General features: G+C 42.7%; 4 protein-coding genes across 7 annotated transcripts in view; 2 read left to right on the forward strand and 2 right to left on the reverse strand.

Moving 5' to 3' along the window:
- The window catches only part of CA1 (carbonic anhydrase 1), an 8,927-nt gene extending 1,229 nt beyond the window's left edge, over positions 1–7,698 (forward strand). Inside the window, 5 exon segments of the mRNA XM_074943018.1 lie at positions 387–505; positions 2,475–2,570; positions 5,573–5,652; positions 6,518–6,674; positions 7,621–7,698. Of these exon segments, the coding sequence (XP_074799119.1) occupies positions 387–505; positions 2,475–2,570; positions 5,573–5,652; positions 6,518–6,674; positions 7,621–7,698 (530 nt within the window).
- Positions 7,699–43,191: 35,493 nt separating this feature from the next.
- On the reverse strand, positions 43,192–77,159 carry LOC141982257 (carbonic anhydrase 13-like). Of its 3 annotated transcripts, XM_074944153.1 has the most exons (8): positions 76,886–77,159; positions 70,764–70,814; positions 66,228–66,425; positions 56,960–57,078; positions 52,919–53,014; positions 51,239–51,301; positions 49,936–50,091; positions 43,192–45,570 (listed from the first exon to the last, which is right to left on the reverse strand). In XM_074944153.1, the coding sequence occupies exons 1-8, from the start codon at positions 77,136–77,138 to the stop codon at positions 45,457–45,459; spliced, it is 1,050 nt and encodes a 349-aa protein (XP_074800254.1). In that variant the 5' UTR covers positions 77,139–77,159; the 3' UTR covers positions 43,192–45,456. The 3 variants fall into 3 exon arrangements, with proteins under 3 accessions (XP_074800254.1, XP_074800255.1, XP_074800256.1); XM_074944154.1 differs by lacking the exon at positions 70,764–70,814; XM_074944155.1 differs by lacking the exon at positions 49,936–50,091.
- Positions 77,160–83,608: 6,449 nt separating this feature from the next.
- Positions 83,609–88,352, forward strand: RBIS (ribosomal biogenesis factor). 2 transcript variants are annotated; one of them, XM_074944158.1, is made up of 4 exons: positions 83,609–83,763; positions 84,392–84,508; positions 87,151–87,267; positions 88,194–88,352. In XM_074944158.1, the coding sequence occupies exons 1-4, from the start codon at positions 83,707–83,709 to the stop codon at positions 88,260–88,262; spliced, it is 360 nt and encodes a 119-aa protein (XP_074800259.1). In that variant the 5' UTR covers positions 83,609–83,706; the 3' UTR covers positions 88,263–88,352. The 2 variants fall into 2 exon arrangements, with proteins under 2 accessions (XP_074800259.1, XP_074800260.1); XM_074944159.1 differs by lacking the exon at positions 83,609–83,763 and adding an exon at positions 83,819–83,949.
- Positions 88,353–88,484: 132 nt separating this feature from the next.
- Positions 88,485–115,778, reverse strand: E2F5 (E2F transcription factor 5). Its single transcript, XM_074944157.1, has 9 exons — positions 115,569–115,778; positions 102,038–102,147; positions 100,998–101,161; positions 97,355–97,396; positions 93,909–93,973; positions 92,169–92,436; positions 91,290–91,490; positions 90,787–90,831; positions 88,485–89,089 (listed from the first exon to the last, which is right to left on the reverse strand). Exons 1-9 carry the CDS (start codon positions 115,749–115,751, stop codon positions 88,980–88,982), a joined length of 1,188 nt encoding a protein of 395 aa, XP_074800258.1. The 5' UTR covers positions 115,752–115,778; the 3' UTR covers positions 88,485–88,979.
- Positions 115,779–127,097: the final 11,319 nt, after the last annotated feature.

Here is a 127,097-nt window from a genome sequence, read left to right on the forward strand (position 1 = left end):
TCTGACACTCTTGGAATCCTAATCCCGTATCCAATAAACTACTGCTACTGTATGTTTCCCTGTCTTTTGTTTCCTCGTTTAAGTAATGAATAGTCTCTGTTCATGGTGAGTTGACATAAATTTTAGGGCTGAATTTGACAGGCATGCTGATTTACTGTAACTAAGCCATAAGATGCACATATCAAGATTTTTATTTCTAAGGGCTTGTATTAATCCATGCACAATCTTATTTTTTTAATTTACAAATGAAAATTACATGTTAAAATAGACTAATAATAGATCTAATATTCTAATTGTCTACCTGTAAGTAGGGAAGTTTTGGGATGCTATGATGCCTGTGCTGGACTCAGAACTTGATTTTAACAAGTTATTTCATTTCTGTGCAGTGGTGACCAGTGGACCTCTGACTGGAAACTACAGGCTGCATCAGTTTCACTTTCACTGGGGCCAGACTGAGGACCATGGCTCTGAGCACACTGTGGACGAAGCAAAATATGCCGCAGAGGTAGAGTCAATGAAACAAAAGTAAAGGTCCCATTTTCAAAGCTTGAGTCATAAATGTCACCCTCAAAAATGGATATGCACATGTAAATTTTCACATAACATCTGTATCTGTGTTTACTGCTTGGTTAGTTACATCTGTTTGCACAAGCAACAACCTGCTCTGCATGTGCAAAGGGGATTTTGCAGGAGAAAGTTAGGACTTGAAGCCAACATTTTCAAACTTGGTTGCCTGAATTTACTCCACCTAAATCCATATTTAAGCACCAAAAGAGGGCCCAATGCTTCAAACACATGTGTGTACACTCTTGTGAGTAGTCGTACTGGCATTAATGGAGCTAACTACTCACACATGTAGCCCTTTACAGAATCAGACTCTGGCTGCTTTGCAGAGGGCCTGATCACCCCTACCCACCACTGAAGACAGTGGAAGTTGAAGGTGCTCAGCACCTTGTAGTATCAAGTCTAATGCTTGTTGCTGGAATGTAGCTTTTTGTTGCTTCTTAAGGAGAATAGCCATGAGCGGGCAAAGCTGGAAGAAAATAATGGAAGGAAAGGAAGGAAGGAAAGGTTGTTAACTGAGACCCACTTTTCAAGAAATGAAAGCCACTCCTGAACTGACTGCTTTTGTTTGCTTTTCATTATCAACATATCAAGAACAATTTAGTCAATGTTATCTTTGGCTAATCTTTATATTTCAGAACATTATTGCATATGAATTTAAGGAGATGGACGGGTGTATTTGTCTGTATAGTAGGCAGTGCCTCTCACAACCAACAGGCTCTTCCTATTAGAAAATTTTCTGCTGTTGATGGTGCTAGAGCTATCTAATTTATGCAGCCAAGATGTGAAAGGGGCCTCCCTTTAGAACTGCTTCCTGCTATAATTAGATAGTGAACTTGGACTGCATTTGAACAACACTGAAATAAAATTTGTATTACGGATCACTTTGCATCAGCCCTTTAAAATAGTTTTAAAAAAATTAAGCTGTTGCAGTTGAAAAAAGACTGCAATTTAGCTTAAAAAACATAGCTGGGAAAATCTTTCCCGTTTTTACTTCTTTAAACCACCCTCTTTAAAAATTGTGTGCGTTGCATGATAATTTCTGCAGTGTGCCCCTGCTTTTAGTGATCTTCCATTGCCATTTTAATACGCTGTACCACTCTTTGTGATCTATTGATGGAAACTGCTATACCAATAAAACTAGTTTTGATTGCTATAGTTACATAGTTGCTAACTTGAGGAACTTCTAAATGTTTCTAAATATTAATAATTTCTAAAATAATTTCAGGTGAATTAAGAATTTCAGCATATGATTTCCAGGACTTCCAGATTTCTAAATATATTGTCATCATGTGTTTTAAGGTGTAATGCTCAATAATAAGGTATAATAGGCAAAAACATTAGTGCTGAACAAAAGGTACCATGCCCCTTTACAGCTGATATGTAAAGGAAAAACCACTGAAATATCTACTTCTAGTATGTATGGTCCTCTAGATATGCCTGCTCACATCACAGGCTTAGGGCCTGTCTCTGTTAATCACACCACTATCTCTATTGCAATCAATAGGATACTCCTCTGAGTAAGAACCTCCTGTATGACTAAGGGTTTCATCCCAGAAAGTAGTATTTCCAAGAATAAAGTTTAAAGGAAAATAGTAATAATGGCATTCTCAGAAGGCAGCTAGAGACTGGGTTAGAAAACTACCCTTTCTATTTGGGGTTTATCGATATTTATATACCCCTATATTTTACAGGAAAAGCCTGTAGCTCTGCAGCCTACAATATAAGGTCACAACCCTGCAGTTAAAAGCGCATGAACAAACTGCACAGTGAAGTCAGTGGCACTCCATGATGGAACAGTAGTTCATGTGCACACTGCCAATTGCAAGATCAAGCCCTAAGAATGTAGCTTTGGTTTGTCTCTAATGTTGTTGGCTTTCGTAACTGTTTCTCTGTCAATTGCTTTTTAGCTTCACCTGGTTCACTGGAATTCAGACAAATATTCAAGTTTTGCTGAGGCTTCAGATAAGCCTGATGGTTTGTCAATCATTGCTGTTTTTCTGAAGGTCAGTTACACAACATAGTGAAACCCCCTTTTTACCTCTTTTACCTTGTTTCCCCTTTCAAAAACTGTTCTATTTATTATCCACAGAATCCATTCAGTAAAGGAGACTAGACAACACAACATTATCTGTATTTAGAGACACACATCTCTGTTGACTTGTCTTCGATTTCAGTAGTCTGATTACCTTTTCAACCCCAAACAGTGAAATGGTCAAGTCATTATTAAACTCATTTTTATCATGCTCCCTCTGTAGAATCCACAACAATTTTATATTGCTGAATCTTTGAATGGATTGTCTCTGATTTTATATGTTGGAATGTTTGGCCTACTCCCAATTAATTACTATTATTTTACTTTAGTTATAAATAGTTTTTATTGTAAAGTTACACAAGTCACACCTAAATTATTGCAGTCTATGTTGTTGTTGTTTTCCAAAATGTTCTTTTCCAGAGCATGGGAAGACATTGTTGTATTGACAAGTTTCAGAGTAACAGCCGTGTTAGTCTGTATTCGCAAAAAGAAAAGGAGTACTTGTGGCACCTTAGAGACTAACCAATTTATTTGAGCATAAGCTTTCGTGAGCTACAGCTCACTTCATCGGATGCATACTGTGGAAAGTGTAGAAGATCTTTTTATATACATACAAAGCATGAAAAAATACCTCCTCCCACCCCACTCTCCTGCTGGTAATAGCTTATCTAAAGTGATCACTCTCCTTACAATGTGTATGATAATCAAGTTGGGCCATTTCCAGCACAAATCCAAGTTTTCTCACCCCCCCCCCCCACACACACACACAAACCCACTCTCCTGCTGGTTAGAGCTTATCTAAAGTGACCACTCTCCTTACAATGTGTATGATAATCAAGGTGGGCCATTTCCAGCACAAATCCAGGGTTTAACAAGAACGTCTGGGGGGGGGGGTAGGAAAAAACAAGGGGAAATAGGTTACCTTGCATAATGACTTAGCCACTCCCAGTCTCTATTCAAGCCTAAGTTAATTGTACCCAATTTGCAAATGAATTCCAATTCAACAGTTTCTCTCTGGAGTCTGGATTTGAAGCTTTTTTGTTGTAATATAGCAACTTTCATGTCTGTAATCGCGTGACCAGAGAGATTGAAGTGTTCTCCGACTGGTTTATGAATGTTATAATTCTTGACATCTGATTTGTGTCCATTTATTCTTTTACGTAGAGACTGTCCAGTTTGACCAATGTACATGGCAGAGGGGCATTGCTGGCACATGATAGCATATATCACATTGGTGGATGTGCAGGTGAACGAGCCTCTGATAGTGTGGCTGATGTTATTAGACCCTGTGATGGTGTCCCCTGAATAGATATGTGGGCACAGTTGGCAACGGGCTTTGTTGCAAGGATAGGTTCCTGGGTTAGTGGTTCTGTTGTGTGGTATGTGGTTGCTGGTGAGTATTTGCTTCAGGTTGGGGGGTTGTCTGTAGGCAAGGACTGGCCTGTCTCCCAAGATTTGTGAGAGTGTTGGGTCATCCTTCAGGATAGGTTGTAGATCCTTAATAATGCGTTGGAGGGGTTTTAGTTGGGGGCTGAAGGTGACGGCTAGTGGCGTTCTGTTATTTTCTTTGTTAGGCCTGTCCTGTAGTAGGTGACTTCTGGGAACTATTTCCTATTTCCCTATAACCTATTTCCCCTTGTTTTTTCCTCCCCCCCCCCCCACCTCAGACGTTCTTGTTAAACCCTGGATTTGTGCTGGAAATGGCCCACCTTGATTATCATACACATTGTAAGGAGAGTGGTCACTTTAGATAAGCTATTACCAGCAGGAGAGTGGGTTTGTGTGTGGGGCGGGGAGGGGGGGGGTGAGAAAACCTGGATTTGTGCTGGAAATGGCCCAACTTGACTATCATACACATTGTAAGGAGAGTGATCACTTTAGATAAGCTATTACTAGCAGGAGAGTGGGGTGGGAGGAGGTATTTTTTCATGCTTTGTGTGTATAAAAAGATCTTCTACACTTTCCATAGTATGCATCCAATGAAGTGAGCTGTAGCTCACGAAAGCTTATGCTCAGATAAATTGGTTAGTCTCTAAGGTGCCACAAGTACTCCTTTTATTGTTGTATTGAAGTGTGTGGCTTCAAATGTAACTGAACTAATTCACGCTGTTAATCTAAAAAAATAACTGAGCCAAAGTTGTATTCAGCTTATATGGGAGGAGGCATCAGAAAACCAAGGTTCTGTTCCCAACTCTACCACAGACATTTTAGGTCACCTTGAAAAAAATCTCTTAATTATGCCCTGCCTCAGTTTCCTTGTTTGTGAAAAGGGATATAATACTACTTAGTAGAGCTAACAGGATTTACTTTGGTCAAATTCTCGCTGTTTTGTGTTTCCTTCCCACACAGACTTGTGTGATCAACTTTTACTGACATGAACTTTCATGGAAAGTAACTTTCAAAGTCACTTGCTGGTATTACTGGAAAACAAACATGAAACTCATATGCATAGGCATCCATGCCTGAAGTGAAGAAGCAATACCGTGTGATTTATCTGGCCACTCACAATCAATTAACACAGTTTAAATACTGAATACCCCATAAAGAACAGTTCACAAAGAATAAATTAGCAAAAACATTTTATTGAATACTTTCAAAGAAAGAATAAATTTGAGGAAATCACAATAACAAGAGGTTATGCTTGTCAGATAAATTATTAATGACAGTCTAGATTCTAACACCATTACTCACGTTGAGTAGTAGCTTATTCTACCAAGTAGCTCCACTCATTTCAGTGGCACGACTTGGGGAGTAAAGTATTACTTACCCCACACAAGTATAGGTGTCAATCTGATTTTATGAATGATTTGCTTAGCTCTAAATCTTAGCTAATTTATAGTGGGGTTGTGAGGCTAAACTAATTTATATTTCTAAACCATATTCAGATCTTGGAGTAGAAGGTCCAGTGTTAATATAAATTAATTGTTATATTTTTATGATTCAACAATTTTCTCACTATGCTTATATTTGCAGGTTGGTCCCCCTAATGAACATGTGCAGGAAATTGTGAAGGCATTACGTTCGATAAAGACTAAGGTAAACATCACAGCACGGTCACAATACTTTGGAGTAGGGTATTAATTTAGAATCTAGTGAGTTCACTCTGGAAATTCTCAGTTGTGCTCCTTACCTTATGCCAGTTTGAAATGTGATGAGATTGCATTGCACAGCAGTTCCATCTGTATACTTGTTATAGAAATCCAGGGTTCAAACTGCTCATGTAGCCGCAATATTGAACGTCCTGCTTAAATTGCCTTTCTGAGTCTAGGAGTAGATGTACACTTTATGACCTTTATAAAAGTGCAAAAGAATAATTTACAATCTTAACTCTCAGCACTTAAGCTGCCAGGGCCTCCTGTAAAATGATAAGAGCTCTCAATTCCCATTAATTTAAGTTATTTTAAGTATCTATCCATCCATGTACAGTTTATCTTTAGCACTTATCACCATATATCCAACTACTGACTGGACTTAGTTTTGCCTCATCTCTACAGCCTATCACATATATACATGCTGTCCAAATCTTCAGGTAAAACAGGCTATGAATTTCAATACTCTGTATTTAAGATACAGGCTACATTTCCCACACAGTATTTACGAAGGGCTATCGATTTGACCCTGGGAGGAATTCAGCAGTCAGGTCCCAAGCAAAGCACTTAAGCATACGAGTGGTCCTGTTAAATTCAACAGGAATATTCCTGCTTAATGTTAAGTATGTGCTTAAGTGCTGGATCAGGATCACAGTGTTCAGCGCCGTGCAGGTTTGAGCCCATAGGAAAACATCTGTATTTTAAAACGAACCCTACTTCATTCTGGTGCAAAAAATTTCCACACTTATTCTCATCTTTTATATAAACAATATCTGACTGATGTATGCTCTCACTATCATTCTCATTAAATGAAACACATTTTCCCCAGGGTAAAAAAAGCTCCATTTACCAATTTTGACCCATCAACCTTACTTCCTGGATCCTTGGATTACTGGACCTATCATGGTTCTCTGACTCATCCTCCCCTTTTTGAGAGCATCACCTGGATTATCTATAAGGAGCCCATTACTATCAGTTCAGAGCAGGTACAGTACCACAAAGAAAACAAGACTGTTCGTCACAGAGAAACTGGAGAACAATATAATTTTATTGTGCACTATGATTTATTTATTTTATGTTTATTTTTATTTTTCTCATTTTCAACATATAAGACATGAAAAAACCTTATAGGGTATTTTTCACTATGTCTTACATTTTTTAATAATTTTATGCCATTAAACTGTTGCCATCTATCATTCTAGAGGTGGCTACATGTCGGTATGAATGAAGTCCTTTCTGTGTAAGTTTTGCATATGATTTTGTAAAGAGCTTTTGGATCTTTTGAGATAAAAAGCACTGTGACATCATTTATTAATAATCCCTTAATAAATGGTAAGGGATCTTGACACCTAGGCCATTAGAATGTACACTTGATAGAAGCTTGGTACCAACAATTTTGGCTAAAAAGCAGTTTTGTAAACCAAATCTGAATTAAATAAGGAAGTTGATCTTAAAGGCACTCTTCTGTGTTTTAACTAATAATTACCAACATTTTAAAACTAAAACTTTAAAGGACACTTGCCACATTGGGGCAGGGGGATAGGGGAACTCACAGAAAGTTGTTTTCTGTATCAAACTGATTTATTACACAGATGCATCAATGTCATCACTGAATATTTGATAGATTTTTGTACTTGCCAGTGACAAAGGTGATAAAATGCAAGAAGTGGTCAGATCATTCGAACAGTCATCTAAAAGTATAGCTCCTGACTCATCACTGTGTTACTCCAATTTAATGGTGTCACAATTCCACTGATAGCAGTGGACTCTTTATTTCCATTTGTTGAGGGTTTTTTTTAATTATGAGATTTTGGATTAAGCACATGCACAAAAAATATTAACTATAGAACCAGCCTAAGAAATATTGCTTCTCCTTTTTAATATATGGTATTTAAGTTGGAAGCTAACTGTGTCCCTTTCCCCCTCATTTAGCTGGCCCAATTCCACAGCCTCATATTGACCAATCACCGGCTTCCCCAGCCATTGAAGGGCAGAAAAGTGAGAACCTAATTCCAGGTAATTAAGAATTAGTCAGAAGTGAAATATTTTCTCAAAACCTCTATATCTAAACAAAAGGCCATATAAGAATTCACAAAAATTATTTTAAAAAGTGAATCTCTGTTTAAGATACAATGCTCATATCTTGCCAGATGCTATTGCCATTGATTGTAATGTATTTACTGAAATGAATCTATGTTTTTTGTGCATTGTAAAGCAAATGCATTTTAATGTGTGGCTTTTACCTTAAGTATTTTAAAATATTTTTGGAATAATCACATTTTTACTAAATGTATTAAATAACCTAGATATTGTGGTGATAAATAGCAAAAGAAATGCTTTGAATAATATAATAAAATAAGTCAGTCAGTGTTCATGCTTAGCTAACTAATCAAAGATTTCATTTAACTATAGTGAATATATGTGTTAATTTTTGCAAAGGCATCACTTCTGTTAATGCTAATTTTAGCTGTTGTCAATTGTTTGCACAATAAAAATTAATATATTTGTCCTTTTTGCCTGGTAGGTGCTTTATTTTATTAATTGATATTATTAAAGTTTTTTGTAACTGAACAGTACGTAAAAGTGCTAAATATTGCTATTTTCAAGGGAAAATATGTCATTTGTTTATTTCCTTTACTTTCACTTGTCTTATTATGACAATATTGAAACAAAAAGGCAGTCAGTGAGATAAAGAGCTCTCCTTCACACTGTAAATATCTAAGTTTAAGTGTAGATTTAAGTCACATGCTTCTCAGGCTAGTTGAGACTAAATTCATCACAAAGGCCAGATTTTGCTACTTTTACTCAAGTACTTTACCCTGCAAACAGCCCCAGTGGAGTCAGTTAAACTATTGCAGTAAGATACTGCTGTGCAATAGTAAAGATAGCAACATATGACCCAAACAGGACAGGATGGGACTGTAGAAGGAATAGGATTATGCTTAAGAACAGATGCCAGATATCCAGCTGGTGTGAATAGGCATAGCTTCATTAAATTCAGTGGAGTTTTGTCAACTTACACCAACTGTGAATCTTGCTTGCCATAATATTCATAAATGGCCAATCTAGACAAATATGTACTAAAGAAAACCTTGCAGGGTGCTAAAAATAGCTAGAGAATTCAATTTAATCATGGATAGGTTAATTTTTGAACCTTCCCCTATCAAGAATCTCATTTCTTTTGATTGGTAGTTGTGTACCATCCACCTTGGACCATATATGGAACAGGACTGTACTGAATAGGTTTTGCTAAGCCATAACAAACAAACTTGCCTCCTGCTTTAGAGCTTGTCTGGCAGGAGGCAAGATTCCACACCTAACTGAATCCAGCTCAATTCCTGGAAGTGCAATAACCCTGCCAAGGCACTTTGTTATTCCATCCAATAGGGGCTCCACATTCCTGGCTGGAGAGTCTTTTCAGCCCTTAAACAAAGAACAGGAGGACTTGTGGCACCTTAGAGACTAACAAATTTATTAGAGCATAAGCTTCCGTGGGTTACAGCCCACTTCATCAGATGCATAGAATGGAACATATAGTAAGATATATATATATATATATATACACATACAGATAAGTTGGAAGTTGCCATACAAACTGTGAGAGGCTAATTAGTTAGATGAGCTATTATCAGCAGGAGAAAAAAACTTTTGTAGTGATAATCAAGATGGCCCATTTCAGACAGTTGACAAGAAGGTGTGAAGATACTTAACATGGGGAAATAGATTCAATTTGTGTAATGAACCAGCCATTCCCAGTCTCTATTCAAACCCAAGTTAATGGTATCTAGTTTGCATATTAATTCAAGCTCAGCAGTTTCTCTTTGGAGTCTGTTTTTGAAGTTTTTTTCTCCTTAGCTTCTTAACTTAAATCTAGTGAAACAAGGAGCTCACCCTGCTGCTCAGAACAACAAGAAGGAGCACAGCCTGTGGATAGGCACCTAACTACAAAAATGTTACCCTTCAACTTAGACCTTAGGAGATAAGAACTGCCCTTTATCAACAGTCATAAAACAAAAAGCATGTCTGCCTCCCCATACAACCCCCTTTCCACAAACCTAATAATATCAGTTGCCTGATACAGAAAACATATCTAAAAGGGGAAATCAATAATCCTCTTGGGATGTAGATGTTTATACTCATCAACAACATTTTGTCCTGTAAGAAAACACATGATTAACTGGTTTCAGAGTAGCAGCCGTGTTAGTCTGTATCCGCAAAAAGAACAGGAATACTTGTGGCATCCGATGAAGTGGGCTGCAGCCCATGAAAGCTTATGAGCAAATAAATTCGTTCGTCTCTCAGGTGCCACAAGTACTCCTGTTCTTTTTACATGATTAACTGGCATGCAGTCAGATTGTTCTATGACCTTCATTAGCAGCACCAAATTCTACTAACTTTTCACTAACTGCTGTAAATGAAACAAAGACATTATGGATCTTAGATTTCTGGCTACAAACCTGAATAAACAACAACAAAGTGGCTTAGTAACTGTTACTGAAACCACACTGTGTGTCACTGCCTCAGAGAAATAACTATTTAATTCAATAAACAGCTGTGAACTGCACATAGATCAGAGATGAAGGTAAATTTCTTATTTCATTTTCAGCATGGGTGCTGCAGTAAGAGATCTTCCATTGACTGCTCCTGTCTGAACTAAGGCAGTAGCTCTGCTGTTCGGTTACTTTGACATTCACCAACAACTTCAACATCACCCTAGCTAGACCTGACCTCCAAGAACAGTGTTCACTTGGCCTTAAGACCAGAAAGGCTCTTCCTCTAAGGGTATGTTTACACTACGAAATTAGGTCGAATTTATAGAAGTCGTTTTTTTAGAAATCGGTTTTATATATTCGAGTGTGTGTGTCCCCACAGAAAATGCTCTAAGTGCATTAACTCGGCGGAGTGCTTCCACAGTACCGAGGCTAGAGTCGACTTCCAGAGTGTTGCACTGTGGGTAGCTATCCCACAGTTCCCGCAGTCTCCGCTGCCCACTGGAATTCTGGGTTGAGATCCCAATGCCTGATGGGGCTAAAACATTGTTGCAGGTGGTTCTGGGTACATATCGTCAGGCCCCCGTTCCCTCCCTCCCTCCGTGAAAGCAAGGGCAGACAATCATTTAGCGCCTTTTTTCCTGAGTTACCTGTGCAGACGCCATACCACGGCAAGCATGGAGCCCGCTCAGCTCACTGTCACCGTATGTCTCCTGGGTGCTGGCAGACGCGGTACTGCATTGCTACACAGCAGCATCAACCCATTGGCTTGTGGCAGCAGACGGTGCAATAGGACTGGTAGCCGTCATCATCATGACCGAGGTGCTCCTGGTCGCTTGTGTGAGGTCAATCAGGAGCGCCTGGGCAGACATGGGTGCAGGGACTAAATCTGGAGTGACTTGATCAAGTCATTCTCTTTAGTCCTGCAGTCAGTCCTATTGAACCATCTTATGGTGAGCAGGCAGGTGATACAGATTGCTAGCAGTCCTATTGCATCATCTTCTGCCGGGCAGGCAAGAGATGAGGATGGCTAGCAGTCCTATTGTACCATCTTCTGCCAAGCAGCCATGAGATGTGGATGGCATGCAGTCCTTCTGCACCGTCTGCTGCCAGCCAAAGATGTAAAAGATAGATGGAGTGGATCAAAACAAGAAATAGACCAGATTTGTTTTGTACTCATTTGCAAACCTCCCCCCCCGCCCCCCGTCTAGGGGACTCATTCCTCTAGGTCACACTGCAGTCACTCACAGAGAAGGTGCAGTGAGGTAAATCTAGCCATGTATCAATCAGAGGCCAGACTAACCTCCTTGTTCCAATAAAAACAATAACTTAGGTGCACCATTTCTTATTGGAACCCTCCGTGAAGTCCTGCCTGAAATACTCCTTGATGTAAAGCCACCCCCTTTGTTGATTTTAGCTCCCTGTAAGCCAACCCTGTAAGCCGTGTCGTCAGTCGCCCCTCCCTGCATCAGAGCAACGGCAAACAATCGTGTATCTGAGTTGAGAGTGCTGTCCAGAGCAGTCACAATGGAGCACTCTGGGATAGCTCCCGGAGGCCAATATCGTCGAATTGTGTCCACAGTACCCCAAATTCGACCCGGCAAGGCCGATTTAAGCGCTAATCCACTTGTCAAGGGTGGAGTAAGGAAATTGATTTTAAGAGCCCTTTAAGTCAAAATAAAGGGCTTCATCGTGTGGACAGGTGCAGGTTTACATCGATTTAATGCTGCTAAATTCGACCTAAAGTCCTAGTGTAGACCAGGGCTTAGCTTTCTTCTGTCATATGAATTATACATCTTCTGAGAAAAAGAAAGCACTGCTAGCTCTGTTCTCAGCCTGCATGTCAAACACTGTAGGACATAATGCCCTCCATTTCTATCTGGTTTTGGGGGGGGGGGGGGGTTTGCAGTCAAATGTCATTTTAGCTTACCCTCTTCAATTCTCCCAAAAATAAATCTGCTTGTTTAACAGAATAAATGAGACTGGAAAGGCCATCATATTAACTGTATTACCTACCTGATCCTTTGAGGAAGGGATCATGATCGTAAAACAACTTTGTGGTGTTTATTATATTTTATAAATGCACACAGGGATTGTGCTGGGTGTATATTTTAGACATCCAAAAATCCAGTAAATAACCCTAATGCACACCATAAAAAGAGGTTTTGATCATCCTCTGTTTACAAATTACCACCCATTTTCCTGAAATAAACATGACTACCTTCTTAAAAACTCAATGTGGATCAGAGCCATGGAGTTTGGATCACAGTTTAAACTTTCCCAAAATGTAGGTGTATTTGGACTTGTGATTCTGGCTCATGGTAGAGACATGCCCAAGCTGTAAAGTTTGGATCTATATCCAGATTCCAATTTTTGCTGAAGTTTGGCTCTGCTCCTGCAACTGGATCCATGTGGGTGAACCTTTACAATAAAGAGTTCTAAGGAAGTCACAGATGCTCTACATAAGTGCAACGATCCACTCAGATGGATCCAGTTACAGGCTGGGGACCTGTGTGTGTCTATATGTGATAATAAGCGGGAGAAATTCAAGGCACTGTTCACTTCAGGCCCATCTCTAACACAAATCACATGATCCTGTCTTTTCTTGGTTTTCTTGGTCTTGCAGGGGGACATGAATAAGCGTTCACATCACACTCCCAGTCAGAAACTGGCCTGAACCAGGAAAGCTAATGATCCAACCAGTGAACCAAATTCAGTGATGAATCCTGGTCATGTGCTGCCTGAGGCACACTGCACATACACTAAGAAGATTCTTCGAGTGAATTCTTCCAAAAGAAAACAGATGGAAAATACCAAATGGGAAACCAAAGGAACTAGTGATGACAACCAAAAATGACACAGAAAAATTGTTATAGCACATGGTCTCATAAAATGTAAAGCAGACTAAATGAACTTGATAATGTAATCCACCTGGCAAATGGCAAACCACTCTGTCTCAATAGCTCAATCACCAGTGACATAACAATCTGTTATCTTTATAGCAAAGGAAGAAAGCAATGTACAGAAACCAGGGATCATATTCTGAGAGATTAAATTAACATAGCAAGATGCATAAAGATATATTTTACAATCATATAATGTACAACCCCAAGATTACTGATACTTGAAGGAGTTAAAACACATTAAGCATAGATTACAAGGTAGGTATCTTTATTCAACCTCTCCTCATTTGAATCCCAACATAAGATTTACTTCTACTGTGATGTCTACATGTTATTAGCTAATCAAGATTAGGTAGAGAGGTGATTGGGGAGAGTATGCATAAACAACATGTATTATTACTTAAGAACAGCCATACTGGGTCAGACCAAAGGTTCATCTAGCCCAATATCCTTTCTTCCAACAGTGGCCAATGCCAGGTTCCCCAGAGGGAATGAAGTGAACAGGAATCATCAAGTGATCCATTTCCTATATTAAAAGACATGAAATGATCAAGACCTATGCCAGTCCTCCCCTTCACCACTTTGCTTGTATGTTGTACCCTTTTCCTGACACAGTCTCTTTGTCTGTCCTTTTGCCCCAAAGATCTTACAATCCAAAGACTGTTTCTTCTAATACATCTGTACTGTGCCTCACACACTGTGGATGTTAATGTGATATAAGTAATAATTCATAAAATGCATATTTTTACTCAGCACCTCTGTTTGGATCAAATTAAATTTAATAAAATTATGTGATTTCTGAGGTTAAACATCTTGGATTCAGGATACAGTCTGCATTTTGATGTGAAGCAAAAATCACAAGGCAGGGCTAATTATTATTATTCCTAGATTTTTAAACTAGAAGAGACCATTAGATCATCTAGTCTGATCTCCTGTATAACACAGGACTTAGAATTTCATCCAGATATTCTTGTATTGAGCCCAGTAACTTGTGTTTGACTAAGGATATCTTCCCGAAAGGCACCATTCTTGATTTGAAGACTTTAACAGATGGAGATTCCACCACTTCCCTTGGTAGTTTTTTCCAATTGTTAAATCAAAACCAGGGAGATTTGAACTCACAACCCCAGTTTACACGACCAGTATTGTAACCCCCTGTATTTATTATTTTTTTACATTAAGAACCTAGATAACGCTGATGCAAAAAGACTCAGCAAGCCATGTTTGGACCCTGCAGAGAAGAGCACCTAACACAAAACTATGTGGCATGGTACAGCTGATCCTATGAAGAATGATTCACAAAGAAGTGTCACTTTACACGTTATTCAATTCTTTCTGCCTGACTATTACCACTCAAAAAACAGTATCATTCACTGTTTTGTGACCAGCCTCCCACCCACCTCCCCTTAATGGTCCTTTTGCAGTGCTTTAAATGAATACCAGATAATATCAAACACTTCAAAGCACAAACTAGATAGTACCACCAGGTTCACTAGATGTAACTGTAGTCAAATGTATTAAAATAATAAATCCACTGGACAAATAAATCTACATACTTTAGTTTATGTCACCCCAACGTATGATGACGCTCTTTTTTAGAGACTATCAGTTACAACACTTAATCTGCCAAAGGCATACAGTTCCTGTTCAGAAAAGTGTTAAAGAGATCACCCCACTGGCAACAAAAGGCTTGATCCTGCAAGGTGCTCAGTGCCCTGAGTTCCCACTGACTTCGGTGAAAGTCGAGGATACTCAGTACTTGGCAGGATTGGGCCTAAAGAGAACAGGCTCCCAACCCAGCGACTGGGTCTCACATTGCAAGCATTGTCCAGACAGTCCATAACCTAACAAAATTTCAGAATGCTAATGACATCTGGAGATCAGTCAGAGCAGCAGCACTTCCTGGTCTTGTATCCTGAAACAAAAGCTTTCATCGCTGCGAAACTATCTACACCTGACTCTCTTTTTATGCCTATTAGATTCACTTCCTATTCTGTCTGAAAGCATTGCTGTATTCATTAATAATATAACTAGTATAAAATAAATAATAAAAAAATACTACGAAAGACACAGTGACGGGCTGCCAATATTTTAACAAACACCTACAAAAATGTGTAGGTAATGTGGCTTGTGATAAGACCCTTTCACTACAGTCAAGTTTGCTTCCAGAGGAGAGGGCGGAGGGGCTGCAGAATCTATTCATTTGATTTCCCTTTAAAACAATAACGCTTTCTTATAATCATAAGGAGGCAACACAACATGGCAAACAAGACTTTGTTCAGTGTCCTGGGCTGGAACTTTTTAGAGTTGATTCCTGAAAAATGTGTGAGGTGAGTTTCACTAGCAGCGGCACAAGGAGCAATAAATTACACCTCTGTGGGCCAGCAAAGCCGCTTGTACCTTAAAAGGAGGGATTCATCCTGAGAAAGAGCAGACAGTGCGACCACTGCTGTCCTTCCTCTGAATTTTCAGCTGAGAGAGAGAGAAAAGCTTTCCATAACAATCAGGCTCTACTGGCACCCTTCTCCTGGAAAATGAATCAGCTCATTCCCCGACTGCCCTGGCCAGGCTTATTAAAGGGAGCATGCTCTCTGTCTCTGATTCTAGTTGCTTTGACAAGTAGCCTAACTTTACACCATCAGACAGGGAAGAGTTTATTTCCCAATTAGCTTAAGGGGCCATACTGGGCTGAATTATCTACTTCTTCCACAAGGGGATCAGATTTGATTACACAATGGCTCGATTATATCTTCTATTTGAAGGAAAAGCATGCAGGAGAAATGCAATCACACCTGGAACAGAGTCACTCTCCTTATATTATTAAGGGTAACGCCTTCCCCTTTGTGGTTACTATTACCTGTGATCTTTACTAGGTTGCCAGATAATGTCAAATTGGGTCAGTTTCCATTACATCACCCAGGGCAAAGCTTGCAATTTGGATTCCTGTGTCACAAGCGGAGGGGCTCCAGCCCGCTTTAGATATTTATTGCAATAGAAAGGCTTGCCAATCCACACAAAATTGTTTCCTATTTCTCTCATTGTATCCTGCCTGGCCTCCTAGTTGTACTGGTAGGACTGCTGCCGGACCTATCCTCCCATCCTTTTGTGATGGTCCTGCCCCCATGCATTTGCTACATGCACATTCTCTCTTCAGGTGACATTTTAACTCATTTGGGCAAATGTGATTTAGAAAAGGAGAATGGAGATCACACGTCTGGCTCAGGAAGTCACAATCCTTGAAGATCTAATTCTAGAAGGGTCCCTAGAACTCCAGTTCCAAGAGCCTACAGCAGGTGGGGCCAGTTGCCAAAGCAATATAGCTTAGATTGGAAGAGATGGGTCAACGTAGTTATATTATATAATACAGATTAGTATTTATACCATGGTCACAGGCATCACACACTTAGCATCTATACAGCTCTTTTAATTTGTAGGTCTTAAAGCACAAAGGTGGGTATGTGTCGTTATTCTACCTTTACAGATGGGAAAACTAAGGCACAAGAGGCGAAGCTAACATTCTCAAACCTGGGGGCCTAGCACTAGGCTCCTAAGTCTATATTTAGTCATTTATAGAGAAATGACCTTGATCCCAGAAGTGCTGAGTGTTAGGGGGCTTATTCCTTCACCCACTTACTTCCCTGGTCCTTCTCGCATGAACAGAGAGCAACAATACCCAAAGTCCAAAGGTGCAAACAATTCGATGTTTATTGGGGTGAACTTCCAGCAAGCATGATTCCAGTTTCCTTCCTTAGTATCCTTCTTCCCAGCTCTGACACCACAGAGCCTTACACCTGTGTCCCTGTTCCCATTCCTGCCCTTAGCCAAACATTATTCCAATTTCCTTACCCCCATTCCCTGTTCCCATTTCCCCCTTTAGCAAAACATGATTGCAATTTCCTTACCCCATTCCCTGTTCCCATTTCCCCTTTAGCAAAACATGATTCCAATTTCCGCACCCCCATTCCCTGTTCCCATCCCCCCACCACACACCCATCCCCTCCCACCCACGCCCACTCACTTCCTCATTGACTGCAGACTATATAGTAAAACTTGAGTTCTGCTTAGCTATACCTTAACCAATCATTTTCCTGAAATTTAACTAACCAATCCTAACATATTGTAACTTGATTATGTAACCAATTATATCCCACCACCTTAATTAGTTTACACCCAGCAAAATTAATTATACAGCAGACAGGAACAATCACAGAACCAGACAGAGATTATACAGACAAACAATAGCAAAGTGGGAACTATAATGACAAAACAATACAGAAGTGAGGATTTCACATCCCGGCTATTGATAAGTGAGTTCTTGCCAGACAGGATGCTATCAAACTAGGTTTCCGTTTACATTTTCTAGGCACTTCCCTTTCTCTGGAGGTGATAGGAATACAATCCTGTCCTGATAGTGCCTAACAGCCCAATAGCACCTTATTTCAATGGGACTAGTTTGGAATGTGAGGATGTGACTGTTCGCTTCCTAGCTTATGTCTGCCTCTGCTGCTTAGCCAAAGGCCTTAGCCTAAGAACAGGGCCTCAGACTGTCACAGTAAGAGAAGGCCCTTACACCAGCAGACAGTGATTTTGATTCTTTCTTTTATACCTCTAGAACTAGCCAAGTGATAAGAATACACCTAAATTCTTAAAGTACAGGCCTTTGTAGACAGGCCTGAATATCTATATCCTAACACTGAGCACCTGCAGCAACCTGTGATTTCAACGCGAAACGTAGGGCTGAGCTCTCATGGAAGTCAGGCTGTTTCTATTTAAATGCCTAAATACAGATTCAGGAGCTTAACTTTGGGCACCTAGGTTTAAAAATGTCGGCCCTGAGGGACTTGGTGAACGCCACAGAGTCAGTTGCAAAGCTCGGAAGAAAGCCTAGTCTTGCGGCTCTGTGTTCATTTCACTCAGAGCATAGCTGATAGCTGGTTGGCATCAGCTATCATACTGTCCTGGGCCAACTTATAAAATCATACTAGTTAGAGATGGATTTTTTCCTATCTACCTGTTAATGCAGACTTGTTCATAGCAGTATATGGTGAAATCCACACTAAGGGCCACACCTTTATTTCTTGTTAAAGACAGATTTAAGTAATGAATTCAATATTTAGCATCACTTTCTGACCTTTTTACTCACAATGAGTAGTATCTTACTCCTTTAGTCCCACTGATTTCAATTTAACTGAATTCAGGTACTATTAAGGTTGCAAGTGTCACAGTTTCAGGATAATTGCACTTATATTCCCCACCTCCATGGTCTGCTCCAGGAGCTCACAGTCAGGTCTTCAGCCATGATCTGTCTCTGGACAGGGACCCTTGTCCCACTCCCTACTGACCAAGTGGTCTTAAATCTTCTCAGCCCCCTTCCACACACTGTGATATCCCCAGCAAGCCAGTCTGCCTAATGGCCAGCACCTGTACTTTGCTTTCCTGATGAAGGCTATGAACAGTGTATTGCCAAAAGTTACGTGTTACCCCACAGCTCTTTCTAAGCAAGCACATTTATTCTTAAGCATTACAGAGAACACATATTAAAAAACAATCAACATATTTAAAACACACATTAAACATACCTGAAGTCACCCATTAGTCTTATGGGGCCCTAGTTGGCCAAAGTTCTTCCAACTCTTCTGCAAGGGTTGGAGCCCCCCATGGACAGAAGTTACAAGTGTAACTCTGGAGTACTTCCTCTGAAGTCCATGGAACTGCTGTGATTTTACATCAATGTAACTGTATGCAGAATTTGGCCCCAGATTTCTAATTTCTCCCAATTTTTCTTTCTTGAATCCTAACTTTGTGTTATTATGAATACAATCCCTTTCTAAGGGCTATACTGGACCATCGGTTTTTAACAAGAACTCTCCACTAGTTTCTCTGGGCACTTCCAATAAAAAATGGATGGTAGGCTGTGGCTTTGTGTAACCTCTGAAAATGCAATAGAAAATGGCACCAACAAGGATATAAAACTCAGGAATTTTTTTAATCATGTAAAATTTTAAGGTGCCACAAGTACTCCTTTTCTTTTTGCGAATACAGACTAACACGGCTGCTACTCTGAAACCTGTATTTTATTTTAGTGGCTTTTGTGTTTTGCCTGAATAGGTTGGGCTGGTGCTTTATAAACTAGAGCACTATAAGAGTGTTAAGTACTTGTTAATGAGTACAGAAGAACTTCCTGACACTCAGACAGCTGTGCATTAAAGACCTGATCCAATGCCCACTGAAAGTGATGGAAAGATTACCACTGACTCCAGAGAGCACTGAATAAGTTATAACAAAGAGACCAAATCCAGTACATATGTATAAATAAATCGGAGCCTGGGCCATTGCTATTTCAATCAAAAGAATTTGAGGCAATTACATTTTCTTTCTTCCATAAGCCCATCCATAAATAATGTTGGAGAGAAAGATTCTGTTTTTAACAGTAGTCAGTTTAGCAGAGACTTAATACTGATGCATTTTCAGCCTTTGGGGAGTTTGTTCATCATCTGCTATAGATATCGCGGCAATAGAAGCCATCACAATGCATGCAGCATTCTGATGCAATGCCCCCCCCCCCCGCGCCCCCCATCAGGCAACAGAGAACACTGAGGCATGCTCATGAGACTTCTGTATTTTTTTAAACAATATGAGATATGTGGAGTGAACATACAGGAGTGAAATATGCATACTGGAGTGCTTCTTAATCCTGATATCACAATTGCTCTTGCCCTGCAGTTAGAAGTCCATCTTGCAAAGCCAGATTGGTTCCTAATTATTCTAGTGTAGAGCTTTGTCAAATGTAGGCTACTGGCCATATTATGCCCTCAATACTCACATGAAGCTGATATAAAGAGTGAAATCCTGGCCCCACTAAAGTCAGTGGTAAAACTCCCCATGACTTCAGTTGGATCTGAATTTTACCCTAAGCGTCTAATAGACATTCAGGTCTCAAACTTAGCTCTTTACTATTCAAACACACAGGTGTTTATATAATCAGCCCTGTCAGGTCCACTGTTGAGAGGAAGAACCTTCACCAGTCCATATTTGACTCCTGGTTTAAAAGTGAGCTGGGGTTTCTTAATTGTAACATGAGTGTAATGCTCTGAAAAGATCCCAGGCTTAAATGCCTGTATTTCTCTATTTACCCACCAAAAAAACAAAAACAAAAAAAAAGGCATGACAAATAGAGTGAGGTGTGTGCTGTGTACAAATACATTTGCCTATCTTTCATAAGCATTCAGTTCACATTTCAGTTAATAGAGGTGGACAGTTTGCTTTCAAAAAAGGAGTCGTGTGAACCAATAAAGATTTTTCCTTTCAGCAATTTGCATCTGACCAACCCGTTTACACAGAACATCCTGTTTGGATCAAGAGTTGGAGACCTGAATATCTTCATCAGATTCTTTGGGCCAGATCCTTAGTCAGTGTTCTGTTGACGTTAATGGAGCTACATGGATTTACAGCAGCTGAGGATATGGTCCCTTATGTCAGCTGCATGTGGGTATTGGAGACACAATATACCCCTTCGCCTACTTTCCAAAAACTTCTATACTACAAAAACCAGGAAATAATCTAGCTTTGCAACATAGACATCTAATTACAGGGTGGGAGCACTCATGATATCAGGACTGAGCAGTGCTCCAGGGTGTACACCACACGTATTTGATACCATGAACAGTACAGAGAGAAGTCTCAGTGTTCTCTGCTGATTGTAAAGGGTGTGTTGTATCATGCCTCTGCTAACCTGGATAAAATTTTAAACAAAATTTCCCCCTCTTTCTCCTGCTCAATTAGCTCTTGAAAGATCCTCATCTTGCCACTTATAACTGACACCTGATTGAAGAGGTCTGCACAGATGTAAGCAAGGTATTAGGGCATGAAGTTTCATGGTTAAATGGGGAGAACATGGCTCACTTGGGTCTAAGAAAACAACACACTTTGAGCACAATAAACAAGTTTTACATCATTTGAAATTCATGGATTTCCATTGAGTTATTTCTGACTTACACTGATGTAACTGAGTGGAGAATGAGGTTCTTTGTATGCTTTCAAAGGCCCTGATTCTGCCACCCTCACTTATTCTGAACATTACCTTACTCCATGAGAAGTCTCACTGTAGCCAATGGAGCTACACTTTTGTAAGAGGAGAACCAGACCCAGAATCTGAAAATATTTCTTTCACTTACTTGTCAATACTGGAGTTCAGGATTTTATGTCTCCTTTTATGCTCTGATTTTGTTGTTTGAGGTTTTGCAACTGTTGCAGAGGAAACATGAAACCCTGAGTTCAGGATTGCAGTTAATGCTGTCAAACCTGCAACTGCAAGTCAAGAACACACACAAATGTTATTGTTAAGTTTACTAATCATATTCCAGTGTTTTGTGGTGTTGGATATACACTGTTTCCTGCTGGCTGAGATGACAACAACTTGTGACTCCTGATGAAGTAGGATTGCGCCTCTTTTATCATGAGACAGAGGAAGATGGTAGGTTTATTTAAATGAAACCTCCATCCTCAATTTCACTAATTCTCTCCACAATCACATGCATCAACTTGGATGTATTATTATTCTCTTCCACCTTCAGCTGCAACAGTATCCAAGCTCAAGCAAAATGTGTGGCATAAGCATGTGGCAGATGGAAAAGACGTGCGCACGCTGAATCTAGGGTCTTGCAGACGTGCACCCCAGCTGAATGATTTTGCAGGGGCTCCCAGATGTGTCTGAATCATTCATCTAGGGTTTGTCAGGAACTATATTGGAATGTCTGTCAAATTCTGTGAATGAGAGATTGGAGGTTCATGTACACAAAAGTGTGTGCAATTGTTTGCCTAACTTTGTGTGTTTGTGCATTTACTGCAATTGGGGATTTGCACTTGCAAAGGGCTAGTCAGGGGTCTAAATGGGCAATTGTTTGGGGAAACATTTGATACTAATTGCTCGTGCAAAGTAAGCGAGCAGTTGCATGTGCATTCTGCACAAAGAATCACCCAAAATGCAGTCCATCAAACCTGCACATATATTTTTCTAACAATCTGAGATCTCATTCGTTCCTTTCTTTTTAAAAGGTCTTGCAGTTCACTTTTAGAAAGGAAATAAGCCACTGGTACATCCTTAGTCCTTAGATCATTTTACACCATTTTCCCCCCATGGGTTTAAACTTAATGTAGTACATATGTTTTCCCAGCTATTAAGAGTCTGACACACTGAACACTGCTTTGTTTGCAGTGACACCTACTGGTAGAAACAGGCGGCAAAGACTAAGAGCTGCCCCTTCTATTCATCACATTACCTATTGTTTTTCTTCCTTCTCCATGGCAACTCCTCTGTCAAGCATTTGTGCCCAGTTGAAGTCTCTCATTCACTGAGTTAATATAAAGCTATTTATTATGCTTTTTGCAGATTCATTACCATCCTTATCATGGAAAAAAATGATGATCCCTGCCACTACAAGTGTATGTGTGGAGTGATTGCAAAATCTTGTTCTATTAGTAATAATAATTTTGAATACCTGAAAGTATGCTAGGCACTTCCCACAAACAAGTAGACATGTTCTCTGTCCTGAAGAACTTACAGTCCACATTGTCATGACCTTGGGTTTCCTACAAGACAATCTCAGATACCTGCAGCCATTATCAAGCTTCTCACTTGGAAATTTTACCTCAGGGCACTCTTCCCTCTGTTCCCTCTTACAAGGATCTTGGCCTTAGGAGCAGGGGTCTCTGATAGGTATGGTCAGTGTTCTTCAAAGGCCGCTGCAGAAATCACCCTTCACCACAGCTCCACTGCAGACTGAATTAATAAACTTGTAATTTGTTATTTTCTATTAAAATCTATGAATTAACTCCAGTACTAATCTGAAAGTGCCCACTGTCCTTTTCAAGCCCCCCAAAGTCTTATTTCATACCCCAGTTTACGCTTCCTTTCCATAAGCCACAGAGTCCAGTGTTCTCTTAATCTGGTCTCCACACCACCCTCTCAGCAGCCCAGACCCCAATGGACAGTCTCAGGAGCCAGAGAACTTTCTTGGCAACTTCCATGAGCCCAGACCAAACCACCTACAGCTGGCAATTCTCCACACTCACTCCTCCAATGAACTTTTGAAGCAACATTCTGGAGTGGCTCATAGCAACCCAATGGGCCTCACAGAGTCTTTAGATTTCAAGCCACTACCTGAACTCTACCCATATATTTTACTTCCCACATACCTCACACCTAAAATAATATAAACACAACACATACCCTGACATTCTCCACACTGCCTGGCGAAGAAATCTTATGAATTCTAACATAACCATCATTATAGTATCCAGGCACCAAAACCCACCCTGGGACTGAGGCCCATGCCATCAGAGGTCAGGCAATGGGGTACAATTTCAGTTCAATTTTATAATACTTTATTGGCCTGACAAACTATACAAATGTTGTCAATGTGTGAAAACCAAACAGAAAAGTTCAATTACTTGCCTTGCCTTGCTAATGAGAATACTGTGTATTATTTTTACTATCTACTATTCAAAGACTAACAACAATTATTAAGTATCAATTACACAACCTGCAACCATTGCCTACCAATCAAATCAAAATAACTGGACAACTAGAAATGAGCCTTTTGGTCAAAGTACAGCCATTTAAAACAGTATCATTTTGATAAAATAAGGTGTTTTCTGATTGGCTTAAGCACAAAACAAATTTGTTCCGCAATCAATCCAATCCCAGTAATTGTCACTGTAGTGTATTAACGCAGATCAGAAAAACAAACATGTTCTTGAATTATCTGTTTCTTCTATTGGTATTTCAATCAGAAGGTAAAGTGGAAAGGAAGTCACAGGTATATAATGCTATCAGGGAATAAATATCTTTCACTTTGAAAACAAATGCCTCTGCTTCACCAGTCAGTGTTGCCAGTAAGTTGGCTACCTCCTCTTTGCATTGGCTTTGATTCAGCAGGGAGAGAGGATGACTTTGATCCCATGTCCTAGTACACCTACATCATTCCAGCCTAAGGGTTTATTTATTCATCCATCCATGCATTCTAATTGCAATAGAGTAGTATTCAAACAAGGACTCAATATCCGACAGCAGACATCCATACAAACTACCCTAGCCTTCGGTTCTGTTCTTGTTATTACCAAGGCCCATGTATTGTGTGGCAAGCTGGACCTAAATTATGCAGGAAGATCCTAGGTTTCTGCAGGGCACTGGCACAATATACTGGAAATTCTGCAGCAGCTTTATTTAAATATTTTTAATGGAGTGTTTTGACTAATTAAATATGATACTGAATAATCAACTTACTTCAATAACTATGGTATTACTTTGACATTTAACTACCCAATTGGGGCGGCAGTTTAGAATTGTGGGGTGCAACAGTATATTTGTTGGCTATTTCTGTTAAAGTGATCAGCAGTGAAATAGTTAACTGAGTTGTCATTTACATTATCATCTTTAGGTTTCAGAGTCAACACTCACTGAGAGGAATAAGGCAGTTCACATCTCCCACAGCGGTTGTCTCAATCTGTCTGCAGAGTCAGGAACACAGCACTCCATTGGTTTACATGTGTTTCGTGTTTTTAAGGTTTTCTTCACAGTCATGAGGCCTAGAAGCATTTTTTTTAAATGAACACTTAGATACCAAGGCAAGGGATGGAGCCAGAGCAGATTATGTGACATGGAATCATAGAATACACTCAGACCTGATTAGGGACCTTCTTTTTCTCCTGTGTTCATACAGCACCTAGCACAGTGGGGTACTGGACCATGACTGGGACTACTAGATGCTACCAAAATATCAATAATAAATAATAACTATTATTATTCAGTTTACTACTAAAAGTGCACTAATCAATTCACAGCCCATATAAGAGTGGTCCGACCCTGGAGAGCTTACAGTCTAAAAACAGACAAAGGAATGGGAGAAAAGATGAAACAGTTGTTTTGTCCCATGTTTTGTCCTCTTTTGTTGATTTAGCCTTTTAGCCCTCATTTCTCTCTTTTTAAAAAAAATATTTCCATTAAAACTTTAGGATAATTACAAATAAACATTCTGTCAAAGGACAAATTGCAGGAATCTAATAATGCTGTATGTGCACAAGTCTCTACAGAGAAAAAAGGATCAATCCCTGCTAAGGAAAGTTCCCAGAAGAGTACATGATAGAGTCAGTAACCTTAGTCCTTGGCCATTAAATTCAGTTTATGGTAACTGTTCTCATATTAATTCCTAGTTCATTTTCTATTTTTATTATTGCCAGTTCAATTTCATTTTCTCTGTGTGTGTATACACACACATGGGCACATGCACATACATACACTCACTCCAAAGGAAAAGTATTATAAATAGGGCTAGTAAGCCCTGCCAGTTATTAATGTTGTCCAGTGCTTCCCATTATAATACCCTATTTTCAGTTGCTTATAACTTAGCCAAACTTTAAACTGTTTCAGTTGCCAGAAGTCTACCTCAGTCTGATTCTTTTCTGAAAATTTCAGCGGTTCCCAAGAACAAGACTATAGGAAAATACACGGTTTTGCTCATGTTAAAAAAAAATCTGGTGACCTTTTCTAGCACCCCCATACTTTGGAGCAGAGAATTTGAGGGAGATGGGTGGAAGAGGAGGGTGGCCTTTGTGTCAGGGATGTGCCTTTTGCCATCCTTCTGAAATGCTTTCCAAATCTGGCCAAGTGATAGGCTTCGAAGGATTAGATTTTTATTGGTAAATGTCAAAAAATGTTGATATCACTGTACACACCCACCAACTGATGAAAAAATATTTTCACTGATAATAATAAAAATGTACAGATAGGCAAAGTAAGAAAAATGTTCCTTGAGAACTTGTTAGAGTTGATTAAGGATATTTACTTGATATATTTTTACACGTGATATTAACAATTTGTGTTTTAACAGTTATAGTTTTAACTTTTTGAACTTGTGTATCCTGTCATTTAATAAGTATTGTCTGAGCTCCCCACTCCTTCCTGACCTGTGAAAATTTAAATCAATTAAAAGCTACTGTGAAATTTTAAATTGATAAAAATAAAAAATGCTTAAAAATAAGCATCAATATTATCCATCAACATTTTAAAAAGATAAAAATTTAATTCTGCCAAGCCAAATGATAAACTTCTGCGAAATTGCAATTTGTACATGCTCAGTAGAGACTTTGATTTTAGCAGTGAAAATTTCCAAAGATTCTGACCTTACTGAGCATGCTTGCGCTTCTCACAACTCCTAGCACTGACCAGACTGTGTGTGTGTGCCAGTCCCACAGAGTGACATAGGCTATGTCTACACTACAGCCGGGATCAAGGCTCTGAGATCGATCCACCGGCGGTCGATTTAGTGGGTCTAGTGAAGACCCACCAAATTGACAGCAGATCGCTCTCCTGTCGACCCCTGTACTCTACCCCCCGACGAGAAGAGTAAGATAAGTTGACGGGAGAGTTTCTCCCATCGACCCCCTGCGGTGTAGACCCCGCGGTAACTCAACCTAAGGTACGTCGACTACAGCTATATTATTCACATAGCTGGAGTTGCGGAGTGTAGGTCAACTTACCGTGGCATTGTAGACCTAGCCTAAGTATGCTCCATTCCCCCTCCCCACCTCCACAGCTCCTGTGTGCAACTATACTGCCCATGCTCCTGGTGCTTAAAGTCTTCTGAAAAAAGTGGGGCCTCTGTAATCACCCACACATTCACCTGCCCTCCAGAACAGCAATTTATTCTGATTGGGCCCATAAACTGGAACTGACAGCAGGGAGCTTCTCAATGCCCCTCCCGCACCCCTGCTGGCACTCAGGCAGCATGGAGGAGGACACTGCCTGATTCTGAATGCAGAAGGGAGGAGAGCTAGACCAGGGGGAGGGAAAGGAGTAGATTAGGATGAGTCTGATGAGACTGGGACTGGAGCAAGCGGAGGAGCCTGGGACTGAAAGAAATGAAATGATAGAACTGGGAGCCATGGAGGAAGGGAGGCTGAGACGTGGAGTTAGCAGTGGGAGGGGAGACTGGGAGTGGTTGGGCAAGATGACTGAGATGGGAAGTTGGGAGTAAGGGAGGCTGGGACTGAGACCTGAGGGGAGAGGCGAAACTCATGGAGACTGAGAGCTCAGGATTGGGAGCTAGTGAAGGGAGAAGAGGGAGAAGGCGGGACTGGCAGCCAGTTGGCTGTGTAGGGGACCACCAAGATCAGACAAGAAGCAGAGGGGGGACGGGAGACTGGGACTGGCTGGAGACTTGGACTAGGAACCAGTGTTGGAGGGAACTGCGGTGTGCAGGGGGCAGACAGATTTCACAAGGACCTGCAGTGTGGGAGAAGAACTGGGAATGGCTGGGCCAAGTGGCTGGAACTGGGTGGCAGGAGGGAGGAGAGAATGGGAGTGGAGGGGGAGATTGGGACTCAGACTGCAAGCCCAGAGGGAGAGACAAGGATTGGCTGGCAATATGACTGGGACGAGAAGGCTGAGAAGTGGAGAATGAGATTGAATGGATAAAGAGAATGGGATTGGGAAGGAGCCAGGGTGGAGAAGAGACAGGACTGGATGGGACAGAAGGGGACAAACCTGGGGGCAACAGGCAGAAGAATCTGTGTCCACTACAGTGCACACCCCTCCAAACCCTGGAAAGGAACCCAAGACTCCCAATTCTCACCATTCCACTTCTGTCAGCAAATATCCATTGGGGAAGTATGTGTCTCTTTCTCCTTTAATGCTAGTCCACTTAGAGGATGACATCCTACTACTGCTATTGGTTGCTCCATTAGCTCAAGTGGCAGAGGTCAGTGCTAAGGATTGATATAGGTGCAAATATAAGCCACATAATGCAATTTCTGTTTTATCAGTTTGCTATTTTTAAAAACCTAGAAAATTACACATGAAAATTACAAAAAATTACATTAAAAGACAATTATGGTGGCAAAGTCAAACACTCAGAAATTAGGAAATGCCAAAATTAAGGTTGCTTGTGCAACTTTAATTCAGCCTCTTACGAGTATTCATTTGACACACTATTACATGATCACATACTATCCTTTCCACAGGACCCTCTGCCTCCATCATTGCACAAGATGGACCTGATCTGGGGAGGAATCAAGGTTGTATGGTGAATGAGATCTTCCCTCTTGTGGCTAGATGTAGTGATGCAGCAACTCTGCCTCAGTTTTCCCCACTGTCTTTTGGCCTACTACAGTCATAGGAGTGACCTGGCCCTCTGGCCAAGACAGGTTGAAGAGACCAGACCCCTTGCAGGGTCACAGAGTCCTTTACCAAAGTCCAGCAGAAGTGTGTAAACACCCTAACCTTCCACCCAGCTGGCTCAGCTCAGCTGTCTGTCACCTCCTTGCAGGCATGCCTCCACTGCTATAGACATCTTCCTGTCTAACCACAGGCTACCGTGCCTCAGTCAACCCCACAGCCGAGGGGCTGGCACAATCCTCCCCTTAAGCAGGGGTTCAGGCAGGTGTAGCCAGACAGCCAGCCCCCCCCCCCCTCAGACCAGCATTGCTGGGAAACGGAAGCCAAAACCACAGGGCACTTAACATGAATTCCAGCACAGCCTTTGAAGCTGAGAGAAGCACAGGTGTGCTGCTACAATGTGCCTCTGGGAACATATACAACGATTGGGCTCACAGCAGGCAGAGGCGCTGTGACAGACATGGCTCTTAGCCCCTACTAAAACAGCATGATGCACACACACCAACATCCTAGGTGGGAAAATATTTACCCTAATAAAAGGAATGTCCAGTAGTTGACACTTATTGTTTCTCTCCCTTGCAAGTGTAAACTACTCTTGCGAGAGCTGGCGTCACCCAGATAGACCAGCCCCAATTTGGCACAAGAAAGGAGAAAGAGAATAAAGGAGTACAGAGGTATAAGTAGGGGACCTACAGCACCATGATTTTTGAGTGCTTTTCACTATCTATCTGCTGGTCAGATAAGTGACAGCCTCCCAAGGCTTCTGCAGCTAAGAGGGTCCCTAAGCCTTGTCCCTTATTCGTCTTTCCGCGGAATTGAGTGACCGATCCTGGCTTGGCACCGCTGGAATTGAGAGATGCAAGGAGGGTAAGAAGCACCCACACCTGATCTCCTATCTTTAGTGTACACATATTTTGAAATAGAGCTCTATACTTTGTTTTCTTTCTTTGGGATTGTAGCTTCAGTTTTGTAACTTGTTTGTGTGTGTAACATCTCTACATTTAAATAAGTAGGCATTAGCAATTTTGTAACCACATGATTAGAATCTAGTTTAATAAATTTTGGTAACCATTTGTGCATAAGCCTGACTTGTTTCTCTGGTTTACTGTGAAGCAGGCAACACAATTAAAAGAACCTCAGCCGTTTTGGCTATAAAGCCTGGCCATTAGGTGAGAGTACTAAGAGCCTAGCGTTGAGTTGTGCCGCCTCCACGGGGCAAACTCTCGGGGCACCTGTCAGTCAATCCTGACTGCCCGCTGCGAAGGAGCTCTGAGCTCTAGCAGTTAAAGTCACGGGTGTGGAGAGGCTCTTAGTGCTGCCATTGGGGCACCTGTCAGTCAGTGTTGACTGCCCGCTGCGAAGGAGCTCTGAGCTCTAGCAGTTAAAGTCACGGGTGGTTAGGACCTTGGGGCATCCGTCAGCCTAGCCCGGGCTGCCCGCCGCGAAGGGACAGTGCGTCCTAGCGGTTAAAGTCACGGATGGTATAAACAGGCATAGCTGGCACCTCACCAAACATCCCTGGCCATCGGCTAACAGATTTGGCGTCACGAACAGGATTGTGATATAGTCTGCACTACAGTAACACAATGAAACCAGTCATGATAAACACCACAGAATTCCCTGAGCTAGAGAAAAGTTTGACCCAAGAGGGATGGGGAAATCCTCTGTGGAGCAAAGAACTGCTGGAGAAATATTGGGGAAAACCAGCAGAGATCTGGCAGCATTTCTGTAACTGGAGAACTGCCTGCAAGATGAAGAAAGGGAAAGGAAAAGGTGCTTGTATATGGCTGCTTACTAACATTTGGCAAGCTGCCTGTAAAGATTATCATAGTCTGGCAATAGAATTTAATAGGCTACAACAGGAAAGGGACACACTGCGCAAGGAATGCCAGAATTTAGATACCAGAGTAAGAACACTGAATAGGGATATGGAACATCTTCAGAAAAGATTACTTCCCTTAATTGAGAAAGAAGGGATAGAACGAAGGGAAAAGCTGGAGACTAAAACACACAGAATCAACCGGGCTAAAGTTGAGGCTGCTCTCTGGCTAGACCCTGAGGAATGGGATGGAGATATTTGGGATTCAGCAGATGAGTCCCCCTCCTCTGAGGAGGAAGGTCCCTCTGTAAAATTAAGACCAGCTATCACACAGCACAAATCAGAAGAACATGAGGGAAATTTGAGTGGGGCAGAGCAGGATGAAGAAGGGGATGACAATGATCCATCCACCTCTTCAAAAACAAAAAAGGGAGGTAAAAAGGGAAAAGGGAATAAAGCTCCAACACACTTTACCAAAATTACCACCCGCCAATATACTCCCATGGAGTTAAAAACAATCCAGGGAGATTTTGCTAAAAAGCCTGAGGAAGGTATAATAGAGTGGCTGGTCCGCCTCTGGGACCCTGGGGGTGGATATATACGCCTGACAGCCCAAGAAACTGAGCGCCTTAACTTAGGTGCAGGAATATTCCTGGAACATTCAGAGGGGAATACCCCTAAAACACTTTGGTCTCTGCCTTGTCGATGGGCAAGAGGAATTTACCCAGCAGACCGAGATGAACCCACAGTAATGCACTGGACCAACATAGATAAACCCTGGCTAGCAGTATTAGATGTAAAGGACATGTTCTTCATGGTCCCTTTGCAACCAGCTGACCAGGAAAGATTTGCTTTTACTTGGAGAGGTGTACAATACACTTTTACCCGAATGCCACAAGGGTTTAAACACTCACCCACTATTTGCCATGGGGCACTGGCAAAGGTCCTAGATGACCTTATACTGCCACCCAATGTACAAACTGTGCAATACATTGATGACATCTTAATAGGTGGGAAAACCTCAGAAGAGGTACAGGAGGCTATGAATCAAATCAAAGGAGCACTAGAAGCCCTTAATTTAGAGTTACCAGCTGAGAAATGCCAAGGTCCCTCCCAAGAGATAAAATTCTTAGGTACTGTATGGATGGGAGGTAGGAGGTCTGTGCCTAATGACACTGTGCAAGAGCTAAATCAGGCACCCTCCCCTGAAAGTAAAGATCAATTGAGACAGATTTTGGGAACCCTGGGGTTTTGGAGAAAACATGTACCTGGCTTTGCCATTATAGCCAGACCATTGTACAATTTGTTAAAGAAAAGTGCTGCCTGGGAATGGGCTCCTGCCCATGAGGAAGCCCTCAGGCAACTGATAGGGGAGATACACACCTGTCAGGCTCTGGGTCCCACACATCCTGAAGCCCCATTCCATTTGTACCTAACTGTGGGAGCCACTGGAATGTCTTATGCTCTCTGGCAAGAAAGTGACACTGCTCCCAGACGACCAATTCAGTTTGGTTCCAAGTCATGGCAAGGGTCACAGGCTAACTACACGCCTTATGAGAAGGTGCTTCTGGCAGCTTACACAGCCTTGAGAGAAACTGAGGAATTAACTCAGGATAAGGACATCACAATTCACACTCCTCTTCCAATCATTAAACCTATATTGGAAGGGAAAGAGTTACCACCTGGTGTAGCACAAAAAATGACTATCCAAAGATGGGCACTTTACATACACCACAGGGTAGGTAGTGCAGACACTGCACAAAACCCCACTATGATTCAGGAATCCCTATGGAAAGTAGGAATGCCTGATGAATACCGCCTACCTCCACAGCAGTCTCCCATTAAGGATGCTGCCCCATTTGATCCTTCTAAGCCTGAGGGAGTATGGTTCACTGATGGCAGTGCCAGGCTGGTAAAAGGAAAATGGAAGGGAAAAGCTGCAGCAGTGACTGCAGACACCTCTGCAGCACCCCTAACTGCTGAAATTGATGGGTCAGCACTTGCAGAATTGGCTGCAATTAAACTGGCCTGTGAAGCAGGAGCCACCGCAGTATATACGGACTCCTATGCGGTATGGGCAGGTGCCACTCAGTGGATCACTAACTGGAAAAATAACCACTGGGAAATAGGAGGTAAACCAGTATGGGGACTGGAATACTGGAAGTGGTTATATCAGCATGCCCTGCAACAACCCCTGTCTATAGGACATGTCTCAGCTCATCAGAGGAATAATACCCCAGCTGCACAGTTAAACAATTTAGCCGATGCAGCTGCCCAGCTCTTTACCACACAAGTAGAATGGGAACGCTTATATTCATGGTTACATGATAATTTAGGACACACAGGAAGTGATGAGTTAGTGCGGCAAGCACATATCAGGGGGTGGCCTATCACCCACAGACAGGCTAGAGACCTGGTGCAAGCCTGCGCTATTTGTGCTGAGACTAGAAAACATATAGCAGAAGGACAAAGGTTTGCCAGGCTAAGAGATGGAAAAACACTATGGGCAACCTGGCAGGTCGACTATGTCGGACTGCTGGCCACTACAAGGCAGAGGTGGAAATACATCTTGACTGGGGTAGAAATTGTTTCAGGGATTGGTTTTGCATATCCAACCCGATTGGCAACAGGGTCGTCCACAATTATGGGACTAAACCGCTTAACAGCAATTGTCCCAATGCCTCAAGAAATCCAATCAGATAATGGTTCGCATTTTAAGAATAAACTTGTAAGGGAATGGACCCTTAACCATGGAGTCCAATGGACCTTCCACCTTCCATATCGACCTCAATCTAATGGCATGGTCGAGCGCTGGAATGGGTTGCTAAAGAATCACTTGAAGCCTACTGATGGCACATGGGGAGACAGACTGGACGAAGTGGTGCAGAGATTAAACAACAGACAGACTCCTACAGGAAGTCCAATCAGCAGGGGATTCTTCCCTACAGGGAAAGCTATCTCCCCTGCCAGAACACCACTGCACAGTTCCAAGTATGCTCCCGGAGACACTATTGTGATTAAACACCCAGCCCTGGGAACCTTTACCTGCGTTTTGCACGCCTATAAAGAGAAAGGTGTATGGAGTGCCTTAAATGCTGATAAAAGGCTAATAACCATTACAGAGGCTTGGATCGCATCCAAGACCGGCTGACCATGTGATTTATTGCAGGAATGGTCCCATGGTTCCGAGCAACCTGCCAGCTAACCTGTCAGCAAAATGGACCATGCAGCAGACTTGTTTGATCACCAGAGACTACTATGGACTGTTGATATATTTGCCATTACTTATAATAGCAGGTGTAATTTTTGCTTTTGGTTTTAAAATAAGTTTTTTAGCTAGAACACGACCCACCAGAGATATGTTCCTGCAAGCCCTCATGATCCTTCTGTTGGCTCCAGTCACCTTGGCAATACCAGAACATCCTCTTCGGGGAGCAATCCAAACCATCGCTTCAGCTGCTGGTGCTACAAATTGCTGGATGTGCACCTTGCTAAAATTCAACCAATGGACTGGGAATTGAATTTGTACCACTCAGCCTAAATGATTGGTGGAACAAAAGCGACATCTTTCAGTGGGGAGCAGCATGGTACACCAACAACCCTCGCATTGACTTGGGGGAGGTGGGACAATGGCATCGCACTGTTTGGGGACGGCCTGTGAAATATGTAATGGGATCATCTAAAAAAGTTTATGTAAATCATTCAGGGCAAATAGAGCAAGATGTGGTTGCTATTAAAGGTGCAGTTAAAATTTTACATGCAGTGGCTGAGAATGGACAAACCTCATGGATGCAATGGTTAGCTCAACACTTGGGATTTTCCCTCTCCCCGTTTTTACATTCGGTTGTAAATACTGTTTTAACCATTTTAATTATTGTAATTGTTTTTTGTGTAACTTTATGTATTATGAAGCGTTTGATTCCAACTGCTCTTTCCTCCACACAAATCAGATACCTAGAGCTAAAAAGGGATCCTAACCAATTCCGCGAACCCTCATCCTCTAATTTGGTTGTTGGGTATTTCTAGATTTCCCCAAGGAGGGCAAGAGGTGCTGGCATCACCGCCACCTTGCAATCTGGGATGTAATGTGGTGCATCAGGGGGTGGAATGTAGCCAGACAGCCAGCCCCCCCCCCCCCCCCAGACCAGCATTGCTGGGAAACGGAAGCCAAAACCACAGGGCACTTAACATGAATTCCAGCACAGCCTTTGAAGCTGAGAGAAGCACAGGTGTGCTGCTACAATGTGCCTCTGGGAACATATACAACGATTGGGCTCACAGCAGGCAGAGGCGCTGTGACAGACATGGCTCTTAGCCCCTACTAAAACAGCATGATGCACACACACCAACATCCTAGGTGGGAAAATATTTACCCTAATAAAAGGAATGTCCAGTAGTTGACACTTATTGTTTCTCTCCCTTGCAAGTGTAAACTACTCTTGCGAGAGCTGGCGTCACCCAGACAGACCAGCCCCAATTTGGCACAAGAAAGGAGAAAGAGAATAAAGGAGTACAGAGGTATAAGTAGGGGACCTACAGCACCATGATTTTTGAGTGCTTTTCACTATCTATCTGCTGGTCAGATAAGTGACAGCCTCCCAAGGCTTCTGCAGCTAAGAGGGTCCCTAAGCCTTGTCCCTTATTCGTCTTTCCGCGGAATTGAGTGACCGATCCTGGCTTGGCACCGCTGGAATCGAGAGATGCAAGGAGGGTAAGAAGCACCCACACCTGATCTCCTATCTTTAGTGTACACATATTTTGAAATAGAGCTCTATACTTTGTTTTCTTTCTTTGGGATTGTAGCTTCAGTTTTGTAACTTGTTTGTGTGTGTAACATCTCTACATTTAAATAAGTAGGCACTAGCAATTTTGTAACCACATGATTAGAATCTAGTTTAATAAATTTTGGTAACCATTTGTGCATAAGCCTGACTTGTTTCTCTGGTTTACTGTGAAGCAGGCAACACAATTAAAAGAACCTCAGCCGTTTTGGCTATAAAGCCTGGCCATTAGGTGAGAGTACTAAGAGCCTAGCGTTGAGTTGTGCCGCCTCCACGGGGCAAACTCTCGGGGCACCTGTCAGTCAATCCTGACTGCCCGCTGCGAAGGAGCTCTGAGCTCTAGCAGTTAAAGTCACGGGTGGTTAGGACCTTGGGGCATCCGTCAGCCTAGCCCGGGCTGCCCGCCGCGAAGGGACAGTGCGTCCTAGCGGTTAAAGTCACGGATGGTATAAACGGGCATAGCTGGCACCTCACCAAACATCCCTGGCCATCGGCTAACAGCAGGCTACAGCTCAAAAGGGCCTGTCCAGTCAGGCTTCCAGCTCACCCCAAGAGAAAGAAATCTGTTTGCATTTTACCCTTCCTCCTCCCAAGTGCTGTGCCTTCTCCTTTTTAAGTTGTGCATCCAAGACTAACAGCCAGTTCAGATGCAGCCTCTGGCTGCAAGTTAACCCCTTCCAGACTGGGTTGGGGTCTAGATAGCCTGTCACAAGGATCCTTGCTTCATTTCTTGCAGACGTTGGAAGTTATGTAGTGAGGCAGGCACGGGATTGCTGGAGGAGAAAAGGTGGCCTCGTGTTTAAGACAGTCCAGTGCTGCCCTGGAGAACTGGATTCTATCCCTGACTCTGCCACAGAGTTCCTAGGTGAGTCACTTAAACCAAATTTTTCACGGGTGGTCATGAACTGTGTGCTTCTCAATTTCCGGATGTCCAACTTTGAACCCTGATTTACCAAAGCGCTGAGTACTCACAGCTGCAGTTGAAGTCAATGGGAGCTGCGCTTTGAACATAGAAAGCTATATAATGCTAAGGATTCTGAAAAGTCAGGTACTATAGGCCTCAAATTTGGCACACTATAGTAGTGCATACTTTTGACTTTAATCTGTCTGTGCCTCAGTTTCCCATATGCAAAGCAAGGATACCACGACTCCCTCATCTCACAGGGGTGTTACAAAGGTGAATTAGATATTGCGGTGATGAGTGTCATAGAAAAGCCCATGCTGAAATTAATTCTTTCTTCAGAGCAAGGTTTGACTAGTGAACAGGAAACACGGCCTAGGGCCACACATGAAACAATGAGGATAAAACAAAATAGTGAATAGCTTCTCATTAAATTAGCACAGTCCATTCTGTGAACTGAGGGAGGAAGGAGTCCTATGGAAAACACAATATGAGCTGATGTCATTAAAGATTGTGTCATCATAATGTACATGCACCAGGGGACTGTGCAGCCTTAATTCTGGCATTTCCTAACTTTTAGGTGCTTGATTTTGCAACCTTAATCATGTTCTTTTAACTTAGTGTTTCTTTGTGTGATAATGTTTATGTTCCCCTTGCATTTTTCTAAATGTTTAATTTATTTCCACCCAACTCTCACCATTTCCAAAGCTCACTTGTTTCAATCACACATTCAAAACATTCATATTGATAATAAAACCACCATTTATCCCTTCCCTAGTATAACTAACCCTGACCTACTGTCTCTCTCTTCATCCATCCACCAGATACATTGAAGCTGTAGGCCTTTAATCTGACTTCCTCCCTGCACTTCTCTCATCACAATCACCTTCTGCCCTGTTTGCCAAGGTTCAATGAGGGGTCAAAATCCTGCACCAAATCCTATTTGCTTCCCTCACAAGGATTTGACACCTTGACTCCCCTTTCTCCCTCGCCTTCTTTCCACCTCACCCATTCCACTGTTACCTCTTCTCAGATAATACAGAAGCCAGGAGCCAAGGATAAGAGGTCATATGCAGGGATGTAGGAAAGTGCCACTCTTCTCATCAGTGTCTCTTCTGTCTTACCTGGATTAAATTTGAGTCAGCAGCTTTTTCATCTAGATGCTTATCTATCGCCGGAACTCTGGCATCTGGGAATTGCTGTTATTTGTGCCTGCTGAAAAGGAGATGTAAACTGGGTGTCATCAGTATATTGGTGGCACTGGGGCCCATGGCATCTCCTAACCTCTTGATAACAAGAAGCCTCATATGTATATTGAAAAAAGAGAGGAGCCAGGATTGAGCCCCGCAGGATTCCCCATGATAGGGTTCTTGGTGTAGAGGAGTGGTGGCCCACCACAATTTTCTGGGTTCCATCTGAGAGGAATAACTGAAGCTAGTTTAGTGCTTCCTCTCCAGTCCTGCCAGGTGGCGTACGCCACCAGCAGCACATTATGACTGATGTATGAAATTTCAGAGTGCTGGACAGAACAAAAAGAAAAGGAGTACTTGTGGCACCTTAGAGACTAACCAATTTATTTGAGCATAAGCTTTTGTGAGCTACAGCTCACTTCATCCTCACGAAAGCTTATGCTCAAATAAATTGGTTAGTCTCTAAGGTGCCACAAGTACTCCTTTTCTTTTTGCAAATACACACTAACATGGCTGTTACTCTGAAACCGGACAGAACAAAATGGGTGCCATTTAAGGTTTTCACAACACACACCATCTTCCTAGAATGGTTAGACTGTGCCAAAACTGTGATTAGAATTATATTAGATACAACTGCATTTAAACTATTGTTGGTACCAGGGTTCCCCTGATTAATATGTAACCCTTTTGCCAGGTGGAGCCGGCAGTAACCAGGTCCAGGTTCAATATCTAGGGGTTCCTTTTCAACAATACAACATAGAACCAGCTCAAACCCCCAAACTGGGACAATTACACACTATCCCTGGGCGCCTCTGAGAGGCAATACTTCTCCACTCCGAAGCACAGAGCCCGAGTGTAGAAAAAAAACTTTTAATGAAAGGAGAGAAGCAGGGCTGGCTCTAGGATTTTTGCCGCCCCAAGCAAAAAAATTTTTGGCGGCTCCTGCTTTTTTTTCTGCCCCAACTCCACCCCTTCCCAACCTTTTCCCCAAATCCCCAGCCCCACCTCCTCCCCCAGGCATGCCACCACTCGACTTCTCCTCCCTCCCAGGCTTGACGCACGAAACAGCTGTTTTGCGTGCAACAAGCCTGGGAGGGAGCAGGGAGAAGCAGAGCAGCGGCGGTGTGCTCAGGGGAACAGGCGGAGGCGGAGCGGAGGCGAGCTGGGGCACATTTCTAGGGGCCGCATGGTCGGCGCCGGAATGCTGCCCCTAGAAATGTGCTGCCCCAAGCACCTGCTTGTTTTGCTGGTGCCTAGAGCCAGCCCTGGAGAGAAGTCACCTGACATTAATTAAGGGAAATGCCACAAGCAGGATTCATAAACCTAAAGGTGTGAGCAGGACACCCACCCCAGAGAGTGTGGGGAAGTGTCTTCTGCCTCCTGGTCTTGAGTTCTACAACCAAAAGTTCCTTTACTGTGTCCCCCTCTGCTCCCTCACCATATCCCACACACAATGGTTGTCCTTGGTCAGTGAGGACCCAGGGTTCAGAGGTGCATCTGTGTGAGTTCACATCCCACCCAGGGAAGAAGGCACCTGGCTTGCTCCTCCATCTGAGCACATGCTCTGCCTGGCTGCCTCGCCAGACACTGTTCCTTGCTGGCTGGCCACCCTGCCAGCCAACGGCTCACCACTTTCACTGGCTACTCCTGCCAGCCAACGGCTCGCCACTTGCGCCAGCCACTCCCACGGCTGCCCATCAGTCACCTTCTGCTGCCACCTGCTCCTCCACTGTGACCTCTGTAGGTCAGTCTCTTAGTGATTTTCTTAGCTCTCAGCAGGCTGGGCAGAAACACTGCCGCCACCACTAGTTATTTCAGCTCTTATTGAGTACTTAAAATAACAAAAGGCTCCTAATGAAGCCTCTTTAGCTCTATTTTTGAACAGTGGGTAGGAACAGGTTAAACCAGACCGGGGACCCTTAGGGAGAGTCCACACCTCCTTGCTGGGACATCAGTCCCCACCCCTCTTACTTTCACAGGGGTCTGGCTTTCGAGCCCCTGGCTTAACAAGGTCCTCTCAGCTAAGGGTGACCCCCTCATTTGGGACAGGCTAAGCACAGTTCTGTTCCCCTTTATTCATACAATAAAGACAACAACATTGATAACAACATTTCACTACCCCTGCATTCAGTAGTAAAGTGATTAGTAACCCAACACCAGCCAAAGTTGATCACTTTGAGCAACACCACTCTATCTGCTGGATATTTTGGCAGAATAGGTGCTTTCATGTAAATACAGTTTGCTCCTGAAGTCTCTCCCGCTCCCAGCTAGCTGTCAGGGGAGAACTCATTCAGACCCTGCTTACAAGTAGGGACAAGGATTTTTTTTCTGAGAGCCATGCTTTCCAAACCATCATATAGACCACATATTAGTTTACAGCACAGTCTTGTAATAGGGTTCTAACAAAGCTTTCAGCCAAAATTACTTGCTAGACTATGGTTTTAGTGAGCACAGTTCCGATGATGATGGCTATCGCTTATCTGTCTCATCACAGTGCCTAGGAGCCCTGTCATAAATCAGGACTTCTCTGTGCTAGGTGCTGTACAAACACAGAACAAAAAGATTGTAAGATGTTTGGGGGCAGAGACAATCGAAGTATAAGGAAACAGACAACAGATGGCTACAGACAAGCAGAGAATTACAAGGAAACAATGAGACAATATTGGCCAGCATGATAGCAGTGGTATCAGTGCACCAGTAGCCCAACTGTTGTCAATTTTTTTTTGTAGGGATCAGAGCAAAGGTGAGTTTTGAGGAACATTTTGAAGCGGGATAATGAGTTAGTTTCATGGATGTTTATGGCGAGCTCCTCCCACACATGCGGGCAGCATGGGAGAAAGCACAAAGGTGCTTGATTGAAAATTAACAAGTAGACAACAGAGGCTGGTATTGGAGCCAATTGGAGCAAATGAGAGATGATAGGCAGGGTGGGGATAGGCCATGAAAGGGCAGCTTATGTTTGATGAGCTGGAGAAGGGGAAGACAATGGAAGCATACAAAGGCAGGGCAAAGTGATGGCTAAGAACATGATCTTTGTAGTGGCATTGTGAATGGACATGAATGGGGCACGACTGCATTTGTCAAGGCCAAAGAGAAGGATTATACCACAATAGAGACGCAAGATGATCAGAGCTTGGATGAGTGTTTTAGCTGAGTGGATGGATAAGGAAGGCTATATCTTAGAGGTGTTATTCAGAAAGAATCAACAAGATTTAGACCTAGCCTGGAGGTGAGGATCCAGAGAGATGTCCAAGTTGAAGATGATGCTCAGGATATGGGCCTGATTTACAGGCAAGATGGTGGTGTTGTTTACAGTGACAGAGAAAGGAGATGTGGAGGAGGAGGTCGGGGGATGGACTGGGCTGCAGAGATTGCTGGGCCCTGGTGACAGACCCCATGGTATAGGAACAGTCCAACACCCAGGCACTGGCAGGAGGCAGCTCCCAGCCTGTGGGGCCCCAGTTAATGGAAAGCACAGAACCCCTGCCACGCATGAAGCCACCTGGGCTGGGACTGCTGATCCCCCTCACACAGGGGGCAGTGGGTTCCTTTTCACTGAACAGAATCAGAGTTTCCTCACCTTGGCCCCTAAAACTCCAGCCTGGCCCTGCCTCACACCTTGCCGCGCCTTCCCCCCCCCACCCACCACTGCCAGTCCCCAGCCTCGCTTCCTGTATTCCACATCCCCAATCCCTCCCAGCCTGTACCACTCGCCCAGCCACCCGCACTCCACACCCCCAGCTCCACCTGTATCCTCCCACTAGTCCACACACACACACTCTGCACTCTCAGTGTGCACCCCTCACCCACAGCCCAGCCCACACCGCCACATTCCATACCTCCAGCCTGCACCCCCCACCTGGCACCCTCTGTAACCCCTTCACCTTTCTGAATGCACTCTTCACTATTGGACTCGCAGTATTCGCAGTGGTAGCACCTTCAGAGCCTGGACATAGTGGAGTTGAAGTGGCAGCCAGGGCTGACGTGGAGCTGGGTGGGTTGCTGCACTTGTGGCCAAAGCCCCTGCAGCACTCACAGTGCCACTAGGAGTAGCTCTGAGTTGCTGAGTGCTGAGTCATGGCCATGGCAGTGAACTTACCTGTGATGGGGGTGGGGAGTAGGGGCGCTTCCCTAGCACCGCAGGTGGGGGCTGATTCCTGCTCCTTGGAGCCCTGGCTGGTAGCTGCCCTCTCCTCCAGGCAGTTCTGCCAGCATCATCCCTTGCCACCGCCACTGCCACCCTGGGCAACTGCCTAGTCTGCCTTTAGCTAGAGCAGCCTCCGCTCATCCCTCTGCCCCTTTCCCAAACTATGGCTCTATTTTAGAACTTCATCCTGCACTTTTCATAGATTCACAGATTCCAAGGCCAGAAGGGACCATTTTGATCATCTAGCCTATCCTTCTCTACAGCACAGGCCACGGAACTTCTCCAAAATAATTCCTAGAGCAGATCTATTAGAAAGACAGCTACTCTTGATTTAAAACTTGTCAATGATGGAGAATCCACCACGCCCTTCATACATTATCCCATTGGTTAATGCCTGCTTTCTCTGTGGGTAAAGGCTGCAGGATCTGACCCAGAGAAAGTGATCTGCTTGATTGGGCCGTTTAGGCAGAGCCTCTTAAAGGGCTTTGGGAAGATGCATTGCCCCTGGAGGAGTACTGAGAAGCATTCTACTGGAGTGGGCATGCTCCTGGGCACAAAGAAGCTGCCATCTAATAGGCTACAGCTTACTTTCCCATATGTTCCTACGCAGCTGGGCAGCTCTACTGGCTGGTGCATTGTGCATGGAGCTGTGGACATGCCTCCCTCCCATGCTCAGTGGGGCACTGTGCACGCAAGAGAATAAAAGGAAGCAGAACCTGTATTCCCATGAGCTCAGGGACTTGAATTCTGCATGGTCCATACAAAAGGAGAGAGAGACATTGTGACTCGACCCTCTCCCTGCCCTCCGCACATTACAGAAAAGCAAGGGCCCTACAAAAACATGAGATATAAAGGCCAGATTCTGCCTGGCACTGTTGCAGCTGCAGAGCCAGAGGAAGGGAAGGTGCTAGGGGTCTTCACCACTTTGTGCAGCCTGCATAGGTACCAAGCCAAACTGCAGACCCTATGCTCCCCAGAGCCCAGGAACTGCTCCCCCACCTACCTTCCCTGCAGGAGTACAGTGCCCCAAAGGGGCTGGGAGGCAGTGGAGTTCCCCTGCCCCCACATCAGCAGGCAGCAGAGCTGACTGGCTGCAAGATGGGTAATAGGACGCAACCCACAAAAGGGTGCAGTAGTGGCACAGTTGAGCTCCAAGTGCTATTTTACCATTCTGTTAAATAAAAACTGTGGGCTAGATTCTGGCCCCCACTATGCACCACCAGTGTGGTAAAGAGAGGTTAAAGGGGCTTTCAAGCCAGTTTAATCAGCTTCTGGGGATTCCCTCAGTGTAACTGCTGAAGTTTTGGCCCAGCTAACTCCACATCAACACTCTCACGGGCCCCAACATGGAGGCACGTTAGGGGAAGGACTGGTGGAAAAGGAAGGTGGCTGGACTGCATTCTTGATCCAGTATCTCCAGCTGCTGGAACAACTCCTTGGAGGTTGGGGCAGCCAGGCACAAGTAACAACAGTCTTGAGGCTGCTCTAAATTGTGCTGGTGTTGGAACTGCCCTGAGAATCATAAAGCTCCATAGCCTCACTCAGGTCCTGGAGCCAAGGGTCGGTTTAATTCTGAAAATAAAAGTCTTGTGACAACCAGCAATCCAGCTACGTGTCATTCCTGACAGCTCCAGTTCTCAGCAAATGCCCTTCATCTTTCGGCTGACTGCACATTTCATACTTCTTGGTATCAAGTCCCAAACACAGAAGGAGGCCAGCACAATCAATATATCGAACAAAGCCACTGCAGAGGAGGCAGAGGAGGTCTATGTTTTAGCACTGCCTGCTCAGTTGCAGTATGTCTCAGCAACTAATAGGGCACCACAATAGTTTAGATGCATTGCACTAAAATAAAGAGTGCCAACTATTGGATGACCTAAGATTGCCCAAGACATTTCACTTAAATCCTGTTAACAATATCTACTCCAGACTTCGTTTCAACTACTTTGTCTTCAGATCCATCACAAACTAGAGCTGAAAAGCAAATGCTGCATCTGAACCACAAGCTTGGCTGTGGGCATCTAGGTAAATCTGTAGGCTGTCGGCAAACTCCAGTCTATTCAGTGGAAAGTACAAGACACATTGACAACATCTGTTTTTATTTGATAAAATCCTTACAAATATCAAACCACTGTATCGACTCCACTATTTATTTTCAATGCAGGAAAAACAGCTAAAACTTTTTTTATTTCTAATATGAACACACACAGCAGAAGCCTCATTATTCCTGTCCTCAGGCAAATCAGTTCTTTAGCGCCCTTTACACAATGTGTAAACTTCATTCATGACATTCTGCAGCTACTCGCATGACAGGGAAACAGACCAGATGCAACATCAGGTCAAAAAAGAAAGGGAAAAAACACACGCTCCAGCAATTATACTCTACACACATACTTGTCATTTGAACAAGACCACACTCACTTTTTTTATATCTACCTGGGTCCTCCTGCCTATCCTGGTTAGCGGGGACTGAAAAAAAAGTGCCTGCAGGTTTCACATTTGGCCATTCTTGTCCACAGCTCCTGTTGCTGCATTGCCTCTATTGCTTCTCCCATGGACAGTTTTCTTTTTCTCACTGCTCAAAATACTGTATTGCAATGAGAGGATCTGCAGTAACAGAAGCAACTTAAGCTCCCCCTGAGAAGAAGCACTCTACTGGAGTGGAGGAGAGGACAATAAGACTTACTTTATCTATCTATCTATCTATCTATCTATCATCTAAACTAAGCTAAACAATCTATTTACTTATAGAAGAATATGAGGGACTCGGGAATCTCTGCAAGGTTGGCCTTGCTTGTATGGTATCCCCTCAATTTTTCCCTCCTGGAGGATGGGTCACCGTACCAATGGAGAAGGCAAGAGGTGCAGCCTACAAAACCTACAGTCCTAGGCATCCTGGAGAAAGAAATACTCAGTTGCATGGAAGGGTGGCTTTCCCTCCATGTGGCTGCTCTGATACTTCCTCCCACTCCTGCACGAGTTGTGTGGCCACTGGCTGATTCTCCCTTGGCTTCACGGTTACAGCCCCGGAGAGAGTCAGGGGGAGTTACTACCACTTCATGTGGCATTAAATCCTGATTGGATTTTTGAGCAGAAATCCCCAGGCTCAACAGGGAAGTTGCTGTAGAGAGTGGCTGGTCCTTTGCTCCACTCCCATCAACATCCAGCTCTGTTCTCAAAACAAGGCATGGCACCAGCTCCGCAGAAGACCAGTGGAGAAGTGTTGAAGGAAAAAGATTGAGAGGAAAGAGCTACTGAGATTTCAGTTCCCTTTGCTTGCAGAAGCAGAAGGGAGAGTTTGGGTCATAATTTTCATATTTTGAGGGCTACAGCTAGTTCATTAAAAACAAAAGAAGAAAATTGGCCAACTCCATGAGTGCTCCAGGGCCACAACACCCATGGAAAATAATTAGTGGGTGCACTGCACCCACCAGCAGCCAGCTCCCTCCCTTCCCCCCAGTGCCTCCCATCTGCTGGTGTTCCACTGATCAACTCCTCGCCCTTCCTCCCAGCGCCTCCCTCCTGCCGCAATCAGCTGTTCCACAGCATGCAGGAGGTGCTGGAGGAGCGGGGAAGAGCGGGGATGGGGCACAGTCAATGGAGGGGGCAGAACTGAGTGGGAAGAGGTGGAGCGGGGGCGGGAAGAGGCAGGACAGGGCTTCGGGGAAGGGGTGAGGTGGGGGTGGGGCGGGAGCAGGGTCTGGGGCAGAGAGGGGGCTTGAGCACCCTTGGGCCCCGCAGGAAGTCGACGCCTGTGAATACATTTGTATACTTTATGGGTTAAATGTCATTAGTGGATACTATGTTTTTTGGTAAATCTATCATGGCGTCCCAGCTTAAACAGGATCCCTTTGCTTATGATCAGTAATGGAATCCTACCAGCTTTAAAATACTAAGTTCTCCTTGAAAATTAAAGGAAGAAGCCAGTCTAGCCCCTAAAGAAAGATTTATGGTGTTAAAAAAATGGGCTTAGCCCTTTAGGGGGCTATGTAGCCTCAACTGCAACTGACATGAAAGGGAGTTGCGGGTGCCCACTACCTTGCAGGAGTTGCTCAGCACTTTGCAGGATCAGACTCAATATAAATGATTGTATTCACGTGCGCAGTCTGAAACGAAGTTGTTCAGAAAGCTCTGCTGCAAACACTAACACCACAATGCACACGTACCAGTTGGGGCAAAACCCATTCAAACCCGTTAAAATCGGCCCAAGTGCTACAAGTCAGGACACCTTTGTCTTGCTGAAATGACTGCATTGAAACTGAATAATAAAATAATACCTATCGTTAGGCACAAAGCATATTATTATTAAAAAACTAATTCAGCCTCCTAAGTGGTCTCAGCAGTGGCTGATTCTTGCTTTACTCCTTAATTCCTTCTGACTTCCCGTCCCTTTAAAGGCTGTGGTGGCCGGTAGTTTCTCAGCATGCAGCAGGCTGCCTCTCCCTCAGCAGTACACAGAAGGCTGCGGAATTTGGCTAGCTGCAGATGAAAAGAGGTATATAGAGTTCAGCAGAGAATTGTCATGCTAAGGCTAAATGAAGAATTCTAAGTAATAAACATGAACATACTTGTCACCTTTATTTCACCAAGAAGTATGGGGATCGTATTTTCTAGAGCACACCTGGAATGGCCATTTGGCCATTTCAGCCCTTATTCCTGTTAGCTTTTATTTTTCATTTACATTTTGTGAGTGTTGTTTCAGACATTGTCTGGGTATAGCATGGTATTCACACTTGATCTTTCCTAACCTGAAGACTAAAAAGAATTCTCTTTTAAGATTTCTGCACTCCATTTTGCAGTCCAAAGGCCAGCATAATTCCGACTAATTTTTTTGTCCCATACAGATTGCCTGGGAGCCAACATGAGCAAGCAAACAAAATCTGATTGTATGCCGTCATGGTGCAGAAATATCACCATCAGTGAAGAATGATGGATGCTGTGCTACAAAACACTTTTCTACTTACCATTTTTACATCATCCACCTGGCACACAATACAAAGCAAATAATAATTACTAGAGATGAGCCCAAACTGAAATATCTGATCCAAACTTTCTCTCTCACACACACTGACAATTAGGAAATGTTTAAATCTTTATCCAAACTTCGCAATTTGGATTTATCTCAACAATAAGGCAAACTGGAATGCCCAGCACAAATAATTATGAACTGTGAGGGCATTTAGATCTGGATTTGATTCCAGATCTGAACCTTGCTAATCTGACCTATTGTGAAAAGTTATTAGTTTTATACACTAGCTTGCTTCAGACTGATTTCCTTTATTTAGTTAACATTAGTAGGGCAGCACAAAAGTCATGATTCTGATAGTGGATATATAGTATGTTATGGCAGGGTCACTGTCCCGGGGGGGGGGGGGGAACAAACTTCCTTCAGAAAACAAGCATCAAAAATAAAGTGGTTATTAAGATAGTTATCTGGGAGAGGCAGCAGAGGGTAGAAAATAGCTGATGACCAGATTCTCTCACTTCCTCACACTGAGTAGAACCTTACTCCTCAGGTACTCCCATTGATTTCAGTAGGTCACTGTCTTTTGCTTTGGGCTGTGCCACAGAAGTACAGTTTAGCCCTAAGAGAGTAGAGAATCAAGCCCACAGTCAGAGCCCAGAAGGCTTTAGGACTGGCCAGGAGAGTCCCATTCTTAGGGTATTTCTACACTTCAGAGACTATACCAGCATAGCCATGTTTTCAAAGCTATGTTGGCATAATCTCTTAGCGTAGACACAGCCTACACAAAACAAAGAGATTTTTCCATTGCTATAGGAACCCCACCTCCTCAAATGATGGGAGCAAGGTTGACTGAAATATTCTTCTGTCAACACAGATATGTCTACACTGTGGGGTAGGAGGGCGTAGCTAAGGTTTTATTTCCATACCCATGACTGCCATAGCTATGTCCATCTAACTTTTTAGCGTGGACCAGGCCTTATTGTCCCCTCTTAGGCTTCTGAGCTCCATGCTCCCAAGTAGGAAAGAGAGAGAGGCATGCTAGGCTGCTTCTCCATAGTTACAGTCTGGATTCTAAGCATAGAGATCCAGCTGCAGGTGCACCCTTACCACAGAGCTCCCTAGAATCAGGCTGCCTGTCTGTGAGCCTAGAAATATGGCTAGAACAGCAGCACTGGGAGGGGATATATAGAGTAAGGGTCACTCTACCCACAGCTTTAGGCACAGACTGGGCACAGACCATACTCTAGGGGGTGGGGGAAGCTCCAGATACAGGGGAGAATCAAAGGGGGTTACATCAGGGAAACTCAAAGTGGGGTTAGGGGCAGAAGGTGATCTTGGGAGGGGAAAGGAAGAGAAGTGGAGGAATTCAAGAGGGAAGCTAGCCCAGGAGGTGGAGGTGGGGATGGAAAGCTAGGGAAAACTTGAACCGAAGTAGATGGAAATGATGGATGGCAAGGGAGGGAAAAGTATGTAAATGGGGTGGTGATACTTATGTATTACTTATGCAAATCAGTAAAGTTTGCATAATACATCCAGATTTCCAAACTCACAGCCTTATGATGTATGTCAGTGTCTCAGTCGACAGAATAAAAACAGAAACTACTGACTCATACTTCTTTAATCACAGTTTCATTGGCAGGACACTTCAAAACCCAAAATTAAGAACATGCACCACTATGTAAATTAAAGTATTTAAATAACTAATAACATGGCATGCTCAATTAAGAAAATGTATCTGAGAATAAATTAATTTTCATTAAGCAATTAATTAACAAAAAGTAAAAAATAAAACAACTCTCCCTTTGAAGTTACTATTCAAAAAATTAAGGCATTTTTTCCATAATGATGTTTTTGGTAAATCACTGGAAGCTTGAAACTGACATTTGTTTCTTTATTTTTAAAATATTTCCCAAGTGGAAAAGAATAAAATCAATAGAGGAAGAAACTGTATTTTAAGCTTCTAAGAAAAAAATATAAAAATGAAGAGTTAACAAGCAAATTGCAAAGTAGTACCAGTCAAGGCATGAACTGTGATTTCCTTTATGTTTGTACAGCACATGGCACGGTGGGCGCAACTGGAAACAAATAATATGTAATAACAAACCATTTTTTGTATTTAATTATAGAGCATATAAAATATCACACACTGGACAGGATACATCGAATTTGAGATAATACATAGTAAGAAATGAAGTAATGTGTTGCATCAGATACTGATACTTCATTCCCTAAAAATGGTATACACGTTCCCTGTTCCATGCAACATTGCACTTTTAAAGTATCTTAACTAGAGACTATGCCCAAGCAAATTTGGGTTTGGGAAGTTCAGGGCTGGATGTAAACTTTGGACAGCAGTAATAATCATCATATAGCACCTTTCATCTTAAAGAGCTTTACCAAGCCCAGTAAGCATTATACCTATTTTACAGATGAGGAAGGTGAAACACTGAGTGGGTAAGTGACTTGTTCAAGGCCAGCTGCTCCCAGAGCTCAATGTCTCTTGATTCCCTCACAGGTGTCCTATCCACTGAAACACCTGGTTTGCATTTTGATCAAAGATTCAGGCCAGTTCTTATTTCTTCTGAACTGGTTCTTTCATTCTTAGTAAAATGCTACTCAAAGAAAATGCTACACATAAAAAGAAGGCTACTCTTCACGTGACCTTTAAACTTCCTAGCTCTTCTTTTGAGTATTTGAACTCTCTTGAGAGATAATGCTTCTAGGTTGAGATCCTGGCCCACTGAAGTCAATGAGAGTTTTCTTTCTGATTTCAGCGGGGCCAGGATTTCACCTCTAGAATCCGCCAGCAAAGAGATACCAGTCAAACCACACCATTTAAAACTTAGCAGCTACTGGGCCATGCCACATTCTACCAATCTTAATCACACTGAGTAGCATCGCTCAGTGGGACAATCTTATTCCTCTTAATTATAGTCCTGTTAGGGAATTCGTCTGAGCTACAGGATGGTTCAGCAAGGCTGTTCATTGGCAAAGCTGGAAGTGGCATTATCTGGCACAGAACAATTAATGTTACTGAGTGAGTTATCTATAACACAGAACAGGTAAATACTGAGGTGTGATAAGCCACAAGTTTGTAATGTGCCAACTGGAGTAATGATACCCACCAACAGCAGCACTGGTTACCAATTCCTAATAGTAGAAACCCATATTCCCTTTAGCATCTTCACTGCATAAGAATATTAACCTCACTAACCACTGGATGTCACTGTTGGTCTACAAATATACAGCTGGAAGGTCAATTTTACAGCTGCAAGTAACCTGAGAAATATAAAGGGCAGTTCCAAGTGGTGTGCTCATCCCTCTCCTACATTCATTTAGCCTGACTGTTAGGAACTAGTTATTAGTAGTAACCACAGTATTCAGATCAACCAAATTTCATACTCTTGGTATCTAGGAAAGGCTCTGTATTTATTTGGCCATTTGCTGAACTGGAATTCTATAATGAATGAGTTAAATACAAATAAATAAATGGATAGTGGCGTTTTGGAGATGGTAAAGTATACAAAATTAAACTCAAGTGGAGTTAAATACCCTCAAATGAAATTAACTATCAGTTTCTTTCTTGTATTTTTCCCAATTTGTAGCTCCCGAACAATTTTTTTAAATTTCAAAACATTTTAATAATAATACTTGATCATTCTGATGCCTAAAGGACATCAACAAAAATTCATGTTAATTTCAAATTTATCTAGAAACTCAAGACAAAAATGTAAAGCACAAAATTTGGTAGGGTAAGAAATGTCATAATTAATTAAATATCTAAAGCTATAAATAAAATAGTCTTGTGAGTATCACTTTAAACCATAATTCAGTTTAAAAAACATTATATTTGAAGGGTTGGGGGGATCAAAGTGTACCTGCTCAGAGGAAACACTTATAGGCTCTCTGAGAATTATCCAGATGACACTTTCAAGAAGAGGTGGAACAGTAAGAGAGCCAAGATAAGTCCAGTAGTCCAGAGAGTGAGGAAGCAAACAGGAAGGGTCAAAGTTTGTGAACAGTGCTTGTTTACCCTGGAAAAAGAAGCATGCACATTCTAACCCAGAACCACCATGTTTAGCAACCACTTATTATGCAGTCTAGTTAATTTCTTTATGGTGTCATAACATTTTGTTTATTTAAAAGTGACAAGCAGGATCTCCCCCACTGGTCATGCCAAAGGAGAATTATGGAGAGAAAAACTGTAAGAGATTGTTCCATTGGTGGGGGCTAGGTTTGCATGGCTCTGGAGGATCACAGAGGTACATCTACACAGCTCACGGCAATGAGCCTCCCAACCGAGCTCCACAGACTTGGGCTTGCGCTACTGTGCTAAAAATAGCTGTGTAGATGTTGCATCTTAGGCTCTGAAACCTAGGGAGGGGAGTGGGCCAGAGCTACCCATGTGGCGGTCCCGTGCCTCTACAGCAGATCTGCCCCTAGTGTTCCTTCTGGTGACAGCAGGGTTCCACTGAAGCCATGCTACCAGGCACCCCTGTTGACTATGAATAGCCTAGTGATGGGGGTCTGATGTAAAAGTAATACAACATCGGGATATATTATCCTTTGCTTGGAATGTCTGTAGAGCTGATGGGATGGCAATCTGTGTCTTCTGCAGTCTGACACCAGCCCATTCATGCCTCCCTGGCCCACCCATCCACGCCCTCCCTCCTCATGTGGATTTTTGGATTAAGAGAGAGGCTTCTGCAAGGTTTGATGTCACAGAGATAACTGCCCCCCTCCCAGTCACAAATGAAGGGCCAATTAATGCATGCAAGGCCACTCCATGTGCTGATCAAAGGGGACGCGATCCTCTTCTCCCCCCATAAAACAAGTGAGAAAATATATCTCGACTCTCCATATTCTTGAAAAAAAAATCCCACAAAAATAAAATGTGCAGTTATCCAACGTCAGTGATCTTGATGATAATGTTATTTGTCAGGGATTAAATTGTTACAGCTAATTAATGATCTTCTCCCCTCCCCCCGCATTGTACAACAAAATAATTACAATGTGCTGGTTTGCGTCTGACTTTATCCAGCAAAAGTGCCCCTAAACTGCCCCAAATCAGAGCTAATCCTTGTTTACCGGCTGTAAATACCTAAGGAATGTGAATGTGAAGCATGGAAGAAAAAGAACAGCAGCAAGAAGTACTGGAGAATTTTAGGAGAATTACTTTACCTTGGCTCTAATGGTATCCAAACGGTCAGTAATTTTCTTCAGCTGAGAGTTACATTCACCAATCTGTAAAGGCAAATAGTCAAAGATCAAACTCTCCAGGGAAGAATATGCATTCACTTTCCACTTATTAAGGTTTAATTTTAAAGTTTTTCACACAGGGCCTGATCCTTCACCCAGTGAAGTTAATGGTAAAACTCTGATAAACATCAATGGATGCAGTATCAGGCCATTATTAATTAAAACAACCTGGAACAAATGCTGATTATTCAGAAAGAGGGATGTCATTCACTTTGCTGAGGCTATTTTTCATTAGCTATATCAGTCTGGGGAGTTGATTTTATTTTTAGTTCACTTTTTGTAGCAGTAGAATAAAAGCTATTTTTCTTAACAGTGTTTTACAGAGGAACTGTAAGAACCTCAGGCTGTATACATGATGTGAATAAATTAGTCTATACCCTTTTTAAGCTTAAGTTTTTTAAAGCACACTGGAAAATTCACGAACATGACTCTTCTGTGTGACTCGTGCAAAATCAGGTTTCTCAGCAATGTGCATTGGGTCAGGAGGGTGTACACTGGGAAGGTGACAACACGTATAAAGGAGTGGCTCATGAAAAGAGTACTTTGTAATTAGTTGGCAAGAATGGGATAGGTTCAACATGAACAAGCAGCACAAAACATGTCAAGGATCCCTGATGACACTGATCTCTGCAGCATGACAGCTGTAATATAGTCACAGAGGTGAAATTCACCAGTCAGCACAGGGACAGAAGGCTCCAGATGAAGCAGAACCATTGCAGTTACACAGTATGGGAGGAAAGTGGGGAGAAGGCAGCTTTGCAGCAGCTCTCCATATCACTGATATCAAGCAAAGCTTGGTTTGCATTTGCTTTGCAAAGACAGGGTGTGTGCCTGTTGTGTAGCCAGGAGTCCTGCAATTATGTGGATGCAAAGGCCACAAAATCCTGTCAACAGCAAGGGTCATAAGCACTGCTCCAACCCAGGGCATTAGCATTTCCAAAGTGGCAGTGGCCATCACCGTATTAACTTGACACTGAAGTAGGGGCTACAGAGCTGCTCGGCACCCTGTCCTCTAATCACAGGTTAAGTTTTTTGTGTCCTTTCTGGGGTTCCTTGCACAAAGTCAGTGAGGCTGTAGGATGGGGTGTTTTTTTATCCTAGAATGAGCAGGTTATCAAGTGTATGAGGCACGATTTTGTTCAGAGATTTTAAGGAAACCCTCTAATGTTTGTTTTCCTCTTCAGACAGAAAAGAAGCAATTCACCATTGGAACAAACGGCTAAGGGAAGTGGTGAATTCTCCATCTCCTGATATCTTCAAATCAAGATTAGTGCTTTCTGGAAGATATGCTTTAGAAAAACACAAGTTATTGGGTCATACGGAAGTGCCTGGGTGAATTTAAATGGCCTGCAATATACAGAAGGTCAGACTAGAGGATCTAATGGTCCCTTCTGGTCTTAAACTCTATGAATTATGGTGTCTTACAGGTGATGCAGCAATTTACTATTATAAACACATTAAAAATTAGGCATGTGTTTTCTGCCTTCATATTTTTGCTGCTGCAGAATTATGGGTAAAGAGATATTTGCTACAGAATAACAGTTTTGTTGTCTAAGCTTATAACACAGATTTATTAAAAGGGATAAAGCAATCGTTGCTTACCTTTAGAAATACTGCCATGACAGCTAATCCATCCCGCTGCCGAGCAGCCTCAACAAAAGTGGAATATTTGTCCGAGTTCCAGTGAACCACATGAAGCTGAAAGGCAAAAGCACAAATACTGTCAATTCCCACTGAACTGGTGCAATTACAATTAACATGCAATTGTACTAGTGTTGAGGTTTCTACTTCACCTGTTTATATTCAGACGCATTCAATTTTCCAGCTGCAAATATTTATGTTTATTGAAATCTGGAAATATATAATCATACAAAGGGCAACAACAAGCACTGATGTGGCTGGATAGATATGAGAATGGCACAATTAACAGTATTTTTACATTTCAGGTACAGCAGTTACTATTAAAAGTCAAAATTTAGCAAGTTACCACCACCACAGTATCTATGGATACTCACTGTTCTAAATATGGGGAAACACTGCAATTTCGTAGGCCAAAATTTTCAAACATTGAAGGCTAAAGTTAGGCTCTTAAATCCACATTTAGTAGAGCTGGTAAAAATAAGTGGTAGAATAAAATCATGCAAATTTCATCAGCATTTTCCCCTCCCTGCCCCCATTTCCTCAGTCAAAATTTCAGCAAAACATTGATCAGCCTTACAGCTGGTCATGAAATGAGGAGGGGGATGGGAAAATGAAATTTTCACCAAAAAAATCTCCCTCCCCCCTCTTTTTTCCCCAAATATAAATTTTGCATGAAAAATTTTCAAAGAAAACTTGAAGTTTGGAAAAAAAATTACCAGCTTTTGTATTTAGGCATCTAAATAAAAGTGGCCTGATCTTCAGAGGTGCTGAGCACCTGCATTTCCAATTGATTTCTGACTGGGAATGTTTTGTGGTAGATTTGTAATGAGCAACCTCGCTTGTTTGATGTGTAATTGCTTGGAAGCTTCACGCAGACTGGTCCAAAATTCAGAAGATCCACTCTGGCTAGTGCTAGGATTGCCACGATTTGGCGAGGTAAAAAGCAAAGTGATCTTTGCCCCAGTGTCCTCCAACCCCTCCCACCAAGCCATGCTCCCTAAAGTCATGTTCGTACTCCCCTGTCAGGAGCCTTCAAGTCTCTACGGAAGGCGCTAAGTCAGAGTCAGATGTCTCTCCTCCCTTGTGCAGAGTACTGCTGTTCTCTGCACTGCCATGCTGTTGAGTGTACGTAAGTGCTCTATAAAAATTAATTTATTATTTTTAAAGTACTGTTCAAACATTATCTAATAAATCTCATAAGACTTACTAACTCACCCAGAGTCTATCTTCCCTATTCTTCAGAGAAGGAAACTCAGAGTAGTTGAAGATCAGATTTTTCAAAAGAGGCTTTTAATTTTGGGTCCATTTTTAAATTTTCAGAACCTGATTTTCAGAGGTGCTGAGAATCTGTTGCTCCCAGTGACTTCACTTGGAAGACTTCACATGCTTGTTGAGCTCCAGACGGACACACAAAAACTGGGGACCCCAAAAGTAAAGGCTTCCTTAGAAAACATGGGTCTTAATGGGTTGCCTGAATGAACTGCATGGGAGGCTGTGTGGTCTTGTGGATAAAACAGGGGTCTTGGAGATCTTGGTTCTAGATCCTGCCTCAGACATGGACTTGGCCTTTGGCAAACTGCTTAATCTCTATGGCCTTAAGGTTTCCCTACCTGTAAAATGGGTAATACTTGGTGTTGTGAGGCATAATTAATGTTTGTTAAGCTCTTAGGCCCAAACCAACAAAGTACATAAGTATATGTTTACCTTTAAGCACGTGAAAAGTCCCATTTAAGTCAATGGAAATACCCTCATGCTTACAGTTAAACACATGCTTAAGTGTGTCGCCGGATTGTGGCCTTACGACTTGTCTACATGGGGAATAGCCCAGAATAGCTATCACAGAATAGCTCCTGTGTGGACAATCTTATTTCGCATGAAGGTGTCTGAGTGTGGTGTAGCTTAACACGTTTTGGAAGTGAAGCTAAATTGCACCCAGGTACTTTCAGTGCAGAGTAAGAGTGTCCAGTTGGGGAGTTAGTACAGAATAGCTATTACTCTTTAAATTCATACCCTTGCTTATTTAGCAATAGCTTCCCTACATAGACAAGCCCTGAGATATCCTTGCAGGAAAGCTACCACAGAAGTCCAAAGTAGTATTATTAAGACCAGAAATAGAATATAGGAATTCATACCTCACTTCTCAGTCCAATAGACCATTCTGTGTGCACATGTATGCATGTTAGTATTCTGGAGCTTACAATGTCTCCATCGGATCATTCACGATTTTAGATTCACAAAAGCTAGATTGAATAACTTTTAAAATGTTATATTTTGCATACACAAACAGGAAACAGATACTTTCAGTCGGAATGACTTTTATTGTGAATTAAAAAACAACAAACAAGAAAGGACAAAAAGTAAAATCCCTACAGCTAAATAAACCACACTACTCCCTGTAATTTTTCAAAAAGACAAAAAACCAACAAAACAAACAAGAGCTGTGAAACATTTTGGGGTAGAGCCCCATTCTCAATGGCTTGTGACTTCTCTTTTAAGGTATGTATCCCATCTTACCACCGCTCCTGCACTGCAGCTTGTTGAAGAGAACTTGGTCTGGCCAATGCGATGCCACAACTCAACAGGACCGGGGAGCCCTCTTGTTTCCTGATGTCCTCTGACATGGGGCAAGCCACGTAGTCTTCTTTGCTTGTGAACTCTCTCTTTCTTCTAGCATGTGCCAATTTGGCAGAGGTGCTTTCTTGATTTGTTAGAGCATTTTCTTCAGGGAGTTCGGCACTGAAACTGCATTCTCATCTCCTGGGGTATTTCTTCTGCATGACCAGTGCTCAGCAGCCTCACTCTTTCTTCTGGTTTCCTTATCCCAAAACCAAAACGATGTCTAACGTGCTTCTTGCAGAAAGTTACCAAAATGACAAGCAGTGGGAAGCTTTTTAGACTGGCTAGAAATTCAGAGAGATTTTCTCCTTCCATTTGGTTTCTGAGATGGAACTTATTTTTTTTTCAGCTAGAAATTTGGTTTTGGTACATAATGTTTTTAAGCACCTCTATTAATTCTTTATACTCCATCTCACCTGGTTCCTGTGGAAAACATAAGCCTTTAAACACTGCAAATGTCACTTTTCCCACCAGTGGTAGAAAAATTGATTTTTTTTTCTTACCACTGTCTTCTATAGCATTTCCAATAAAATACTGATCAGAACTTTGTACATATATTTCAAATTGTTCCTCTTTTGCATTATAGTGAAAATCTGCCATATTTCCATAAAAATTTATTTTTACCTTTTCTATTTTCCTTTTTTACCCAGGAAAACTCTCACTTTCTCTGAGCTATTTGTTGTTTGAGATCCCATTTTCCTCACTAAAATACTTGTTTTATTTTTCCCATACGCAAAGAGGAAACAGATACTTTCAGTCTGAATTACTTTTATTGTAGAATAATCAAAAGCAAGGAACAAGAAAGAGCATAAGTAAAGACTCCATGAGAGAGCACACTGTGCGTTTCTCCTCTGTGACATTCTGCACTAAATGGAACACTCACAATGGCTGCCTGTCTCTGTAGGCAGCATAGTCCTTAGAGATTTAAAGGTGCAGTACACAGAAAACAAAGGCATAACTGTCACATTGCTACATACACCACAAAAATGACCACCCAACTCTTCTGCAAATAGTAAAATGCACATATCCTCAGTAAGGCCAATTAAAAAAACAAATCTGCAGTTTCTATTTCAGGCTTATTTTGAGATATAAACGATTCCAAAGGAAAAGTTAAAAATTAAAAACAAAAAAGATTAAAACAACTCTCAAACAATAAAAATCCTCTAAATTTTCCACTTATAATATTTCATGTACTTCTTGTCTTATCCTTTGCCAAGGTCTCCAAATATATTCTCCTTTGGCAGAGGATCACACATGAAAAATTTTAGGCACATTGCTCATGTTTTGAAAAGTTACAGAGACAAAATCTGTCTTATAATGGAACGCTAGTTCAACCTTAACTACAGAGAGACTATGGCCTCTATATAATTCAATACAATGCCTTACCTCCGCTGCATACTTCTTTCCATCCACTGCATGCTCAGAGCCAATGTCATCGCTGGCCCCCCAATGAAAGTGAATTTGGCGCAGCCTATAACTTCCAGTGAGTGGTCCCCCTCTCAGCACTATAAACCAGATAATAAGAGATTTTTAGCCAAGGCAACACGCATTATAATAAAATCTTCTGACCTATACTTTCATGCATACAGCATTATTTCGGGATCCAGGCATCTCAAATAGATTCTCAAAGCATATGTATTAATAGGATACCACTACTGCACAACAACAATAGAAAGGAGAGAATATGCCCTTCAATACTTAAGTTATATATGTAAATTAGCTTAAGTTATATATGTAAATTAGCTAATTAATAAACTAGGGGATGAACTGAAATCACCCAATGTGTCTTACTATAGGCAGGAAGCAGTACTTGTTGGTTGTTTTTTTTAAATTCTTCTGAGAAATTGAATTATTATTATGCTATCTATTTGGCGGCTACATTCTTATCAACACATTTCAAAGTGACACTGACAACGAAATTAGGCCTAAAGATTATGCCATAAAAAGGTAGATTCTTTAATAAAATTGGAGGAAAATAGGTCAGTTGGTTTAAAATTTATTTCAACATTCCTTGGCATTGTTTGAAACCCAGATGAAACTGTACTGTACCAAAGCATGAAAACCAGGCAGTGAAAATGACTATAAACAAAGTGAAGCTAATAATGCATCTGTTTTGTCCAAGTTCAAAATTAGTGAATGTAAAATGTAAATAAATGGCACATTAACCACACATGTAAGGCGTGTGTGTGTTTTATTTGTGTAAATATGTCTCTCTAAAAAAACAAACAAACTAGAGATGGATCCAAACCAAAATTCAAGATCAGAACTGTAGATCCGATCTCACCTGCAGTCTCTCTCTGTAATTCCCTGACGCTGAATTCCCTGCCTCTTAGAAAAACTTCATCTGATTTCAGGTCTTCCCCCCCCCCCCCCCCACACGCACACCCGAAAAAAGGACTGTTGTGCTCTGGGGTTCTGGCTAGACCCATTATAGAGATATAGAAAAGGGGATCCAGTCGTCTAAGGCATAGGATGGTAGGGCGTACACCAACAACAAAAGTGGAGGGTGAAAAGGAGAAATAAATTGAAGCTATCAAGAACAAAAATCCACCAAAGGATGAGAAGAGAAGAATTGCTTTATTTGCCTATACACTAATGCTAGGAGTCTGGGTAACAAACAAGAGGATCTGAAATTGCACATTTATGAGCATGCATTCAACCTAGTTAGTATCGCTGAAATCTGGTGGGAAAATTTGCATTATTAGAATGTTAAAATCACTGGCTATAACCTATTTAGGAAGGTTTGAGTAGACAAAGGAGGAGGGGGAGTGGCACTGTCAAAAATGGCATTACTTGTTTCTGAGTCACTGACAACTCAGAAGTAAATGACCTTGAATGCTTATGGATCAGTGTTCTAACAGATAAAGTACACAATAGGATACAAGTTGGTGTAAGCTAAAAAACCCACACCAAATCAGAGTGGAGAACAGGATGACCGGCTCCTTAAATAGGAAAAAAATATAGATGACAATTTCTTAACTCAAGAAGCATTGCATCCAACATGGTGGAATTCTACATTAGACCTCATCTTGACATATAAAGAGGAACTGATCACAGAACAAAAAGTTACTTAGATACAATTTATCATGTTTTGATTACATTTCTGTTCAAAGAGAATAAAATCCCAGCCAATTACACACACGCTTGTGTGATCACATACACACACACACACACACACTGCTTTAAAAGAGCCAGTGTCACAAAGTTTAAAACAATAAATCATCACTGATAAATTTGCAGATGACACAAAGATTGGGGAAGGGTAAATAACGAAGAGGACCAGTCACTGATACAGAGCAATCTTGACTGCTTGGTAAGCTGGTTAAACCAAACAATATGCATTTCAATACAGTGAAACGTAAGGTCATACATCTAGAAACAGGGAATGTAAGCCATTCTTACGGAATGGGGGACTCTATCCTGGAACACAGGAAAATTTTTTGGAGATTGTGATGATCAGCTGAACATGAGCTCCCAGTGAAACATGGCTAAAAGGGCGAAACCTTGGACACATAAACAGGAATGTCAAGTAGGAGTCATGAGGGTATATTACCTCTGCATTTGCCATTGGTGCGGCCACTACTGGAATGCTGTGTCCAGTTCTTGTGTCCACACTTCAAGAAGAATGTTGAAAAACTGGAAAGGGTTCAGAGAAGAGCCACAAGAATGACTGAAGGATTGAAAACATGGCTGATAGTGAGAGAATTATGGAGCTCAATTATTTAGCTTAACAAAGAGAAGGTTAAGGGGTGATTTGATCACCGTCTGCAAGTACCTATTGGGGAACAGAAATTTGATAATAAAAGGCTCTTCAATCTAGCAGACAAAGACAAAGATCCAATGGCTGGAAGTTGAAGCTATTCAGACTAGAAAAAACAGATTAGACAAATTCAGACTAGAAATAAAGCACATTTTTTTAAACAGTGAGGATAATTAACCATTGGAACAATTTACCAAGGGTTGTGCTAGATTCTCCGTTGCTGGAAATTTTTAAATCAAGTTTGGATTTTTTTAAAAAATATATGCTCTCGTTCAAGCACAACTATTGTGTTTGAATCAGGAATTAACTCAGGGAAGTTCTAAGGCCTGTGTTATGCAGGAGATCTGACTAGATGATCACAATTGTATCATCTGGCCTTAAGATCTATGAATCTATGAATATGGGCCTTGATCCTCAGCTGTGCTGCATATATGTTGGGGTGGGGGGAGTCAAAGGAGAAGTCCCAAAGAAGCCATTTGCAGCTTCCAGACGCAGGGCTGTTTCTATGCCAGGTCAGTCCCTGACCTAATTTGAAATAGCCTCAGGGTTGATCTAAACTATGCCAAGTGGCTGTGGCCCCAAGTGGCTGGTATGCCAGGTGGAGGGGATCACCAACGCACAGCCGCACTTCAGCCATGCCTCTTTCTAATAGGCTATATCAGCTCCACTTCTAGGATTTCCACACTGAGGGGATTCCCAGCTGCTTGGATTAGCTGACTTGGATTGAGGCCACAACATAGGAGAAAACCTAGCCAATGAAGTCTGAATATAGGTTCAGATCTGAAGTTACAGTTGGGCCCATTTCTAACTTTTTGTCATGACACTGTCACTTTAAATATGAAACATATTATTTATATAAATAAATTGGGTCAAGAGAATCCAGCAGAAGTATTCCTTACAGAAGTACAGGCAACACTGAACATGTTGAGATATCATAGAATCACAGGACTGGAAGGGACTTGAGAGGTCATCTAGTCCAGTCCTCTGCACTCATGGCAGGACCAAGTATTATCTAGACCAGTGGTTCTGAAAGCCGGTCTGCCGCTTGTTCAGCGAAAGCCCCTGGTGGGCTGGACCGGTTTGTTTACCTGACGCGTCCAAAGGTTCGGCCGATCGCGGCTCCCACTGGCCGCGGTTTGCCACTCCAGGCCAATGGGGGCTGCGGGAAGGGTGGTCAGCATGTCCCTTGGCCTGCGCTGCTTCCCGCAGCCCCCATTGGCCTGGAGTGGCAAACCACGGCCAGTGGGAGCCGCAATCGGCCGAATCTGGGGATGCAGCAGGTAAACAAACCGGTCTGGCGTGCCAGGGGCTTTCTCTGAACAAGCGGCAGACCGGCTTTGAGAAGCACTGATCTAGACCATCCCTGACAGGTGTTTGTCTAACCTGCTCTTAAAAATCTCCAATGATGAAGATTCCAAAATTTCCCTAGGCAATTTATTCCAGTGCTTAACCACCCTGACAGTTAGGAATTTTTTCCTAATGTCCAACCTAAACCTCCTTTGCTGAAATTTAAGCACATTGCTTCTTAGCCTATCCTCAGAGGTTAAGAAGAACAACTTTTCTCCCTCCTCTTTGTAACAATCTTTTATGTACTTGAAAACTGTTATCATGTCCCCTCTCAGTCTTCTCTTTTCCAGACTAAACAAATCCAGTTTTTTCAATCTTCCCTCTTGGATCATGTTTTCTAGAACTTTAATAATTTTGTTTGCTTTCTCTGGACTTTTTCCAATTTGTCCACATATTTCCTGAAATGTAGCACCCAGAACTGGACACAATACTCCAGCTGAGGCCTAATCAGCGAGAAGTAGAGCGGAAGAATTACTTCTCATGTCTTGCTTACAACACTCCTGTTAATACATCCCAAAATGATGTTCACTTTTTTTGCAACAGTGTTACACTGTTGACTCATATTTAGCTTGTGGTCCACTATGATCCCCAGATCCCTTTCCGCAGTACTTCTTCCTAGGCAGTCATTTCCCATTTTGTATGTGTGCAACTGATTGTTCCTTCCTAAGTGGAGTACTTTGCATTGGTACTTATTGAATTTCATCCTATTTATTTCAGACCATTTCTCCAGTTTGTCCAGATCATTTTGAATTATAATCCTATCCTCCAAAGCACTTGCAACCCCTCCCAGCTTGGTATCATCCACAAACTTTATAAGTGTACTCTCTATGCCATTATCTAAGTAATTGATGAAGATACTGAACAGAACCGGACCCAGAACTGATCCCTGTGGTACCCCACTCATTATGCCTTTCCAGCATGACTGTGAACCACTGATAATTATACTCTGGGAACGGTTTTCCAACCAGTTGTGCACCCACTTTCTAGTAGCTCCATCTAGGTTGTATTTCCCTAGTTTGGTTATGAGGTCATGCAAGACGTATCAAAAGCCATACTAAAGTCAAGATATACCACATCTACTGCTTCCCCCCTATCCACGAGGTTTGTTATACTGTCAAAGAAAGCTATCAGGTTGGTTTGACACAATTTGTTCTTGACAAATCTATGCTGACTGTTAATTATCACCTTATGATGTTCTAGATGTTTGCAAATTGGTTGCTTAATTATTTGCTCCATTATCTTTCTGGGTACAGAAGTTAAGCTGACTGATCTGTAATTCCCCTGGTTGTCCTTATTTCCCTTTTTATAGATGGGCACTATATTTGCCTATTCCAGTCCTCTGGAATTTCTCCCATCTTCCATGACTTTTCAATGATAATCACTAATGGCTCAAATATCTCCTCAGTCAGCTCCTTGAGTATTCTAGGATGCATTTCATCAGGCCCTGGTGACTTGAAAACATCTAACTTGACTAAGTAATTTTTAACTTGTTCTTTCCTTATTTTAGCCCCTGATCCTATCTCATTTTCACTGGCATTCACTATGTTAGAAATCCAATCTCCACCAACCTTCTTGGTGAAAATTGAAACAAAGAAATCATTAAGCACCTCTGCCATTTCCACATTTTCTGTTATTGTTTTCCCCTCCTCATTGAGTAACAGGACTACCCTGTCCTTGGTCTTCCTCTTGCTTCTAATGCATTTGTAGAAGGTTTTCTTGTTATCCTTTATGTCTCTAGCTAGTTTGATCTCATTTTGTGCCTTGGCCTTTCTAATTTTGTCCCTCATACTTGTGTTATTTGTTTATATTCATCCTTTGTAATTTGACTTAGTTTCCACTTTTTGTAGGACTCTTTTTTGATTTTTAGATCATTGAAGATCTCCTGGTTAAGCCAGGGTGGTCTCTTGCCCTACTTCTTGTCTTTCCTATGCAGTGGGATAGTTTGTTCTTGTGCCCTTCATAATTTCTCTTTGAAAAACTGCCAGTTGTCTTCAATTGTTTTCCCCCTTAGACTTGCTTCTCATGGGATCTTACCTACCAACTCCCTGAGTTTGCTAAGGTCTGCCTTCTGGAAATACATTGTCTTTATTTTGCTGTTCTCCCTCCTACCATTCCTTAAAATCATGAATTCTATCATTTCATCATCACTTTCACCCAAGCTGCCTCCCACTTTCAAATTCTTAACCAGTTCCTCCCTATTTTTCAAAATCAAACCTAGAACAGCCTCTCCCCGAGTAGCTTTCTCCACCTTCTGAAATAAAAAATTGTCTCCAATACATTCCAAGAACTTGTTGGATAATCTGTGCCCTGCTGTGTTATTTTCCCAACAGATGTCTGAGTAGTTGAAATCTTGTGCTTTGGATGATTTTTATATCTCTGAACACACACTTATTTGAATATTGTTTGAACACACACTTGTAAGCTACCAAAACACAGTATTTAAACCAAATAAGTAGGGTTGTCAAGTGATTTTAAAAAATAAAACGTGATTAATCGTGTGATTAAAAAAATTAATCGTGATTCATCGTGCATTTCATTGTGCTGTTAAACAGTAATAGAATACCATTTATTTAAATTTTTTTGGATGTTTTCTACATTTTCAAATATATTCATTTACAAAGCAGACTACAAAGTGTACAGTGCTCTCTTTATATTTCTTTTTTATTACAAATATTTGCAATGTAAAAATGATAAAAGAAATAGTATTTTTCAATTCCCCCATTACATGTACTGCAGTGCAACCTCTGTATCATGAAAGTTGAATTTACAAATGTAGAATTATGTACAAAAATAATTGCATTCAAAAACAAAACAATGTCAAACTGTAGAGCCTACAAGTCCACTCAGTCCTACTTCTTGTTCAGCTAATTGCTCAGACAAACAAGTGTGTTCGCATTTGTGGGAGATAATGCTGCCCACTTCTTGTTTACAGTGTCACCTGAAAGTCAGAACAGGTATTTGCATGGCACTGTTGTAGCCGGCGTCACAAGATATTTTCGTGCCAGGTGTGCCAAAGATTCATATATCCCTTCATGCTTCAACCACCATTCCAGAGGACATGTGTCCATGCTGATAATGGGTTCTGCTTGATAATGATCCAAAGCAGATCATTTTCATCATCTGAGTCAGATGCCATCAGCAGACAGTTGATTTTCTTTTTTGGTGGTTCGGGTTCTGTAGTTTCTGCATCAGAGTGTTGCTCTTTTAACACTTCTGAAAGCATGCTCTACACCTTGTCCCTCTCAGATTTTGGAAGGCACTTCAGATTCTTAAATCTTGGGTCGAGTGCTGTAGCTATTTTTAGAAATCTCACATTAGTAACTTCTTTGCATTTTGTCAAATCGGCAGCGAAAGTGTTCTTAAAATGAACAACATGCTCTGGGTCATCGTCCGAGACTGCTATAACATGAAATATATGGCAGAATGCGGGTAAAACAGAGCAGGAGACATACAATTCTCCCCCAAGGAGTTCAGTCACAAATTTAATTAACACATTTTTTTAACGAGCATCATCAGCATGGAAGCCTGTCCTCTGGAATGGTGGCCAAAGCATGAAGGGGCATACAAATGTTTAGCATATCTCACAAGTAAATACCTTGCAATGCCGGCTACAAAAGTACGTTTGTTCTCACTTTCAGGTGACATTTTAAATAAGAAGTGGGCAGCATTATCTCCCATAAATGTAAACAAATTTGTTTGTCTTAGTGATTGGCTGAACAAGAAGTAGGACTCAGTGGACTTGTAAGCTCTAAGTTTTACGTGCTTTTGTTTTTGAGTGCAGTTATGTAACAAAAAAAAATCAGCATTTGTAAGTTGCACTTTCATGAGAAAGAGAATGCACTACAGTACTTGTATGAGGTGAATTGAAAAATACTATTTCTTTTATCATTTTTATAGTGCAAATATTTGTACTAAAAATAATATAAAGTGGGCACTGTACACTTTGTGTTCTATGTTGTAACTGAAATCAATATATTTGAAAATGTAGAAAAACATCCAAAAAGATTTAATAAATTTCATTTGGTATCTATTGTTTAACAGTGGGATTAAAGCTGGGATTAATCATGATTAATTTATTTTAGTTAGTCGTGTGAGTTAACTGCAATTAATCGACGGCCCTACAAATAAGCAAACTGAAAAAAATGCTTTGTTCAAGGAAATATTCAATAATTCATCAAAAAGTTCCCAATAAAATTATCTGTAACTCTTTTTCAGAACATATCACAGTTCCATTTTCTGTTTACAAACATTTCATTCAAAATAATGTCTGCTGTGCCAGAATCTTCATATGATTACAGCTTCTGCATTTGTAATGTGGCAATGTGGCATATACTGCCTTGCGAATATATTGCACAATAGGGTAAAGTGTAACAATGTTACAGGAAGTTTACAGAAGTTTAGAAGTTTCAACAATCTGGAAGATATAGTAAATGGAAGGAAAAGAAACTGTTGCCTAAAGCAGTTCCTCATTCCTCTGTAATGTGGGAAGGCAGGATTCTCCTGCTCAGCTTTCTTTGTAAATCTTATTTTGTCCATGCTCACTTTCCTAACTATCCTAAACTTGGTAAAACATACAAACAACCTTTGATCTTACAGCACCTGCTAATGAAACTGGATTAGTTACAAAGAAGGGTTTGAGAATATTTACGCATACATCCTGACATCCTGTAAATGTCAAACAGCAAACAGAAAAATCAAAACAGTTCCCTACTAATTTGGGTTTATTTTCTCACTTGCCTTTATAACAAAGGCTTCTCTTGCTAACCTTCTCCAAGTAGTGAGGCAGTATCTGAAATTAACAGATAACCATAAGAGGCTTCTCTCGCTTGTGAAGGGCTTACACTTTTATTGTTTGAAAAAGAGCTTTCTGTAGATGCAAGCTTGCCTCTCTGCTATGCAAAGGAAGCATTCTGAAAACCCATATGAAGTCAGTAAATATAACAGAATGTTTTTTGGACAGGACAACCTCCGAGCCTCCATAGTTGTTTGCAAAAGGAGAGTCAATGGGTGTTTAAAAAAATGGGACAATGACATTTCTTAGAGAGAAAAAAGGATCCTTTGACATATAATTTCTTTGTTCTTTATTGATCAACTCTTGGCATGAGTTCAGAGCAAGAACATAAATCATGCAATACCTGTATTTAAACACAGATAAGAGACTTGAGTGGACCTTATTCATTTGAATGGCCCTGCAATGAGACACAAAGGCTCCATCTATGCTGTGGAGAGCAGTGTTTGAAAAATGTGTTATAAAACAATTCAAACTGGGGGTTGGACACCGTATGGATGATACTATACCATGTGGGGAAAAATTAACAGAATGTGAACCTGGGCATTTTCTGAGAAACTGTGATTTAGAATTTCTTTAAGAAATCATCTCAATATTGCAACAAACTGAAAATCAGGAAAAAGTATTTCTTTTGGACTCAGAGAACTACAGGGTTGCTGTTCATATGATATAATCTCCAGTGCAACATACCCAGACTGTACTCCATTCAAGAGACAGGGAAAGAAAGAAAGTACAATTAAATATGAACAGAAACAAACCTGATTTATTTTCTGTGTCATCAAATTCTACACTGGTGGAGTGTCCATTGTTGAGGATGACTTTAGCAGAAGTTGGATCATAGTTGGGGCTAATAGGAGGTAGAGCAGGGTCATATTTGGTTTCTTCAGTTTTGATGTCAATGGGGGATTGACGGTCTCCATTAGCGACAGGGAAAACCTCTTTCCAGCGAGCAGGTCCTAAAATGTATTGGAAGGAAGTGGGGAAGAAGGTGTTTTTAATTAATTAAGTAAGTAAGTAATTTCACTGTGTTTGCTATTTTCATAGAAAAAAGGAATTGACAAATGAGAAAATGAATCACAAGAACTCACCTGGATTATTTTAATTAATGTTATTTATTTATTTTAAATTAAAAACAGAAAGATTCACCAAAGAATGGAATTCAATATATCATACGGCTGTCTTTTGCCAGGTCATCAGACAGCTCTCTGCTCTCAACACAGATCCTTCTCCAGTCTAATTGATCAAACACAAATTAGAACATTAGTTTGGCACTTTTTGCCTCTTCCCAGGTTCTTCTAGCCAATAGGAATGCAGCAGGCACCTGTACATTCAGTAAGCTCAGAGATACTTAACTCTTCATCTGCGCAACACCAATATTTAACAAGTTTTTCTTCCAGTCCAGTATCCTGCCTCTAGCATACTGTGTGCCTCAACTGAATTTTCAGGCCTTCAAAGACCTTGCTTTAATCCAACAGTGTCTCATCTAGACCTCACTACATTATCTTTCCTCAAGGCCCCCCTCTTTAAGGGGTTCCTTCATGGTATCCCTGGAGGCAGAAGCTCTGACAGTGTGGGGATGCTGGGGTTTGTCCATAGACAAGTGAAGTACTTCCATTCTCATCCTGCAGGACCTCTCTTCAGCATTTGTTACCACTGATCAAATTCTCCTGTCCCACTAGCCGCAGGGGTGGATGGAGTTTCCTTGAAATGGCTCAAGTCAGACTTCTGCGATCAGGGGCATTCGGGACAACTGTATCTCCATCTTCACAGCCCGCACCATTGGAGTTCCATAAGGATCAGTCCTTTTCCCCTTCTTCCCCCCACCTCCATTTTATTCAGTGAGGAGCCAATGGATGAGATGGCGAGGGTAAATAGGTGGAGGTGTCAACAATATACAGATGACACCTAACTCTATATCTCCTTTATGACAAATGGAAACAGCACCATCTCTCGGCATTCTCAGTGTTTAGCCAAAATCCGCATATGGAAGGAGTGCAAATGGCTAAAAATGGATCCAGGCAAGACTAAGGTGATGCTACTGGGAGGAGGAAATAATTTGGAAGAACTTGTTTCCTCTATGACCTCCTCCTCCTCCCATTATTAAGGGCATCTGCTTTCAAAATTGTTAAGTCCGTCTGTAGCTTGGGGTCATTTAGGACTCCTCAGTGCTACCATAAACCCAAACAGAGATTGAGGGGTAGCCAAGGGGACAGGCAGGGGGAACGCACACAAACAAATAAGGACCAGAAGTTTATATCCCATCCTGTCACTCTCAGAATTAGGGCACAGTAATCCAGTCATTTATAACCTTTTGATTATTACAATTTGTTATACATAGGCTTGACAGAATTTCATGTTATGTAATTTTGATGGATACTATCAATGTTTATTTTTAAGCTTTTTCCATTTTTATTTATTTAAATTTTCACTGTTGCATAAAACTATGGGGTGAGGAAGGGGTCAACATCACATGTAAAAATTTACAAAATAAACATCCTTACATCAAATAAATTCACAATTAGCATTTTTCTTACTGTGCCTATCTGTAAATTTTAATTATTATGGATGAATATATTTTTTCATCAGTTTGTGTGTGTGTGACATTTACTAACATTTAGCGATAAAAATATAATCCTTCCCAAACTAGTTACATATAGGAATAAAGCCACACACACTGAACAAGCTCTAGCTGGTTTAAAATGCAGCAGCCCACCTATTTAATAACACAGGTTATGATACTCTCTCTGCACTGGTTGCCTATTGAATACAGAGTCCAGTATGAGATCTCTGTCCCAATCAAGGTTCTCTTCAAGACTGGCCCTAGTTACTAGAAACACCCTCCTTCCTTCAGTCATCAAAACCTGCCACGACAGCAACATTCCATTAAGACAACAAAATGGTTTATCAATAGGGACAGATTCATGCATGCAGGAGACAGTATGTTCCCAGGAGCTGGGTCTGGACAGCGGAGTTTGTTCCTGTGTATAATAAAACTAACCATGGATCTCACAGCGTTCATAACTAAATGTCAAGCTCATCTTTTTGATTTGTCTTTTCTTTAATAACATCTTCACACATCCCAATAAAAAACAAACAAAACTATTTCTCTTACAGACTGGAAACAAATGCTGCTTTAAATGATTCTTCTAGCTCTTGTTGATCTGGTGGACTCAGATATGGGCATCTAACTTTTGATGTATTTAAACAAGTTCTACTGATTTGTCTCAATATCCTTGGCTGTCTGGTCTACATATTCCCTGGCTTTCCATATGAATAATAATAGTCACAGCAATAATTTGTGCTTCCTTTGTAAGACTGAATGGATTTCCATTTTATTTTGTTCATACAAAGTTAGAAAATAATGCCAAGCAAAATAGAGAATTTTGCTATAAATCTGTGATAATCAGGAAACAACAATACAAGAGATATACTAAACTGCGTGTAGGATTATCACTTTTAAGGAGACACAAAAGAGATATTCTTGGTATTGAGCAAAATGTATTGGTGACAAGTTAGCTATGTAGGGCCAGATTCTGATATTTTGTTTTTTGAGTAGCCCCATTAGTACTTAATATAAGTAAAAGTATCAGAATCTGGCTACATAGATTTCAGGGTATAAACTAAAAGCAGGAACAATATTAGAAGCAATGGTAAATCAGATGCTGAGTAGTGTCTCACTGTGCAAGTAGTCCCATTGAAATCAATGGGATTACTCAAGGAGTAAAGAAGTATGAGAATCTAGCCCATGGTAACTTGTGTTGGCACTGCCATTATCCTCTAATAAAAGTGCAACTGATTTGTCTTTTCAGTACTAGAAATGTACTAGTATCACAGTGTTTGCCCACTATTGCACTGCTAAATGCATGCTGGGGATGCTATTAAATACTCTTGAAATGTCAGCTTCATTCACACCAGGCTTGCTTGTCTCCATCACTCAAACTAGTTGTGCCCTATCCTCATCCATTTTGGCTCCATCTTTCCCTAGCACATTCAGTGCTTTTCAACTAATGGCCTAAATCTGAGAGGTGTTGAGTACCTTTCACACTCATTGATTTTAAATGGAGTGCTTGGCACTCAGCACCTCACAGGCCCTAAAATAGCATCAGTGTGTCATGTCAGGGCTAGTCTACACTGGCAACAATAAAGCACTTTAACGTGCCTTGTGTGGTCGCGGCACAGCGACCCACCTCAACGAGGGGCGTAGCTCCCAGCACTGGGGCACTGTTTACACTGGCGCTTTACAGCACTGAAACTTGTTGCACTTAGGGGGGTGTTTTTTCACACCCCTGAGCAACAAAGTTGCAGTCCTGTTAATTGCCAGTGTAGACAAGCCCTCAGTGTGTCGCAGAAAGCTTACATGAGTTTTAGGAAAGCAGGTCTCTTAGAAATCTCTTTCTCCTCTAATCACTTTCATAAAGAGAGTACAGCTCTCCTAAACAACAGAGGGAAAATGCACAGAATAGGTCTCAGAGAAGAGCAATTATTTGCATGTCAGAAAAAAGGCTGACTGCACGCAGCATAGAGGTAGAGGCTTTCGGTCTGGGATGTGTCTGAGGGTAATTTTTAGTCAATAAGATGGAAACTCAAAATCTATTAACTAAATAGCAGAATTTACAAAACACATCTCACTTGCTTAAAATGGCAGATCAAGAAGTCATCATAGCTTTTTACTTCAAACCCAACTGTTTTAAAAGTCATAAATTGACAGCCAAAAAACCGAACGTTACCAATCTAATGTTAACAATTTGTAACCATCACTAAATATTTTGTAATCGAATGCCTAAAACACAACAAAACCAGATTAATAATTTATTTTCAAATTCTTACTGACAACTACTTCATCCTTAAGTGGGAAAGAATTTTCTTGTGAATTATTGTAACAAAGACAATTTTAGCTTCTCTAGACTTGTGACAGAAAAAGTATGTGTAGGGAGGTCATATTACCTCTGTATTTGGCACTGTGCAATCACTTCTGGAAAACTGTGTCCAGTTCTGGTGTCCACAATTCAAGAATGATGTTGATAAATTGGAGAGGGTTCAGAGAAGAGCCATGAAAATGTTTGAGAGATTGGAAAGCCATGTCCTGTAGTGACAGGAGCTCAATCTATTTAGCTTAACAAAGAGAAGGTTCAGAGGTGACTAGTTCACAATCTGTAGGTACATTATGGGGAACAGAATTTTGATAATTGGCTCTTTAATCTAGCAGACAAATATAAAACAAAATCCAAGAGCTGAAAGTTGAAGCTAGACAAATGCAGATTGGAAATAAGGCATAAATTTTTGGAACAACTCACCAAAGATTGTGGTGGACTCTCCATCACTGGCAATCAAGATTGGATGCTTGTCTAAAAGATAGGGTGTAGTTCAAAAAGTAATTATTTCAGGTAAATCCTATGGCCTGGACTATGTAGGAGGCCTGACTAGATGTCACAATGATCCCTTCAGGCTTCAGAATATATGAAAAGGCCTGATTCTGCAATTCTGGTTCGAAACTGTTTTGGTACATAAAATAAATGTAACATTACAAGTCATTAGCTAGTTGTGCACCCAAAAGTTTACTTTGGTTTAATAAAGAAATTGCAGAAATATGTAACAGAGATGATCATCTGCTTTCCTACTTTTCATAAGTTAAGAGGGTCAGATTCACTTGTTTACTTCAGCTGCTTTGCACCACTCTAGTGACACAAAGCATCCATAAACTTTGGCTTTTCAGTAAATCTGGCCAGAAGGTCAAAATGTTTTAGTCTTTAACTTTTATTTATACAATTTTGTTAAAATATGGTTTACAATATACCAATATATTTAATCTGATACTGTTGCCACTCTGGGACCTCTGTTACATAACTGGTTATTATAGTTCACATACCAAGCACAGATATTGTGTCTGATTGGCTAAAATGGAATCATTCTAATTGGTGGAATATATACATTATGGCCAAATTCAGTGCTGACCTACACTCTGTGCAACCCTATTTAAAATCAATGGGATTTAATGAATTGTTAATCACTGCTGAATTTGATCTGTGACCTATATGCCTCCATTGAGCCAGGAAAATGTTGTTTGCTTCCCCCATTCTAATGTTGAATGCACTTCCTTAAAGGAAAGTTGATACACACTTTCACAAAATGCCCACATGACTTGCCTAAGAAACTCAAAGCAATCTCTAACTGATATACTAATTTATTTTGTTACATTTCTGGTTATACTGAGAGAACTTTGCTCCAAAACCTGTTCTTTGGACACATGTCTTTTCTTTCTGGTGAAAGTTAGCAGGAAAATACTGTATCCTTTGCTGGTGGAGATTGTCTATACTTAAGGAAGGGCCAAATGTTGAGTGCTCTAAAGGAAAAATGTGTAACAGTGGCTCAAGAAACTATCACTTGACACTGACAGTCTAGCCAGATATTGCACAGTATCTAATTTTCCAGTTTTGGTTAAGATTATGGATAAGGTTGTAATGAGACAATTCTCAGAGTACGCAAGGAGGACTCAGATCTCCTTGACTCTTGTCAATCTGACTTCAGATCTTGTTATGGTAATGGGACTGCACTACTAGTACTGATCACTGATCTCTTACCAATGTAAAAAATATGAGGTGATATCCTGTCTCTATTAAAGTAAGTGTCAACTCCCATTGACTTCACTGGGGCCAGGAATTCATTGCAGGTGTCCATGATGATATTACTGGATCTATCAGATATGTACAAAACCACGCAGCCCCGAGTGCAAGTAGATGGGACTACCTTTCAGTTATTTCATTCTTTTCTGAAGCTTGGGCGTGGTCTACACAAGGAACTTATGTCGGTATAACTATGTTGCTCAGGGGTGTGGAAAATCTGCACCCCGAGTGACACAGTTATACTGACCTAATCCCCAGTGTAGACAGCGCTATGTCGACAGGTGGGCTTCTCCCATCGACATAGCTACTGCCTCTCAGGGAGGTGGATTAACTACAGCAATGGGAGAAGCTCTCATGTTGGCGTAGCTAGTATCTTCTCTAAGTGCTACAGCAGTGCAGCTGCACCAGTGCAGCACTGTAAGTGTAGACAAGCCCTGCCAGAGAGATCCTAGAAAGTATTTTGTTAAGAATCCCAGGGACAGTTAAATGATCATATAGCAACAGTGACCAAAATATTTTTCCCTCCATCTGAAGATTGCATTCCTTTATCTTGGAGGCAGAGCTCACTATACGTCACTCATGTGTTTGTCACTTCAAGATTAGGCTATTGCAATCCATTCCACATAGGGCTACACCCTGTATCAACTTGGAAACTGATTCTCGTGAAGAGAGCAGCTTGTCATAATGAGCACATGATACCAGTCCTCCAAAATCTCCTCTGGCTGGCTGCTGATTTTCAGGTGGCATTAAAAGTAGTGGCTTTCACCTATAAAACCCTAAATAGTTTGGGATCTGACTATCAGAGATACCATATGCATTTGGGGGTCAGGGTTCAGGTGAGGGTGTAGATTTATATTTGTAGACATGAATTAGTGTTTTGCAGGAGCTGAGTTGAGGATATTCAGTTTGTGGACTGGCTTCTTTTATACGGAGTAAGGTTGTTGGTTTGTTGTTCGATTACATCTTTGATTATTTATAAAGAGCAACTATAGCATGGATTTATCCCACACAAAAACCTTAAATTGAAGTTAAGGTCACTAGCACATCACAGTGCTCTAAGAAAATATTATTTCACAAGACTGCTAGTGCTAAATAAAATAATCATTGGCAATGCAGAGTTCAGTGTGTACTTCTCAAACAAGACACTGAAATTAACCTACCTATGGGGGCAGAGGTATGCCCTGAGAAACTCCAACACTCTTATTACTTTATCCACAACAGTTTCATTTTTATCAGTGACCACAAAAACACTTTAATCCTAAAGTAGTTGCAACAGCTTTATAATTTCTTTACAGTCATACACAGTACACATACAAGCATTTTTCAAATTCCTTATTAGAGAAATAGCATACTAAAGGTAACCATTCCCCATTTGTCATTAACGGCCCTATCCTGTCAAGTGTTGAGAGCACCCATCTCTTCATAGGAGGTGCTAAGCACCTTATAGGACTGAGCCCTATTCCACATGGTGGCCAATTCTCAAAGTGTCACTGCTGTGCCTCCCTATATCCGATGCCTATATCATGTGAAATAGGAGCACTTACAAGAACAAAGCAAAGATTAGTGTGGTGACAAAGTAACACACTTAGTATTGGTGATATAAATGCATTGGACAATCTGCACTGATCATTTCATCCAATTGGAACCAGTGAATATAGTGTATATCTGTAGCTATATAGCATACCAATGAGTATAGTGTATCTCTATATCTATCTATTTATACACGGGGACATACACACACAAATGTAGTGTAATGCTTTAAAAATTTCACTTGCTCTCTTACCAGTGACAAGCAGAAAGCAGAAAGCTTTCTCTGGCAGGTGGCACCTAAATCATCAATTTGTGCGGACATAAACTTTCATTAAAAAAAAAAAGCTTTCATCTTTATGGTTGCAAAGATAACATTGAAAATGTGAACTGAATATAAAGTATTGCAGTTTTACCTTCCTGAATCTGCAGGGAATCAGCTTTAGTATCTTTACTGCTCTTCAAGTAGCAGCTTTGCCAAGAGCAGCACACTGCTATTTGAAGAGCAGCAAAGACACTAAAGCTGTCTCTCTGCAGAATCAGAAAGACACAACTGCATTGGCAGAATGAAGTTAAGACTAGTCCGTTTATAGAACACACTGGGAATCATGTAGAGCAGTGAAAGCGTCAAGAATCACATCAATTTCATATTTCTGCTGCTTGACAAAGCTCTGAGCAAGAGCAGAGACAGGCAATGGAGAATCATAAAAACATGAGGAACAAAAAAGAAATGTTGCTAGGGAGGAGTAGAGAGTAGATACCACCTCCACCGAGGCTGAATGGATTGACTAATGAAGATCTGCCTGTCTAGCAACAGCTGGGGGCTCCCAAGGGGGAGAAGAGAGAGAATATTGGTGGGATTAAGGGGTGTGTGGAGTTTCAAGTTTATCAGTCACCAAGCAGAGCCTGATATGAGAGATTGGGGCCTCCACAGGGTCCAGGGGCAGAAAACTGATAGAAATTCCAACACCCTCCCCTTTCCCAGAAACTGGGAGGGTGGAGAGAAAGGAGAGGGAGGGTATCTTATCTGGACCTGCAGGTGGGGCCCAGAATCCTTGTTTTTCAGGTGTTGTGCTCCATCAAGAAGGTGTTGTCATACATTATTCAATCTGGGGAGGGGAGAGGGACAGGATAGAGTATAATGTATAACAATAAAGAACAAATCTAATCATTTCAGCATTGCCTCATTTCAACATCACCCAACCATTCTGAAAAGTATATCCTCACAAGTACAGTGAAAACAGAGAGGTAGAGAAAGAAGGCAGAGACTTGCATAGCTATTCCTCCGGACTCCCAATCTATAAAAGACGTAGTCACCATATAGCTACACATTTACATTTCTCATTTAGCTACCTGTGTAGCAATGGAACAATTTCAGGTTTTTTAAGTTTTATTTTATTAGGGCTGCCTCTCTTCATGAACCCACTGAAAATAAAATCTTGAATTCTCCTTTCACTTACACTTGTGTCAATCAGGAGTAACTCCACTGAAGTTGTTTGCCATTATAGATGAGAGGAAAATCATCCCCCAAGACTAAGAACAAATAAATAATCCTGAGAGTTCAAAAAAGAATGAGAAGATTGAGGGAAATCTGAAAATGTTTGAAAAAAATCACTTGCCCACACACCAGTGGTGAGTAGAAATAGGTCAAATTCTGCTCTTACTTACAAAGGTGTAAATCCTGGAAGTATTTGGGATTTACATCTGTGTAACTGGGAGAGCAGAACTTAGCTGAAGTCAGTAAGAAATTCCTTAATACAATAGCTACCATTAACTCAACCATTTAAAATACAGCTGATGTTGACTGTCCATATGCAAATTAAACAAACATCATTCTAACAGGAATATGCTTGAATAGTTTTGTAGGAACAATTATATTACTTAGCCATTAACCAATACAACTTTCTCATGGATCACAGTGTACACTAAAACACAGCTCTCCAACTTTCAATGTTCTGTAATTTATCTACAGATGCAGCTCAGCCTGGTGCATATTCCTTTGAGTTATACTCCATCCAGCTAAACTGTCTTACAAACACAGCAGCTGCCAAAGTCGTTTTCCAAGTTTAAAGTCCTCTAAGAGCGCAAGTACATTTTCACTGTCCCTGTATCTACTTTTGACAACCAGCAGCCACCCACAATCTGGCAGTGCATCATCTGGGTAACTCTTCTTATATGAAAGAAATAGTTACTGTCACTGAATCACTGTACAAGGTAGTTTTTTCTTTTTATAATGTAAGGCCATATTCTGCTATGCCTCCTCCACAAGTAGTCCCATTGATTTTAGTGGAGATATTCAGAGAGTAAGGCATGGCTCAACTCCAGAAAAGATGGCAGATTCTGGCTCTTAGAATTTTGGTGCTTTGATACCACGCTCATTACAAATATGATTGATTGACTGATTGATAGATGTAGAAGCAAAAACAGGCTGTGGGGAGCTAACATTTCCTTTACAAGCACTCGCTTAGCAGTGCTAAACAGGAGAAAAAAAAATTAATGCTGCAAAAATAAAAGGAGGGGGAATCAAATTCTTACAGAATATTTATTAAATTGTTTACCATTTAGCTGATAAATATATACTTCCAAGTGCAAACACATTGCCATTAGCAAGAAAAACTATTCTAATTAAAGCCGGTTGGTATATTTCCACTAACAGCTATTACAGAGCTTGATAATAGGACAATATTTCTTATCCGGGGATAAAACCCTTATCTCCCAAGAGCAAAACTGTTCTAATGCGGAACTATTTGGCTGTGCTAAGAAAAAAATAACCTGCCTAAGTCCCACTTCAAAGCCTAATCTTTGACCCAAAGGTTCTGCTGCAGTGTTGACACTGCCTGGCACCAGGATGCCCCCTCTGTGGAAATGGGCAGGGTCCACCTCACTCACCTGGGCTGAAAGAGACTCTCCCAGGTTGCGTTGCCTCCTGCAGGGGCTCCCTAGCGTGACACCCGGTTTGCTCAGGTCGGTGCTAATAACCAGAAGAGCGAAGGACCCAAGGACCATTCCTGGGGCAGTACCAGCTCCAGCGGGGAAAAGCTGTTCAACCTGCTAACTCAGCTCGGGCGCCAAATCTCCCCTGCTCTCAACCGCAGCCTCGCCCCCTTCAGCTCCCAGCGCCCGCACTCAGCCTCCTGCACCCGGCGGGCAGCCCCCTCACTGGAGAGGGCGAAAAGTTGGAGCAAACTCTGGGGCAACCCTTGCTGCTGCTGAGCCAAGGTTGTGCTCCTCTCACCTGGGCTCGCCCCGCAGGAGCTGTCCCCACTCACCGTTGTGCTCGTCGTATCCCCAGTGCAGCATGGCCACCCACGTCCCCGCTTGCTGGCGAGAGGAGCAGAACGTCTGGCTGTCTGGAGCAAGGCACAGGGCGCTCTGAAGGAGGCAGGCGGCGCCCAGATGCGCAGGGGCTGATAAAGTCTGGTTGAGCCCCAGGGGCGGCCGGGCGCCGCTTGTAATTCCCGCCTTCCGCCAGCTGGGGGACCTGGCCCCCTCCAGCGCGGAGTCACCTAGAGCAGGTAACATTACTCCAGTAGCAACAGCCAAGACTGCGATCCCAACCCCCGATGGGGTCATTTATGTTCCTGTACATCAGGGATGGGCCTGAACCCAAACCCTGGACCTGAAAAAGGCCAAGATTGTGAAGAGTCCAGAGCTGGATCCAAACTTTGCTGCTCCCATCGGTGTTGTTTATTAATAGTGACATTTTTAACAGAGGATGTTTGCTTGTTGTCCAGTGTTGCAAGGGGGTAAATGGCATCTGACCGTGCTCAGCATCCTGCCTGGGTCTTAACTATCTTTAGTAATTTTGTATCATCTGCAAATTTTGCCATCTCACTGTTTACCCCTTTTTCCAGATCATTTATGAATATGTTGAATAGGACTGGTCCCAGAACAGACCCCTGGGGGACACCACTATTTACTTCTTTCCATTCTGAAAACTGACCATTTATACCTACCCTCTGTTTCTTATTTTTTAACCAGTTACCAATCCATGAGAGCATCTTCCCTCTAATCTCGTGGCAGCTGACTTTACTTAAGAGCCTTTGGTGAGGTACTTTGTCAAAGGCTTTCTGAAAATCTAAGTACACTGTATCCACTGGATCCCCTTGGTCTGCATGCTTGTTGACCCCCTCAAAGAATTCTAGTAGATTGGTGAGGCATGATTTCCCTTTACTAAAACCATGTTGACTCTTCCTCAACAAATTCTGTTCATCTATATGTCTAACAATATTATTCTTTATTATAGTTTCAACCAGTTTGCCCGGTACTGAAGTCAGGCTTACAGGCCTGTAATTGCCAGGATCACCTCTGGAGCCCTTTTTAAAAATTGGCATCACATTCGCTATCCTCCAGCCATCTGGCACAGAAGCTGATTTAAATGATAGGTTACAGACTACAGTTAGTAGTTCTACTATTTCGTTTCTGAGTTCCTTCAGAACTCTTGGGTGAATAGCATCTTGTCCTGGTGACTTATTACTGTTTAATTTATCAATTTGTTCCAATACCTCTTCTAACGATACCTCAATCTTGGACAGTTCCTCAGATCTGTCACCTAAAAAGGATGGCTCGGTTCAGTCTGCAGGGGGTAGAAGGCTCCCTTCCCCCCACTGGCCATGACAGTGCAGAGCCACAGAATAGAGAGGGAAGGGCTCTTTGCTAGTGGAGATAAGTGGGACGGGGTGCTGCTGACACCAAGACCAGGCCTTGGCAGGAGGAAGATTAGCTCACACACTGCAGAGCACAGCTTCATGGTCAGCATAGGCATGCAGCCCTGCTCATGGGAGGGTCGGGCCAGGGCTCGCTCATGACAATGATCATAGCGGTAGGGACAGCCATATATGCTAACTTGATGGGTGACAATCCTATTCAAAAAGTAACAGGTCTAGCCACAGGCAGAGCCAGGGGCTAACCAAATCCCAGAGGCTGCAGAGATTAGGAACCAGCAGCCTGCCATACTCAGCCAAGACACAGGCTTTGGAGTCTACACTAGGTTTGTTAGGCAGGTCAATAGCCCAGCCGCTGCTCTGGAGAGGCTGTTAGGGACACAGCTGTGCTAACCCTAGATCCCTGTTAGCCCTCATAGGGGTCTGGTGGTAGCTGCTGCTGCCCTATTTATTAACGTCCCAAGTATTTAACAATAATCTCTCTTTCTTTCTTCTTTTCCAGGCCTGTAGTGGGGAAAAACTGATTGTTTTATAGTTGGGGTAAGGGAGTTCTTTGCTTATAACACATTATCTATTGTGTATGTGTGCATGGAGGGATACGTTTGAATCTGTGTCTGTCTTGCTATTGCCAAACAAAGGATTACAAATCATGAGTTAGGCTTAAATATAATGAAATTGGTTTAAAAGGCATGAGCTGTGGTTTTGTTTGTTTTTAAATAGGGGTTATTTTTCTTTGCTTTCTGAGGGTACACTTGGCTGTGCACACACATATGAGCACATAACTGTGGTAATGATATGCACAAATTACCAATTCAGTGGCTAAATGTCATTTGCACAAACAGTTCCTGCAACAGTACATGTGCAATACTGAAAATCTGGCCCTAAAAGTAAGCATTTCTTATATTTTGTTTCCTGTCTTCATTGTAATAATTTTTAAAACGAAATACAATTATTGTCTAGACATCAAGTTTTATGGGAACATTTCACATATAGTACAAAAAATTAGAAAACAAATGAAGCCTAAACCTACTCCTGAAGATTAAATGACTTCTTTCCAATGTACAACAAAGTGCACATATTTTACTAACGACTCTGAGTTCTACATTTGCTCTATTTAGTTAATGAATTATGCATACTATTTATTTATATGCTACTCCATTTCTTTTCTCTTGCTGGTTTTGTTTACCTGATTTACTGCAGAGAGATCCCTTGAAGATGATCTTGTACTAGGATAAGTACTAAAGATGAATATTTTTAACTGGATTCAAGAAGGAATGTGGTTCCAAACAAGCAACCCAAAGGAAACCAAGAAAGTATTTTTATAAATTAGTATTAACCTTGTAGTTAAGCACATTACTTTCCATAGCTATCCATGATTCAAGTAGAAAGCTGAATTTTCCAATATTTACGTAAGTATAGACTGAAAAATAAGAGCCACAGATTATATGCAATTTAAAAGAACCACTTGATTCTCTGATGTGTAGCATAATCAGAAAACCCTCAAGCTGATGTCCTGAGTAAACAAAGTGCTGCCAAATGCAAATGGGAGAAAATGTTTTGTGTTGCTTTTTAAAAATCTTTCAGTTATAGCAGCTCAAGGGGTTATCTGTAACAACGATAGGTACAAAATTTTCAGATGGAAGTGAGATTTCCAAGTTGATGGCATCCCTTTAAGTTACTCATTGGGGCCTGTATCCTGCAAACAATTTCATGTGTGCTGCTAACCTTTACACACTGTGTGACCATATGACTGCTCACAGTGCACAAAGTTAAGCACGTGTGTCTTTGCAGGGTTGCCTTGTGTTTGAAAAGCAACCTTCTACTTCTTTTTACGGTAGGAAAAGCTGTAGTTCTTCTCTAATGAACAAAGCGTTTGTGACACTGAAAAAGACTTGCTTTTTGTACCTATGGTGAGCAGAACAAAACAGTTTGATGATATTACACTCTTTTTTAAAATTAAATGCATCTATAATGTTATCTGTTTTTTTACTCTGCAAAATATTCGTTCATCATTTTCTTATTTGGTATTTCCAAATGACTTGTGATGTCTCTGTTGTTTTTCCACAGTGATGGAGAACAAATACATGCTCTCCAAGCTATATATATTATGAACACCAGCTATTCTCACATAAAATTCCCATTAATAGGCGTCAATAGGAGTATTGAGTGGGTGAGGATTGCAGAATCAAGCCCAGGACTATTAGCAGAGGCATTAGCCTGAGCTCTGGCCCCATTATCCGCACAGTAGGACTACTATTATGATATGAAGACTGAGAGAGGCTTCACCAGCAATGGTAGTGGACAGTCACCGTGGGTTGTAATAGCATGGATGTGCCTGTGCTAAGCTGTTTTTTTCAGAGATCATCTGTTTTACAGCACCTAAAAGTGTGCTAGGAACTTTACAATAACATAAAAATTAGAAAAAAGAAAAGGAGGACTTGTGGCACCTTAGAGACTAACAAATTTATTTGAGCATAAGCTTTCGTGAGCTACAGCTCACTTCATCGGAATGCATCCGATGAATTGAGGTGTAGCTCACGAAAGCTTATGCTCAAATAAATTTGTTAGTGTCTAAGGTGCCACAAGTCCTCCTTTTCTTTTTGCGGATACAGACTAACGCGGCTGCTACGCTGAAACCTATAAAAATTAGAAGATCTCAGGCCTGAAGAGCTTACATTACAACAGAAACCCTATTGTTGTATGGCACCTCTCTGCCAAATGCTGTCTGTTAAAGAGGTGGCACTCTGTGGAAGGAGTCATTGTAGAACATTCTGCTTCCTTTACCACAGACAAACTTTTTCAAGGAGTAACTAACTGCTCAGTTGCTAAGCACAGCTACAGGTGGAGAATAAGGAGGGCAGAGCAGAGATATGTCCACTCTCTACCCAGGTCCTGCCATTTTCTAGCTTGTCCAACCCTCACCACTCCCTTTGTTAAGTGCGTATACATGTGGTTCTGCAGGCTACTACTGAATATAGAATTGCTTTTTACACCACACAACACAGCTGATTTGCTACTAGAAGCATTGCACATCATCTTCGCCTAGAAGTTTTACAGCCACCATAGCTGCATAAATGAGCTGAGATTAGGCCCAGAAATATGGCCCAATCCTGAGAGGTGATGTAAACACCCAACTTCTGTTGAGATCAATGGGAGCTGAGCGATGCTGGGTGCCAGGTAGTTCTCAGCACCCTGTAAAATTGGCCTTATGTTCACACTACTGAAGTAAGATTAATATTTTAAGCAAGCGGAAAATTCCTGTTCATGCACTTAGTTGTACACATAGCTAGAACAGGTGATTAGTACAGGATGGGAAATGGGAGCGGAGAACAAAATCAGATCACACATGACATGTGGGTATTGCTGATAATGTTTTTAACAGTCTTCAAGAGGAAGACATTTATTTTTGAAAAACATACACTGAAAATGAGGGCCTGAGCCTGCAAAACATCAAACGCTGATTGCAGTGGGACTTGAGAGAGCTCAGCATCCCACAATCTCAGCGTCTTTTTTAGCCCTATGTGAGGTTTCATTTCAAAACAGACATGTACCTTTGTAAAATTTTTCCTCACTTTGATTAATAACATTCTTAAATATAAAACGTTTCATCTAGGAAGTAGCAAAAGGCATGAGAATTGAACCAATTAGGCAGGGAGGTGTCCTGCATTTCAATTCAAATATTTCTAAAAGCAAGCATGGTTGCAGAATGGGCAAGAAGGCAGATGGCACCATAGAAATAATATTTAACACCTGGATGCTGGATCAAGCCAATAGGCAAGCACTGTTTGTTACCGTGGGCTTGCTAATTGCTGGGCACAGCTGGGTGGCTGATTGCTCTCAGGGGGTGCCTCTAGGTCAGCGTTTCTCAAATGCGGCCACTGTGGCTGCGTGCGGCCACCAGGGACTTTTCTTGCAGCCACAGCCACCTGGGCTGTGATGAGGAGCAGGGGGGCAAAGCAGTGGCTCCTCTCCTGGGGCTGCCTGCAGGGGTTGGTCCCTACCCCCTTCCGGAGCCACAAACACTGTAGGAGCAGGCAACCAGTGTGAGTTCCCCACCTTCCCGGGGCAATATGGCTCAAGTTTCCGCCCTGAGGTGGTGGGCGGCAGGCTCTGGCCATGTGGCAGTGGGCTCTGTCCACCAGCCACAGGGTTTGGAGCTCCATTCCTGGATTCACCCGCCGCCATCACCATGACCCTACTGCCTCCTCCAAACCCCCCTTACCCCTGGCTTCCCTGCCTCCTTATCCACCTTCTCATCCAGGGCTTAATTTGTCCCTCGACATAACAGGGCTGCGTAAGTCTGCTGTGAAAAGTGATATCACTTTTCACAGTAGCACTGGTGACTTACTAACTAGCAATCTAAAAAAAAAAAAAAAAAATCAAAACATGCAAAGCACCTTATTTTTGTTTCTATTCTGTTTAGGTCCAGTAAAGAACAGAGACCACAGTACATTATTTTTATTTGAGTCTTCAAAAAAAAAAAACCAACAACCACCCCTACATAAATACATTACAATGATCTGGACATGTATATGTGCATGTTTATTTGTTTTTCCTAAAGTTAATTAAGTATTTCAGGAAAAAATTCTCAGAGTGGCCACCAGGAAGAGTTGGTGGCTGCACTCTGAGGTCACCAAAAATATGTTAAAAGAACAGGAGGACTTGTGGCACCTTAGAGACTAACAAATTTATTAGAGCATAAGCTTTCGTGAGCTACAGCTCACTTCATCGGATGCATCCGATGTTGCAGCCCACGAAGTGAGCTGTAGCTCACGAAAGCTTAAGCTCTAATTAAATTTGTTACTCTCTGAAGTGCCACAAGTCCTCCTTTTCCTTTTACGGATCCAGACTAACACGGCTGCTGCTCTGAAACCTGGCAGAACTATGTTGTGAGACGCCGCCTGCCCAGCTGTTGGTGTGTAATTCAAGGAAGGTGTTAACAACAGCGGGGCGATAGCACCCCCAAGTTCAAACACACGCGGGGGAACGGCGCCCCCTCGCGGTTGCTCCCGGTATGTCGGCAGGGAGCCTTCTTCATAACCTCGGGACTGGGCCCGAGCGAGCCACTGATTGCCTTCTGCCGCGTTGTCTAGCCTCCGTTAGCCCTCCCGCCCCACCGGCACGCGCGGCTTTGTGCCCGCTGGGCACCGGGCTCACGCCGGTGACAGAGCAGCCTCGCTGTTTCCTCCCAGCCCCCGCGGGGGAAGGAGCAGGGCCCCTGCCTGGCTGGTAAGGCCGCCCCGGGCACGTGGAAATGCGCAGCACGCAGCGGCGGAGTCCCCCCGTGAGCGCCAGGCTCGCCCCGGGCGGCCGGGCCCCGTCGTCCAGCCGCGGTCTGGGAACGCCGGGGCGGCTCCGGGGGCGGGGCCTCAGGATCGGGGTTTCCCGCCTCCGGGGCGGGGGAAATTCCCGGGAGCGCGCCTGTGATGACGCAGGGGCGCTCGCGCAGCCGCCCCCTGGGAGATCCGGCGGCCGCCGCTGCGGTGAGTGCGCTAGGGGTGGGCACGCGCCCGGGCGCGGGGCCGGGGAGGGGAGCCCCTCGTGCGCCGGCTGGGGCGCGGCCCGGAGCGGGGGGAGCGCATGTCCCTGGGCCAGGGCGGGCGGCGGGGCCGGTTGGTCTTACTGAGGAAGCGGGGAGCTGCCATGTGGCAGCCCGGCTCTGGCTGAAGGCGAGTGTTTGCTCCGCGCCCGGCAGCGCATCTAGCTGCGGGGGGGATTCCGGCTCGACCCCGCCTGTTTCTCGCGTCCGGGGGGAAACGAAGCCTCCGCCGCCGCCGCCCTTTCCCGAGAGTTACCGGCGGGCAGGACCTGCAGGGGGCTGGGCCCAGCGAGATGGCAGCCGGGCTCGCAGCGCCGCCCAGCTGGCGCCAGACCGCACCCGGCCGATCGGCGTGGGGACCCCCAGCCTCCTTTCGTCTGAGCTACCCGTCCTCTGGGGCAAGCCTCTTGGGGGCCGGCCTGATTCAGTTTTAAACAAACCCCCGCCAGTGCTTTTCCTCCCTGGGGTAGCAGGCCCAGAAACCGATTTTACCGGTGAAGAAGCTGGCACGTGCTCCGGCCCATACCGCCACATACTTACAAGGTGAACTTCGTTGTCTTACCCCCTTCTAGGCCATGGGCAAGAACAAAGCCAAAGGGTCAAAGCCGAAGAGCGTGTTCCGCCTGGCCAACACCAAATCCCTGAAGGCCAAGAATAAAGCTAAACCTGTCACAACAAGTCTGAAGAAGGTTAGTGTGGCCGCAGTAATCAACCTGTGCAAACATTTTTGTCTTCATATGTTCTTTTAGAAATCTCCTCCAAGCATAGTTTAGTCAAAACAAAACAAAAAAACCAACCCGACCTATACCCTGGGTAGGGCCCTACCAAATTCACAGCCACAAAAAAATGCATCATGGACTGTGAAATCTGGTTTTTTGTGTGCTTTTACCCTATATTATACAGATTTCATGGGCGAGATCAGCGTTTCTCAAATTGGGTATCCTGACCTAAAAGGGAGTTGCAGGGGAATCTCAAGGTTATTTTAAGGATGTCACAGTATTGTCACCCTTACTTCTGCGCTGCCTTCAGAGCTGGGTGGCCAGAGAGTGGCAGCTCCTGACTGAGGGCCCAGCTCTAAAGGCAGCAGCGCAGAACTAAGGGTGGCAATACCATACCATGCCATCCTTACTTCTGTGCTGCTGTTGGCGGTGACTTCGCCATCACAGCTGGGCTCCTGGCTAGCACCCACTGCTCTCCAGCTGCCCAGCTCTGAAGGCAGCGCCACTGCCAGCAGCAGTGCAGAAGCAAGCACAGCAGTACTGCTAACTCCCTACAATAACCTTGCAACATCGTCCCTGCACACACAACTCCTTGTTGGGTCAGGACCCCTACAGTTACACCACCATGAAATTTCAGATTTAAATAGCTGAAATAATGAAATTATTTTTAAAATCATATGACTGAAATTGACCAAAATGAACAGTGAATGTGTAGGGCCATCACCCACAGAGCAGAGGCAAAAAGCCTTCAGTTGTCCTACTGTATAAAACATTAATGAGCATGGAGAGAGATGACTAAAAGCAAACACTATCCCTTTCCTGATTCATCAATCAGGCTAGAATAGAAGAGGCCAAGATTATATGTGGATATTCTGAATTAATACTGGTTGATAGGAACTCCATTGACAAAGCTGCTTGAAACAAACAAGAAGAAAATATCAAAAGAAGTAGACATTTACACTAGAACAGTCAACTTGAAATCTAGGGTGGATTGTTGGTTTTTTAAGAACTTTGGGGACTACCCTTTGCCTCTAAGTCTTACTGCCCATTTTTGTGGTTTTGCCATTTTTTCTTTAAAAAAACAAAAAACTAAAAAAACCCTTGCCTTTATTGCTGCAAGACCTAGAAAAACCAAAAGGCAGAAGAGTTACTGGGTAAACAGTAAAACTGATTACATACCAAGCACTGTTAAACAGAAAACCTGACAGAAATAATCTCGGTTACTGTAATCTTTGTTACTAGAGCTGGTTGGAAATTTATTTCAAAACAAGAAAATTGGATCTAGGTAAATGAAAATTTTTGCAGAAAGATTTTTTGAGAACCCTTTTTTTTTTAAAACCAATTCTTGCTGTTACTTGTTTCATTGGTAAGTACCAGAAGTTTCTAGGTGGGAGTATGATTTCTAAATGTAATGGTATTACCTTAATGAGTGCTGAAATCTTGAAGGCCAGTCCACAAAACTGTTCTATATACACCCAATACAAGGCTTTCATACAGCTTTATCTTGGAGATGGTTATTCTGAAAGTGGTTTTGCAGCATGCTATTGATTACTGGGGAACATGGCAATGAACAAGACTTAAGATGTAATCCCTGGTTTAATGAGCTTTCATTCTAAAATTAGACAAAACTGTACTGTTCAGGTGATGCACTAGACTTGTTAGCCACCACATTACTTGGCTTTGTTTTCCCAAAACTTGTGTCAGTCCTGAACTGCATAATCTGCCACAGAATTAAACTGTTAAGAATCTAATAAAGTAACAAAGAAATTTTTCCAGTACGTATTTTCAAACTGTTGGAAAACGTATAGCTAAGCCAATTGTAATCACTTTTTTTTTTTCTGAGGAGGGTGTTTAAGGAAAGACCTCTTAACTTTCCTGAAAGTTACAGACAAAAGAGAACAAATCACTCAGTAGAAAGTTGGAATGTTACCAAAGCTATGGAAATAAACAGTGACTCAAAGGGAAAATGTTTTGTGTCACTGGCACCTGAGGAGGTTATTCAGATACAAAGATAACTTTCAGTGAGAAACAATAGCAGTGAGTTTATACTCAGGAATATCTATAGGTGGAGCCAAATCTCCATTTTATATAGTATTTCGTATATAATAATAAAACAGATTTGAGAATGCTGTTACAGAAAAGTGGCCCATTAGATCAGGTCAAGATGAGATGAGCAACTACAAATTACAGGTACCTGCTGATAGAAATAAGGAACCTGTCTGGACTGGGTGCCTCTTCATATTGGCTAAAATAAACTGAAGGTGGGCTAGTTTGTCTGAACTATTTTTCTGTTACGTGTTCCATTTCCAGAAGGAAATCTTTCTTCCCCTTTTATCCCCAATATAAACAAGTTAGGTTTGACCTATTCATTAGATTTCTTTGCTAGTGACCCATTTATATGGAAGTTCTATTAAAAATTCACTATCTTTAATATTTACACATTCAACAGTAGTACAATTAAAATATAATTTAAAGAATGTGCCCCACTCCAAGCAATTTTTAAAAGGTAGAACCATTATAAATATATATAATAGGCTATGAATAAGTCTTAGCATCATATTAAGATCTCTTTCTGCCTTTGACTAACTTGTGCATTTTTTTCTCCTCTAAAGATAAACATTGTGAACGATGAAAAAGTTAGAACAGTAAATAAAGCATTTACTGAAGTACAGAAAGAAGTCAAACAACTATCAAAAGGCATTTCATCAAAATCTCAAAAGAGGCAGCGGGTAATAATTTTGAGTCCTATTTAATGCATCTTTGGTTGGGAGGGTAGCAGCAACCTCAGGTTAGAATGATTCCAAAGTTAAGGTTTAATTTTAATAAGTTTTTAGGTCTTGACTGAAGGAAAAAAAAAATAGTTGTGACCCCATCATGAAGAGGTGTCAAGTCTGCAAGCAACCTTAGCAGTTCTTCTGAGGGGGCAAACTCCCTTCTTAGTCAGAAGAGAGGAAATAGTTGAGCATCACTAGATTGTTGCCAGAATAGATTTTTCATTTAATATCTGGATGTTTTAGTTGATTCTTTTACTGGTGAGCTTTAAAAATTAATAAAATAGATTTTCAACTGGAAACCTTGATTCATCGAGTTAAGGGTTAACACGAATAGGCATAGAAAATAAAGGTGGTTGCTTTTGCAAGACATCCTGGATCTCCTGGCTGAACCATTTGATGAGTGTCAATAGGAAAATATTAACTTTTTTTTTGTAAAAACATCAGCCCGACCTCTGCTCCAATTGCAGCTTCCTCATCAAAATATTCTCTCTTTCTGGAGCTCTAGTAATAATTCAGGCCATCTCCCTGGAACAAGTTAGACAGCGTGGTAGTCTCTGTGCAGTAATAATCTCCTTCACAATTTTAGATTTTGTTGACTAGAGCATTCAAGCTTATCTCCATTTTGGCCATGTATGGTATGGGCACGGATTGTTTTGGTCTTCCTCTGAAGCATTGGGTATTGACCACTGGTCCATCTAGTCTAGCAAATCACATATTCCCATAAAGTGAATAAGGTATAAGAAATGTAGGATGTCTTGCAGTCCAGTACACCAAGCTATTCAGACAGCAAGTATTTGTTAGCTTTATATCTTCCATCAATGAAGCTTTTTATACAACCTCAGCTCCTTTATGTAATTTTTTTTTTCCCTTTCAATTTTCAGGTTTCCAAGCACCTGGAAGGTGAACCAGCTGACGTGGATGCAGCTGCAAGCTTATTATCTCAGTTGTAACGCATAATAAAATATCTGAGTTTCGAAAGCAAAATTTACTGACAAAGATCAATGGATGGCAGATACTGAATACTCTGTTTGTACAGTTTTATTAAAAAAATCTTGTTAATATACAAGCATTGGCACACTTTAATACAAACTACAAACAGACCTTTCCTATAATCTAGGAAAGTGGAATGTCAGAAGTTAAAATGTGAGAAACTTAAAGTGCTAAAACAGAAGGCACTTCACAAAATTGGTTCACTGAAACAATTTAACATAACCCATTTAATGTCCTTCACTTCAAAATTTGGCAGTGAACGTTTTTTAAAAATTGTAGTGAAAGGTTAAAAACATACAGAAAGCTTCTTGGCAGTAAAGCTTCAGAAAGAAAATTCTGCTAAGTGACAAGCCTGGGTCTTTCTCTCTTTTTCTTTTAAGTGACCAGAAGACTGCAAGAAAAATGGGAGGGGAGAAGAGGAGAACTTGGGATCTCAAAGCTGAGTTACATTAATGTAACTTGTAAAAAAATACCAGAGAACACTTTGATAAGAGCCCTTTCTTATGGTTTTGAATTTAAGGTGTTTTGTGAAGTAGGTAAGGAAGCAAAAGGAAATACACTCCCAGAGTCAGTGAACTAAGAGGTTATACATTCATTATTTAAAATACTTAGGTTATGAAGAAGTCTAGAATGTTATAAAGTTAGAGGTAGATATGACAGTCTGGTTGCCACTGAATCTAATAATTTAGTATCTGCACATCAAAAAGATCACAGACTCCTTCATTATCATCCAGGTTAAAGTTGTAGTCATCTCCAGGAGTAGGAGAGAGTCGTAAGAGAGGAAAAACTGTAAAACAAGAACAGTTTTGTTAATCATAGAATCACAGAAATCTATTATATTTGAAATTCTGCCTTGCAACATCCTATAAATTTCAAATCATTTCCAGCAGAAGGTAAATAAAAACTTTGATGTCCAGTGTCAGTAGTCCAAAATGTTACAACTTGCTTTGCTTTGGCAGTAGTTGTCTGCAAGCACTGGACTGTGCATTGGGGATCCTGGTGCAACTCCACCAAAATAAGGTTTAAAATCATTTAAATGCACAGACGCAATTTATTAACTATGCTTTAAATGAATTTCCTTTGCCATCTTACCTGCGGCAAAGCCAGTGCAGTATAACAGAGATTAGTCTCCTCTGCTGCAGCAAAGCAACACTTAAGCAGCCTTTGTGTTTCGTACCTAGCAGTGGGTCTATTCTATCATATAGCCTCCATTATTGTATCTGTGTGCCTCACCATCTACAAATGTATTTTTCCTGTGAGATAGGGGCATGCTATTATCCCCCTTTACAGACTGGAAACTAAGGCATGAAGAGACTGAGGCCATGTCTACACTATGCATGGAAGTCCATCTAAGCTACACAATTTGAGTTATGTTAATAGCGTAACTCAAGTTGATGTAGCTTAGATCTACTTACTGCGGGGTCCACACTACATGATGTCGACTGGAGACATTCTCCCATCGACTCCCCTTACTCTTCTCGATCCAGTGGAATACAGGAGTTGACAGGAGAGTGATCAGCGGTCGATTATTGACCACCCATGTATCGATCGCTGCAATATCAATCCTCCGGTAAGTGTAGACAAGCCCTAGGTGACTTGCCCAAACTCACACAGGAAGCCTGCAGCAGAGCAGGAAATTAAACCCAGGTGTCTCCAGGCTAGTACCCTGACCACTGAGTCATTCTCTCTCTCTCACCAACTGGATACTCAATTAGGCCCTGAGCCTGCAAAAAACTGAACACTGGCATTTAATGCAAATGAGTAATATCACTGAATCTAAAGGTATTATACATGTATAACATTACTCACACATGTAAGTGCTCACAGGATTTGGGCCTTAATACCTTGACAGTGATGGTCAGTTTGGAAGGGAAAACAGGTTAGTGATGGAAACTCGAATAAGGGTGTAAAGGGGGAGCTGCAGCAGGAAAGAAGTGGGAGTGAAATACGTCATGGTTAAAATGGTGCTGGCAGCTCATAGGCGCTGACTCCGTGGGTGCCCCGGGGCTGGAGCACATGTGGAAAAAAAACAGTAGGTGCTCAGCACCCACTGACAGCCCTGCCAATAAGCTCCACCCCCACCCCAGCACCCCCTCAGCTCTGCCAATCAGCTCCTCCCACCCGCTGGGGATCAGCTGTTCAGCAGCATGCAGGAGACACTGGGGGCAAGGCACGTTCAGGGAAGAGGACTTGCGGGAAGGGGTGGAGTGGGGGCAGAGCAGGGGTCGAGCACCCCTGGGGAAATGAGGAAGCTGGGGCCTGTGTGGCAGCTGTTTTAATATCAGATATTTGTAATGAAGTTTGGAATCAGATTTGAACAAAGATCTAGGGAAGTGGTGAATTCAGATATGAATGACATTTGCCTGCAACAGCAGAGGACTAGACTCAATGAGGAGATCCCTTCCAGTCCTACGTTCCTTTGAATGAATCACATTCTTAAAATATAACTCTGCTTATTAAAAAATAAGAATGCTAAATGCTTACCATCTGAAGACATCAATTCGTCAATGATATCACTACTAATAGTTCCTGTTAAACACAAAAGCACTTGTTTGTGAAAGTCAGCCCTGGTTCTATGCATTAAACAGCTATTGAAATGGAGAGTGTTAGCTGCTAGGCTGCTACATTTATAACTTAATGCTTGCAAGAGCAGTAGAGAGAGTCAACCAGACCAGTATCCTACTGGGCTAAAAATAATAAAACACCTTAACTTTTCCTTCTGGACAGTTTCTGGTGCTATTCTTAGGTTGCACAAACACTTATAACTACAAAGGGAATGTAACCAATATACCAGAATGGAGCATCTTTATGCGGGATGCACTTTACCCCAAACCAGACAGAAACCACAGCCAAAATGGTGAAAAGAAAAGAGCTGCAGGAGGGAGAAGGGAAAGGCTGCAGACAAGACAAACTGCTGGCCTCTTCTCCCCTGGGAAATCTGCTTTTAGCTTTGTCAGGAAGGGTTAAACTAAAGAGAGTCTGCCTACCTGTGGGCTCATCCATCTTTGCTATATCAAATGAGTTTGGCTTGAGAATACAATTAACATCCAAGGGAAGCAAGGCCTGATAGTCATTTGAGCTAGCAGTAGTTTGTGTTGTATCTGTTGCAAGGCTCGTATACAGCAAGGAGTCCGGAAGGCTAGAGTAAGGAGTTCCTGGAGTTGTATTGTTCTCTTGCATACTGTTGTCTACAATGGCAGAAAAGTACATATTACAAAGTTTGGTATGGTAAACTATATGCACACACCTGTATCTGGCTAAGTCTTACTGGTAGAACATGGCTGGTATTTGAGATGTCATCTCCTTTCAAAAACCAGGCACAGGTCTCAAGGCCCTTCAGAGATTTGGTTCACAATGTCTGTAGTATGTTGCTAAACAGCATTTGATTATCTATTAGTGATAAAAACAAGTTCAGGTAATCTCCCTCGCTGAGCCTGCTTTTCACATAACTGCCTTTTGCAACAACAGCAGGGACTGTCCTAGTACAAGCTTGTCAAAGGTAAATGTTAAATGTTCAAGCTTTATGTTCCAGTAGAGGTTTGAAGCCTTTTTCAGACAGCACATGCAATCACCTTGAGGAACAGCCCAGACCCCTGTTGTGGGCTGGTTCCTGGATCACTTCTGAGGTGTTTCTGGTATAGGATGATAAATTGCAAGTGGAACAATCCATTTCAACAGAAGTCTGAACATAGAACAGGAAGAGGATAGTGACCTCCCCCTGCAACCTCCAGCCAGCTGATAGTAACTCCATTGGGGTCAGGTCTCAGGCTGGCAGCTGCTACATTATGCTAACAGTCGATTCCCTTTCTCTACCCGATCTCTAAACAAATCTCTTTGGGGGTAGGGGGAACAAACCAGGGACCCACCTGATGGTGTATCTGTAACTGGGGTATGTGGTAAATGCTGCTCCTGGTTAATGTCATGCTGCTCTGATGGATTCTCAGTAGATGCAGTAGGTTTTGGGGGAGTCAGTGGAGTTGCAGGTTGAGATGGGGGCTGTGTAAGGTCATCAGGTGGAGGAACTGGAAACACCACAGGCGTAGAGGAACTTGATTCTTTATTAATAAGCAGCACATGGATAGGTCCTGAACTACTCTTTAGACTGATCTGGTATTTCTTTTGTCCGTTTTGTCCCTTTAAAGGTGGCACATGAAACAACAGTTACAATTCTTTGTGACTGACAAATAAGTCAAATAACTGCATGCAGCAATTGCCGTAGAAAGTAATGGAAATGCATAATTGCCTAGGTAGAAAACTTATTTAAGAATAAAATTCTCAAGGTGCTACTGCAAGGTGACAATTTTCTAGTCATAAGACCACATTAAGACAGTTTTATGCAAAGTTAACTAACCTCACATATCACAGAAAAAGATTTAAAACCAACACACCCCATAATCGATAAGATTACAACCCTTCTACATTCTCACATAATTAACAACTGACACATGGCACTCAAGTACAGAATTCTGTGCCATACTCATGTAATTGAATTCAAGCTTAGCTGTGAATCACAGCAGGATTCCCACTAAAAACTGACCACTGGGACATAGCCTCTTTAAAATAATTTTCTCATCTGCAAAATTGTCTTAATTAGAACTAACTGTCCCACCATAGCCAAATCCCTCTGATTCAGTGAACACAGGAAAATTAGTGTTAATGGGGACAATTTCCCTGCAGAATAGTCAACATAAAGCCTTCATGTTAAAGAGCTAGTTCTTGTGATTCAATCTGGCCTGTGCAGTGCTGCTACCATTGGCTAGTTAATGGGATAAAGTCATTATCTTTCTATTTTGGGAACAGGTGAGATATTTCAGTCATGGAGACAACTCTAATACAAGTTATCTGTGTCCACCAGTACAAAGGACAGTCTCACTAGATTAGCATTGCAGTTCACTTTGTGGCATTTTTTATAACCTCATTGTTTAGTTATGGTGCTTTTACTCATTCCTTGCTCAAATTAAAATATGAAATGCATCAAATGGAATCACTATCCTCCTACTACTGCACAAAAAATGTTTGCCACTCTTTCCCCACCTATGTAGGCAGCATGAAAAACTGAAAAGCATTGTATCACAGAAATTGAAGACAGCAGAAGATAAAAAACATGAAGCCAAATAGATTGTCTTAATCCATTGTTCTTGGTCAAAGCAAGTTTGCTCTGTCTATTATTCTCTGATCCTCTATCTGTTTTTCTATCGCTTCCTCTGTTGTTCTATGTGGATCTGATTTGGGTTTCCAAATTCCTTGGCCCAGCAGGGGTTGGGAAGAGAGGAGCTTGCCACTGAAAGACCACCATTGACAGACTCTGAAGGAAGCACCACTGCTTTTTGCCTGGAGGGAAACAGCAGCTATTGGGCTTTTGCAAGCAGAAGAGAGAAGAAGGAAGGGGAAAACCGAAAGTATCTTGTTTTAACTGAAAGGTCCAATCACTTTTACTCTGCCTAGATGTGCAAAAATGCTGTTTACCCAATATCAGTCCACATCCAATTAGGTGAATCCTAATTTTTTCCTCCCATACAGACAAAGAGACAAATCTTGCTAGCTGCAACACAGGCATCCTTACCCCTCCCTCACCACACATATGTAAGCAAACAGTTTGTACATACCATTTCAGGTACAGGTACTTCTAATTGTGTACCACAAGGTGCTTGAATTGCTAGAAGGGTGTCTCCTAGTGAAGTAGTAATTTAAGAAAATGTTAACCATATGTAATTTTACACATTCTTGGGTTGTGTACACTCAAATGGAATATAGTTCTTCTCTAATGCCACTTCAGCATTAGTTTGATACAATTTGGTGTTCTTCGGGAACAAATTATAACATGAATGAGAGCAAAGCTTGAAGAAAAGCTGTCCATCTTTGTATTCATAACCATGATATCCAAAGACTTAGCTTTAAATGTCCCCAGAACTCCAGCCTCTGTAGACATACAATTTGGGTGTAGTTACCTTGCACAGTGCACTTGGACACCACTGTTCTTTCTGTAGCTTACTGACTCTTTGAAATACCAGGGGAAAGTCACTTCACTTCTCTGTGCCTCAGTTTCCCACCTATGAAATTAGGATAATCCTTCTTTCTCTCACAGTGTATTGAGAGATAGAATGAGGTTTACAGTGAGAGAAGTGCTAAGTGTTTCCATATTTTATAATTAGTGAACTCTTGTAATAACCTTTTTTTATTTTTGGGTTAAACTCTATAGTACATACAAGTACATGGTAACAGAGAACATTATCTTGAAGTTCTTCCTCAGGCAAAACTAGAGAAGTTAAAAAAATAAAAAGGCATTTTATGTAACCTAGAATTGTTTTCTAAACTTTGGACCACATTGTCCCCTCTTGTGGAAAAACCAGGAGGGGAACCTGGGAGGGAAATCTCTGCTAGAGATCTTTGCAGAGAGTCTCCCTCATCCTCCAGTGGGGGAGAGGTCCCAGTTTTTCACCACCCCCAAATTGCATGGAATAAGAGGAGTCCATGAAAAGAGTGGAGCCATCTGTGCAGATGTTATGTGCTTATTCCCCAGCTCTTGGCTTCACCTATCCCCAGTAGCATGGCTCCACTGGAACTGTACTGTCAGGGATTCCCCCTGGCTGCAGCTGTCCCCAGAAAATATATGGAAGCCTGGGCCTGAGTTGTCTTTTCTGGGGAACCTCTGGTGGGTCAGACCAACATGTCCTGCCCTGCCCCCTGCATCTCCTACCTCAGAACTTGGACAGGTCCTGCAGAGCCTGCATTAGGAAAAACAATGCCCCAGGGGCAACCAAGCCCCCCTTCCATGACTGCAGATGGAAAAGACACCTAATAGCTCATGTCGCTTCTGTCAAAGTATGTAGTTTCAAAGTATCAAGTAGCTATGTATTGTAAGTTCCATTTCTTATAAACATGATTACACTTGCAAACATTTTCTAAATTCAAAGTAACCATGGGAAAAAAACAGGGATCTAATGTTACAGTGAGGTTTATGTAACAAAATAATAAATACAAATAATGATCCTCATGTTGTAAGAACTTTGCTCAATAGCAGGAATATGGAATCCCTGGTTCTAGATCTTCATTAAATAGCCATTTTGTATTGTAGGATATGTGGGTTTTTTTGCGAGGGGCTGGGGTGAGAGGTATTTGAAAAGATCCCATTTCTAGAGGTTTCAAACAGCAAACAGCTTTCTTTCAAGTCTGATGGTTAATGCATGAGAACATAAGAATGGCCATGCTGGGTCAGACCAGTGGTCCATCTAGCCCACTATATTGTCTTCCAACAGTGGCTGGCACCAGATGCTTGAGGAAATTAACAGAACAGCGCAATTATTGAGTGCTTCATCCCCTGTCGTCCAGTCCCAACTTCTGGCAGTCTGAGGCATAGGGACACCCAGAGCATGGGGTTGCGTCTCTAATCATCTTGGCTAATAACAAATTGAGGGACCTATCCTACATGAATTTACCCAATTCTTTTTTTAACCCAGTTATAATTTTTGCTTTCACAACATCCCCTGGCAATGAGTTCCAGAGGTTGTTTGTGCGTGGTGTAAAGAAGTACTTCCTTATGTTTCTTTCAAACATGCTGTCTATTAATTTCATTGGGAGACTTCTGATTCTTGTGTTACGTGAAGGAGTAAGCAACACTTTTCTTCACTTTTTCCACACATTCATGATTTTATAGCCCTCTATCACATCACCCCCTTAGCTGTCGCTTTTCTAAGATGAACAGTCCCAGACTTTTTAATCTCTCCTCCTGTGGAAGCCGTTCCATACCCTTAATCGTTTTTGTTGTCCTTCTCTGTACTTTTTCCAATTCTAATATATCTTTTTTAGAGATAGGGCAACCAGAACTGCACACAATATTCACAGTGTGGGAATACCATGGATTTATATAGCAGCATTATGATATTTTCTATCCCTTTCCTAATATTCAGTCAGCTTTTATTGACTGCCACTGCACATTGAGTGGAGGTTTTCAGAGAACTACCCACAGTGAATCCAAGATCTTTTTCTTGTGTGGTAACAGCTAATTTACATCCTATCATTTTGTATGTATAGTTGGGATTATGTTTTCCAATGTGCATTACTTTGCATTTCATTTGCCATTTTGTTGCCCAGTCACCTACTTTTAGTGAGATCCCTTTGTAACATTTTGCAGTCAGCTTTGGACTTAACTATCTGAATATATATATATATTTTTATCATCTGCAAACTTTGCCACCTCACTGTTTACCCCTTTTTCCAGATCATTTATGAATATGTTGAACAGCGCTGGTCCCAGGACAGATCCTGGAGACTGGACTGTTTATCTTTCTTCACTGTGAAAACTGACTATTTATTCCTACCCTATCTGTTAGCCATACTGATCCACAAAAGGACCTTCCCGCTTATGCCATGGCTCCTTACTTTGCCTTTGGTGAAGGACCTTGTCAAAAGCTTTGTGAAAGTCCAAGTATGCTATATTCACTGGGTCATCCTTGTCCACATGCTTGTTGACCCCCTCAAGGAATTCTAATACATTGGTGAGGCATGATTTCCCTTTACAAAAACCATGTTCACTCTTCCCCAACATACCGTGTTCATCCTATGTGTCTGATAATTCTGTTCTTTATTATTGTTTCAACCAGTTTGCTGGGTATTAAAGTTAGGTTTACTGGCCTGTAATTGCCAGGATCATCTCTGGAGCCTTTTTTAAAAATTGGTGTTACATTAGATATCCACCAGTCATCTGGTACAGAAGTTGATTTAAGCGATAGTCTACATACCAGTTAGTAGTTCTGCAATTTCATTTCTGAGTTCCTTCAGAACTCTTGGGTTAATACCATCTGGTCCTGGTGACTTATTACTGCTTAATGTATCACTTTGTTCCAAAACCTCCTCTACTGACACCTCAATCTGGAACAGTTGCTCAGATCTGTCACCTAAAAAGAATGGCTCAAATATCGGAATCTCCCTCACATCCTTTGCAGTGAAGACAAATGCAAAGAATTAATTTAGCTTCTCCACTATGGCCTTGTCTTCCCTGGTTAAACCACCTGCTCCAAACATCTTACAAAAATACAGTCTAGCAGAAACTTACCATTGAAGCAATTACAGATGTCTTCATGAGTGACATATGAAAATGTGATTTATGTCAAGGAAATTTTAAAGAAGTAAGAAGCTGAGATTTTTGCCTAAGGAATGTGAAGTTGATATTTAGTGCCATTTACAAAAGAAGTTTGTGTTCCTACAGTGTATTGTTTAGGCGAGGTCTACACTTTACATTTTTACCGTTATAGCTAATGTTGGTCAAGAGTGGGATCTGTGACTGACATAACAATGGCAAAAGCCCTTAAGGTGGATGCAGCTACACAAATGCAGAATTTTGTCATTACCACCGATGTGCACATTATAAATGCTTTGCCAATATAGCATTCCAGTATAACTAGACCAGCAAAGCCTTTCAAGCATAGCTTTGGCCTTAGACTACTATTAGAAAGTTTCCAAAATGTTATTTAAATGTATTTCACACATACTATCACCATTTCCTTTTTACTGATAAGTCTGGTTAATATCATATCGCTACGATACAGGATGTCCAAAGCTATCGTGGATCAGCACGAATTCTGGATGAATCCAGGATGAATTCTGCCAGTGACAACATACCCATCAAAAAACTAAATGCAGCCTACAGAATAGTCGAGGCAAGTGGCTTGGAAAAGAAACAACATCCTGTGTTTGTCCTGGATTTAACTCATAGTTATGGGAATTTCTCTATTAAAAATCCTTATGTTGAAGGTTTTACCTGTCAACCGTAAAAATACACAGGTCAGCACTGGAGCTTGGAAAAAGTATTGTTCACTTTACTGAAAAAAATAACTTTGGCTGCTGTAAGTATAGTTAAGAGAAGTCAACAGAACAGAAAGCTATGAGATCTTTTACTGTTTCTGTGTAAAAACTACAGCAAAACCAAGACATTGTCATTATCAAGAGAGAGAAAACTGGTTCCCAGATCCATGTTATGTAAGTTTTTCCTCTAAATAATTTAGAACCAAAATGATTTAGTTTTAATGATTTTGTCTGATGGAATTTGGTGCAGTCAAATGATAGTTGCTAACTCTGCCACCATTAACATATAAATTATTTTGTAACAAATGTAAGCCACTAAAATGTAATTTAAAAAATTTAAACCACCAAATAGGAACCTGTTGATGTTGAGAAGCAGGACAGAGAGCTCTGAATATATCTTAATGCAAGGGCATGGCAGGGCTTCCAAAGGTGTAAAACAAGTTCTATTTTAAAAATTGTGTGTATACCCATATCCTCACACACTTACAACAACTTTGAAAGCACCTGCTTTCCCTTCCACTTTTAAATGGGTCCTAGTCAAAACTCCTCCTGGAAAATAACATTTTGGGTTTAATCCTGTAATCCCATCACATTCAACTAATAATTATTTCAAACTGAGTACTGCACATGGTGGTTTTTTAGGACTGGACTTCCCTGACAGACCATTTGCAGCTAGAGAGACAGTGCCATAATTTATATAAACTGTTTTGAAGTTTCATGCAATACGTTCTTAGTCAATGTTTCAACTAGGTTATAACTAATCACTGTAGTTTTCATTTCAAACCTACCCTTTTTCAAATGTAAAAGCTGTTTTCTGAAAGTCATTTTATCTGTAGTGTTTAGAAGTAGAGGCCAGGCACTCCGGGTTTTGTTTTGCTTACTAGGTATTCAGCTTGTAGTATCACACAAGACAAAACTTAGCCTTATATTGCTTTAGATATTTAATTATATTCCAATTACTAAATTATTTTGTTAACGAGGTTTGGTACACTACTCACTATTAGACCTTCTGTGGTGGCTTGGGGTGCCCAATCCCACTCCATTCCCAGCACTCTCAGCAAACTGACTCCACTCAGAGCTTTGCAAAACTGGACCAAACTGTGCCTTCACAATCGATAAATCATTTAAAAATGGATAGTTGCACATGCTAGTCTACACTGGCAATGGTAAAGCGCTGCTGTGGGAAATTTAATTATTTCACTGCTCATTTGGGCCTCAATTCAGCATAGCACTTAAACACATTTAATTGCTTTGCTGATTGGGGACCTTACCTGTTATGTTATCTGTATTGACTGGATTCACTTCAGAACAGCTGTAGTCTATCAGGTTAATGATCTGTCCATTTAAGCAGGCCCTGACGTGATAAAAATCACTGATTTGATTGGAGCGGTTTCTATTGAACAATCATAATACAGTGTTAAGTGCTTTAGAACTACTTATAGATAAGACAGGTTTCAGAGTAGCAGCTCTGTTAGTCTGTATCTGCAAAAAGAAAAGGAGGACTTGTGGCACTTTAGAGATTAACAAATTTATTTGAGCATAAGCTTTCGTGAGCTACAGCTCACTTCACAAAAGCTTATGCTCAAATACATTTGCTAGTCTCTAAGGTGCCACAAGTACTCCTTTTCATTTTATAGATAAGAGTGCACTTTCCCCTCTCCAAAGTCTCTAATAACCTATTTTGTTCAATGTCCTCTAAGGGCTTGTCTATACTGGCACTTTACAGCACTGCAACTTTCTCCCTCAGGGGTGTGAAAAAACACACACACACACACACCCCGCCCCAAGTACAGCAAGGTTCAGCACTGTAAAGCACCAGTGTAGACAGTGCACCAGTGCTGGTAGCCACACTCCCAACTCTGGTAGCTACGCCCCTCGTGGAGGCGGGCTTTTTTAGAGCACTGAGAGAGCTCTCTCCCAGCACTCTGCCACGATTACACAAGCCATGTTAAAGCACTGCCACGGCAGCACTTTACCACTGCCAGTGTAGACTAGCCCTAAAAATGCTAAATGTGGTTACAAAGTAATGAGCAAACATAGTTTAAACAATATACTTATTACCTGTTTACACACAGGATAATTTCAGTTCCAGTTTCAACAAGCCTGAGGAGTTTATCAACTCATGTATCTTTTCAAAAGATTTAGATAACCTATCCTATGAACAACCAAAGAAGAGTATCCAGGAGTATCCTAAATCTAACAAAACCACGAAAGCAATTAATTTCAGTTAAAGCTAAAAGTCTGGATTTTCTGCATTAAAAAATTACCACTGTGTAAATTTCTGATGGATTATTTCCAGATTACCATTGATACAATCACAGAGGTTAAAACTTGAAAAGACCTATTAAACCAGTGGTTTTCAACCTTTTTTCATCTGTAGACCCCTAAAAAATTTTGAATGAAGGTGGGATCCCTTTGGAAATCTTAGACATAGTCTGTGGACCCCCAAGGATCCAGGGATCACAGGTTGAAAACCACTGTATTAGACCATCCAGTGCCTCTTTCTGCTAATACAAGATTGTTCCCTACAGTATATCTTCCAGCACTTTGTCTAGCTTGGTTTTAAAATGCCACAAGCAAAGTTTCTTCTACTCCTTTAGATCTCACTGTGTATTCCACAGCCTAATGGATCTCGCTATTGTCTCATAGCACTTGCTTCACAAGGCGAGTTAATTTCGCGACCAGTGCAAAAGAAAATTGAAATCATATTTTAATGGAACAATGCTTGAGACCAATTCCATTTCTTCTAGAGTTAGTAAACCCCCCTTGGTCACCTAGTTCAAGTATCCTCTCACTTCTAGAGCAGGTCATATTATGTGACCAACCTTTTAATATATGACTGGTGCTTCTTTAATTCTACTTCACGAATGCACACAATGTACATCCCAAAGGATATTGGTTGTTTGTGGAGTCATCCATAACATTTTTGATGCTTTGCTGCAGCCACAATTTTTGCTGATCCAGCTCTTTTTCTTTTAGTTCCAAATCTTCAATTTCTGCTTCAAGATACCTCAGTCTGTCTATGACTTCTTTCGTATTGCAGCCAGCACCTACACCTCTTTTAGAAGGTACAATATTTTATGCAGTCACAATATGTGTAATGATAATGTAAAAAAACTACAGAGAGAGAGAGAGTTTGAAGCATGGATATTGCTTTTTTTTTTTTTTTTTAAGCCCACCATATTAATTATATTATGAAATACTAAGAGGTAGTAAAATCCCTGCTTTTCTTTTTTAAGTAGAAAAATATTGAAAAATGTTTTAAATGTGGGGCCAACATTAGGATTCCCGTCACTGATTTCCATTTTCAAGGCAGGTGGTGTTTTCTGTGTCAGGACTGTGTATCCAGCTCAATTCCCCCTAGTTAGCTCCTCACACGAGCGATGGAAGACTGGAACATGTTTTCTTATAGGCCGAATCTTAGGCTAGCACACTGCCTGCCTGGTCCTTAGCACTGCTCTGTTCAACTCTACCACACACATCAGAGCCACATCTCCAATCCCTGCCCAAACTCTTCTTGAAGTTCAAAGATTTATTTCTTTTGAGTAGCAAGTTATAATGTTATATAAATTTTAGTGCCCATGAAAATGGCCAGATTCACTTTTCAGGATTGTCAATCTAGACACAGTACAATATGAAAAACAGCAATGCTAAATTGCCCCCCAAATATGCTGAAAACCTCAGACTTCACAGTTCAGAGTACTTCAGTCTCTAGCACCATTCAGTTCTTGGCCTCTCTGAAAGCAAGGATGCCAACTGCAGTGAGGACACCTGGTCATTAGGAATTGGATTGAGACCACTGACATATTCTACATAGGCTACCACTGATTAATTAAAATTCATTTTGTATTGTTGAATATAGCCAAGGAAAAAGGAATTAGGCCAACTTTCCCCCCTTGAAAATGTGAAAACTTGCAGAATTGACACTTCTTACTTCCATTGGATGCTGTTTTTTGACTTTTTCTCAATTAAATCTATGCCTTCCAAAACATTGGTGATGTCATAGATTCTTCTTTTTTGTCTCACAGCAAGAGTATCAGCAGCCTGTTAAAAGAACAGAGATAAGTGTCAGCAATCTGCACACCAAGGCAAAAGGCTAGCCCATTAGGCTGCTCACCTGAAGCTCAGCAAGCTTCCTGGGTGCTACAGACTCTAGGTCCCTGGTTTCACAACCTACAGGTCACGACCTTAAACTGGGTCACCAGAACACATCAAAGAGTTGCAGGGCTGGCTAGGCTTGGCTCCTTGCTCCCCGTGTTGTGACCTGGTACACAGGGTTGCAGTACTGCTTAGGTTTGGCCTAGCAACTCTTCCGTAATGACAGTGGTGGGCAAGCTGGGCGCTACGACCCCATGAGCCAGGCCACAAAATGTCACTCACACAAATTCCCACTCCCACCCCCCAGCAGGGTGGCCATGCTAAACCTGAGCAGTACTTTGACACTGGTGTATGTAACACCCAGAGCAGGGAGCCAAGCCCAGCCGCCTACAAGGACAGGAGCCGAGAGGGAACAGCTGATGTCGTGTTCTCCAATAAGTACTGGCCTCCCAAAGTGCATCCTGCTCTGCAACTGAGCAGCACCCCATCTTCCGCTCCTGTCCTCCCCATGAAGCTTGCCCCCACCCAATGTACCCCTCTCACTCAGCCAGGTGACTTCCCCTCTGTCACGCTACCTATACCCCAACTAATTCCTTCCTCCATTCTCCCCACTTTTCCGCCAGGACCTCAAATTCCCCCTACCCCTTGACCCTCTGCTGCCTATGGGTAATGCGTGAGGCTATGTTTTTGGGGGCACTATAGGCTCATCGCCCCTCCCCCACACTGCTTTGATCCCATATCCTTCCCCCCCCCCCCAATACCCCACATCCCTCTGCCCCCTCCCACAAAATTCCTTCCCCAGGTCCCCCTCCACCTCTGACATGGGCCATATGTGGGGACAGTGTGTTTTGGGGGGATTATCTTGGCTCACCCCGCCATCCCCAGTTGCTGGTTGGGGGGGGTTCCAGCTATTCACATCTGGCTGGAGCATCTGGAATCTTAGCTCTGAGCTCCTCTGTCCCCGTCTGACATCCCCCTGGAGGGGGGTGGCCTCTGGGTTGCAACAAATCATCAAAGTTTACAAATGGTTCTGAACTCAAAAAGATTGAGAAACACTGCTCTAATCATAATTCTGAAGGGAAAGGGTTCACTATTCAACACTCACAGATGCCCAATTATACATTTTTAAGGCCCTTAGTTTTCAGTTTTTACCAATTTTTAATAAAAAACAATTCCCAGTTTTTACAAAAGCTATTATTCAGTTTTTACAGATATTAACCCAAATTTTGGACCACTTAAGTACATGAAAAGTACTGATTATGTTAAACACATCTACCTAATGGACTGGATTTTCTTATGTTAATAATAAAATAGTCTGACTGTAAATGCAAGGCTGTCTGTTAAAGTAAGTCAATGTAGTGGAAGATACGCACATGTACATGAATGCGTGTGTGTATGCACAGTTAATGTACAGCTAATGAAATGAACCAGCATTAAACTGCTTTTACTTTCAATACTATTATCTTTCTATTGGTTGCTTCTTCTTTCCTTCCATCCCACAACATTAACTGCTAATATTTACCTAAAAAACTGACTGATTTTTTTGTATCAGTTTTCACCCATTTTTAAAATTTTTGTAACAAACACTGATAAATTCGTGAGAAACATTAAACAAAACACAAACCACAAACAAAAGGCCTTGCACATTCTGCACCACTGTCCTTCAAGATCAGAGTCCCTGGCTAAGTCCAGCCAAACTCCATACAAAAATGGCATGCAGGGTTCTACAATCCATGCTCAGAGAAACCGCCAGTTACCTCAACTTAGGGGCCAGTTATTCCGTAGCCACCTGGGTATATGCCATGCAGGAAAGAGTACAAAGGTGCTATGCATGTCCCAAATATTAAATAACCAATCCCTCTCCTTCCCCCCACCCCCATAAAAAAGTCTGAAAATTTCTTTTTGGAAGGTGGAGAATGAGAATATGGAAGGAGGAGGGCAGTATCTCTCTGCAACAATAACCAAATAAACCCTCAGAGTAGAGGAGGCTAGAAAGAAGTCTACCTCCTCTGGTGACTCTGAAAAACTAATCCAGTTCTATGCTGGATTAACTCATGTTCACCTTAGAACCACACATCACAGAGTAGTTAAAGCCTCAATAACCAGGGGTAGTCTAGCCAAAAGATTTTCAGTGTATCTTGTGTGATATAAAATGGAGCAGCTACCTTCTGTTAATATATTTCTGGATCCCACCATTGGACCTTCTCTCCAAGTCACTGAGGAAACACTTATAGAGCGATAAAGCAGATTGATTCTTCATGTGTTCCATTAGAAATGTAGAAATCATAAGACATAACAGAGTGTAGCAACTTTATAATTAAGAATGCCTTTAATACAGACCCTTGTATTAAGAATGTAATACACAATTAGAATTGGAAGTAGAAGTGATTTTGCTTTTATATAGCATGTTCCATACTAAAGCTATCTAAACACATAGAAAGAAATGAGATAGAAACATAGCACAGCAACTTAATGGACAAATGTGGAAGCCATTACACACTTAGCAATAGCTCATGGCTTTGGACAATTGAAATGTTTCACTAGAGAACAGAAATGTTGATTAAGTCTCCAGAATTATCCCCAACCTTTTTCAAAAGGCTTAGTAAGCTTAACTTCTACCTGGAAATCCAGCAAAGATAGGTAGAAAGAATCTCATTTTAAAAGGTGGGGCAGGGGCGGGGCCTCATGGAAGAGGTGGAGTGGGGGTGGGGCCAGGGGCAGCAGGGGTGTCAGTGATGCGGCCCTCGGGCCAATGTATTAGTCTTCATGTGGCCCTCCTGGTAACTTGTGTTTGAGATCCCTGCCCTCACCTAACTATGTCTGAGCTACTGAAGTCCTCAAATCGTGGTTTAAAGACTTCAAGGTGCAGAGAATGCTCCAGCAAGTGACCCGTGCCCAACGCTGCAGAGGAAGGCGAAAAACCCCCAGGACCTCTGCCAGTCTGCTCTGGAGGAAAATTTCCTCCCGACCCCAAACATGGCGATCAGCTAAACCCTGAGCATGTGGTCAAGACTCACCAGCCAGACACCCAGGAAAGAATTCTCTGTAGTAACTCAGATCCCACCCCATCTAACATCCCATCACAGGCCAAACCCATCTAACATCCCATCACAGGCCATTGGGCATATTTATGGCTAATAGTCAAAGATCAATTAATTGCCAAAATTAGGCTATCCCATCATACCATCCCCCTCCATAAATTTATCAAGCTTAGCCTTGAAGCCAGATATGTCTTTGCCCCCACTGCTCCCCTTGGAAGTCTGTTCCAAAACTTCACTCCTTTGATGGTTAAAAACCTTCGTCTAATTTCAACACTAAACTTCCCGATGGCCAGTTTATATCCATTTGTTCTTGTGTCCACATTGGTACTGATCTTAAATAATTCCTCTCCCTCCCTGGTATTTATCCCTCTGATATATTTATAGAGAGCAATCAATTCTCCCCTCAGCCTTCTTTTGGTTAGGATAAACAAGCCAAACTCTTTGAGTCTCCTTTCATAAGACAGGTTTTCCATTCCTCGGATCATCCTAGTAGCCCTTCTCTGTACCTGTTCGTTTGAATTCATCCTTCTTAAACATGGGAGACCAGAACTGCACACAATATTCCAGATGAGGTCTCACTAGTGCCTTGTATAACGGTACTAACACCTCCTTATCTCTACTGGAAATACCTTGCCTGATGCATCCCAAGACCGCATTAGGTTTTTTCATGGCCATCCTTACTTAGATGATCATACACTATTTTTTCACAGGACCTCTGCCTCATTCAGTGCAGAGGATGGACTGTGCTCACTTAATGAGCAGCTATTCAATATTCTGTTTTCTCCTTGTTGTTTAATATGTGCCCTATGCCTTATTTACCGCACAGTATTCAAACCCTGCTCTAAAGCCAGAATTAATTTCCTCATAGGTTTTTCTATGGCATTCATCATTATAATATCTGACTGCTTCATAGATTCCAAGGCCAGAAGGGACCATTGTGACCATCTAGTTTGAACTCCTGTGTAACAGAGGCTACAGAACTTCCCCACAACATTCCTAGAGCAGATCTTTTAGAAAAACATCCACTCTTGATTTAAAAGTTGTCAGCGACGGAGGATCCATCACAACTCTTTGGTAAGTTGTCCCAATGGTTAATCATTCTCAACGTTAAAGATTTCAGACTTATTTCCAGTCTGAATTTGTTAAGCTTCAGCTTCCAGCCATTGGATCCTGTTACACCTTTCTCTGCTAAACTGAAGAGGCCATAATTAAATATGTTCCTCATGTAGGTACTTATAGACTGCAATCAAGTCACCCCTTAAGCTTCTCTCTCCGTTAAGCTAAACTGATTGAGCTCATTGAGCCTATCACTATAAAACACATTTTCTAATCCTTAAAGCATCTCATGGCTCTTCTCTGAACCCTCTCCAATTTATCAATATTATTTAATTAATGTTTACAACTCCTTGTAAAGTGGGGGTGTTGGTGCATGGGGGAAGGGGGTATTATCTCTATTTACAGATGAGGACCTGAGGCACAGAAAGTATGTCTACACTACAATCAGCTAGTCTCTAAGGTGCCACAAGTACTCCTTTTCTTTTTACTACAATCAGGTGGTGTGATTGCAGCACTTGCAGACACACCAAAGCATAGGCAACTTCACCCACTAGCTCTGCCCAGCCAGGACCCTGGGTACATACTCTAGTGACCACTGCTGAGTCTCCGCTTCTATTATTACTCAAGCTAGCTTTGATGTAGCTAGATGAAAGTTAGCTCAGGTATGTACACATATGCTGCAATTATACCTCTCAAATTGCAGTGTAGACATACCTAATGAGATTAAGGTCAAAAGCAGCCACTAATTTTGGGTGCCAAATTTAACACATCGAAGACTGATTTTTCAGAGTACTTAGCAGTATATAGCACTTTCTAGGTTCAAAGCACAGTTCCCATTGACTTCAGTTGCAGCTGTGTGTGCTCAGCTCTTCTGCAGATCAGACCCCAGGGTCTCATGTCAGGAAACCAGAAAATGAGGAACACACAATTAGCAACCACCTGTGAAAAGTATGGTTTAGGTGACTCAACTAGCATCACATATGAACTCAATGGCAGAGGGAGGGCTAGAATCCAATTCTCCAAGGCAGTGTTCAACTGCCTTAACCATGGGACCATCCTATCACTCCTGAAATCCCCTGCCTCATTCACAACACACCTTCCAACTTCCACACCAAATAAAGCAGGGGTCCTACAGACAACAGTTTCCTTCACTACACAACTCTGAGTGATCCCCAGAGGAGGTCCAGCCTGTGCACTGATGGAGGCAGAGATCCCTGTGGACAAAATGGTACATGATCATATAATCAAAGACTTTTCACTATTCATAGCCACAAGAAGGTGAGTTAAGGTTAAACAGGCAAACTTAATAACAGTCCTTTAATTTAGTTTTTTGGGTAATTTCCTAGGATTTTTAAATAAGCAAACTGAAAAAAACAAATTCTATCATGTGGCATCTTATTGAGACCCACATAGGTCATCAGCTGGGTTGGAACCTTTACACCTTTGTCACTTGAGCTGACAGAGTAACTGACAGAAGTAATAAGTTGTCACCTTCTAAGCTAGGGGGGAGGAGACACTTTGCCAATGGGTTTCACTCCTATTTGCTGACAGCAGAGGAATGGTGAACTCAGGAATTCTAGGTTTTGTTCCAGGCTCTGGAGGGGAGCGTGGACACAGACTCTTTTGCCCATTCCTCCCAGCGTGTGAGCCCTTCTACTCTGTCCTCTTCAACCTATCCTTGTCCTAGTTCTATCTCTTCCCTACTCCAGGCTCCTTATCCCAGTCCCATTCTCCTAGCCTACCCAGAGTCAATCTCCATTTCTCAGGATTCTCATCCTAGTTCCAATCTCCTTGCCCAATCAGTCCTACTCTTACCCCTCTGTACTCTCCGTCCCAGTCTCTTTCTCCATCCAGTACCCCTTCTACTCTGCACATCTTTTTAGCCAATGTTTCTCTCCCTTCTCCTGGCTTCCAGTCACCAACACCCCACACCTACCCACGTTCCCTGTCCCCACTGGCTCCCAGTCCTACTATCATCCTCTTGGCTCCTTGCCCCAGTTTCTTTACCCAGCCAGTACCAGTTTTACCCTACACCCTGGCTCCTCATCAGATCTCTTTTTCTTCCCCCCAGGCCTTGATTCTTAATCCCTGTCTCTCACCACATACACCTACTGGCTCCCAGACCCAATCTCCTTGCCCAGCCAGTTCCAATGTCCTTCCTGCCCTTGCTCGCAGGTCCAGTTCCCCCCTCTATTTCCCAGCCTCCTTATCCCAGTATACCCCATCAAGCCCAGCTCTTCTTCCCTTTATGTTTGCATCACATAGATTCCTCCTGCTCACTGTCTGGGCAGGAGACTGATTTCCTGCTTTTAGTTCCAGTGCCCAGACCTGGCCCAAAGAGGCCCAGATTTGTAACTGCAGGGAAAGTCCTATTCAGGCCCTGACTGGAGGATGCCCTGTGTGGACACAATCTTCAGGGAATTTAGCTGCTAAAATGTAAGATGTCTCTACTGGCCATACATGAGCTACAATTTTTCAAAGGCTTATACCTTGGTCAAATGTGGGTGGATTTTCAGGGGGACATCAAAAGACATTCCTGATTTAAAGGCTACCCCCTGCCAAATTTCAAGTCCCTATTCCAAAGCATGGGGGTGGGGGGTGGGGCGCTAGGGCATCAGAGTTCTATAACATGGACAAAATCTATTTTTTTCTAGCTTCGTTTTTGGAAATAGATGAACAGTTTTGGTTGAAATTTTCAAAAAGAAATTCAGCCTGAGCCAGACACCCAGTATGGAACATCTCAGCCCAAATGGTTAAAATTGTAAACAGGACCTTACAGTGGGAAGTGTTGGTCAACTTTAATAGTAGGCAATGCTATGAAAATCACACAGGGCATATTTTTTAATATAAACAACTGTGCTGGAACGGTCTATTCCAGATTTATATTTAATCATTTATATATTTATGCATCACAAAATTTCATTTTTATGTAACAAAGAATTCTGCTGCATAGCTGAATTAAAACCCATCCCCATACTTGCAGAAGAATGGAGTTAATGGTGGTCTTTATTACCATCTCTGGTTAAAAAAACTATCCATTTTATACTGTTAGTCTGAGCTAGCACACTGGTCTCAAATGCATTGCCCCATCCTCCATCCAAAAATACACCCTTCTAAAATAAAAGGGGTTCGAAAATTGTATATGGCAGATGATACAGAAAGAGCCCATCTACAAGAGGAAAGTGACCTATTTCTGACAAAATTTTTCAGCAATGGGTTTATACTGTCCCCATCAAGTTCCAGCACACAAATTTGTGGAAACCCTTTAGTTGATACTACAGGCAGGACAAAACTGGTTTCAACACAATTACAGAACTCATGAAAAATACCATGTTCCACTAAGTTTTAATAACAGGGAGGTAAAACTTTCAAAAGCACCTTAAGAGTCTAAGTCCTATTAACGTTCAGTAAGACTTAGGCTGTTAAATACCTATGTCACTTTCAAAATTGGAACTTAGGTGTTTTTGAAAATTTTACCTAAGACGTCTCAACAATTCTCCCACTGTTGGTAGCACTGCCGCAGATACAACTCTTACTGGGAACCAGATGTGCCAAGGTGGCTCACAACAGGCCTGGCCTACAAGAAAAAAGGCCATTTCACTTTAGTTGGGATCAGCTCTCCTTTCTCCCCCTCCAAATTTCTCATATTTGGAATTGCTCAATAAAATATCTTTAGTGGAAAATAGCTGCACAGTAGTCACCGTTTCTAGTAACTCCTCCCATTTTAAATAAGTATAAACCCAGGCAAATATTACTTGACTTTCCCTTAAAAAGGTTTGTGACTGGCAGACAAATACACAGCATGATGCATAGATTCTGTGAATATTTAAACTGTGACCCATTTTATGCTTCCAAGGAAGTTTTAAAAAGTAGTTCATTGGTATTTGGTTGAAATTAGAATCCAGGCACATTTATCAAAGCAGGGGCAACATCAGCATACCACTAGTTAGGAGAAGTAAGGAGTATGCTGCTTCCCCGCCCCTTAAAAAAATATAAACCTTAGACAACTCAGCTCTGCTCTTCTTGCTCGCTGTAGCACACAATGTGTGCACTTGCATTTCTGCAAGCATTGCTTTTTACCTGACTACTACGAGGCACCATTTCTGGTGTGATTAATTTAGTCTCTCTTTTCTTGTTTCTACTTTTCCAGTGGGATTTTTTGTTTTGGAGCCTCCTTTCCCTCCTCATCTTTCTGATTTCTTCCCTTCTCACTTCTTCACTGATAATTTTATTTCATCTCCTTGACCAGGCTTGTCTACTCACACAGTTATTCCAAGATAACATCACAGATGGGGATGGACATTATTCTGGAATAAGAATGTCCACACATGAAACGACTGAAAAATAACTGTTGCATTTTAAATTCACACCCTCCTTTAATCCAAATTAATTTTGAAGTGTAGACAAGCTCCCAGTTCTCCTCCCACAGTCCATCTACCTCTAAATGTTAACAAGGTATGCGTCTAATGCTAGAACTATTGCCAATGACAGACAGTCAGATCCATCTAAAGAGAGAACTGCTCCTAGTGACCACTTATGGGACAGTGCACCAGAATCTAATGGGGGTGGAAGAAGGAAAAAGAATGACAAGACAACAACTGTGCAGTATCACATGCCCAAATCATAATCCCACAGCCAGTTTAACAGTGATTTTCAAGCTTTATTCCATGGACCACAAGGGCACCTGCTAGTGGACTACAGGTAGATAGCCAGCTCCTCTTCCTCTTCATATTCGGCTGCTAAAGCAGGAAGCTAAAAACACATTTATTTAATGCCTTCTAAGTATTATTTTTCATATAAACAACTGGTATAGTTGTCACAGAAGTGTTACAGAAATGGTAAATGATTTTGAATGGGAGGATAGGCGGTTCGCAAGACAATGTCTCTCTAAGATGTGGAACCCCTGGCCTTATAAAGATACCTGCTACTGGAACTAAAATTGATGAGCCACCTGCCTACAGAAATTCTGTAACTCCCTGAAAATGTAGCTATGGTATGCAACTTGGTTTCTACTTTTCTTAATAGAGACATGTGTAACTGCTTTACAGCAGATACTGGGCTAAACAGATGTTCAGTTTGATTGGTCATGAAAGTACTAAACATTTATTCAGTACAGACTGTGCTTTAATAAAGTTTACTACAATCTTCTACTCATACTTAACAGCTTAGCAAACAAAATGTGTAAGAAAACAGTTTCTGACTTAAACCTAGAAAACCTGCCACAATGGAGTGAAAGTAGTAGTAAGATTTAAACCCGAGCCTTAATTTTCATTCTTCACTCAAATTTTCTTTGTTTTTCTGGGTAAAAACAGACAAAACTTTAAATATCAATCATCACTACTACTATACTACCATGACCCTGAAAGAGACAACATGAAAAAGTGGACAACAGACAGAGAACTCAGGACTTGTCTACACATGGAGTTATTCAGGATATCTACTGTGGAAGAATTCTATGTGTGGACACAGTTATTCAGGAATAAGAGTTATGCACATGGAGTTATGCCAAAATAGTTATTCTGCTTTAAATTCATAATCTACCTTATTCCAGAATAACTTTAACATGTAGACAAACCCTTAGATACTATGGTGATGAGAGTCAGAAATACTAAATAAATTAACCCTAATACTTTTGGGGAGCCATTATGGACCATAATGTAAATATATTACAGTGTTCAAAACAAATCGCCATTTGCTCCATCATCTTTGGAACCATCATTACTGACTTTTATACTTTCCACTTCTCAAACTGTCTCAGAGGATATCAAAGTTCACGACAGATAATAAAGTAATCTTCACAGCAGCCCCTGAGGCAGGGATGTTCTATGCTTATTTTACAGACGAAAAAGTTAAAGCACAAAAAGGCTTACTGACTTGTCCAGTATCACATAGGAAGTCTGTGGTACAATCCGGTACAGTCCTAATATCTTCCGGCTACCCTCCAAGCTTCCTTTGAAAAGTTTCATTTTCAAGTCAGACCCAGCACTTTAGTCATTAGCGTTTCTAATCTATACCAGTGCTGATGCACAATACTAAACACTAAGAAAAAGTACATTTTCTCCACCATAAAACTCCAAAAAGAACAGTTGATGTTTATTATTAATTATATGGGAGCATAAAATTTTCTAGCTAACCTCTACTGTATTTTGCACTAAAAATAGTACATGAGATCTCAGTCAATTGGCGAAAATTAATTTTCATTGTACATGTTATTTCCTAATTAGAGAAAAGGTGGGTAAGGTAATATTTTTTTATTGGACCAATTTCTGTTGGTGAAAGATCCTGAAGGAGAGTTCTGCATAGCTTGAAAGCTTGTCTCTTTCACCAACAGAAGTTGGTCCAATAAAAGATATTACCTCACTGACCTTGTCTCTCTAATATCCTGGAGCCAACATGGCTACAGCAACATAGCAAATAAATTATGTAATTAGGACAGTTTGGGCAAAATTATCCATCCTTTTTCAAGAGATTCATCTGTAGGTAATATGAATTTTCCATCTTCAATAGTTCTTGAGTGTCCACCTGGCTGTAGGGATAAATCCTGCTTCCACTAAAATTCTGTTACTGACTTCAGTGGTATCAAGATTTGATGTCTGAACATCCTGCTTCTTCCTTCTGTGAAGATTTTCTTCAGTAAGTAGTCTCCAAGTCACTTCAAACTAGGGTGACAAGATGTCCTGATTTCATAGGGACAGTCCCGATTCTGGGGTCTTTTTCTTATATCAGCTTCTATTACCCCCCACCCCGGGTCCCGATTTTTCACACTTGCTGTCTGGTCACCCTACTTCAAACACTAAACAGTTTAAAAGACCTCAGCAAACACAACCTCTTGACCAGCAAAGCATCACGCAACATACAACTTCTTTGTGGTACAGTTAAATCAAGGATCTCTGACAAACTCCAAATATGAGATCTCTGGCAATAGTTGGATACATCTGATTGGGTATCAAGAGAACTACTTTATGTCACACCATTTCAAAATCACTTCAATTTGGGCTGCTCATAATTTATAGCTTGAACAAGTGCTGAAATGAGTTAAAGGGATACTATCAACTTTGAAACTGAATATTTTTAAGTTTCTGATTGAGCTCCATTGAAATAGTATGTCCTGAAAAGTTTTGTTTTGTATTGTTTAAAAGTCCTTTCGTTCATTAAAATTACCTGTTTTTCTGCTCCCCTATTGACATTTAAGGGTCTTTTCAACAAGGGAAAAACTGTTTATATAGGGAGATAGTGAAAGTGACAATACACATTGTTATCAAATGCACAATGTGAAGCAAACCAGAAGGAAAAAATGTTCACTAAACTGTTTCAGTTAAGGTAATCTTGGATATTACTTTTAAAAAGGTAATACATTTTGAAATGAATTAGCTGGAAGTCATCTGATTTTCTTCTGTGCAAATGCAAAAACCAAAAGATAGTCATTTTCTATCAGCAAAATCAGAGTTTGCAAGTACAACATAATATTAAAATGTATCACACGACATTCCCGAATTTCCAATGGAGGATGTAATGTACAGAATAGGATCTTCCTTTTACACAAAATTTTCTAGTATCTCTGTCAGTCATAGGTAGAAAACAGGCAAGGAAATTTTAGATGCCAATAACTGCTTTTCTGAGGTTTCTGTGAACATAAGTCACACAAGTTCTGAATTCTATAATCTGCACTCGCTGATTAAATTTCAGCCATCCCACAAGTGCTTCCATTAAAATAACTCCAAAACAAATGAGATACACAAACTGCCTTTTTTCTAAAAATGGAAGTTAGAAGCACTAGTAATGCATAAACATAAATCCAGAGTGGCCACAGCTCTACAACACAACCCAAATTATGGAGACTAGAGATCCAGTTCATCATGATCTGGCAGGCGGCCTCACCATGCCCTCTTGAACTAAGCTGGGGCTACACCTTATGCAGAGATCTGTCTCCACGAGTGCTCACCCAACGGTAAGGTGCCTACAATCTGTTCCATTCTGTACCTATTAAGAGAGCCTTTTGGTCTCTTGGAAAGTTGAAACCTCTTGGCTAGTCAAAAAAATGACCATCCAATCCCTGAAATAAACCGTGCAACAGAGAAAGCCTTACAAGTACAGACCAGCACAAGCCTTATACCAGTGGTCCCCAAACCGTGGGGCATGGCTGCACCCCTAGCAGGGCACTGAAGAATGTTCAGGGGGGCGTGGGTTGGGCCCAGCCCCCACTGGGGTCAGGGAGGGAATACCACACTTCCAGCCCTGTCTGCCCCCAGACCACCTCCACCCCTAGCCTCACTCCTCCCCCAACCCTGTTCAGCCCCTAGTCCTCTCTGCCTCCAGACACAGATACACTAATATAAGCGTTTTTACTCTCTGCTTGGTTCTCAGACAGAAAAGGTTCTCTTTTGCAACCTGGGCTGGCCTTTCAGTCACAACTGATTCATACCACTGGTTGGGGCTCCACAGACCCTGGCAACTTACAAGCCAGCCCCATTACACTGCAGGGGAACTGGAAAGGAAGAAAACACTTGCTCTGACAGGACTCCACTCTCCCTTGGGAGAGGATCCTGCTCGTGTTCCAGTCCCTGCCAACTGCAACCCTTTCGCACTTTGACTGAGAAAGGAGTCTTAATACAGCTTTTAGTTTCTCTCTGGAAAGCGAATGGGGGAAAGTTATAGTTTGTATAGCACTATGGGAAATAGCACATGAGAAAGAAGCCTGTCTATTCAAACACACACACACACACGCACCACTTTCAGTTCCAGAGCCCCCCAATGCCTTTTCCCATATTCAACCCCCTACACAGAGACTAGCTCCAGACTCCCCATCCCAAAACACATTACACCTTCCAATGATGCTCAGCTCCACATCCACCCCACCACTGGGTCATCTCCACTGCAAAGACCACCCAGATCCACCACGCACAGGGAGACCCCTCTCACAAGCAGGGTCCTCCCCCAAAGATACTCCTCCTTACAGGTGGGCCCACCCAGGCAGGGACAAGCAACCGCTCCGTCAGAGTCACACACACACTCCCCCGCACGCTACACAGGTCCGGACACCCCCTCCTCAGCCCCTTCACCACCCCGCCGCTCTCCTCAGGACCCCCGGGCAGCTCAGCCCCTCACATTCACATGGAGAACACCCCGCCCCCCACTCACACTCACTCCATCAGCCCCTTCCAGAGCCCAGCCTAGCCCAGGAACCCCCATGCAGACCGCAACCCCTCAGGGGCTTCCCTCCAGATCCGACCGCCCCTGCCAGGCAGACCCGGCCCTGCCCCGCGCACCCACCGCTTTCAGGTCCAGCACGCCGTCCTTGGCCTCCTGCAGCAGCGACACGAACTTGGTGGTGAGGAGCCCCAGGCTCTTCTCGTGCCGGCTGCTGCTGCTGCCGCCGCCGCCGCCTGCCGCCGGGCCCCCCGCGCTGCTGCTGCTGCTGCTGCTGCTGCTCACCGCCTCGGCCAGAGCGGCCATGCTGCTGCCCGCACTCCAGCGAGCGGGGCGTCCCCGGCGGCAGCGGCGGCGGCGGCGGCACCACGTGTCCCGAGAGGCCCCGGCCACAACAATCCGAGCCCTGCAGGAGCCCCAGGGCCGGGGGAGGGAGACCGTGTGAGGAAGTGACGCTACCCACCGCTGTTGCTTGGAGACGGGCTGTTGGGGGCGGGGCTTCGGGCGCCCCACGGAAGGGCGGGGAGGGAAGGCAGCTCCCGGGAGCGCTCTGGCCGCGGAGCGTGAGCGAGCAGCCCCCGGCCTACCAGCGCGCAGGGATGGGGCCGCGGGGGTTGTCCCGCCGCCGCCGCCGCCACAGGCGGGCCTCCGGCGTAGGCAGGGCTCTCCGCGGGCGGGACGTATCACTCAGCGCTGGCCGGGGCCGGAACAGTGTTTACAGGGCGGGTGCTGCTGATGGAAACCGTGTATGTGGTGTTTGTTAGTCTTTCTTCAAGCCGCACCGCTGGTGGGGAGCGAGAGCGTGAACGTCTCGTTTGAACTCACCCAGCAACCCCCGTCCCCCCGTCCCCTTCCTCCGCCTGGGGTTGTTCCTCAGCCCCGCCCAGCGTGGGGGAGCCCAGGGGCCTGCACCCAGCGTTCCTCTGTTGGGTGTGATTTTTTTCATCGCAGTCAGCGAGTGAAAGCCCGGGTGTGGAAGCCGGGACACCAGCACCGTCCCCTCCCGCCAAGCCAAGGCAGAGCACTGGGAACCGCGGGAGGGGGCCGAGCCTGGGGGCGGAGCGTGGGCGGGGATGCTGGGCTGTTTGGGAAGGCGCAGCCTAGCCCTGCCTACGGTACCTGCCGCCCAAAACATTCAGATTTGGCTCCAGCCTAGGTAAGCGCGCAGTGAAACCACCTCCCCGAACGGCATGAAGCTGTGGCTGACCTCAGGTGCTACAAGTCCTCCTTTTCTTTTTGTGGCTACAGACTAAGGCGACTGCTACTCTGAAAACTGCAAATGTAGCTACTGTGCAGCCTAACAGTCATCTAGCAGCTTACCCCTCTGGTCATAGTTGTGGACTGTGGTGCCCAAGGTCACGCAGACCAAAGCCATGCCTACCTCCCCCTTAAAAACACTCGTATTTTTTTTTTAAAAAAGGAGTACTTGTGGCACCTTAGAGACTAACCAATTTGGTTAGTCTCTAAGGTGCCACTAGTACTCCTTTTCTTTTTGCGAATACAGACTAACACGGCTGTTACTCTGAAACCTTGTATTTTTAAATGCTTTTTTCTGTTTGTCCAGCTTTGCAAGAATGCTTAGCATCTCTCCCTCCTTGGTGTAATTGACCATGCCAGCTCCATCCAGGGAATGCACGCCTGCATGGAGTAGACAGGTGGTATTAGGTCTCCTGGCCCTGAGTGGAGAAGAGGCTGTGCACACACAACTATGGACCAGCCATAGAAATGTGGACATCTCAAACAGATTGTACAGGGCATGCAGGCAAAGGGTACAATGGGGCTGTGTAGCAGTGCCACATGAAACAAAGGAACTGTGCCAGGCATACCATAATCAATCCAGTTCTGAGCCACTTCTTTATTCTTTCACAACACATATTGCAGAATGCATTGCAGTACTTAGATCACTCAAATGTACAGCACCACCCAACTCATAGGTTCAAGAAAACACCCAGTTGTATGTATAACAGTAAAGCAGACAACACACTGTGGCTGACCATTAAAGTGTTCTTTTCAAAGTGCCCCTCAACCACATAGCTCCACATTAATATTTGTAATGACTTTTGTATCTGGCTTTTCAAAGTCAGCAAACAGCTGCTCCACCTCTGCCCTCCATCTTGGTAGCAGCTTTTCCCCCTTTGCCTCACAAGATAAGTCTACACTCAGGACCATCCTTACCTGTACTCAAAGTACGCAGCTGTGTGCTGCTCTGCCTCTTCCCTATGGCCCCTGCTCCACCCCTGCTCTGCCCCCGCCCTGCATTTTCCTGCCCCTGCTCTGCCCCAGCCCCGCCCCACTCCACCCCTTCCCCTGAGGACTGCAGCAGTGGTCAGGTGCCCTGCAGCCTGCTCCATGCCACCGGCTCCCAGCCGCCCCGCTGGTGAGTGCTGGGGGGTGGTTCCCCCTGCCCTCCAAGTCGCAAGGCTGGGAGCCAGGGGAGCAGAGTGGAGCGGGCTGTGGCCAGGTCGCTCCACTTCCTGCCGCCTCGTGAGTGCAGGATTGGGTCCACCCTGCACTCACCGGGCAGCAGGAAGTGGAGCGACCCAGCCTCATCGCCGCTCCACTCCGCCGGCTCGTGCTGGGGGGCCGTTCCCCCCTGCCCTCCAAGCCTGCTCCTACCCCCTCCGCGGAGGCCTGGGGCTACACACACCCACCCTGTGGGGGGGCTGCATAGGGCACCAAAATGGCTAGGGCTGGCCTTGTCTACACTGCACACTTCTTTCTGCAGTGTGTCATGTACATGTCCCCCTTGCACAGTGTAGATGGTGAGGCAGGCACTGATTAGGTGAGTAAAGACATGCCTGAACCCTGTGGGTATCTACTCAGGTATATACCATACATGACTCTCTACTTGTCCAACAAGTGTTTCCCCTTTGTACACTGCTGTTTTTAGCAGGATAGTGTCCTGTTGCTGGTAGGGAGAGACTCTGGCAGGGGGTAAAGTCTCCAGCAGTTCCCTGCTGCCAGAGACTTTCCCCACCGCAGAAAACTGCTGGATACCTATTCATGGTGCACCGCATTTGCATCAACACAAGCACTCCTGGTGAATATGTGCAGTGCTGATGAAAGCAGCCATGTATGTATTCAAACGAGCAACATATTAATTTTGGTTGCTGTACACCAATCTAACTTGCATCAACCTAAGCATGACCAGACATGGTCCTAGACAAGCCTGGGGTAGGTCTATATGATGGAATCTTCCTCATCCCTTTCCTTAATGAGCAAGCTGATTTTAGGTCAGTAGATAGGTCAGGGGTCAGCTGATGGGTGATCAGATGTTAAAGAAAATTCTCCAAGAGAAGACAAAGTAAACTGGCCTTTCGCAGAAAATACTTAATCCGGAACTAGCCCCAGACGTCTAGAACCTGTTCTTCTAACCCAGGGTTTACCAAAACTTTGCCCAAACAAAGAGTAAGTTAAGGGGAGGGAGGACATGGAAACCACAGCAAATTAGCTTTAAATGAAGCAGTTTTTATGTACAGCAGGTCCCATTTTTGAATGATATAGCCTCCACTAGGATCAAGATAAAGCATTGCTCATTGGGAATTGGAATCTTCACAGCTGCATCCCTGCATAAAAAATAAAGGCAGCCACAGACTGTGTTATAGAATGGTGTGGGTTTCACTTTGGCCATCCCTTTTTCTGTCCGCTTTTTTCTTAGGACCATCAATCCTGCCAGAACTTAAGCACATGTAACTTTACTCATGTGAATAGCCTCATTGAACACTATGCATGTTATTAAGTGTTTGCAGGATCTGGGTCAAAGTTTCCAATAGGCTAAGAAGCCAGATACAAAGACTAGTATTTAGCATTAATATAAAATATTGTGCCACAATATTTAAAAAAAAAAACAAAAAACCTACAAGGAAATACAGACTCCCTCTCAAGGTTGTTCACGGCAACCACTTTTCTTTCAGTTACAAAGTTTAAAGTCCAAATCAAAAGGAGGCGTGGACTATGTCTCCAACAAATCAGGTCACTGTTACCATGCCGTTAGTCCTCTGATCTGACCGTTGCTGTTTTGCTTGGGAGAGAGTGTAACTTTTAAAAAAAAGTAGAGCTTTTCCTTATGGATTTAAAAGTGATATGGAATACTTCTTAATCAGAGTCAAACTCTTTTAATTATCCTAAATCATTGCGAGTTAGAGTTTTTGAATTAAACCCTAAATATATTTATAGCAGTGTGAAAAATCAAATTCTCTTTAACTTACCTGCCAAGACTAAGTTCTGGGAGTGAAATTTGTGCTTTCTGTTCAACTTCTTCAATTGGCTCAGTGTAATTTGGTGATGATAGTGCTCACCCCCTTTTGTAAAGCACTGAGATCCTTGGATCAAAAATCCTAATTATTAGCCCACAGTTACTTACTGGTAAGATTAGAATTAAGGTTGTGCTTGAGTAACATTATGAGGAATTAGATAGGAAAATTGTGATGGGTTTGGGTCTGTCCCATACAGCACTTCTCCCTTTGTTAGCTCATCACACCAGGGAGCAATGCCTTGGGAGTGCAGTCAGAGGCTGGGTTCCCCGCTGCACTGCTGTCTGGTACGCTGTGGCAACAACACTGTAGAGAGCAGACCCATCATAATGTACATATCCAGTTCCTCTCAATTACAGTCTGGGGTCTCCCACCTCCCAGGTGGGTGCCCTGACAGGGGCGGCAGGTTTGCATAATTTTTGGTGGTGCCCAGAATGGGTCCAAGTCCCGCCCCCCCACACACACCTGCCTAGGGCTCTGGGTGGGAGTTTGATGTGCGGGCTCTGGGACGGAGTTTGGGTACTGGGTGCAGGCTCTGGGCTGGGGCAGAGGATTGGGGTGCAGGAGGGGGTACAGGGTGTGGGCTCCGGGAGGGAGTTGGGGTGCAGGCTCTGGGAGGAATTTTGGGTGCTGTCTGCGGACTCTGGGCTGGGATGGGGATTGGGGTGCAGGAGGGGGTGCGGGGCATGGGGAGAGGCTGGGGATGAGGAATTTGGGGTGCAGCAGGCAGGCTGCCCCAGGGCTGGGGCTGGGGCTGGGGCTGGGGCCAGGGCCAGGGCCAGAGAGGAGGACTCCCCCCAGCCCTCTCCCTGCCAGCAGCAGCAAGCTTCGGGGGAGGGGGTGCCTTCCCCGGCCCCACTGGCACGACACTTACCCAAGTCCCCTCAGCCTGCTGCTCAGGAGGTCCAGCCTGGATAACCCCCTCCTCCCGAGTTGACTTGGAGTTGCCTGTCGGGGCCGGGGGGGAGGACGACAAATGGGGGCTGCCATGCAGCACCTCCTCCTCTCTTCCCTCTGTAGGCACAGCAGCTGCCTCAGCCTGCCCCGGTGCTGCTCCCTTGTAGCCGGCTGTGGCAGTGGCTGGCGAGGGAGCGCAGCATGGAGCTGCAGGGGGCAGCCGCCCCCTGCCCAGGGCAGGCAGGGACGCTCAGGGGAGGTGCACGGGGATGGTGGGGGGGCCGGGAGAGAGACCTGGCCTCAAACTTTGGTGAAGTTGGGCCCCCCGGGCCCTGAATTTGCTGTAGCCCAGGCACCATGGGCCCATACAACTAGCCACCACTAGCCCTGACCACTGGACTTCAGAATCATTCTCACACTCTGGCCCAGTGAGTAATATTTATCCATGATGGAATAGCTTTAACAGGAGAGATTGAGAAAGCCCCTACCACCACACATACATCAGAATATCCCATTGCTCAGTGGTTAGAACAGAGGTGGGCAAACTACGGCCCGCGGGACTCTCCTGCCCAGCCCCTGAGCTCCTGGCCCGGGAGGCTCGCCCCCGGCCCCTCCCCCGCTGTCCTCCTCCCGCACAGCCTCAGCTCACTGCGCCGCCGGTGCAATGCTCTGGGCAGTGGGGCTGTGAGCTCCCGGGGCAGAGCAGCTGCAGAGCCCGGTCTGACTCAGTGCTCTGTGCTGGGCGGTGTGTGGCTGGCTCCAGCCCGACGGCACGGCTGCTTGTCCTGGTGCAGCGCCGCCAGCCACTGGTGCTCCAAGCAGCGCAGTAAGGGGGCAGGGAGCAGGGGGGGTTGGATAGAGGGCAGGGGAGTTCAGGGGGTGCTCAGGGGCCAGGGGTGTGGATAGGGGTTGGGATGGTCAGAGAACAGGGAACAGGGGAGTTGAATGGCAGCAGCGGTCCCGGGGGGCAGTCAGGAAGGAGAGGAGGGGTTGGATGGGGTGGCAGGGAGCAGTCAGGGGTGGGAGTTCCGGGCACGGTCAGGGGACAGGGAGAAGGGGTGGTTGCAAGGAGCAGGGGTACCGGGGGGGGCAGTCAGGAAGGAGAGGGGTTGGATGGTGTGGAGGGGAGCAGTTAGGGGTGGCGGGTTTGGGGGTGTTCAGGGAGAAGGGGTGGTTGGACAGGGTAGGGCTCCTGGGGGGGGCAGTCAGGAATGAGAGGAGGGCTTGGATGGGGTGGCGGGGGATCCGGGGGCAGTCAGGGGATAGAGCAGGGGTGTGTGTGGATGGGGCAGGGGTCCCGGGAGGCAGTCAGGGAACAGGGGGAGTTAGATGGGGCAGGAGTCCTGGGGGGGGGAGGGCTGTCAGGAGGCGAGAAGTGTGTGGGGGGGGGTTGGATAGCGGGGGGGGCCGTGCCATGCCTGGCTGTTTAGGGAGGCACAGCCTCCCCTAACCGGCCCTCCAATTTCAGAAACCCGATGCGGCCCTCAGGCGAAAAAGTTTGCTCGCCCCTGGGTTAGAACATGCTCCCAAGATGTGAGAGATCCCTGTTCACATAGGCGCCAACTTCCCCTCTGGCCTGCGGGTGCTTGACCCCTCCCCACCCCTGGCCCCACCCCAATTCCACCACCCCCCAGGTCTCCGCAATCACTTGTATGTATATGATTCCTTAACCATTCAATCTCTTCTTTTCTTTTATTAATAAAATTTTTAGTTAGTTTACTAAGGATTGGCTGACAGCATATTTGGGTAAGATCTGACATACATATTGACCTGGGGCAAGTGTCTGTCCTTTGGGATTAATAGAACCTCACATATGGTGAATTGGGTTTTCAGTAACCTCTCACTATATTAGACCTGTTTGTCTGGATGGGAGCCAAGGACTGGAATGCCTAAGGGGGACTGCGTTTGGCTTCTGGTTAACCAGTGCGCTACTGCAGAAGCTCTTTCGTTACTGGTTTGGTTAATCTAATTATAGACTAAACTACCAGTTCTGGTGGATTGCCTGCCCTGTTTCGTGCAGTCTGCCGTGAGTGTGTCATTCTCAGTGTGGTCCATCCCAGGGACCCAGTCACACCAGTAACCTTTGGTAGAAACTTACTGTGACATAGAGGCTCCTTGGCAAAGGGTCCCCTGTTCTTTGCAAACATCTCTCACTGCAGACCTGATAAACTCACTACACTAACATGGCTTACAGGCTATTTATCCATAAAGAGTAACCCATAAAGTATCTACAGAAAGCTTGTAATCTGTCATGATTCATAATCACTGCAAGATGTATGTATGGGTAATATTTAAGGAAGAATGTATTTATATTGAAAGTACACTTTATGGACTTGGAGTAGAAATTAGTCATCAAGGATAATGTGTCTTGGTGATGGCCCATTCGGGCAAGGGGGAGTTGTCACCCTGTCCTGTTTGGCCAGTGATGCAATGCAAGGCTCAATAGTGTAGCTTTAAGACTTTGAATGGGAAACTGTCAGAGGCATTGACAATCAATTAAAACCACTTAAAGATTAAAAAAAAAACCACTTTACAACAAGAGAGGGATTTGCCCAGTCTATGAATAGAAACAAAAGGTCATTTTCAGTATAACACAGAAGGAGAAGCACTCTGGGTCCGTTCGCTGAGGAAACCCCTTGTGGCGCAAGGGTTCTTTCATGAACATTTGGATCCTGGTTATTGCGAAACTAGCCAGCTCTGCAACATACTAAACTTTGGGGGTAATTCTACTTCATAAGAATGACTCTCTCTTGCTGGAGGCATGGGGTAACAACGATCCTGGGTACCTTGAGAACAGTCACACTAGCTGGGCACTGTAAAATTTGGCACAATTGATAGGTTGTACTCAAAAGGGAAGACTGCCATGGAGAAGCAGTTACTGCATATTACTGAGATGCAGTAGCAAGGCTGAATAAGGAGGCTTGTCCAACTAGAAGGTAGTTAGCTATTTGCAGTTTGAACACACAACAGATTTCTTTCCCTCCTTTTTCCTGTAGTCTGTAATCATAAGAAACAGGCATGTTACTACATACACCAATTACATTAATAAATTTGTGAAGTTATTTCTGGTACCTAGTGCTGTGGTATCTAAGGCAGGAATGGCAAAAGTAATTAAATTTTTTAAAAAATTGTATTAAAAATAGGCAAATATACAAAGGGGGGAAAAACAATACAAAAAACAGAAGAGCAGAGCAAGCTAAGTGGAACAATTTGTAGGTTTCACAGGACAAGGTTGTTGGGTCAAAACCCAACAGTAACAAGGAAAATTGGTGAGAAAAATGGCAGTAAATACATACAATTGAAAGTTGGAAGGCAAGGGCAGAGTGGGAATTATGAAAGCACAGGGACTCGAAGCCTGCCATGCAAATAAACTGAAGGCAGGGTGACATTGTTGAGTTGCTTAGTTCCCTTAATATGGTCCAAGGACTGAACTCTTGTGTCAAGTTTCCTTCCTCACTCTGAACTCTAGGGTACAGATGTGGGGACCTGCATGAAAGACCTTCTAACCTTATTCTTACCAGCTTAGGTTAAAAACTTCCTCAAGGTACAAATTTTGTTGCTGCCACCACCAAGCATGTTAAACAAAGAACAGGGAAAGAGCCCACTTGGAGACGTCTTCCCACAAAATATCCCCCCAAGCCCTACACCCCCTTTCCTGGGGAAGGCTTGATAAAAATCCTCACCAATTTGTACAGGTGAACACAGACCCAAACCCTTGGATCTTAAGAACAATGAAAAAACATTCTTAAAAGAAGAATTTTAATTAAAGAAAAGGTAAAAGAATCACCTCTATAAAAATCAGGATGGTAAATACCTTACAGGGTAATCAGATTCAAAACATAGAGAATCCCTCTAGGCTAAACCTTAAGTTACAAAAAGACACAAAAACAGGAATATACATTCCATTCAGCACAACTTATTTTATCAGCCATTTAAACAAAAGGAAATCTAACGCATTTCTAGCTAGATTATTTACTAACTTTTTACAGGAGTTCTGAGCTGCATTCCTGATCTGTTCCCGGCAAAAGCATCACACACACAGACAGACCCTTGGTTTCCCCCACTCCAGCTTTGAAAGTATCTTGTCTCCTCATTGGTCATTTTGGTCAGGTGCCAGTGAGGTAGGTTATCTTAGCTTCTTAACCCTTTACAGGTGAAAGGGTTTTGCCTCTGGCCAGGAGGGATTTTATAGCACTGTATACAGAAAGGTGGTTCATAGAATCATAGAATCATAGAATATCAGGGTTGGAAGGGACCTCAGGAGGTCATCTAGTCCAACCCTTTGCTCAAAGCAGGACCAATCCCCAACTAAATCATCCCAGCCAGGGCTTTGTCAAGCCTGACCTTAAAAATATCTAAGGAAGGAGATTCCACCACCTCCCTAGATAACGCATTCCAGTGTTTCACCACCCTCCTAGTGAAAAAGTTTTTCCTAATGTTCAACCTAAACCTCCCCCACTGCAACTTGAGACCATTACTCCTTGTTCTGTCATCAGCTACCACTGAGAACAGTCTAGAGCCATCCTCTTTGGAACCCCCTTTCAGGGAGTTGAAAGCAGCTATCAAATCCCCCCTCATTCTTCTCTTCCACAGACTAAACAATCCCAGTTCCCTCAGCCTCTCCTCATAAGTCATGTGTTCCTGTCCCCTAATCATTTTTGTTGCCCTCCGCTGGACTCTCTCCAATTTTTCCACATCCTTCCTGTAGTGTGGGGCCCAAAACTGGACACAGTACTCCAGATGAGGCCTCACCAATGTCGAATACAGGGGAATGATCACGTCTCTCGATCTGCTGGCAATGCCCCTACGTATACATCCCAAAATGCCATTGGCCTTCTTGGCAACAAGGGCACACTGTTGACTCATATCCAGCTTCTCGTCCACTGTAACCTCTCTGTCCTTTTCTGCAGAACTGCTGCCGAGCCATTCGGTCCCTAGTCTGTAGCGGTGCATGGGATTCTTCTGTCCTAAGTGCAGGACTCTGCACTTGTCCTTGTTGAACCTCATCAGATTTCTTTGGGCCCAATCCTCTAATTTGTCTAGGTCCCTCTGTATCCTATCCCTACCCTCCAGCGTATCTACCTCTCCTCCCAGTTTAGTGTCATCTGCAAACTTGCTGATGGTGCAATCCACACCATCCTCCAGATAATTTATGAAGATATTGAACAAAACTGGCCCCAGGACCGACCCTTGGGGCACTCCACTTGATACTGGCTGCCAACTAGACATGGAGCCATTGATCACTACCCGTTGAGCCCGACAATCTAGCCAACTTTCTATCCACCTTATAGTCCATTCATCCAGCCCATACTTCTTTAACTTGCTGGCAAGAATACTGTGGGAGACCGTGTCAAAAGCTTTGCTAAAGTCAAGGAACACGTCCACCACTTTCCCCTCATCCACAGAGCCAGTTATCTCGTCATAGAAGGCAATTAGATTAGTCAAGCATGACTTGCCCTTGGTGAATCCATGCTGACTGTTCCTGATCACTTTCCTCTCCTCTAAGTGCTTCAGAATTGATTCCTTGAGGACCTGCTCCATGATTTCTCCAGGGACTGAGGTGAGTCTGACTGGCCTGTAGTTCCCAGGATCCTCCTTCTTCCCTTTTTTAAAGATGGGCACTACATTAGCCTTTTTCCAGTCGTCCGGGACTTCCCCCGATCGCCATGAGTTTTCAAACATAGTGGCCAATGGCTCTGCAATCACATCCGCCAACTCCTGGTTACTCTTCCCTTTATTTTTATGACATCTTGAATTCACCAGGGCTGCTGTTGACTCAAATAAAGTGAAATGGAGATAAATAAACAAGACTCTTCATTTCTGATTTTTACTGTTTAAAATTTCCCAGGAATTTATCAATGTTCATTACGACAAATTAAAAATGGATGAAAAATTGGCATAAAGAATCAACTTTGCAGTTTTCTGGGTGAATATTAGGGTTAATATTTGGGCTGGGAATACAGAAAGCAGCAGCTATTAAAGAAAAGTAAAAGTAGTTTAATGGTATGGTTTATTTCATGAACTGTATGTAACCCCTAAGGAGATTACTAAGGGTATGTCTACACTACGGAATAAGGTCGAATTTATAGAAGTCGGTTTTTTAGAAATCGGTTTTATATATTCGAGTGTGTGTGTCCCCACAGAAAATGCTCTAAGTGCATTAAGTGCATTAACTCGGCGGAGTGCTTCCACAGTACCGAGGCTAGCGTCGACTTCCGGAGCGTTGCACTGTGGGTAGCTATCCCACAGTTCCCGCAGTCTCCGCTGCCCATTGGAATTCTGGGTTGAGATCCCAATGCCTGATGGAGCTAAAACATTGTCGCGGGTGGTTCTGGGTACCTATCGTTAGGCCCCCCTTCCCTCCCTCCCTCCGTGAAAGCAAGGGCAGACAATCGTTTCGCGCCTTTATTCCTGAGTTACCTGTGTAGACGCCATACCACCGCAAGCATGGAGCCCGCTCAGGTAACCGTCACCGTATGTCTCCTGGATGCTGGCAGACGCG

Source organism: Natator depressus, chromosome 2 (assembly GCF_965152275.1).
Source record: "Natator depressus isolate rNatDep1 chromosome 2, rNatDep2.hap1, whole genome shotgun sequence".
Classification (NCBI taxonomy): domain Eukaryota; kingdom Metazoa; phylum Chordata; order Testudines; family Cheloniidae; genus Natator; species Natator depressus.

What these genes read in the sequence shown, in the direction of transcription:
- LOC141982257 (XM_074944153.1), bottom strand. Translation starts at nt 77,138, where the DNA reads ATGTTACCTGCTCTAGGTGACTCCGCGCTGGAGGGGGCCAGGTCCCCC. An exon ending in GGGATACGACGAGCACAACG is followed by an intron (nt 70,815 to 76,885) that starts GTGAGTGGGGAC and finishes CCTATCTTTTAG; the next exon opens with ACAAGCATCCAATCTTGATT. An exon ending in TGGATACCATTAGAGCCAAG is followed by an intron (nt 50,092 to 51,238) that starts GTAAAGTAATTC and finishes TTCTTTTTCCAG; the next exon opens with GGTAAACAAGCACTGTTCAC.
- RBIS (XM_074944158.1), top strand. Translation starts at nt 83,707, where the DNA reads ATGACGCAGGGGCGCTCGCGCAGCCGCCCCCTGGGAGATCCGGCGGCC. An exon ending in ATCCGGCGGCCGCCGCTGCG is followed by an intron (nt 83,764 to 84,391) that starts GTGAGTGCGCTA and finishes ACCCCCTTCTAG; the next exon opens with GCCATGGGCAAGAACAAAGC. An exon ending in TCACAACAAGTCTGAAGAAG is followed by an intron (nt 84,509 to 87,150) that starts GTTAGTGTGGCC and finishes TCTCCTCTAAAG; the next exon opens with ATAAACATTGTGAACGATGA.
- E2F5 (XM_074944157.1), bottom strand. Translation starts at nt 115,751, where the DNA reads ATGGCCGCTCTGGCCGAGGCGGTGAGCAGCAGCAGCAGCAGCAGCAGC. An exon ending in GCGTGCTGGACCTGAAAGCG is followed by an intron (nt 102,148 to 115,568) that starts GTGGGTGCGCGG and finishes TTCTTTTAACAG; the next exon opens with GCTGCTGATACTCTTGCTGT. An exon ending in TGACTCCACAAACAACCAAT is followed by an intron (nt 97,397 to 100,997) that starts ATCCTTTGGGAT and finishes CATAAATCACAT; the next exon opens with TTTCATATGTCACTCATGAA.